Here is a 136,701-nt window from a genome sequence, read left to right on the forward strand (position 1 = left end):
ACTCAAGAAAAATATCTGCTCAGTGAGTAACAGGGTAAGTACTTCGGGGAAAGAAGACTCCATCGAAGTAGAACGGTGTTTTTATCTGAAGTGTAATGGAAGGAATGACAGTTTCATGTTTTTTGATGAATCTGACTAGGCAATGGAGTTGTAGCCTTGTAATACTGTCTTTATACATGAAAATGAATGGATTGGACTAATTAATCTCTAAGATCCTTAAAGTTCTATGAATTGGATCTGTTGGTTTTGTTGATTGGCTCTCATTATCCTTCCATACTGCTGCTTTTCAATGGAAATGTAAAAAAAAAAAGCCTCTTAGCTGTGTAACCTTGAAGGGTGAGCATGAGTAACATCTATTACCCGAAAAAGACACATGAAATTGCTTTCCAAATGTTAAGGTATGTTGTTACTACCAATCTTTTTAGTGATTTTGTTCACTTCAGAAGTACTACTATTAATGCTTCTGTTTTACTATGTGTGAATCCTGTAACTGGCTATTTACTTACCTAATAGCTTTGATCATCATGTGGAAGTTTATAATTCCTCCAGACTGAAACATAGGGACCCTTCTAAAATCTCTGTATTGGCTTTCTGGATGATTATTAAGATAATAGTTTTACTCTTGCACGAGCTACTGAGTAATGACAATGACAGCTTCCAAGCATGCTTTTCTGTATCTTCTTTCCCTTTCTTTTTAAAAAGTGATTTTGAGTAAGGGATGCATTTTTTTTTTTAAGGGATGTATTCATATGCTTTAAAGGATAAGGGCACCTGGGTGGCGCAATCCGTTGAGTGTCCAACTCTTGGTTTTGGCTCAGGTTATGATCTCAGGGTTGTGAGATTGAGCCCATCAGGCTCCGCTATCGGCACAGAGTCTGCTTAAGACTCTTTCCCCCTCTCCCCCTGCCCCTCCCCACTCTCAAATAAATAAATAAAATCTGTATAAAAAAAAAAGGATATAGAGTGAAGTCCCTCCCATCTCTGCTTTCAGATCCTGTTCCCTTCCCACAGGAAACCAATGTTGCTAGTTATTCATGTAGCTTTCCACAAAAGTTTTATGCAAATAGGTTCATATACTTAACTATATTTCCCTTTTTCTGGTGCAAATGCTAACATTCTATCCATCCCTGTTCTGTACCTTGCTTTTTTTTTTTAAAGCACATAATGAGCTACTTCATCCGAAAAATGGGCATCATTTGAGTACCCACCTCATAGAGTTGTAAAAATTAAATAAGCTTGACATACGCAAAGCACTTAGAAATTACCAAGTATATTGTAGCCTCTGTATTTGTTTCCTTTTGCTGCATAACAAATTACCACAAACTTAGTGGCATAAAACAATATCCATGTATTATCTTACAGTTTCTATAGGTCAGAGTCTGGGCATAGCTTAGCTGGTTTCTGTGCCTGGGTCTCACAAGGCTGAAATGATGATGTCAGTTGGACTTCATTCTCACCTGGACACTCACTAGGAAAGAATTTGCTTTTAAGTGCTTTCAAGTTGTTGGCAGCTGTAGAATTCATGGCAGTTTGCTTTATCAAAGCCAGCGGTGGGGGAGGGAGAGAGAGAGAGAGTTTCTGCTGCTTAGAGTCTCTCTCCTCAGGGAACGAGTAGGTCCTCTATTCATTTTTTTCATTGAGATATAATTCATATATCACAAAATCTATCCTTTTTTAAAAAAAAAATTAAAGTAAGCTCTACGCCCAACATGGGGCTTGAACCCATAACCCTGAGATCAAGAGTTGCATATTCCATGGAATGAGCCAGCCATGCACCCCAAAATCCATCCTTTTAAAGTGCATAATGCAGTGGTTGTTAGTATATGCACAAAGTTGTGCAACTATCAACATGTCTAATTTCAGAATATTTTCATCACCCTGAAAAGAAATCCCATGCTCATTAGCAGTCTATCCTCACTCCCTGAATAGCCCCCCCCCCAGCTTCTAGTAACCAGCAATCTACTGTTTCTATGGATTTGCCTATTCTGAATATTCATATGAATAGATATATAATACAGTATGTGACCTTTTGTGTCTGGCTTCTTTCACTTAGTACAATGTTTTCAAGGTGCATCCATGTTGTAGCATGTACCAGGGCTTCATTCCTTGTTATGGCTGCATAGTATTCCATTGTATGGGTATATGCCATTTGGTGGATATTTAGGTTGTGTCCAATCCTTTGCTATTACAAACACTTGATATCCCATTATAAACAACAGTAGATATGTTTAAATAAACATCTTGAATGTGAATGAGTGTATCTGTACCATAAATTTCTAGAAGTAAAATTGTTAGATCAAAGGTTTATCCATCAGTAATACAGATAGTTCTTGTTGTTATACCATTTACAATCTGTCCTTTTTTAAAAGATTTTATTTATTTGACAGAGAGAGAGAGAGCACGAGCAAGGGGGAGGAGCAAGGGGAGAGGGAGAAGCAGGCTCCTCAATGAGCAGGGAGCCTGATGCGGACTCGATCCCAGGACCCCAGGATCATGACCTGAGCAGAAGGCAGATGCTTAACCAGCTGAGCCACCCAGGAACTCTATACCACTTATAATCTGTCTTTTAAAGTACTGTTTGAGGGCGCCTGGGTGGCTCAGTTGGTTGAGCGACTGCCTTTGGCTCAGGTCATGATCCTGGAGTCCCGGGATCGAGTCCCGCATTGGGTTCCCTGCTCAGCAGGGAGTCTGCTTCTCCCTCTGACCCTCCCCCCTCTCATGTGCTCTCTCTCTCCTCTCATCCTCTCTCTCAAATAAATAAATAAAATCTTAAAAAAAAATAAAAATAAAGTACTGTTTGAGGAAGGGAGGTGAAATTGTATAGCGGGAAAAGCACTGAATTCTGGACTTTATTTTACCACTATCAAGAGAAATTATGATATAGTGGTTATTAAGAGCATGGGCTCTGGAGGCAGACTGCCTGGGTTAGAATCTTAGTTCTGCCACTTATGATCTAAATGACCTTAAGAAAGTTAGATAACCACTCAGCTTCAGTTTATCTGTAAGATAGGGATGACATTAGTACGTTTTGTGGGGATTAATGCAATAATACACATAAAACTTTTATACCAGTGCCTGGCACATAGCAAGTGCTCAATAAATGTTAACTCTTACTGGTGGCAATGTGATCTTGGGCCACTGTCTTTCTTTCTTTCTTTCTTTCTTTTAAAGATTTTATTTATTTATTTGACAGAGAGAGACACAGCGAGAGAGGGAACACAAGCAGGGGGAGTGGGAGAGGGAGAAGCAGGCTCTCCGCGGAGCAGGGAGCCCGACGCGGGGCTCGATCCCAGGACCCTGGGATCATGACCTGAGCCGAAGGCAGATGCTCAATGACTGAGCCACCCAGGCGCCCTCCAAGTTTTTTTTTTTTTTAAGATTTTAGTTATTTATTCATGAGAGACAGAGAGAGAGAGAGAGAGAGAGAGAGAGAGAGGCAGAGGGAGAAGCAGGCTCCCAAGGAGCAGGGAGCCCGATGCAGGACTCGATCCCAGGACTCTGGGATCATGACCTGAGCCAAAGGCAGACACTTAACCATCTGAGCCACCCAGGTGCCCTGTTTCCAAGTTTTAAAAGGTGATTATAGTCCCTGAATATTTAATTATATACTGTCTCATATTGTTCTCTAATGTTCTTTGTGTTATTGTTTTTGTTCATTACTGTGGGTAGGGGACAACATAGGTTTTATACTTTTAACCGTTGGTAGCCCTTACTTCAGAACCATGTACATCTGTTGTGGCTCCCCTCCTTGCATTGTCCCACCTCTGCCAAATACATATACTTGACATCTATATACATGCATATATAAATACACATATGGATAACCTGTCTTATTGTTAGTTTTCCTGAGATAGGTAGGATTTAGCAAATTTATGCCCCCTCTATCCCTTTCTTGTAGCTGATTCTTTGTCTCTACTTAGCCATCACCATAGATCCTAATTTTACATATATTCCCCACTGATCTGTAAACATGAAGGAGGTAACCATACCCATTTGCTTCAGTTACGTCCTCAGCACATAGCAGTGCTTAGCTCCCAATAAGCAAATAAAAAATATTTTTAATATTGAATATTAGTAATGCAATCCAGCTAAATCTAAAACTTTTTCTATCCATAATAATTGAATAGTTAAAATTATGTTAGAGCTTCCCAATTTTTTGTACCTTATAAGGTATAATGATAAATTCATTAAAAAAATTTTTTTAAATAAATGATTTGGAATGGAAAAAATTTTTGTCCTCAACAAAATTTAAGACTCAATCTCTGTAGAAATGGTTTCTCTGGCCTAAGTTTTAGGTACTCTACCAACAACCTGTATATTTGCTTTATTCATAGCCTAAGGGTTTCTACTTTTCAGGTAAAGTTGGCTTTTGCTGAGCAAATGACAAAAGCCTGTTAGTTGAGTAATGGCACCAGTGTGCAATTAGTTCCTATTTATCTTTTAATCTGATAAAAATGAGCTTGTATGGATGCCTTTAATGAACCAACAAAAAAGAGTTACCATCTGGAGACCTCAACATCTGAGTTTCTTCTGATCTTCTGCAGCCTCTTTTATATTAAGTCTCTTTCTCCAAATTAAAAAGGTTACTTTTAACTTAAAATAATGTAGTATTTTGGGGCGCCTGGGTGGCTCAGTTGTTAAGCGTCTGCCTTCGGCTCACGTCATGATCCCAGGGTCCTGGAATCGAGCCCCACATTGGGCTCCCTGCTCCACGGGAAGCCTGCTTCTCCCTCTCCCACTCCCCCTGCTTGTGTTCCCTCTCTTGCTGTGTCTGTCAAATAAATAAAATCTTTTAAAAAATAATAATAATGTATTTTGTCTCAACATAGCCCCTAGTGTTTTCATCAGTATTTAAAAAGGTTTTTACATTAACTATTTAATAAAAAATATATATTTTTATTTATTAGTGATTTTATTTATTATTTATTAGTGATTGTTTGAAACTCCCTTTCCTGTGATTTACTGAGCTGATGCAAATAGATTGGCCAAGCTTGATTAGGTTTTCCATATTAGCTGGTATGTTATTTAATACAGGACATAGGAATCCAACTTTCCTCTTGCCCTTGGGGAATGCTCTTTAAGTAGTACCCACGTGGCATAAGGCCTAGGGTTTTGTTATAATTATATAGGTTTGGTCAGTCAACTCCTTGGGAGACAGCTGGAGTTTGAAAATGGAGATCTGGGTCCCAATCCTGATCCTGCTGCTTGGAGCAAAATATCTATCCTCATTTCTTCATCCACAAAATTCATAAAAGGTGCAGTCCTGCTGTGAAGATTAAGTCTTAGAAAAACAGCGAAGTGCAAGTACTCTATGTCGGAGTTAAATAGACCTTGCTTCAAATTCTGATTTTATTAACTTAAATTGTTCAATGTCTTGCAACACTTACTTAAATTGTGCATAATAGATCTTCCTGATATCTGCTGTTGTGAGGATTAAATGGAGATACAGTACGTATACGGCTTCGTCCAGTGCCTGGCGTACAGAAAGCACCCTGTGAATACTGTCTGTACTCAAGATAACCCATGATAGTAGTTTCAATTTAGTTAGCATCAAGTATTTAAAACGCCTTCCACTTGACAAATTGTTTTAAGGGAGAGCGATCACCTGCTGTATATATATATATTTTTTTAAGATTTTATTTTTCAACACAGAGAGAGAGAGACAGTGAGAGAGGGAACACAAGCAGGGGGAGGGGGAGAGGGAGAAGCAGGCTTCCCGCTGAGCAGGGAGCCCGATGCGGGGCTCGATCCCAGGACCCTGGGATCATGACCTGAGCCGAAGGCAGATGCTTAACGACTGAGCCACCCAGGCACCCCATCTGCTGTATATCTTTTAATGTGGCGGTAAACTTTTAGATTTTTCTTTCATATATACTCGACACAGGAAAACTCAAAACACCAAAGGAAAAAAGTCTAGAAGCCAGCAACCCCCACCCTCCCTTTAAGCTCCCCAGAACCAAATTTTGTTAACACTAGGCTGTGAGGTCACATTAAAGGAGTCCAGGTATTGGAAGTTCCGGGGTGGCTCAGTCGGTTAAGCGGCTGCTTTCGGCTCAGGTCATGATCCCAGAGTCCTGGGCTCGAGCCCCATGACGGGCTCCCTGCTCAGCGGGCACACTGCTTCTGCCCCTCCCCCCTGCTCATGCTCGCTCAGTCTGTCTTAAATAAAAAAGTCTTAAAAAAAAAAAAAAAAAAAAAAGGATCCCAGGCATTGCTGGCTGGAGACATGCCACTGGTTCTAACCCTTTAAGATCAAAGGGGACAGGGAAAATGTAAAGATGCAAGATCAGGTGGGAAAGGCAGATGGTGGGGCCTGGAGGCTTTCAGGTTGTTTTCGCTGTAGTCCATTGTCTTATCTCCTCTGCAGGTCCACATATGCACGTAAATATTTCACAGAGCTGGGTTCCTCCTGCATCCATTGCTTGACTCCTCTTTTGGTGGAGGAAACTCGTGCCCGGAGATAGGTGTTATGTTACTATGATAGGCGACGCCTGGGCTCGCGGGACCGGTCCAGGCGCACCTCCCTCCCCTGCACGGCTGGCCGGGAGCCGTCACAGCCGAACGTGCAGTTCGCCTTAAGTTCTACCCACTCCGAAGCGGTCCGCGGCGTCGAGGTATTGGCAGGGCGTTGCCGTCGCCCCTTTTGGCGGGCTCGGGCGCCCCGAGGCTCCGCCCCCCTGCGCCGTCTATCTGCACCCGCGGAGGCGGGCGCCGCGCCCTCATTGGCGCAGCAGCCCGCGGCGAGCCCGCCCCCTCCCGGCCCCGACGCGAGCACGTTGAGTGGCGGGGCCGGCAGAAGAACTGTCCGAGCGAGGAGCGGCGCCTGGGACGGGCGGCACGGTTGGGGCGCCAGCTTTGGGCCTCCGAGAGGCTGCTGGGCCGGGACCGCGCCTCGCGGCCACGGGGGGAAGGGAGTGGGTGGGCTGAGAGCAGCTTGGTGGCGAGGCCGGCCCGCCGCCCCTTCCCCCCACCCCCGCCGACCTTGCCGGCAGAAGCTTCCCGGAGCTCGTCACGCCGGCGCGATGGCGACTGCTGGGGAGACGGAGGCCTCTCCGCCGACGGATGCGAGCTGGGAAAGTGGCGGCGGCGGCGGAGACGACGAGATGAAGCAGGCGCTTCCGGAGCTGGAGTCCTCCCCACAAAATGGCGGCGGCGGCGGCGGCGGCGGCGGCCGCCTCAGCATCGCGGAGCCCGGCGGCGGCGCCGGGCCTGAGGAGACCGCTGCGGCCTCGGCCGCCCCGAGCGTCAGCCACGAGCAGCCTCAGGACTCGTCTGAGGCGGGCGCAGCCGCTCTCCTCAAAGGCCCGGAAGAGCCCGAAAGACCCGTTAGGAGGAGTTTTCAGATCCCCAGGAAGAGCAGAGAAAAGAAAGGTGGTGCTTCCCCTCTTCCCCAACCCCTCTTTCTCTCTCCCCTCCATCTTTTCATTAGAACCTCTCTGTCTCTTCTTCCCGCACCCATCCGAGACACGTAAACACGCATGCAGCGCCAGCCGCCTCTCCCCTCACTATCACGGCCACCCAGCTGCTGCGCCTGGTGCGAGAGGAAAGCGGTGGAACCACGCTCCGCTGCTCCCCTGTCCCCGTGGAAGTTGGAAGTAGCTCAGGTTTGAAGCTTGTCCGTAAGGCTGCAGCTCCCAGAGAGGAAAGATGGAGCTCGGCGCCCCTCCCTCCCAGCCCCTGAAGGCACAGAAGCTGGTGTGTCCTCCTAAGGATGCTTCTGACAAGTCTCACTGGAAATAGCCCGTGGCCATGGATTCTGGGGCTTTCTCCAAGGCCATTGCGTTCAGAGGACCACGAGTGCTTCTCCCTTTGGAAATTCTTCAGCTCTAAGTGTCTACTTGGAATTTGCTCGATGTCAGCGCCTCCCCCTTGTTTAGAAACCTCCATTAGATGTGATCCATGCACACTGGTATTTTCCATCACACTTCATTTCCATGTAGAGTTTTCCCCTTGTTTTTGAAGCGTTAGGTTAAATAGGCCTCTCTCTCTAAATCCAAACTTTAGTATGTTTTCTCTTGTATTTGAGAAGAATGGGAAGGTAGGTTCTTGGTGCAGTAATTTCCCGATGGAAAAAAACAGAAGTTAGCTTATGCCCAAGTGTCACCAACTTGATCTTGCAGACGAGAGAACTTCAGAGTTTTTGTTTTGTTTTTTAAAAAGGCCAGTCTAGATTTTGGAACCAATTTAGGAACAGTTACATGAACTACTTTTACCTGTTTAAAACTTAATGCTATTTTATGACACATTTCTAATGGAGATCAAAATTAGTATTACCGTTTTCTGTTACGCTATTTTTGACTATCCAGTGATTTGGGATATTCTGGATTTAGTCTAAATTTAAAGTTTTTTTGTTTTACTGCGTGGTTTAGTTTTTCATGATTTACTTTTTGGAAAATTATAGGGATTTTTTTTTTTTTTGCAGAACGCTTTTTAGTTTGTAATTTAAATCTTAGTAAAGATTTGGAATCTTGAATTAAGCATGAGCTTCCTTTTTCCATGTGCGTATCTCCGTTTGCACAACTGAGATTGTTAGAGCCTTTTATCAGTAAGATACAAATGAAGTCAAACTGTTAATTTCTATTTCCATGACAAAGCCAAGGAAATCCTTGGTGTGAGAAATGATGTTGACAAAAATGAAGTTACCTTTGTCCACTAGCATGAGGAATGTTTCTAGAAATATCTTTTAAGCGAATTAATGTATTTTAGAGTTCAAGAGGATACTTGTAAAGCTCAGGGCTGTCAATTCTTTGGTTTATTTGGTTAAGATGTATAGTCTGTATGAGGAAATGTAGCTGCTCATCCTAAATTACCAATTGGCAGAGAGTAGGTTGGAAGTACATTCAGGTGGACTGTGGTAAAGAGGTAGGAGATTGAACTTTTTTCAAATTGTTCCTAGCTTGATAAAATTTTGAAGTCCATTTTTTTTGTTTTCCTTTTTTTCCTCTTTTAAGTGCCCAAGAATACGGTTTATGGTACATCTTAAACCATGGATTTACCGTCTTTTAACTTTTGATAGGACCAGAATATTGTTGTAGAAATCCTCATAGTTTGGTTTGCCACTAGGGAAGTCACCAGGAAATATTGAAAGGCACTGTGTTTACATGTGGTTTTTTTAATTAGGTAAATCCAGAGGTTACTGTAATATAGGCTTTATTTGAACACACTAGAAGTGAATATAATTGAGGAATTAGGAAATCTAAAACCTAGTTGCTTTCTCCCCTGAGTCTGATGCTCCTTGGGGAAAATTTATGTTTTCTATTTTCACTTAGAGGCAAAAGGTTGTCAACTTTTGTCTTGTCAGGGAGGTTATAGGTAAGGAAAATAAAACACACTGGACTTTTTTCATGTTTAGTGAAAATAATTTATGCACTAAGCGGCAGTTGTGCAAATGATGCAGTAACGATTTAAATAGAGTTTTTTAAAACTTAAATAAGCAGCTATTTTACCACCATGGACTTTATCCTGTCCAAGCTGAAAGAAGATAGTGTTTGGTGATAGAATTTAATAGAAAAATTGAGGTCTTCATAATTAAAAAAAATGCTTTATCAGAAATAGTATGGCAGGTGCTGCTAGTTTCACAGTTCATCCCCAAATCATCTCTTGAAAGGTATCACTTTATGTACAGGATTTGGCTAGATACTAGTTGTGGTCATCTGAGTCTTTTATCATGAATTTTAGATCATTTTCAGTAGATACCTCTGAACCTTTCAGTATCAAAGATTATTTTGCATTCATATTTTAATATGGCAGACCTTTGCTTGTGACTATACTTTTCCAGTGAAATTTAACATTATGACTTGACTATTTTTAGTACCTTAAATACTACGTGAGTATAACTTCCTGACTCCAAGTTATTTTTTTGGTATTGACAATAGCATGACATCCAGAATACTGCCATTCTAATTAATAATATTGGCAAACACTTTATAGTGCTTATCAGTAAGTTGGAGGCATTGTTTAAAGCACTTTACACATATTAACTGAATCTCAACAATTCCATGTAGTAGGTATTATTCCCATTTTACAGATGAGGAAACCGAAGTAATGAGAAGTCAGATAACTTGTTCAAGGTCATACAGCTAGTAAAAGATAGAGTTGGAATTTGAACTTACAGCTGGTAAGTGTATAGTACTTACCACTACTCAAACTGCAACAAGACTTCTTTCTTTGTAATCTAAGTGTTTTTGTTAGCTTTTGATCTGATCTAGTAAAAATTTTTTTTACTCTCTGTAACATTTAGAAATATTTAGTATATCTTCATCTCTGGGGTATTTTGAGATTCAGAACTTATGTTCATTATGAAATTAACACATTTAATCAGTACTGACAGATTAAGTGACGTAACTATTGACTGGAAGAGTAAAATTTATTCTTTGATGTATGTTGTGGTGTTTATTGGCTGGGCTATTTTCTATAGTGTAAAGAGGCACTGTTTTGACATTTAACCAAATTGTACAATTGCATTTTGTCAGTAGATGTTTCACTCTTGCCTTTTTTTACTTTAAAATCTAATACTATAAGTCTAAAAGCAAATTAAAATTGGTAATTTGATACAGTTTTTCCCTCCAAAGTTCTTGGGAATGAAATAGTGATGATTCACTTTCCGGAAAATGTTTACTGGTTAATGTTTTATGTAGGGCACAAGGCTACTCATGTACCTGCATCCATACTGGTCTAGTCCAGCAGAATTAATGGCTAATTCTCCTCCCTAACACCCATCTTTTCCCAAAAATTTGTAATTGTCTTTTTGAAGGCTTTGGGGCAGAGTCTCCTTTGAGGATATTTGCATGGTGTTTCAGTAGTTGTATATGGATGATTGGGTTCTAAGTACCATAGATCTCCCTGCATAGAAATAAACAGGGAAGTATTGGCACAATCCTGTCATCCGTATAAACATTTGATAGGTGTATATACATTCTAAGTAATAGAAGTAAAATTTTCTTTGACTTATTCCCCAGGCCAGAAAAAGTCAATAGTTTCATATTTGTACTTGTCTCTCTAGTCCCTGCCAGCCTATTCATTCTTGATTCTGCCCTATGTTCTATTTATTTATGTAAAGATTTTATTTATTAGAGAGCACGAGTGGGTAGGGGAGGGGCAGAGGGAGAGGGAAAAGCAGACTTCCTACTGAGCAGGGAGCCCTATGCTGGGGTTGATCCCAGGACCTCAGGATCATAACCTGAGCCAAAGGCAGACACTTAACTGACTGAACCACTAGGCACCCCACTATGTTCAGTCTTTATTTAGAGATGAAACCGCCATTCCTAAAGTATTATGTCTGTAGCAATTTTATTAGACTGAAGAAAAATGATTTTTAAAGTCTTTCAAGTAAATTATTGGAACATGGATATTTGTTGTATTTTAATCAATACCAGTAGACATCAGAGAGATGGATTCAGAGAATTGCAGAACACACATGATCCACAGCCCACTCTTGGCTATTTCCTTTTCTTCCATGAATTAGTTACTTTAAATTGGAATGTGTAGTTCACATTGTCTTATTTGTATGTTTTGGTAACAGTGGTCTTTTATTTTAAAAGTTAGTTTGTTTTTACATATATGTTGATATGATTTTTTTGGTTTTCTTTTACATATACACATCTTAATACATGGCATTGAATTAAGTAAATTGGTAAAATTGAAAAAAATGTTCCTTTGACTAAGGAACCAAGCTGTTTCATGACCTAAATTTTATGTCTATTCCAACTGCTTAAATATAACATTAAATTGAATTTTTTTTTTTTAAAGATTTTTATTTATTTGACAGAGACACAACGAGAGAGAAAGCACAAATAGGGGGAGTGGAAGAGGGAGAAAGGCTCCCCACTGAGCAGGGAGCCCGATGTGGGGCTCGATCCCAGGACCCTGGGACAATGACCTGAGCCCAAGGCAGTTGCTTAACGACTGAGCCACCCAGGCGCCCCTAAATTTTTTGTATGCTACCAGTTATAAAAAAGATACTCAATAATAGCATGGATAATATGAAGTCAGGAGACCTGAATTCTAGTTCTAATTCTGTGATACAATCCTTTTCCTTGTCTGAATTATAAATCTCCTGTGTCTTTCTAAATCTGCTCTTCAGTCCCATAAAACATTTATAATCAATTTTGTCAGTAAGGAACCTTGTGAATTGACAAAAGTCAACTCATTAGCCATGTGTCTTACATGTATTTGATAGAAATCCTGCAAATAAGCAAAATTATGTTTTTCTTTTTTTTTTTTTTAAAGATTTTATTTATTTATTCATGAGAGACAGAAACAGAGGGAGAAGCAGGCTCCCAAGGAGCAGGAAGCCCGATGCGGCACTCGATCCCAGGACCCTGGGATCATGACCTGAGCCGAAGGCAGACGCTTAACCATCTGAGCCACTCAGGCGCCCAAAATTATGTTTTTCAATGTGTGGAAGAACTATTGTTACTTCTGTTAACCTTTATAAATCAAAAAAGTGTATGATGGCTTTTGGCCCTGTTAAATGCATTAAAATGAGAAAAGAGCTTTTATAGAAGCCACATAAGCTATAAAGAGCATAATCTTGGACATCAAGTTCTTTTCCTTTTATACCTAATTTCTTGTGTCTAAGCATTCTGTATAATTTCTTGGTCTAAAAAGGAAATGATTTTATTTTTCCAGCTCTGTAATGATTAGTTTCAGCTCTTGTATACACATACATAAATCTTTTTTTTCTTTTACTTAGAGCTCAGGATACAAGATTTGGAGCTAGGTGGCCTGAATTTGAATTCTGTCTGCCCTATTTATTCATTAACTATGTAACCTTGGGCCACATTAGCTGTTAGCTGTTAGGTTCATTTGTGAAATGGGTATAATTGAACTTCATACGATGGTTTTAATGATTAAATGAGATAATGCATGTAAACAGTATAGTATCTGAATAGTAATAATGACCCCGCTAATGATTAGACTCAGTAATTGTCAGAATCCAGAGAAAAATATATTGGATACTTTATTAAGTGAAATAATTACTATATATAAGATGTTCTATTCCCCATTTGGATAATCACAGGGTTGTTTATTATTGCCTCAAATGACCCATAATTAAGATTATGGTACATACGTTTTTTTCTTTAAGAGAAGTGATCAAAGGATATTCAGTGTTAAGAGGATTATTAAGTACAAAATAGGCAACTTGGGAAGGTACATTCAGAACATAAACTTGTTAAATTTCTAATTAATACCAGCACATTGACTTGAAATCCTTAAAAATAGTTACATTATTTTTGTAGAAATGATAACTGGGAGGGGAAAAAATTATAACTGGCCTAAGTAGTAAAGCCAACGGAGTCATTTGAAATAGAAAATACCTCGAACATAGGCATTTTTTTTCTATATTTTCATCTATAATTTTTCCCCCCTGGCAGTCTACTTGAGTACATTTGACGTGACTATAGGACATACTTTGGAATAAAACAACTGTTTAGTACTTCTCTGAGAATTGGAATGTTAATTTCTATGTAAATTAAAATGATTTAATTTTTCATTTATGATTAAATCAGTGGTGGGAATAGTGTTGGACAGCTTAACTAAGGAAAATAATTTAGGCGTATAAAATTTCATAGAAGTTTAATGCCATATGGTACTTTTGGGCGGAGCCATTTTAGATGTCTAAAGTCACTTTGTTAGAAACAAAAATCAGTCCTGCATAAAACCCAATTTTTAAAATCCTACCTAACCCATTTTGGATGTGAAAGCCTATAAGGACTATTCCACATGCTGTTTTCCTTGCCAAGTTTTTCCCAACTTAGTTGGGAACAGTCACAAAGATGTTTTTTCCTACCACATTCTGTAAAACAGATTTGAATGAGGGTGTATTTCTTCCTCTTTTAAGCTTTCATTTTGTTTTACATATTACTGAATTGGTGAATTTGTAAGACTTAAAATGATAGCGATGATGCTTTGGTAGTTGTAGAATATATTTGTATTCAGTTTTTAAAAAAATCTTTGACAAAGTTTATTATTTTCTTTACTAACTTACGTAGTTATTCAACTTACTTGGGGCCAGTGCTCACAGTTCTAGCTACTGGCATATGATAAAGATAAGAGTAATGAACAAAGCAGATGCAGTTCTTGCTCTTGTGGACCTTAACAATCAATAGATTATTGACTATATTCATCTACAAATTTGATTATAGGACACATTTTGTATTTAATAGTATGTTCTTTTGAGTGATTTTTTCCCCCCCGCTTACCCCTAGTTAGTGTCTATTGCATCATAACTATGTTGGCTTTATTTCTTTTAGTGTGGGATCACAAAGTAGTAGGAACTGTTTATATACCCTTTGTTATTGAATGTTACATTTTTATAGACACTTTTTTTTTTTAAAGATTTTATTTATTTATTTGACAGAGAGATAGGGAGAGAGCACAAGTAGGCAGAGCGGCAGGCAAAGGGAGAGGGAGAAGCAGGCTTCCCGCTGAGTAGGGAGCCCGATGTGGGACTTGATCCCAGGACCCTGGCATCATGACCTGAGCCGAAGGCAGATGCTTAACGACTGAGCCACCCAGGCGCCCCTACAGACACTTTTGTAATATATACATAGTGTGGTAAATGGATGGATGGATATGTCATTTGAAATCATGTCCTTCAAAACCTAACACCATGTATAGAAACTACAGTAAACAGCTGCTCTCTAGTATCTTTAAGAATATGTACAAGCAGAACACTGTTTTTAGTAGTAGCCTAAAACTGTTTTGACTGTGACATTTATTCTCTTCAGAAATAAAATCTCAAAAGAAGTTAAGGTAATACAGTATAACATAAGTTCTATGGATACTTCTATATACAGTGAAATATAAGTGGTTCCTTTTTTGGCTTAGGGAACATTTATATGTGTAGACTTTTGAAATTTATTAGTAAGTTAAACTATTTCATGCATAAAGTGGAAATTTGAAATTATTAGACCAGTAGTCCACTGGTCCAAGAACAAATTGGATATTTGACTTTTAAGTATTTTAAAAATTAAATGGGGGTGTGGAAAGTTGTAGGGGGGATAAACAATTTCATTGTCTTTATACTGGATGCTGTGCTTAGCGCTTTTTCCATGTGTTGTCTCATGTGTGGAATGTAGAATTTAGTGGTTATTAGGATAACTAGAGTTTTTTACAGATTGGAGAACTGAGCTTATTTTTGGTTGATTTACCCAGGCTCTCCCACAAAGTTAATATATGCTAGATTTGTTATTTGTGTCCAGGCTTGACTCCAAAGCTCTACATCTTTCCATTTCACTAAGCTTTCATAATAAATGTTCTACTACTTTATGTTGGTAATACAAGAAGGCAACGGAATTAGCATATTTTATTCTAATTTTAGTACTAAAAACCAAATAGAATAATTTTATAGACACCTAAGTGTCTTAAATGTTTTTATACATTCATTTATGCTGTAAGCATTTAGTTTGCTGAAGGAAATGGTCCTAGACATACTATTTCAGTGTAACATAAGATAGGAGTGGAGAAAAGTTGAGGATACGCACAGGTTCTTTCTTACGAGAGTCTTAAAGCGATTTATGTTGCCTAATGTAGCATTCTTAAGTTTTTGCAAAATCGTAACCTCTTGTCCCAATCTGTAATGTCAAATGCTCATTGCTGAAGGAACTGGTCAATGTAGGCAACTGTAATTTTTCTTCAGTGAATTAATAAGTGTCTCTTTTGAATATCACAAAATAAGATAGCCTTGATGACTTTTCAACTTCACTTAAAAGTTACATTAAACCCACAAAATTTAAGAGACTATATTTGAGATGGAATCATGTTAAAATTATTTTTTTTGTTTGTTTTAGCACTTTTTCAGCCATTAACTCCAGGCACTCGAGAATTTGAAGATGTTCTAAATATTCTCCATTCATCTTACCTTGAACCAACCTCAGTAACAAATTTTAACTACAAACGTGCTTGCTTGATACATAATGAACTTTTGGAAAAGGAGGTATGTTTTATTTATTTTTTTATTTTATTTTTTTAGGACATGCAATTTATTGTATGTCAATTAAGGAGGTATATTTTAAATTGTGCTTATTGTAAGATTCTTCAGAACCAGTTAATAGCCTGGAAGTTGTTTTATGTTCCTTTTCTTTAAAAACGCTAGTTTTTAGGAAAGCCAAATTATGGAAAGGAAAACAAGTTTTAAATGACATCTTTTTTCTTCAAAGTATTGTTGATATAGCACTATTTGGATAAATTAATGTTCAATTATGTAAAATAACTTACTAAAAATGAATCTTAAGCATAGGAATAGCTTACTGTGTAATGGCTTAATTATAAACTTATAAGGCCCTTTGCTCTTTTAAGTGCATATTAATTAAATCTATAATCTATATTATGTCTAAATTGGAAGATAATTAAGGTAATCAAATGTATATATTTTTTAGGATATGCTTAATTTTTTCCCCAGTTATTGCTTAGTAGTTGAATTCTCTTAATATCGCTAGTAGAAATTCTTAGTGAAAAAATGTAAACAGAGTATTAAGTTTCATGTACAAATTAGAATATTTTTAGGAAAAGCCAGAATGCATATTCTGAGATGATATAAATGAGATGTTTAGAAATATTTTGTGTTTATTGCTTCCTGGTGCACATGAAATACTATTAATTATGTACTTTTGTGAGTTGGTTAACCCAGTGCTACCAGAATTGAATTTTGAGAGAATCCGTGAAGTTACTGGCTCCCCAAGAAAATTAAAACCTTGATGGTTTGATGTGGTTTCATGGTATGATAGGGGTTATTTATTAATTTTATATGAAAATTTAGTCTAATGATTAATCATATTACTGAACATCAGTAATTACTTGAATACTGCATATAAATCTATTAGATGTGAGCTCCATATTTTGAATGTATATCTGTTTGCTTGTATGTAAAAGTGAAAGTCAGTGACTTGCAGTTTAGTTATACTTAGACAAAGTTGCTTTTTTATCCTGGCAATATGTAAGGAACATGTCTTACATAGTTGGCATTGAGACTATAGTTTTAAAGAAATGGAACCTTGGGCGCCTGGGTGGCTCAGTTGGTTAAGCGACTGCCTTCGGCTCAGGTCATGATCCTGGAGTCCCGGGATCGAGTCCCGCATCGGGCTCCCTGCTCGGCGGGGAGCCTGCTTCTCCCTCTGACCCTCCCCCCTCTCATGCTCTCTATCTCATTCTCTCTGTCTCAAATAAATAAAATCTTTAAAAAAAAAAAAAAAGAAATGGAACCTTTTCCATGTCCTAATTGAGTTTATAGTCCAAAAGTTGATCATTCAGCAGAGATTTATTAAACCACCTACTGTATGCAGTGCATCATGTTAAGTAAAGTGAGAGATCCAAAGGTAACTAAAACATGAACTTAATCTGTGGGAGAGTTGGAATGTGGTAAAATTTTAGTAGAAATTTAGTTAAAATTGATAAACACTAGATGCTTATTTGATTATTATGAGGTAAAGAGCTAGTTATAATGAGGAAAAAATTGAAGCACAGAAGTTACAGGGAGAGAAAAGATAATTTCTACTTTGGTTACATTTGGATTTCTTAGGAATAAAATTACTGAAGCTCTTAGCTTGAAAGACATAATCACATACTAAGGAGTTGTTAAAGATTTAATTTTGTTTAGTTCACAGAAAAGCGAAGAGAACTGAAGTTTGATGGTCGTTTAGATAAAGAACTTTCAGAATCCTATGCATTTCTTATGGTTGATCGATACCAGGTGAGTGAACTCTTTATAAAAAACAATTTGAGGATGTTTCCATTAAGTTACTAGTTTTACAATGTAACAGTACACTTGACAATTATAAACTACTATTTTATAAGTTAGTATAAATGATATGAGGTATAAATGGAAGAAATGATTTAGTAGGGCAACGTATTTCATTGTCATGTAATTTGCTTTTCAGATGTGCTTATATTTTTTCTGACCAAACCTGTTTTCTTTCCCTAAGATGTGCTTGATAATGAATAATTCTCCCTTTATTAAAATAGATTATCTTATGTATTGTTGGTTATATGTGCTGGGAACTATTTTTTCTCCTTCAATTGAAGATGTTTAGGTGGAATTTTTATTTAAATATTTTGCCAGTTCTAATTCTCTCTAAAAGGGAATGTTTATATATGTGGGTGGCATGAATTCTGACTGTCACACCTAGTATAAACAAAAATGGATTCCAGCTATGGTTACATTGGAAGCATAAGCCAGTTTCACATTGATATTTAGTCATAAACTGTCATTATTATAAAATTTCTGTAATGCAGAACCTACATAAGTTTAGAAGCTTGGGTTTTATAGAGCAAGTTGACAAATTATCTTTCCATGTTTTTAATGTATTATGATTGTGAGATGAAGTGTTTTGTTTATTTAGGTCCAAAGCATATGTGAAAAAGGATTACAAGTGGGCCAGTCCAAAATAACAATTCTTGGCAGTCCTTCCATGGGTAATCTTTTTTTTTTTCCCCCTTTATCTACTGTTGCCTTTTAAACATACTATTTAATTTTGCTGCATTCCTTAAAAATAAATTCATGTATGCCTTGTCATATTCCCAGAAAAGGAGGATAGTTTCAGGTTCTGTAATGTGAAACCAGTTTTACCCTTTGTTTCTGATTTTGCTTACTTCAGATTGATCAAAGATTATCTCTCTTTTTTTTCTTTTTTAAAGTCAGTGTAGTCCTGGTGATTTTGAGAAACTTTGTCTTAGTTTCATGTTTCTGGTTCTTTTTGTTGTTTCTGTCTTGGTTAAATATCAGTTCTCTTTACTGTCATTACATTTTTAAAGGTGTCATACCTTTTATCTCTTATCATTAGGTTAAATGTTTGGATTTTCTTTTTTGTATTTGTGCCCTTATTCAAATTCTTTAATTTTTCCCTCTTCACTAGGTATCTATCTTTCTAGGTATGCTGATTTATTACAAGCTAATCCTTTGGAACCTGGGGCAGTGGGCGATGTTGTTATTTTTAAAATAATGAAGGTAATTTTAACATTTACATTTCATATATCAAGGACAACATTTGATTTGGATTTTAGTTGTCCCTGTCTTTAGGAGTTTGATTAAATTAAAATCAGTCCTTGCTTAGTTTAGTATATAAAGATATTTTCGAGAGTGGTTTGCCATCTTTGATCTATTTGGTTTCCTTCCCAAAGAAAAGAATAAAGAGGGTAATATGTTGGTAATGTCATTTAAGTGAATGGTGTTGTAAATAAAATTTTTATTTTCTTGTTATTAAGCAAATTCAAACAGCACCTTTTTAGTTGTCATTTTTGGTGCTTCAACATTGGTAAAATGTGTCAAGTGTTACCAGGTATTAAAAGAAAGAACTGTTGTCATAGGTGATCTGTATTTGGAGAAGTATTTTATAATGTTATATAGTCAATAATAAGTTTAGGTGGACTTAAAAGGTTTTGTCTATTTTAGGGTAAAATAAAGAGTATATACGACCCCATGGGTGTTAAAAGTTTGGAATCTATATTAAATAAAAGTGCTTTGGACCCAACACCAAAGCATGAATGTCACGTATCAAAGAATGCCAATAGAGTTACATCACTTTTGGCTTACAGAGCCTATGAGCTTACTCAGGTAGGTGCTTGGATTCATTTCAGTGTTATGACTTCATATCTATTTGTCACCAAATCCTTTAATGTTTCCCTTTCTGTACCTTCTGCCACCACACCAGTCTAACCTCTGGGTGTCCATATAACACTACTGGAGTGTCTCTCACTGCTATTTGTTCATGTTTTCAAGACAGCTCAGAAACATAGTGTGGCTCCCTAGACTTACAGAGTAATATTAAGATTCCTTAGTCTATTTCTTCCAACCTTGTATTTTGTATGATCGCTGCCCTCAACACACCTCATTTCATTTTGAAGCCTTGGCTTCTCTTGGCCCAGATTCTGGCCTAGAAAGATCTCCTGCCTAATAAAATACTACTCATCCTTTAAAGTTGAAGCCCCTTGAATTACCTTAATTCATGTAATTTTATGCTATTGCTTTGATAGATTTTTTTTATTTTAACATTTTTCTAAGATGCAAACTTAGAATTAAATTTTAAGCTTTAAAATGATACAGTAAAAAAGTGTATGTTTGCCGAATTTTAATTAATTAATTAATTTTTTTAAAGATTTTAGTTATTAGAGAGAGAGACAGACAGCTAGAGAGGGAACACAAGCAGGCGGAGTGGGAGAGGGAGAAGCAGGCTCCTGGCCGAGCAGGGAGCCCAATGCGGGGCTCGATCCCAGGACCCTGGGATCGTGACCTGAGCCGAAGGCAGACGCTTAACGACTGAGCCACCCAGGCGCCCCTGTTGGCCGAATTTTAGTCACTATGTTTTTATATGATGTTTTACTACAATAGTCCCCGCCCCCCCCTTATCCTCAGGGATACGTTCTAAGGCTCTCAGTGGGTGCCTGAAACCACGGATAGTACTGAACTCTGTATGTATTATGTTTTTCCTATGCCTGCATACCTATGATAAAGTTTAATTTATAAATTAGACACAGTAAGAGATTAATCACAATAATAATAAATAAGAATATTATACTATAAAGTTATTATAGTCTCTCAAAATCTCACTGTGCTGTATTCAACCTCATGATGATATGAGATGATAAAATGCCTACATGCTGAGATGCAGTGAGGGGAATGACGTAGTTACTGTGACGTAATGTTAGGCTACTGTTGACTTTCTGACCATTTGTCAGAAGGAGGAACATCTTCTGGACTATGGTTGATTACAGAAGCTGAAACTGGAAAGTGAAACTATGTATATGGGGGGGGGACTATTGTATAAAGTAATGGGGAATTAATAATATAAACTTTATATAAAACTTTATATAAAAAATGAATGCTATTTTTTTAACAAATGTATAAAAAATGTATATAGCCAGATGGATTGTATGGGAAAAGGAGTGTGGTATGCTAACCCCCCTGGAGATGTTTTTTTTTTCTTTAATCTTCACTTTATTTATATAAAATAAAATTTGTTCTTGTTCCTTGTTTTAACACTCAGTTGTAAGTGAAACTTTTTTTTTTTTTAATTGAAGTATAGGGGTGCCTGGGTGGCTTAGTCATTAAGCGTCTGCCTTCAGCTCAGGTCATGATCCCAGGGTCCTGGGATCGAGCCCCGCATCAGGCTCCCTGCTCGGCCAGGAGCCTGCTTCTCCCTCTGCCTGCCACTTCCCCTCTCTCGCTGTGTGTCTCTCTCTGTCAAATAAATGAATAAAATCTTAAAAAAAGCAAAAATAAATAAATTGAAGTATAATTGACTCTTTTTGAAGACTCTGAATGGGCAAGCAAGACGTATTGTTGGGGGCTTTTAGCAAAAATTATATTCACCAAAGTCATCTGGGCTGGCTCATTTGATTACTTTTTGGGCAGTAGTTGCAGAAGGTAGCAGTAACTTTTTCTTTTTTTTTTTTTAAAGTAGTAGGTTTTTCTAACAAAACTTGTAAACTAGTTTGATGTTTCCAAAAAATTTTCAGGCATTTTTAGAGCAGCAACAACATTGAAATCAGTAGTTTCCCAAGGGAATGGACTTTGAAGGGCAATGCTTTGTTTATAAACTAGAGCATTCTTTTTAATGAAAATCACTAGTCTGCAAGTCACAAAACCCTAATGAATGTTGTGAATAGGTGAAGGGGAGAGGCAGATGGGTAGTAAGAAGAGAATTAGCTACCTTTGTCACCTGTGTTCATAATCTCTTCCACCTCCTCTTTGCTGCTTGGTCTGCAGTTGGAACCAAGAATATGTTTTTCTTTGGAAATAATGAACAGGGGGCCTGGGTGGCTCAGTTGGTTAAGCATCTACCTTCAGTCAGGTCATGATCCCAGGGTCCTGGAGTCAAGCCCCACATCAGGTTCCCTGCTCAGCAGGGAGTTTGCTTCTCCCTCTGCCTCCCCCCACCCCGCCCCAGCTTGTGCTTTTTCTCTCACTCATTTTCTCTCTCAAATAAAATCTTAAAAAAAAAAAAAAAGAACAAAATGCTAGATTTGGTTGAGATTGTGTCCTTAGCATTTTACTTTTTTGTATCAAATTGACTTTTCTGGGCTGACTTGGGAACTTACAGATGTCCATTTGTAACATTTTTGTGAGGAAATTTGTTGCACATTCCCAGGGGTAAGCTTTTCAGAAGTAGGCTTTTAGAGTACCTACTAATGCATCTGAGATAGAGAAGGCGAATATTTTATATCATAAAATGAATATAAGGTACAAATTATTTTAATTAAATTGATAAGCAGTGCTTAAAGATAGTGTCTGTTAGAGGTTTAAATGGTGTTATATTTCTCAAAAATCAGGCAAATAAAGATTGTACTGTGTACATCTTGTCTTACAGAAGTTAATTTTGCATTTTCTTATTTTTAGTATTATTTTTATGAGTATAGCTTTGATGAACTCAGGCGAAGACCAAGACATGTATGTCCATATGCGGTTGTATCTTTTACTTACAAAGATGATATACAGACTCCAAAGTTTGTGCCTTCATCAAGGTAAGATTCATGAGTTTTAGACTTCATCCAGAATGTTATCAACCAGAATATTATTTTACATGTCCTGCCCTGCTGAATTAGGAGGAACACTTTGTTTTCTTCCCATTTTTTTTCTTACCTGGCGGTTAGATGCATGAGTGTTCATGATGACTTTTAAAAGGTCAGTGTGAAGAACATAATTTATGTGGAAATACAAACTAAAATTTACTTAAACCTCACCAGTTAACCCTTTTTCTCTTGATATTGAAGGTTTGCATAGTTGAGTAAAATGCAGTTTTTAAAAGTGAAATTTTGTGTATTAGCGCTCCTAGAAATGGGGAGCTTCTATAAAAGATGCTCCAGTCTCACCTCAAACCAACTAAAAAATCAAATGTTTATTAAGTAGTCTAGGCATTGGTAATTTTAAAAGCTTCTAGGTGATTCTGATTTTTAGTGAATTGAGTACCACTGGTGATATCTTATAAGCTCTAGTGTAAAGTGACAAAATAACAAAGCAATTTCCCTTATTTTATTCCCATGTGGTGGTTTCAGAAAAATGTTGGAAAAATTGATACCTATTAATTTAGAAATACTGTTTTAAAAAGCCACATTTCATGAAATACGTACGTTTTTTGAGGTCAGTCTTTTCATTGGTTTTCCAGATCAAATCATGTCTTCCTTTAAGTTGAGATCCAGCACACTTTTTTCATGTCAGCAAATAACTCTGGTAACCATCTATCCATAGCCATCAGTAGCAATTCATATGATATCCAGACACTTGTGATTTTCATCTTTCTTGTGGCTCTGTATTTATGATTTCCATGATTTGTTTAAAATAGTGCCTTTCAACAGTAATCTTTAAAGACACCCAGCACTTAATTATGAGGTCATACCTCCAGGAATAGTAACTGTCTGTTAATTTTCTTTGCCTCTTCTTTGATTCCATCTTTTGATCTCTGTATCGTTTAAAACGAGCATTGATTGAACATCCTTGCTATACCTTGAATGCTGCCTTGAGTGCTTCTGCCACAGGACCTCTGCATTTGCTGTTTTCTTTTCCCAGTTAGTGGCATCATTTACACTTAACACTTTTATCAGATCTCTCCTTAAAGGTGACCTCATCAGGGGTGCCTGGGTGGCTCAGATGGTTGAGCATCTGCCTTTGTTCTGCTCAGGTCATGATCCTGGGGTCCTGGGATCGAGTCCCACATTTGGCTCCTTGCTCAGCGGGAAGCCTGCTTCTCCCTCTCCCACTCCCCCTGCTTTGTTCCCTCTCTCGCTGTCTCTCTCTCTGTCAAATAAACTAAAAATCTTAAAAAAAAAAAGGTGACCTTATCAGCAAGGTCTTCCAAGATTTTTATTTTTAACCCCATACCCTTAGTCGCTTTGTCTTTTTCTCCATAGCACTTAAAACCATCATCATCTGGTAAACTATATACTCAATTTTTTATTGTTGTCTGTTCTCTTCATGAGATTGTAGACTCTGTGAAGGCAGGGGCTTTGTTCATCCTAGTAATCCTGTTACCTAGAACTGTGCCTGGTAAATAATAGGAGCTTGGTAAATATTTATTGAATAGGTTTAATATTTAATATTAAACATTTAATATTTAATAAATAGGTTTAAATATATATTGAGGCTATTTCTTCAAATCTCATCACCAAAATAAAATATTTCACAGAGACTTTAATGGACTCTGTTATCTCCTGATGACTTTTTGGGAAAAATAGCTCTCATAAATTTGTACAGATACGGTAATTTGAGCCAAGTAACTGTTTGCTTCATGTAGACTTGGATCTATTAAATGTTATAATAAGTAGTTAATATGTTCTTCCTACTTGGATGAAGGACTTAATTTTCTTGTATATTACACTATTAAAAATAGCACTTATGTCAAGGTCCTGAATGTTAACTTTCTTGTTATCAGTCAGTAATATTTTTCTTTTTTTGTTTTTGAATTTATTTATAGATCTAACAGTTTCAATGCAGATAGAAACACAGGTAAGATTATTTCTTTCCTTTAGTTTTATAAATTGGAAAAATAAGCACATATAGTAAAAAATTAGTGTTTTGCTTTATTTTTATAATGAACAAAAACCTGCAAAGTCTGATAAAGGAGGTGAGGCCATGTTATGATGTAGCTTCAACATTTGGTTGTTCAAGTATAAGGTCTCTCTTGGAAGCTGCTAATAATGTGAATAGACCAAAGGATTTTAGCACTTGGATAAATATAAAAAATAAAACAAACTTCACAACTCAGCTTTTTCAAATACTGTATTTATCAGAGGTTTAGGATTTATAAGACCTAGAGAAGATTAAAAGCATTACTGACATTTTCTGTCATCAAGTTTCTCCACAATGAAAAGAGAGTGAGTAGAGGGTGTGAGATGCTATTAGGAATCCATGTAGTTAACTGGATTTAATATAGTCTCTTTTGGGGGAAGTAAGAGGGCAGTAAATATATTGTCTTTGCTCTTTAACTTTCTGATATACAGACATTTAGACAAATAAATTTGTTATTTTTTGCAGCTGGAATAGCCCTGCAAGAGAAAAGATACTGAAACAAAAATCCTAATATTTGAACTCTCTTGTAAATAGAAATGTCATGGGTGTTTTTTGTTCATTTTGTTTTTTGTTGTTGTTGCTGTTCTTCTACTTAAACATTGTCTCTAGATGTGTTTCCCTTATTTCCATCTAGTAAGCATATATTTGCTTCTGGGCTGCCAGTGGCTGAATTGTGTTATTCTTTTTATTTAGATAAATTTAACTACACCTTGTGGAAAGGACAGCTTTTAAATAAAGGAAAGCTTTTGTGTTATATTTCTCTGAGGTCAGCCACTCGTGCTTTTTTGCCTATCAAGCTGTAAGTACGTTATATTATAAGAAAATAGCAATTAATGGTTGCTAACTATTCAGTTTCTTCTCCTGCTTTTTATTCTTATATTTAAATTTTACTTTGGTCCAAAAGAATATAAATGTTGATTTGTTTTAAAAAATTGATAACTTGGGAGACTTAGTTGGCAAAATGAGCCCTCTACTTTTCTGTCTTGGTTTGAGAGTGGGCTAAATAGTCATACACATTTATGGCATAAAACTTTTTCTAAGTGATTATAAATTTTAAAAGTGATTTTTCAAAGTTTTATCCTAATTAGATATATTTTTCATTTAGCAATTTGAACATGATAGACTTAAAAGTTATCAGTTCTTTGTTGGAAATGGCTTTGATGTGGTGAGTGAAGTTAAAATTTATAGACTCTTCAGTCCTGTGCAGCATATATTGGAATAGAAAGGTCTAGAATGATCTTTTGCTACTACCCCAGTAAATATTATGGGCCTTCATAAATGTTTGAAGATTAACAGTTCATACTTGAAATTTTAATAAAAGGACAGCCTTTTATTCTTTTTGGTTTAGTAAAATTGGTGTATAGAATTAGCTTCTGGCTTAAAGATGGAAGGTTGGTGATGCTGCCAGTCTTTTTTTCTACTTCTGTATATATCTGGACTTCCCATATCAAATCCTCTTTAGAATCAACTACGATATTAATAAGTGTGCTCTGCTTTCCACCAAGATCCTCATGTGGGCAGGGGAGGGGAGGAAATAACATTACTAGAGTTAAACATATAGGTAAGGCAAATTTCAATTTTCTTTCAGTCCTGAAAAGTTAGATGTTGAAACAGTTATGAGTATTGATCATCTGAAACAGAAAATCCCTCCAGCGCTGTTTTATAAGGAAACATACTTAGGTCCAAGTGAAGGTAAGTAATTTAATTTTATTAAAATATATAAAAAGCAGATTTGATTTAGTATTTACAGTGTGTTTTTTCTTATGTCAGTTTTGAAGAATGGAATGTATTGCAGCCTTTATGAAGTTATAGAAAAAACAAGAATTGGAAGTAACATGGAGAGTTTACTACAAAAACTAGAGAAAGAAAAACTTGTGAGTGAAAGGTTTTAAAATATTCCTCATTCTACCTTAGAAATAAGTATTTGAATAAGTGATCATATTGTTTCAGTTTATTTCATTTTGGCTTCTGAAAGTACCATAAAGTCTCTTTGTTGCTACTATTTAGGGAACAGTTTTACTATGGTCTTTTTATTTTAGCCATGACGCTAGATCTTCTGCAAACCAGTCTTCCCCATGAAGTGTCTTTATTGTATTTTGTGATTGTGACAACAAATATTTATTGAATACCATTTTCTTATGCAGAGTTTATACTTCAGTAAAAAATGAGATAAGGAGACTATTCTTCTGGATTATACAGTGATAAATGGAGTTCCTCAAATAGATATAGTTTGTTCCAGTAGAGACTATGCCATATTTGAAGATTCAGAAAGAGCAAGATGCTTGGTGAGGTTGAAAAGAAATAAAGCAACACTAGTTGAGAGAAAGTGGTAGGACATGAGGCTAGAAAAGTGTGTAGGGGGCTGTGTCCTGCAGTGTTATGTAGGCAGCGTTCAAATATTTGGAAGTTTGGATGTAATCCTAAGAGCAATTGGGTTTTAAAGGGAGTAGCATGAGGTTTTGATTGTGTGTGCGACATGATCACATCTGTGTTTTGGAAATTTATTTGGTTACTCTGTAGAGAATGAATTGAAAAGGGGAGATGAGGCAGAAAACTAGCATTACATTAGAGGGTGATAATGGGTGGAGGAGAAAGGTAAGAATGATGATATAAGAGACTGATTTAAGAGATATTTACTAGGTGTATCCAATAATAGATACTGATTTTACTGAGTTTGGATAGAGGGATTAGGTCAGGCATCAGTTGTGATGGGTTCAGGAATGAACAGAAAATGAATACATGCTATTATGTGTAGTTTAGCTGAAAGAGAGGAGGTAGTTACAGAGGAGAGGGGCTCATGTTTGAATGTTGATGGAACATTTCAGTAGAGAGGGGAAGAAGTTTTTTGCACAGGTATGCCATGTGCAATACAAGTTTTTCAGCGGTTGACTTCCTTTTACTCCTCACTTTGTTGAGCCTCAATTTCCAGGTAGTCAAGTGGAGGTTAGTATTAATGATTTTCAGAACTTGCAACTGCATTTTTATTTATTTATTTATTTTTTTAGATTTTATTTATTTGAGAGAGACAGAGATAGTGAGATAGAGAGCACAAGTGGGGAGGAGAGGGAGAAGCAGGCTCCCCACAGAGCAGGGAGCCCGATGTGGGACTTGATCCCAGGACCCTGGGATCATGACCTGAGCCGAAGGCAGACGCTCAACCGACTGAGCCACCCAGGCGCCCAGCAACTGCATTTTTAATGGCTTGTAGAATTTCATTGTATACATATATGTTTATGGGTGGGAGAGTCAAACTGTATGCAAAACTTATAGGGAGAGTTTATACACTTAGGAATTGGTGGATACCTAACAATAACTTTTTTTTTTAGATTTTATTTATTTATCTGAAGGAAAGAGAGAGCACAAGCGGGGGTGGGGGGGGCGGTGGGCAGAGGCAGAAGCAGGCTCTCTGCTGAGCAGGGAGCCTGGTGTGGGGCTCAATCCCAGGACCCTGGGATCGTGACCTGAACTGAAGGCAGACGCTTAACTGACTGAGCCGCCCAGGCGCCCCTAACAGTAACGTTTTGACTAACCAGCTAGAAATCTTTGGGCTAGGCATCTTAGAACACACACATGCATATTCAGTACGTATGAATATACTTTTATATTTACATTTCTTGTTTTCTTCTGAAATACAACTGTTCCTCCTAATCAAAATCTATTTAATTCCAGAGTTCAGAAAGTGAAAGTTTAGAGAGTAGGTTTGGATATGGTGAGATACTGGGTTATCCAAATCTGTTTGGTTCTTGCATTTCAGAAAATGAGTATTGAGTCTTGACAGTGAGGAGTTTATCAGAAAACTGTATCTGTTCCATTTCTAGTACTGAGAATCAGGATAGGAAGATACTGGTATTTTATTCACCTGAGCAAATATTATATTAGGTTCTTGGAGGACTGGGTTTTCCAGAATTAAGAAATAAAGTAAGATTCTCTATCTTAGAGGGCATGATCATTCCACAAGGATACACTACCTGAGTCTAATGGACCCTAGGTATTTTGTGTAGCTATACCTTTTCCTACAAACCTCAGTGGGAATTATTCTAACTATAGCTACTTTCTTCATAGTTCTAATGATGATGGAAGATGCATTGAGGACTGTTGGGTTCTCAATAATTTCATCTTGAGTATGTATACAACATATAGTATGGATCAGAGATTTAATGAATACCTCACAGTAATAAATATATTAGCCTTCCTTTGCCCTAGTCTTTAACCTTAGGGCATCCCAAGGAAAGACAGGTCAGTTATCCTATGCAAGTAGCTGGACATTCCACAGGCAAGGGACGAGGAAAAATGGTTTTTCTTTGCTTATTAAAGGAAGGAGGCCACTATCTCCCTCCCTTCCTGGAAAGTTCTCCTTGAAAACAGTAATGAATATTAACTCCAACCCTGTAGTAAATAAATAAAATCTCTTCAGGAGGCAGTTAGCCCTCTGGGACATCTCCAAGTTTCTGGGACTCATTCATCCTTGAAATATAAATACCTAAGTCTTCCTGGCACCTTGGGGCTTAATATAGGAACTAATCTGTGCTGTAACCTCTTGGCCCTCTTGTGTACTGACTCGGCACTCTCAGGGAGATAAGGGAAATTTAATTATCCTTTTCAATCAGAGCAGTTACTTAGATAATTGGCTACAGATCTAATTCTGAAAATATGTGAGAAGTAAAATATTTCTGGGGGAAATGAAAGCAGACATTCCCTATCTTTATATTTACTTTTCTGTGTATCAGAAGGCTAGTTTTGGTGGAGGACCACTGAGAAACCTAGGGAAATTTTATTTTCTCACAGGGAGATTTATAATGTAAGTAAAGTTGTATTGAGCTCTCTTTTGTAGGGGATAAGTTAATAATTCTTAAAACTAACTTAATATAGAGGAAAATGATGGATGTCCCTAAATTTGAATGTTACTTCTGATGTGAACATTCTATATATATATATGTATATGTATATTCCATACATTTCTTTGGGGTATGTATCTAGTATATTAGATTTATTATCTCTAAGTAGAGTTATTGAATCATAAACACATGACTGGCTTTACAAGATAATGTGATAGTTTTAAGTGTACCAATTTATATCCTCTATAACCAGCAAGTTCTCCTTAATTCACACAGTCACTGGTACAGTCAGACTGGCAAAATCTTGCCTATCTGGTAGTTATAAATTATATTGTACTGTGAATTTAGCCTGTATTTTCCTGAAATATGAGTTGATCATCCTTTTATAAATTTATTTCTTTTAGTGTTCACTTGCCTATTTTTCCTTTGAGTGGCTTGTTTTCTTACTAATTTGAGGAATTTTATATATATTTTGGGTACTAATATTGAGGTATGTGTGCTAGAATTTTTTTTTCATAATCTGTGCTTGCCTTTTTTATTCATGGTGTATTTTTGAAGAACAGATGTTCTTAATGTAATTAAGTTTATCTGCCCGAATGTTAAGCACTGTTTGTGACTTTAAGAAATCTTTCCTTACCCCTAGATCTTACAAGTATTGCCCTAGGTTTTCTTGTGAATGTGTTATGATTTTGCCTACGTGTTTTTGTTTGTTTGTTTGTTTTGCATGATATAATGTAGGAATCCAACTTCACTTTTTCCCAATATGAGTAACAAGTTGTTCTGAACCATTTATTGAATAGTCCCGCTTTTCTCCACTAAGAAGCCTTGATAGGAGGTAGGGCCAACTGCCCCACTTTTTTCATCCTTTTAAGGAGTGTTTTGCTATTTGAGATTTAGCTTTTTTCAAAAATTTAAGTTTCAGCTTTGCTTTTTTTAAAAAAAATTTAGAATCAGCTTTTAAGATTCCCCCTTCCAACCCCCTCTTCTCCCCCAATAAAACCCTATTGGGATTTCTTAATTGGAGTTTTATTAAATCTATAGATCAAATTTGAGAGAATGGAGGTCTTTTATGATGCTGTCTTATCCATGAACAAGATTATCTCTTTACTCCTTTAGGGTATTCTTTTAATAGGGTTTTATAATTTTCTGGATATACATCTTGCTTAGTTTTTGTTCAGTTTATCCCCAGGCATCTTACTCTTTTTGATGCCATTATAAACAATATATCCCATTTCAGTACATTTTCTGTTTGTTGTGTATATAAAAAAGTAATTGATATTTATATATTGATTTTATATTAGATCAGTGTATGAAATTTGAATAATTTGTTCTCTTTTATACATTATTTGGGATTGCTGTATAGACTTTATTATCTGGGAGCAACATTGTTTTGTTTTTTTCCTCTCTAGTCCTTAAGCTTTTTATTTCTCTTTCTTGTATTACTGTGTAACTAGGATCTCTAGTACAATGTTGAATAAAAGTGGTAGTTGAAGGCATTTTCTTATCTTTTTGATTTTCAAAAGAACACGTCTAACATTAACCACTAGATAGGAAGTTTGCAGTAGGTTTATCACAAATCTATCAGTTTAAAAATTTTCTTCATTATTTTTTTAACCATGATGGGTTTTGAATTTATTGAATGCTTTGCGGGGGGGGGGGGCATTTATCAAGACGGTAATATGGTATATTGGTGCATTAGGGTTCTCCAGAGGAACAGAACTAGTAGGATGTACATATATAGAAAGATTTATTATAAAGAATTGGCTCACACAATTATGGAGGCTAAAAAGTTCCAAGATTTGCAGTCAGCAAGCTGGAGATTCAGAAGAGCTTATATGTTACACTCATCCAAAAATACTCTCAGAAATAGCCAGAATAAAGTTTGACCAAATATTTGGACACCCTGTAGCCCGGTCAAGTTGACACATAAAATAAACCATCACATGTAGAATTTATCCTATAGACTTATAAGATGAATTATATTTTATCTTTTCTCATATTAAACTGTATTTGTGTTGCTGGTTAAGAACACCAACTCCAGTGGCACCTGGGTGGCTCAGTTGGTTGTGTCTGACTCTTGATCTCAGCTCAGGTCTTAGTTCAGGTCTTGATCTCATGGTCATGAGTTTGAGCCCCACCAGCGTGGAGCCTACTTAAAAAAAAAAGCCAACTCCACTTTTTTTTCTTTTTGAAATGGATGGTTTGGTTTGTGAATGTTTTGTTTAGGAATTTTGTATCTGTGATGATGAGTGACATTGACCTGCAATCTTTCTTTCTCATATTGTCCTTGTCTAGTTTTTGTATCAACGTTCTACTAGTTTCTCAGAATTGAATTAGGTAGTATTCCTCATTTTGCAAGATGAATGTATATATGATTAAAATCTGTTCTTTGGATGTTGGCTAGCACTTAACTGCAAAACTGTGTCTTCCATTTATGGATGACTTTAAAGTACTGATTCGATTTAATAGTTGAATTTTTCAGGTTTTCTGTTTTTTCTTGTTAAGTTTGGACATATGGTTTTGTTTGGTTTTTAAGAATTTGTCCATTTCTTCTGTGTTTTTGTGTTTATTGCGATACAGTCATATAGTTTCTTATTAATAGCTGCTGTGAGCATAATTACATGATAATTTTTCATTTTGCTTTCCCTGTTTAATCACTTTCACCAGAGGTTTATTTTATTAGTCTTAAGAATCAAATTATGGTTTTAACCTTCTGTTATATCTTCTTTTTACTCTTTTACTAATTTTAGCTGTTTTATTAACTTCCACCTTTGGAGGTTCATTTTGTTATTTCTGCCTTTGGAAGTTGGAAGAATGATCAATGAATTTTGAGTTCCAACCACTGCTTTAGTTGCATTCCACAACTTTTAATATGTAGGATTTTCATTATCCTTCAGTTGTGTATTTTAGTTTCCATTGTGATTTCTACTTTGACACATGGTATAGAGGGTTGTTTTTAAATTTCCTAATATATTACAGTACTTTTTTTGTTTTTTTTCTAATTTAATTCTGTTATCAGAACAGGTGGTGATTGGAAATTTATTGATACTTGATCTAAAATTGACTTTGTTGTCAATCTTTGAACATGCCCCCTTGGTAGATATGCCAAAAAAAAAAAAAAAAACCCACAAAAAAGTGTATTCCTTAATTGTTAGATCCTCTGGGTTGACAGCGATTTTCTCTTAGCACTTTGATTATATTACACTATCTTCTGGTTTCTATTTTTGTTGAGACGTCAGTTCTTAGTCTAATTATTATTTCTTTGTAGGTCGTCATCTTTTTTCTGGTTGCTTTTTTAATCTTCATCTTTGGTATTTTGCAATTACATATCTAGGTGTAGATTTTTTTTTTTAAGATTTTATTTATTTATTTGACAGAGAGAGACACAGTGAGAGAGGGGACACAAGCAGGAGGAGCGGGAGAGGGAGAAGCAGGCTTCCCACTGAGCAGGGAACCCAATGTGGGGCTTGATCTCAGGACTCTGGGATAATGACCTGAGCCAAAGGCAGACGCTTAACGACGAGCCACCCAGGCGCCCCAAGGTGTAGATTTCTCATTTATCCAGCTTGGTGTATATTCTTTCGTATCTTGATTTATATACTCATTTCTGTAATACAGTTAACAGTTAGTTATTATCTGTTTATATTTCTCCTTCATTCTGTTTATACTGTCTAGGACCCTAGAACTATCTTTTCATTTTGTACTTGATGTCTGTAACCTTTTGTGTTTTATATACACTTGTTTCTCTGTGTGCTGCATTCTGAGTAACTGTCTTCTAGTTTACAAATTTTGTCTTTAGCTGTGTCTAATTTGCTGTTTAATTCATTGAGTTTCTAATTTCACATATTTTTGATTTCTAAAAGTTGTATTTGATTATTTTTGATCTGCCTGTTTTTTGTTTTGTTTTGTTTTTAGACAGATTCTTACTAATTTTTTCAGAAATACTTACTGAGTACCTATCGTGTGCCAGGCAGTGTTAACAGGAGGTGGAGGTTATATTCTCATGTCCCTTGGTATCTTTTTATCGAAATAAGCTTCACTGCTTTAGCCATTTTTAAATGTACACTTTTTCAGTGATTTTTAGTAGATTCCACAGTGTTGTGCAACCATTACCACTATGTGTTTTCAGAACATTTTGATCACCCCAGAGGGAAACCTCATACCCATTAAGCATATGCTCTGCATTTGTTCTCCTCCAGTCCCTAGTAACTATGAATCTACTTCTTTCTTTATGGATTTGTCTATTCTAGACATTTTATGTAAGTGGAAACATGCAGTATGTGCCTGGCTTCTTTCACTTAGCATAATTTTTTTTTTTTTTTAAGATTTATTAAGGGGGGAGGGACAGAGAGAATCTTCAAGTAGACTCCCCGCTGAGCATGGAGGGCCCTACGTGGGGCTCGATCTCATGACCCATGGGATCATGACCTCAGCTGAAACCAAGAGTCAGTCGCTGAACTGACTGAGCCACGCAGGCATCCCTCTTAGCATAATACTTTATTTTTAAATTTTTTATTGTTATGTTAATCGCCATACATTACATCATTAGTTTTTGATGTAGTGTTCCATGATTCATTGTTTGTGCATAACACCCAGTGCTCCATGCAGAACGCGCCCTCCTCAATACCCATCATCAGGCTAACCCATCCTCCCATCCCCCTCCCCTCTAGAACCTTGAGTTTGTTGTTCAGAGTCCATCGTCTCTCATGGTTCGCCTCCCCGTCCGATTCCCCCCCTTCCTTTTTCCCCTCCTGCTATCTTCTTCTTTTTTTTTTCTTAACGTATATTGCATTATTTGTTTCAGAGGTACAGATCTGTGATTCAGCAGTCTTGCACAATTCACAGCGTTCACCATAGCACATACCCTCCCCAGTGTCTATCACCCAGCCACCCCATCCCTCCCACCCAACCCCCCACTCCAGCAACCCTCAGTTTGTTTCCTGAGATTAAGAATTCCTCATATCAGTGAGGTCATATGATACATGTCTTTCTCTGATTGACTTATTTCGCTCAGCATAATACCCTCCGGTTCCATCCATGTCATTGGAAATGGCAAGATCTCATTCCTTTTGATGGCTGCATAATATTCCATTGTGAGTGAGTGAGTGTGTGTGTGTGTGTGTGTGTGTGTATATACACACCACATCTTCTTTATCCATTCATCTGTCGATGGACATCTTGGCTCTTTCCACAGTTAGGCTATTGTGGACATTGCTGCTATAAATATCGGGGTGCACGTATCCCTTTGGATCCCTACATTTGTATCTTTGGGGTAAATACCCAGTAGTGCAATTAGCATAATACTTTTAAGGTTCATCCCATGTTGTAGCATGTATCAGTACTTCATTCCTTTTCATGGCTGAACAGTATTTCCTTGTGTGGATAATACCACATTTTGTCCATTCATCAGTTGTTTCCATTCTTTGGCTGTTATAAATAAACTGCTGTGAACATTTGTGTACCAGTTTTTGTGTGAACATGTCTTCAGTTCTACCAGTTATTTCTTTAAGCTGCTCATAACCTCGTTTTATATGTTAAATCTATAATTCTGATTTGAAGTCCTTGGGTATTGGAATCTGTTGTTTCTACTAAATCTCACTTTGGGTAGTTTATTTCCTTCTAGGTTGTGAGCTTGCTGTTTTATATTTGTAAAACATTTTTATTTTTTTTTAAGACTTTATTATTCTTTTAGTTTTTATGTAAATTCAAGTTAGTTAACATATAGTGTAGTATTAGTTTCAGGGGAAAGATTTTATTTTTCTTTATTTTAGAGAGAGAATGTGAGCAGGGTGGAGGGGCAGAGGGAGAGGAGAGAGAATCTCAAGCAGACTCTCTGCTGAGCGTGGAGCCTGACATGGGGCTGGATCCCAGAATCCTGAGATCATGACCTGAGCCAAAACCAAGAGCCAGACTCTTAACTAGCTGAGCCACCCAGGTGCTCTGGAAAGATTTTATTTTTAAGTAATCTCCACATCCAACATGGGGCTTGAACTCACAACCCCAAGATCAAGAGTCACACGCTCTACCAACTGAGCCAGCCAGGTCCCCCAACATTTTTGTTTTTGTACCATGTTACCTGTAATGTTTATCTGAAAAGTCAAAGTAGTAGAATCAAGTAATAAAAATTGGCAGACTGGGTTAATACTGTTTTCTGAGGGGAAGAAAACAGTAAGGTGTAATAGAGGCAGCAGAAGCATGGAGTTCATAGGTCTTTCTTTATCCTACAGCATTTAAAGTGTTTCTGGGAGCTAAAGGCAAAGATACTACTGTTAGGGCCTCTGTCTGCCACAGTGTTGTTTCTGTGTGTGGATTCCCTGTGGGCCATGGGTCTCTGGGGATGTTGAGGCTCCTTAGAAGACAAGGGTCTTTATGGCACTGAGCCAAAGGAATTTTTATAAACCTGGTATTGGAGTGGGTGAAACATTAAATGAAACATTAAAATAATCTGTTTTTCCTTAATGACCACAAAACATGAAAATCTTACTCATGCTTCCCAGCTTCGTGTTCTGACAAACCAAGAGTTGGGTAAAATGTTAAAAGGGATATGATATGTAAAATGTTTTGGGGGTATGCAGGTGGCTCAGTAGGTTAAGTGTCTGACTCTTGATCAGGGTTGTGAGATCGAGCCCCGTGTCAGGCTGTGTGCTCAACAGGGAGTCTGCTTGAGATTCTTTCTCTCCTCTGCCCCCACTCCCCCCGCCCCCCGTGCATGCTCTCTCTCAAAATACATAAAATAAATTTAAGTTTGAAACAAGAATTTTGCATGTACGTTGTCCATCTTCTGGCTGTTCAGTGTTTTTATTAAATATAAGTTGATAGCAGTCACTTTTTGTCCATTAAAGTACGGGTTCCTACCAGACTTTGTTTACTGGAATTGTTTAATAGGAATTTAGGTAGCACATATTTCCTTTCAGAGCCCAGATAACCCTTTTGTGTTCAACTGTCATCCTTAGATCTTCCTTTACTTCCCCTTTCTTTAATCTAAAACATACTGCGAACAATTGCAGTAGCTCATGAACTTTCTTTGCATTACATTGTTTTCTTTCCCTCTCCTGCACAGTGCTGTTGAGGTTTCCTTTGTTGTTTTTTGAACTCCAGTTCAAAAGGGCATATACTTTTTTTTTTTAATTTTTTAAATTAACATATAATGTACTATTTGTTTCAGGTCTGTGATTCATCAGTCTTACACAATTCACAGAGCTCACCATAGTACCTACCCTCCTTGGTGTCCATCACCCAGCTACCCCATCCCTCCCACCCCCCTCCACTCCGCAACCCTCAGTTTGTTTCCTGAGATTAGGAGTCTCTTATGGTTTGTCTCCTTCTCTGGTTTCATCTTGTTTCATTTTTCCCTCCCTTCCCCTATGATTCTCTGTCTTGTTTCTCAAATTCCTCGTATCAGTGAGATCATATGATACTTACCTTTCTCTGATTGACTTATTTTGCTTAGCATAATACCCTCTAGTTCCATCCACGTTGTTGCAAATGGCAAGATTTCTTTTTTTTTTTTGATGGATGCATAATATTCCATTGTATATATGTATACCACATCTTCTTTATCCATTCATCTGTTGATGGACATCTAGCCACTTTCTATAGTTCGGCTATTGTGGACATTGCTACTATGAACACTGGAGTGCACCTGCCCCTTCGGATCACTACATTTGTATCTTTGGGGTAAATACCCAGTAGTGCAATTGCTGAGTCATAGGGTAGCTGTATTTTCAACTTTTTGAGGAACCTCCATACTGTTTTTCCAGAGTGGCTACACCAGCTTGCATTCCCACCAACAGTGTAGGAGGGTTCCGCTTTCTCCGCATCCTCACCAACGTCTGTCGTTTCCCGACTTGTTAATTTTAGCCATTCTGACTGGTGTGGGGTGGTGTATCTCATTGAGGTTTTGATTTGGATTTCCCTGATGCCGAGTGATGTTGAGCATTTTTTCAGTGTCTGTTGGCCATTTGGATGTCTTGTTTGCAGAAATGTCTGTTCATGTCTTCTGCCCATTTCTTGATTGGATTCTTTGTTCTTTGGGTGTTGAGTTTGATAAGTTCTTTATAGATTTTGGATACTAGCCCTTTGTCTGATATGTCATTTGCAAAAATCTTCTCCCATTATGTCCGTTGTCTTCTGGTTTTGTTGACTGTTTCTTTTGCTGTGCAAAAGCTTTTTATCTTGATGAAGTCCCAGTTCATTTTTGCCCTTGCTTCCCTTTGCCTTTGGCGATGTTTCTAGGAAGAAGTTGCTGCGGCTGAGGTAAAGAGATTGCTGCCTGTGTTCTCAAGGATTTTGATGGATTTCTGTCTCATATTTAGGTCTTTCATCCATTTTGAGTCTCTTTTTTTGTGTGGTGTAAGGAAATGATCCAGTTTCATTCTTCTGCATGTAGCTGTCCAATTTTCCCAACACCATTTCTTGAAGAGACTGTCTTTTTTCCATTGGACATTCTTTCCTGCTTTGTCGAAGATTAGTTGACCATAGAGTTGAGGGTCCATTTCTGGGCTCTCTCTTCTGTTCCATTGATCTGTGTGTCTGTTTTTGTCAAGGGCATGTACCCTTAAGGGCATTCCTGGCTAACCTGGCATTCTTGTCTTTTTACAATCGAGCCCACAATCTTTCCTTCTAGACTTGTATGTTTGTCCTAGTCTGTCATCACCCTTTTGCTAGTCATAAATACTCTAATGCCTGCAAACCATTCATCAGTTACAATTCTGCCTTTGCTCATGATGTTGACTCTATTGAAATGTCCTTCCCATAATCTTAGGCTCTTGGCAGTGTTCCCATCCTTCAAAATCCACCTGTTGGCAGTGTTTCCATCCTTCAAAATCCACCTGAAGTACACTCTCAGTATCTTTTCCAACTATAAACTATATTTTTTCTCTTCCTGTTGTTTTGTGTATCTTTTTGAGAACTTTTCTGTCTTGAATAATTATTGATATTTCTTGTGTTACTCTCCACCCAGTTATAAATTTCTCATGATCAAGGCTCTTGTGTTGCTTGTCTTTGAAGTTATTTCTGGCAAGGCAAATTGCCTTATGTTGAAAGGTGTTCATTAACTATGTGAAGAACTAGATTATAGCAACACATTTCATTTGAGATTAGCTTGAACTCATGAAAGGTAATGTTTGTGCTATACTTGTTTTATACCCCCAACATCTAGCACACTGCCTTGGCAATTAATAACATGTCTTTTGAATTGTTGAGGAAGATATTTGAAGTCTTTAATGTGGTCCTTGTATTTTAGTGTCAAGGAAAAATCAAGTTGGTTTCACAGTTAATTAGGGAAATTTATTCAGGAATATTTTCTTGTTTTTACTTGTATGAAAACTAGGGAATTTTTGTTTGGAATTCTGTTAATCAGAATTGGTAGAGTTTTTAATTTGGTAACTATTTTTCCTAAAGAAAGACTATCAATAACTTGTTTTCTTTACAATTATTAGAAACTGCTGTGTGCCTGCCTTATGATGAGTAATAATGAAGCAGATTCAAATTCTTCCCTCTTCCAAAAATGCAGGTTCTTGTTAAACCTTTGGGAGACCGCGGATACCTTTTTCTTCTCTCTCCTTGTCAAATGGTTTCTCCATATGGTAGGTGATCTCTTTAATTTTTACAATTCTTTTTAATTTTTTTGTTAGAACATATTGCTAATCAGTTTGGCTTCTGTTTTTTTAGAACATCAGACTGCCAAGTCTCGAGTGCTACATGCTTTATTTCTATTTCAAGAACCTAGAGGCATAGTTACTTGTAAGTTCTTTGAATATCTAAATCAAGTCACTGATACTTACATTTCATTGAAATTTTTCAGATAACTCAGTAAACATTTTGTTTCTTATATTTTGGGAAATACTGGGGGTATTAAGAGGTATTAGCAAATAAAACAAATTATATATGACCTGATTATTTTTTAGTGGAAAATTTTGGGGTGTTACCATTGTTTTCACTAAGTAAACATTGATTGTAATTATTAAAATACTGTAGTGGCTTCGTTTTCTAGGGTTTTATATTATTAGAATTTTTTAGCTGAGTTCATTTTTGCATTCAGATTTTAGCAACAATAAAAGGATCATGTGCTAGGTTAAATTTAGGCCATTTAAAATTAATAAAAAATTTTTCACACTGGTGTTAGAGAAAATTTGCTGTTCATTGTTCCTAAGAACATACTTCAATGCTATATTAAGGTAAAATTCACACTGATGGGTTTCATTGTTAGATTAAGAATGACATTTTCAATTGTAGCCACTTGGTGTTTAGATATCTGGTGTGGGGATAGAACATTAAAGTTAAACTTATTACAGTATAGTAGGAAGGAGTGACATTGCTATCAGTTGCAGGATTCTCTTGCTAGGAGTCTCAGATCTTGCCTTGCTTCTTTATTTCTCTTTACATTTTGCTTGCCACCAGTTCAATCCCTAGGGACAATAAGAAATGAAGATCTTCAATGAGTGGGTGTTTTACCCTTTAAAAATATCTCCTACAATTTTGTTTTAGTTTCTTATTGGCCTGTTTTTAGAAGCAGTATTCTTCATTTATTTCTATATTGCATATATGTATTAGGGTACATACTCTTGGTTTGGTTTACCATTAATGTATGAATGTTGTTGCATTTCTTTGACAAAATGTAGATCTGTGTTTGATTCTTGATTGCTAACATGGTTTGCTTTTTTGTTTGTTTACAGCACAAAAAGGTTCAACTAATGCAACACCACAGAAGAGACATGAGAGCATGACAGATGTATTAAAAATAACTCAGTTTTTACAGTTTGCTTTGATTCAGTGTCGAAAGGAATTCAAAAATATAAATACTATAAATTTTCATTCTGTTGTTGAAAAGTATGTAAATGAATTTTTTAAGCGAGGTTTTGGTTCAGGTAAACGAGAGTTTATCATGTTTCCATACGATTCACGATTAGATGATAAAAAATTCTTATACTCAGCTCCAAAAAATAAATCCCATATTGATAATTGTTTGCATGCCTATATTTTTCGGCCTGAAATGTATCAGTTACCAATTTGTAAATTAAAAGAGCTTTTTGAAGAAAATAGGAAACTTCAACAGTTCAGTCCACTCTCAGATTATGAAGGCCAAGAAGAAGAAATGAATGGTACAAAAATGAAATTTGGAAAACGAAATAACTCAAGGGGTGAAACCATTATACCTAGAAAGCAGAAGTCCTCTCACTCTTTGGATTATGATAAGGATAGAGTCAAAGAATTGATTAATTTAATTCAGTGTAGGAAAAAAAATGTGGGTGGGGACTCAGACACGGAAGATATGAGAAGCAAAACTGTCTTGAAGAGGAAGCTTGAGGATCTACCTGAAAATATGAGAAAGCTCGCCAAAACCAGTAATTTATCTGAAAATTGCCATCTGTATGAAGGTAAAAATATCAGGTTGCTTTTACACAGTATAAAAATAACAACCAAAAATATAGTAAAGTAGTTCTGTCCTTTCCCCTAGTACAGGGGTCTGCAAGTTACAGCCTCAGAACCAATCCAGCCTGTCCCCTGTTTTTGTAAAGAAAGTACATCAGATTTCTGAATTGTGTAGCTTAGGCAAATATGAGGAAAATAAAGTATGCTTGGCTGTTATCCTATTAATTGGAGTTCTTGTCCTTTTAGTACAAGTACATTAAATATTGGGTTCTTCTAGCATATTGCTTAGTGTAAGGAACCTTCTGAGCTTTAAAATTCGATTTCTTAGATGCATACACATTTTTTTCTACCCCAGGAGTCAGTCCAGTAATATGTTTGGCTTTTTCTTTTTTCTATTTTTCTTTGTTTTAGTTGACAGTTAAAGACAGAAATGGGAGACCCTTCTTTTAAGTGTGTGTTTCAATATTTCAAGTATTCTAAACATTTTTTCATCTAGATTTTTAATATCTTCCCACTGCTAAAATAAGCATGAAATGTCTTCTTTGAGTTCATGGACCTTTGAATTTTGTGCTGCTGCTGTTCTTGTTTATGGCAGATATCAGTATGCCATTCCTGTTTCTTACTAAGCTGTTTTACTTGTATATGTTCAAATTCAGTGTGTTTCAGAACTGACTAGGTTAAATCAGTGTTTTTTTACTGTTCTCTTAGCAATCAGTGCTTGTATCCTCAGTTACTTTTCCCTTAATCTGCTCTCCTTTACTTCTTCTCTTTCTGCACATATGGCAGCCACTGGCCACGTGTTGTTATTTAATTTTAAATTAAAATGAAATAATTCATTTCATGTATTATACTTGGAACATTTCATAAGCCATACCACTGTATTGAAATAGCACAGATAGAGAACATTTCCATCATTGCAGAAAGTTCTGTTTGACAAGGCTGTTGTCTTCAGTAACTTTCAAGTGTTTTTTCTTTACTTGACCTGTGTTCTCTTTTTCTTTCCAACATTTTCATCTTGTTCTTAACCTCTTGGGTGGCTTTCCTGGCATCCGTCAACCATTTCAGTCTCATATTCTTCCAGTCTCAGCTTTGTATTAGTCTTTTCAAAAGTTTTTTATAGGCTGGCCATGTCCCACCTGGGTAACCATGTTTCCCATTCTTTTTTCACATATTCCTTGATTAGGGTTCATCTCTCCTCAGAATATGTCATAGTCAGCCCTTTACACTCCTCTTTCTTCCTGAAGCATCTTTCATTTCTCTCAAGCTGCATATCTTTGCAGTTCGTATCCCTCCCTAGATTTATGGCTATTCCACTTCTTGATGGTTTCTATTTCCTTTAGCTTACGCCATGCTGAACCTATTGACATTTACTGATCTGCACTGTCTTACACTGTTGACCTGGTATCTTGAGAATTAAGTGCTTACCATGTGCCAGGTACTTTACATATATGGACTCATTTAGTTCTTGAGTAGTAGACATGATTATCCTTAATTTACAGATGAGAAAATCTGTAGAAGCTAAAGTTATGTAGTTCATTAATCCATGTTTAATTCATAACTTAGTTGTGACTGACAAAAAATTTTTCCTAAACTTGGCTGTATTTACTAGCACTGGCACATAATGGTTAAGATATTTAAATTTCAGTACTGTTTTAGCTGATAATTGACTAATTTTGTATATGTAAAAAAATAGTTGTGGGTGACAGTCAGGCTTTATCAATAATTAAAATGGAGGGAAAGCCATGCCAATAGACCAAAGTAGAAGTAGGGCAGGGGAGAAGGGGGAGATAGGTTAAACTAGAACTAGTGACAGTCAGACTTGCATTTCTAGGTGTTCCTCATTTGTGTTTCTTTTTAGTTATTTTGTATACTTTATTTTTGATTTCTGAAAATAGAGATTTAAAGGTTGGATTCTAACTTTTAGAATACCCTCATCTTGGGCGCCTGGGTGGCTCAGTTGGTTAAGCGACTGCCTTCGGCTCAGGTCATGATCCTGGAGTCCCGGGATCGAGTCCCGCATCGGGCTCCCTACTCAGCAGAGAGTCTGCTTCTCCCTCTGACCCTCCCCCCTCTCATGTGCTTTCTCTCATTTTCTCTCTCTCAAATAAATAAATAAAATCTTAAAAAAAAAAAAAAATACCCTCATCTTGATTTGGTGGTGAACCCACTCATTTTATAAGCGGTAACCTCCTATCTTCCCTACCCCATTTTACATTAACCTTTTTGAGGTATGATTTACATAAAATATGCCCATTTTGAGGGTACAGCTTAAAGATGAATTTTGATAGTTATGTTATCACCACTCCAATTTATAGAACATTTTCATTACCCCCAGATGTTACCTTACACTCCTTTGTAATCTCACCCCACCCCACCACTGATGTGCTTTCTGTCTTTATGTATTAGTTTTTCCACTTCTATGATTTTTATAATTCATATAGGTAGAATCATACAGGATGTACTTTGTTGTTTCTAAATTTTTTTTTCTCCCGGTGGTACATTATACCCTGCTTAAATTGGAAATCCTGGCATCTATCCAGGCTTTATCCTCCTTCAGCATTAAAAAGCACATGACTTTCTGAATGTCTGCTCCCTTTGCAGGTTTTTAATAATGGTATAATGCATATTACCCAGATTTATACCTGCTTGTAACCATGTCTTAACATGTTTTCTTTCATAGTACTTTTTGGTCTTAGTGCAAGTTTGGTATGGCTTGCTTCAGGATGATTTTGTATCTCTAGTATGTTAGTTTTGTTATGAAATTAGTCTTTCAAGATAAGGTTTTAGATTTATAAGAATGTCGATATCTTTTTTTTTTTTTTAAAGATTTTATTTATTTATTTGAGAGAGAGAATGAGAGACAGAGAGCATGAGAGGGAGGAGGGTCAGAGGGAGAAGCAGACTCCCCGCTGAGCAGGGAGCCCGATGCGGGACTCGATCCCGGGACTCCAGGATCATGACCTGAGCCGAAGGCAGTCGTCCAACCAACTGAGCCACCCAGGCGCCCCAAGAATGTCGATATCTTAAAGACAAAATCTAATAGGTGTAGAGGAGATAGAAATCAAATTAAGCCATGGTTTGTTTTTTTAGTAGATTTAAATGTAATCTGCATATCCTCCTCTAACATTTTGCAAAATAGCAAGTACAGATATTTTATCTGTTTTCAAGTCAGATAAAACGGATTAAACTGATTGGGATTTTGGTAGTAGAGTTTAAGATAACTACAGTACAGGTATTAATATATTAATATATATTATCCATACTACCAACATGATGTCTGAGCTCATTTCTCCATTAATACAATTTTCAAATTATGATGAAAATAAACTTTCATTTATGGGAATTTTTAGCTGTGTGCAAAATTTTATTTATTTTTTTCTTACTATTTTTTAAAGATTTTATTTATTTATTTGAAAGAGAAAGCATATAAGCAGAGGGAGCACCAAAGGGAGAGGGAAAAGCAAGCTCCCCTCTGAGCAAGGAGCCTGATGCGGGCTCAATCCCAAGACCCTGGGTGCCCGCTGTATGCAAAATTTTAGAACTAGTTATATTTGTAAAGAAAGGGATGGATGTACTTGTGCAGTCTAAACCAGTGGTCTGATTGGATTCCTGCCCATAAATATCTTATGATACTTAATTTTTAGATATATTTGATATTTAAATTTTTATACAAACATTCCAACCTTGACTTTAAGAGATGGGTTTTCTTTCTCTTTCCCTTCAGAGTCTTCGCAGCCTGTTGGCTCTCTTGGGCACGATGTTGATTTGAGACAGCAGCGGCAGGATACCTCTAACTCCGGTGTTGCTGATATCCATCGGCTGTTTAATTGGCTATCAGAAACACTGGCAAATGCACGTCATTCTGATGCATCCTTGACAGACACAGTCAACAAAGCCCTAGGATTGAACACTGATGACGCCTGTGAAGAGCTGAGGCAAAAGCATGAGTATGAGTTGAACTCTCCCCCAGATAAGAAAGAATATGAGCAGCCTACTTGTGCAAAAATGGAAAATGTGCATTTTAAGGGCACTCAGAGCCCATTGCTAGAAGTTGATACATCATTGTTAAAGTATCCTATTGCTGTTTCTACCAGTGAAGCAGGCACTGACCATAAACTACATTTGAAAGAAGTAAGCATATGTCTTTTGATTATCTTTGTTGGTTTGTGAATGTGTGTCTGAAAGAGGATGTAGGTGTGTTTCAGTGGGATTTTTTCCCTTTCAAAAAGAAAGAAAATGCACATTGCAATGAAAGTATCTGTCCAGCGGAGTATTTCTAAGTTATTCCTTGTTACAAAGGGATAAATGCAGAAGTAGCTGTTTTCCTTCCTGCTTATAGGATTATGTATATCGGCTTATATATGGCTAATAAAATTGAATCCTCAAAAGATTGGCTTTCTGCTGGCCAAAAGTGATAGAAACAAGATTAGGTACTTAGTATTTTTCATGCAAGTAAGAATGGAAAGTGAGTGTCCTTTAAGGATTATCTCTGAAATGTCTCTCAGCATTGCTTGACAGGACATCCAGTTTGTTTATGAAGCAACCTTAGAGAGTACTGATCTCTAGCTGAGAAGTAACCTTGTCTCCCCCAGAAAGTGGCTGCATCTCTGGGGAATAACAATAACAGGATGGCCCCATTTTCCTAAGGGTTTATTTCTAATTCACTTTTCCCTCCGATTTCTCTTCCCTGCCTTTGAATAAAAGTCATATGCATGTCCCCAGGCTTTCTCCATTATTTTAGGAGGATGATGGTAGGAGACCCACTTGGGGAAGTATGTAACTTATGTAACTAACTTACATTATTAACATTTCCTGACATATTTAATACTCTAAATTAGAGTCGATGGGAGCATGGGCCAAACTCTGCGCACTGCCTTTTTTAATTTTATTTTTTATTTTTTGGAGAGAAAGCTAGAGTGCGTGCGTGTGGGAGAGGGAGAGGGAGAATTTTAGGCAGCCCAACATGGGGCTCAATCTCGCAACCCTGAGATCATGATCTGAGCCAAAATCAAGAGCCGGATTCTTAAGTGACTGAGCCACCTGGGTGTCCCCACCCACTGCCTATTTTTGTAATTAAGGTTTTAGTGGAACACAGAGGAACACAGCCATTTGTTTAGGTATTTCCTCTGGCAGCTTTTGCACTACAGTGGCAGACCTGAGTATCTGGCACACAAAGCCTAAAATATTTGGTGCTTTACTGAAAAAGCTTACCAACCTGTGCTCTAAATCAACATCAAATTATGTTTTGAGGGGAAACATTGTGTTTTAATTAAAGACCAGAGTATTTTAACTTTGCCGTGCTGATTTTACTCATTTGTAATGTTTAGATTGAAGCTTGTGGATTTGCTATCAAAAAAAGAAGTGGAACATGCGACTCTTGGTCTCAGGGTTGTGAGTTCAAGCCCCACATTGGGTGTGGAGCCTACTTGTTTATTCTGGACGTAAAAATTAATTGAAAAGAAAGCTATTGAATATGTACTCTAATTTTTAGGATCCAAATTTAATTAGCATGAATAATTTTGAAGATTGCAGTTTGTGTCCCACTGTTCCCATTGAACATGGATTCCGCAGACAATCTAAGTCAAATAATGTCGAAGAGACTGAAATACATTGGAAACTAATTCCAATTACAGGTAAGAACAAGTATACTGGGACTTTGGTTTGCTTGGTTTTACTTAGCAGTTTCCTGAAGGGTTTCATCTTTTCTAGATTCCGTTCTTGGGTCACTGGGTGGTTCGTCTTTTTGGTTCATCTTTGTATCTTATTTTGAGCAATGTAATGTTCATCACTGATTGTTGCTAGTTTTGGTCAGCATCAGCAAGTTATCTGCAAAACAGCCTATAAAAGCAGAGGGATTTAAAACATACTTTCCCAATGGAGTTTAGCGTGCAGACTTCCAAATGAATGTTGTTGACAGAAATTGAGTTTCTAATAAGGTGAGGTAGTGACAGAGATGAAATGATGGTCTTTGGGACAACAGATTAAATGCTGTCATCTCAAATTATTAGAGTAAACTTCACCATAAGAAGCTGTCATCCAAGAAGTGGTCATGTTGAGGTTCATCTATTGAAAAAAAAACTGATTTCTTAATAACTGGATTATCTTAGAGAAATTAGCTCATCACAGAGAGTGGCCTGAAATGATCAAATGCAGAAATCCCTAGAAAGCTTATTGGACCATGGGGCAAGACTAGGTTAATAAATGTTGAAAGATCATTTTGCAGTATTCTGATTTCTCTGTGGAAACATACATATACACACACACATAGAAACATGCTCTTAATATTTCAAGTTCTTACTCATCTTTGTTAGCTAAGCATTTTTGGAAATATTCCCAGGGCACATCTTTTCCATTCCTAGATCTTTAAAAAGGAAAAAAAACAACTTTTTGCTAAAAAGTTAGACTGGCTTGTGACCTAGAAGCTACTGAGACCTCCAAGGACTCTGAGAAGAATTTCTAAAACTTGATGAGTTTCCATGGGCTTCAGCACCATTCTCTACTTAGTACCTTACCAGAGAGGGCGAGAGGCCTAGAAGTGATGGTGGAGAAGTAACTTGTACTTAAGAGCTGGAGATGTTGGCTTGAATGGGGAGAAACAGTAAGAAAGTAGTCAATACAAATGATTATCCTAACCATTCCTCATTTAGATAGCTTCATAGTTGATGTTCAGAGCCATTTGAAGGCACAGCATCTAGGTGTTGATATTCCATCATCATCTGAATGGAAAGGGAAGCAACTTCTATTTCTGAATGACCCTTCTGGATTATTTTAGGCAAAAGATGGAGTACTTGGATTTGTTAGCGTTTGGGGTTGTCTGAAAGGTGCTTAATAGGTATCACCAGTATCTGAAGAGCGTCTACAAATCTAATGGATGTTTTCCCTCAGGAGGGAATGCAAGAAGCCCAGAAGACCAGCTGGGGAAACATGGTGAGAAACAAACACCAGGTGAGAAGGCTCCCTTTGCTTTTCCTCCCAATGTGCCTTCTTCAGAATTGCTACTTGCATTTCTGGTTCTCTATCAATAGGGCATCATTTTGAGTTCTGTTAATTACAGAAAATTTGGATAATATTTGCATTTAAAATCATTATTTGATTTGTATCAAATATTCTTGTACAAAGAATGTGTTTAAAGAAGTCACTGAATATTCGTAGAGATTAAGTTTTTTTCACTATAGTGATTCTATCTGATACGATGACTTGGGAAGATTGGAGTATTTTTCTTAATCCATTTCTGTAGAATATCCTGTGAGAAACACTCTTCAGGTTTCTTTTAAGTTTAAAAAATACAAGGATTGAGGCCAGTTATCTTTCAGGTTCATTATCCCTAATCTTGAGTTTTTTGACCCAGTTCTTTTTCTGATTATTTAAATAAGGTAGTGTTGGGCGCCTGGGTGGCTCAGTCGTTAAGCGTCTGCCTTTGGCTCAGGTCATGATCCCAGGGTCCTGGGATCGAGTCCCACATCGGGCTCCCTGCTTGGCAGGAAGCCTGCTTCTCGCTCTCCCACTCCCCCTGCTTGTGTTCCTGCTCTCGCTGTCTCTCTCTCTGTCAAATAAATAAATAAAATCTTAAAAAAATAAATAAATAAATAAATAAATAAATAAGGTAGTGTTGTAAATAAGAGATTAGGAAACTCTGGGATTCCAGAAACAGTTACAGATGTTGCTGATTAGCTAATTGCTGTTGGTTCTTAGAAGACCTTTTCTTTTGTCTGAATTCAGTCCATTCAGCATCTCTGCAGATGGTCATAGGCATTGTTTTCTTGCTTAGAGTGTGGTGGTGGGCCTTTCTTGTTTGTTTCCATTTCTTTATGTCTTACTCTTTCAGAAATCTTAAGTGGTAGTGGGTTTTTTTTTTCTTAATTTGGAAGGAAAGCTAAGTGGCTTAATTTTAGTAGATCTTTATGGTTTTCCTCTCTGCGGAATTAAAAAAAGACTGAATGATTTTAAGAAAATCTTTTGTCTCCTCCTAGGAAAAATGACCAAAAAAACCAAAATAGGAACAAATATATGACATACAGGGAAGTGCATTAATCTTTAGTACACAGCTCAGTGGGTTTTTACATGTGTATAGACTTATGTTACCACTACCCAAATCAAGATGTAAGACATTTCCAACACCTCCAGGTTTTCTTTTGTATCCTTCCAGTCAGTACTCTCCCTGGCCCAACAGTAACCACTAATCTAAGTTCTTTTACCATAGATTAGTTTTACCTGTTCTTAAATTTAAGGTAAATGGAACCTACACATGTTTTGCTTTGTTTTTGGCTCTTTCACTCAACATTATGTCTGGGATTCACCTATTTTATATCTGTCAGTAATTCTTTCTCATTAGAAGCAGCCAGGTATCAGGCACCTGGGTGGCTCAGTCGTTAATCGTCTGCCTTCAGCTCAGGTCACGATCCCCAGAGTCCTGGGATCGAGTCCCACATCGGGCTCCCTGCTCCATGGGAAGCCTGCTTCTCCCTCTCCCATTCCCCCTGCTTGTGTTCCTGCTCTCGCTATCTCTCTCTCTCTCTGTCAAATAAATAAATAAAATCTTAAAAAAAAAAAAAAAACAGCAGCCAGGTATCTTGTTTATGCTTCAGCATGTGCCATTGGCATCTGCAGTCCTCTCTTATTTGTCATACCCTCTTTATATTTTGTGATTGAAAATGGAAATACGTGAATGATGCTGCCTTTAGAGAACTCACTATTCCCCTTTCAAAGTCAAAGTACTGCAGTGCTTGAATGACAATCAGTAGAAAACATGCATTTTTGATATTGACGTGTTTCCTTTAAATCATTTACCGATGAAGACATTTTTTTTAAATAAAGTCAATTTTAGTGATTAGAATCTTATAGGGGAAATTTGTGACAGTAGAATTAGGTGATGGTAATTTGCATTTTTAAAAGGGATTTGTTTAGACTTTTTTAATATGGAAAATTCCCTACATGGATTTAAAGCTTCATTCAGCTTTATCCATAGCCCTTCAGGTGTAAACTTATTGGTCTGAACTACAGCTATACATCTTGGGAGCAGGTATTTCATTTGAAATAATACATAATTGGAAGTTTAAAAATTATAGGTGGTATTTCCCAACCCGTTTGTTTTACAAGGTATAATTTAAAATGTTTTTATTTAAATAAATCAGATATTTGATATGGTACGTAAGAAGTACAAAAATATTTCAAAATCTAAAATACTTCAAAAAGTCTTGCAGCCCTATCTCAGACATTTAGTTTCATTGCATGGATCAGCCTCTTACAAATTTCTTATGTATCCTTCCAGACATTTTATGTGTGCACTAAACTCCATGTTGCAGATTTAAGAAGGATGTTCTGTATTCTGCAGTTATTTTATGGAACTTGAATTTCTGGTTTATCAGTTTCATACAGTTTTAATTCTTACCTTGGTACATTGGATATTTTGCTCCCCTACTCTTCTTCCACCTACAGACCTGTTGTGGTCTTCTTACTTGCCAGCAGGTGCCTTTGTAGTAGTTAATGGGTAGAGTGGTTCATGGTAACTACCAGGGTTGGTGGAGAAATGTCACAAGCTGACTGCTGCAGAGGCTGTTAAGAGCTTTAGAAAAGTGTGTGAGGAAAACCAAAACTGAATTTGTGTGGAGAGGGTATGTTGCCACACCTGACTGCAAACTTGAACAGGGAATTCACTGTATCTTTAAAGTACTATAGTTTTGGGCGCCTGGGTGGCTCAGTTGGTTAAGCGACTGCCTTCGGCTCAGGTCATGATCCTGGAGTCCCGGGATCAAGTCCCGCATCGGGCTCCCTGCTCGGCAGGGAGTCTGCTTCTCCCTCTGACCCTCCTCCCTCTCATGCTCTCTGTCTCAAATAAATAAATAAAATCTTTAAAAAACAACAACAAAAAATAAAGTACTATAGTTTTGAAAACTATACTTGTACCTGCAACTTCCTGATATAAAGGTACCATTTCATAGACTACAACAGCAATTTGTTAGGAAATATTGGCTAAGATCTAAGGAAAGTTAATTAAAATAAAATTGTATAATAATCATCTAGGCAAAGAGCACAAATGTTTTTTCTTTTCCTAAAATAGTACTATAAATTGCCGTTACACATATTTTCCCCTTGTCTTTTAAAAAGGGACTTAGGGTATCTGTTTTGAAATGTAGTTTTAAAAACACTGTGTTTAAATTTAGAATTTCTGGGAAAAAAGTACAATCTATGGATTGAGCTTATTGTCAAAAGTCAGTTTGGTTCCATTAACATCAGGTAGCTGAATGACCTCTTCATCTCAAGAGTGTTACTGTTAATGCAGATATGAAATATGTTCTCTTCAATATTATTGAACCTTTTTTTCCCCCGATAGATCTATCTGGGAAGCAGAAATAAGCAAACTTAATTTATATGGATGCCAAATTGGCACATGTTCGAACACTTCAAAAGGAATCAAAGAAAATAACATCCAAACTTGTTACTCTAGCTACTGAAATCCCAAGACCAGCCATAAGTAGGCTACATAGAAAATGGGGGTTCATACCATCATTTGGGATTTTTATTCTACTTTCCAGTGCGTAATTAGTTCTGAATATATACTTTGATCTGACATTCCTATTTACGAGTTTGTGTTTTCAGATGTTATTTTTTTGGATTGCTCTTGTAATAATGAACTCTTCCTATATAGGTATGAAATCACCAGAAGAACAACTGGTGTGTCTGCCACCACAGGAGGCCTTTCCTAACGACCCCCGGGTAATAAGTAGACAGCGAGGTTCTGATTACCAGTTTCAATCCTCTCCATTTACAGACACACTGAAGGGCACCACTGAGGATGACGTGGTGACAGGTCAGGTGGTGACAGTGGAGGAGCAGTGTGTGCCAGCAGCAGAGCCGCCCACAATGAGTGAGACCACAGAGAGGACAGTGTTAGGAGAGTACAATCTCTTTTCTAGGAAGATAGAAGAGATTCTGAAGCAAAAGAATGTTTCATATGTCAGTAGAATTTCCACACCTGTTTTTTCAACACAAGAGAAGATGAAACGGCTTTCTGAGTTCATATGTTCTAAGACTTCCAAAGCTGGTGTACAGGAGTTTGTAGATGGCTTGCATGAGAAACTAAATACTATTATTATCAAAGCATCGGCCAAGGGTGGGAATTTGCCACCAGTCAGTCCTAATGATTCTGGTAGTAAGATAGCATTGAATCCTCTGGGAAAGGCTGTCCTACCAGTTTCCTCAAGTGACTTCAACAGTAAACAGCTCCTTGAGCCACTTTGTAGTGATACTTTGAAAGACAGCAACTCCAGTGAGCAGCATTCCTCTTCAACTTTGGGTTTAACCGAAGTAGAAGTGAACCAGCCACACCATGCTACAGAGCTGATGGTGACTTCTGATCATACTGTACCTGGTGATACTGCCCGGGAACCAGTAGAAAAAGAAACAACAAAATCGCCCAGTGATGTAAACATTTCTGCCCAACCAGCTCTTTCAAATTTTATAAGCCAGTTAGAACCTGAAGTATTTAACAGTTTGGTTAAAATCATGAAAGATGTCCAGAAAAATACTGTGAAATTTTATATTCATGAAGAAGAAGAGAGTGTGCTCTGTAAAGAAATAAAGGTAACTAAATGAGAAGGTATTAATAATAGTAATGCTATATAAATTTGTCTTGTTGGGTCTGATCTCTATTAAATGGAGGGTTTTTTGTTTTTAAATGTTGACCATATGTTTTCATAATTTGATACAGAGTGGAATAAGACTAGTAAGTTTAATTAAATGTAGAACCTCTGATCTAAGTATCTTAGAATTTAGAATCTTGTTTTATCAGTGATTTTAAAGACCATTTGTATGTACACTGCAAATACCTTTAAACTGTTGATTTCAAAGATTTTAAATGTTTCTTACTTGGGTTTTTAATGGGAAAGATACAGAGGTAGAAGAAGCTGTCAGTGTTTACTTCTTACGGGGTTTTTTATCAGTCAAATAAAAAAAAACTGTCCAGGGATGACCTAATGATATATATAATCTTTTGGCATTTCTTGATACCCTGGTCATATCAGGGTTCCCTACAGCCTTTTTGATCAAAAAACATGATCCTGAAAGACTCCCCAATCATGAAAGATTCCTCACTGCAAGGTATATTTTTTTTCTACTGAAGCTACAGAGTAAGACTAGTGTTTCAAGTATTTGATTTTTAAAAATACATGCATGTATGTGTGTGTGTGTAGATACAGACATAGATCTATAAAATTTGTAACAATAGGTAAATTATGACATACAAGAACAGTTGTATCAGTGTTTTAATAATAACAATTAGTATTTACTAAACTCTAGGATTTTAATCCCTTCAGGGAATGGCATAGGTTTTAAAATAAATGCCTGCTCCCATTATGGAATTAACTTACCATGACGGATTTCTGCTTGTTTTGTTAGAGGAAGCAGAAGGTACTATAAATAAGTGCCTTGTAGGCAAGAGTGGCCCAGAAACTCTGCTGCTGAGATGTTCTGAGCTTTTGTCAGTTTGGGAATCTCTTTGATGCCAGCATGTTTCATGTAGCATGCCCATGAGAACATGAAGAACATGGAAATGGAGGAGGAAGAGTGCTCAGTGTGCCTTTTCTACTACTAAATCCCTGTGATTTCTTGGGAAGATGAAACCAGACTTAGTAGGAGTTTCTTGGTTGCATTTTTGCCCTGTATCATTGAATGTAGAGCTTCTTAACTTTTTCCACTCCCAGCAACAGGTTCAAGCACAGTACTTGTGGGGGCAATAGCTGCCTGTCTCGATGAGAGAATAGAGTGGATAGAGTTCCACAGTGTGCTCAGCATTTATCGCACCTTCCCCACCACATTTTGTAAACTAATTGTATCACACTCACAGAAAATGTATTGACTTCTGGTGCATTTAATTCATTCTAGCATAGAATAAATCCTATTTTTATTACTCATGTAGAAGAAGAGAAGGATGCTGTGTGTTTTTCAAATCTGATAGGAGGTCAGATCAGAACTTTAGTTTTTAATCAACCTCCATTGGAAAATTTATCCAGCAAAAATGTTAAAATAGAATTAAAATACTATCAAAAACATTTTAAGCTTCCTGAATAATTCTGGAGTTCAGTGGATTTATTATTATAAGAGTTCAGGGGTCTTAAAATGAATTTGCAGTTAAAGCTTCTTAATGTAAAAAGATCAAAAATTACAAGCTGGCCTATAATTTATCTTCTCATTACCTGTCTGTAAGCTGTTCTGAGATCTGCCCTGAAGCTTTAGAGGTTAGAGCAAAAATCTAATAATATAGAAGATGCTGCTTTAGTTCAGGACTACACAGAAACATCCCCTTTGGGGTGATGCTTGTTGACTGTTCTTGATAGAGCAGCAGACTGGTTGTGAGGGAAGCTGGGTTTAGATTTAATGGCTGTCTAACCAGCCTTGCCAACCTTGAGAAAATTAATCTCCTATCTATATCTGTGAAATGAGGAATATGACCTCTAGGAACCTGCATTTTACCTCAGACTTCAGGATTCCACCAGCAAGCAAAGAGCAACGGAAACTGCCTGCACTACCACCATGTGTCCTTTGATAGTACCATGTCACCAACATGGAGGGAGGTATTAGATGGGAGGGTCTATTTTATTTGAAAGGTGTGAACTGGACAGACATGGCTAAATAGTATGTGAATGCCATGGTCCATACTGAAGCTCTGTATGAATGACTTCGGAATTGTTGTGAATTAAATGAGTCCAGTAGTCAGAAAAGTGCTTTGTAAGGGAATGAGTACTATACCAGTAACCTGGCTGCAAATAACCAAAGGCTTCCCTTGAAAGGAGAGGAAAATGAGATGAGGGAGTCGTTAATGATTGGGCTCTGGGTTGCCCAGAATAAATAATGGAACTGGGTTAAGAACCTGGGCTAATTCATTGTTCTTATGGTTCTTTTTGTTACCCACCACTGGCATTTACTTCGCTTCGATTGCATAGCATTGTGACATTGTGACTATGGCCATTTAAGCTCCGAGCTATAGATTCTTCTATAAGAAGAGTGGACCTGATGATCTCTAAGGTCCATAGTGTAAGGTCATCATTATTAGTGATCATTACTGAGTGACTACTTACCAGTTTATATTGCATTTCTGGTGTTAGGTGGATATTTGCAAAAAAGGCCTTTTAATGTTGATTTAGTTTTTCTCTTTAACAGGAATATCTTATCAAATTAGGCAATACAGAATGTCATCCAGAACAGTTTTTGGAAAGAAGATCAAAATTAGATAAACTATTGATTATTATTCAGAATGAAGACATTGCAGGTTTCATTCACAAGGTAGACCATTAAGTCAAATTCACTATTATTTTGGTTATAAAAACTCCCTCATTTTAAAATCTTACTGTCTTTGAGGCTAAAGCTGTTTGTTTTTAAAATATCCTTATAAGGTCTAAAAGAGATAAAACTTCAAGTTTGGGAGATTTAGGGCTTGAGACCTAAACAATCTGTGAATCAGCTTGTGATCAAGTTTGTACCTCTGCAAAATTTTAAACTGCGGCACGTGACAGACCGTGTCACTCATCAAGACTCTTAACTCCTTGAATGTCAGTGGGTCTGTTGACTCTCTCTATATTGTTGTCATCTTCATTTGTATGTCCCAGGTAAAACCTGTTTGTACCCCCTCTTTGCCAAACCATTTCCCCTTTCCGTTGCATTTGGAGGTACCCCATCCAGTCTTAGAAACCTGTCTCAAGTCCTGCTGTCCTTTGAAGGCTCTCCTGACTGCATGGGCTCTTGCCCTCCTCTGAATTCTGACTGAACTCACAGGGCCGGACAGGTTGGCCTTTATCATTCTATTGCCAGGTCTGTTTTAGGTGCCTTTTCGTCAGCGTGTTCTGTTCATGGTATGTACCCAGTACAGAAGTGTTGGTTTATGTCTTTGGACATGTTGGGAATATTTTTGTATTTTGCTAGACTTTTCTTGTAGGTTACTTCACACCTGAGTCTTAACCATTTCATGCTCTTACCTATCCTTATTTCTGTTTTTGTTTTGGGATTTAAATAGGTACCTGGCTTGGTGACTTTAAAGAAGCTGTCTTGCGTTAGTTTTGCTGGTGTTGATAGTCTGGATGATGTTAAAAATCATACATATAATGAATTATTTGTATCTGGCGGTTTTATTGTGTCTGATGAATCCATTCTAAATCCAGAAGTTATCACAATTGGTAAGATTTGTGCTTTATTTGGAGCACAAACTTTTGTCCTTTCTAGGTTTTTTTCTTCTCATTAACGACTCATGCTTTTTAAATGTATTGTTCTCTCTGATTGGCCGAATGGATGAGTACATTTCCATCATTTTCTTTTTATTACTTCAGATTTCTTTGTCTCTTAGTCACTGCAAATAATTTCCTCTAAATCTGATGTAAAGCAAGTCTCTCTGCACCTATTGCACTTGGATCCCTTCTGCTTTGTTACTGTTGTCAGCATGTTCTTTTTTTTTGTTATGTAGATGTTCTTAAATCTAAGAGTGTATCTGTCTCCCTTCGAAGGGAAAATACTGCAAAGGAAAGTAGATATTCCTATATAGTATCAACAAACAGTTCTTCCATAATTCATTTGTTGAGTGACTGTTATATATTGAATTTTAAAATGAACTTCATTATCTCTAACAGAGAACCTTAAAAATTTTTTGACATTCCTCGAAGAACTCAGTACTCCGGAAGGAAAATGGCAATGGAAAGTCCACTGTAAATTTCAGAAAAAACTAAAGGAATTGGGCAGGTAAGATTTGAAAAATAACTATGTAATGGTTGATGTCTACATTGTGTTCATAAAATTTCTTTCTCTGTTTTTCTGTGTTTATAGATTGTGGATGTTGCTCAGTTTTCACAGATTTCCTTAGCCACTCATAAGGGGGAATGTAGTTATTATTCTAGCCTATTTGGAAATAGTATTCTTATTTAGGAAGAAGCGCTAAAGTTGAAGTTCTAGTTAGGTATATAGGTAAAATTGGTTTAATCTTTGCCACTTGAGGGTTTAGAAAAATCGTCAAAAAAATAGTCAGCACTCTATTTTTTTACCAAACTATATATGCCAACTAGATCAGGCTCTCTTCCAGTTAAGGACTACACCGTAGGCAGCTAATCTATTTACACACATACTGAGACATTAATCACAACATGATAAGGGGATTTGTGATTAGGACATTCATTTATGTAAGCAGTTGATTTCCAAAATGCCCAGTGATCCTTGGATTACTAGTCCACTTGAGAGGCCCCACAAATGATTCTATAATAAGATGAATTTTGGATACTCTGTCTTACTACTAGAGAGTCCATGTAGTGTATTTACATATTTAAGGATCTGAGAGACTCTCTAGTTAAGAATTCTGTTTTACATTTTGTCAGCTAGCATTTTTGAAACTTGGGTGGAAAAACATTTTTTCTTCTAATACCTAACACCTTCTAATTCTGTGGAAGACAGGGAAATTCAGGTTTAAATAATTGAAAAGTATTTAACTCTTTGTAGTAATTCACTTTAAAAAACTTGTTTTATCTTCAAATTATGTGAAAATAGGCATTGGAAAAGCCTTTACCTTTGTGTAACAGATAACAGTAATCAGATAATAATGAGGCCCAAAGGTGTGACTTTGGTGCAAAGTTAATACCCTTATCTTCCTGACAATAGTAATTTCTACCACTTGTTGCCTTGTGCTTGGAGGTGTAGAAATAGCTTCAAGCCATGTATTTTTCTGAAAGAAAGATTTCTATTTTTTTGTCCTGTGCCCTTTGTTCACATTCTGAATTAGTAAAGCTAAAGGGGGAAGTGTTATTTACTAAGTACAGTGAGATTTTAGTCTAAAGCTGAATGGCTGCCTCTCAGGCTTTGCACCCATAAAAAGCCCCTGGACTTAAATGTGGGTTGCACAATTCCTGCTCCCCTCTCTCTCCTAGGAAGCACCCGTCCATCAGGCAGTGAACTAAAGCAGTGCAATTGTCATTGGTTGCCTCAATTGAGAAATTATGGTTTTAATTTGAAGCAAAAACGTCCATACTAAATTTTAGAAATGCAGATCCAGATATTGAACTACTTACTTCCACAGATTGAATGCTAAAGCTCTAAGTCTGTTGACACTTCTGAATGTCTATCAGAAGAAACATCTGGTTGAAATTTTGTCATACCACAATTGTGATTCACAAACTCGAAATGCTCCAGAATTGGATTGCCTTATCAGACTTCAGGCTCAGAACATACAGCAACGACACATAGTCTTTCTAACAGGTAAAGAGTGCCGCCTTAAGCTTTCTATTATGAATGCAGGAATGTGGATGGAAGCGTTTTGTTGCGGTTAGTGGGTGTTAAGCACTTTCATGGGGGCGGGGGCTGGCATCATCCTGTCTCTCCATGTAGGTTTTCACATGTTTTATACTCGAACCTTTTTATTTTCATTTAGAAAAGAACATCAAGATGCTTTCCAGTTATACAGATAATGGAATAGTGGTTGCGACTACTGAAGACTTTATGCAAAACTTTAAAAATCTTGTGGGCTATCACAACTCAATCACAGAAGAAAACCTTCCACTGCTTGGTGCTAATGAGAATCTTGAGTCACAGTCAGGTAACTTTTCAGTAGTTTTACTTTTCTTTAAGGCAGACAGAAAAAGAGGAATGGTTTTGTGTCGTTTTCATAGAACAAAATGCCTCCTTTGAAACTACTCGCCCTCTGTGTAAACAGCTTCAGGGGAAGTGTTTCAAGGCACTTAACTGTTCTTATACTTAGCATATACAAAATTGCTCATTTATTATACTGTAGTCAGTACAAACTGTTAAGTATGCTACCAGAGTAGGCATTTTCTTTTTGAGGGTATATAAACTTTTTCGGCTGCTGTTGTCAGCAAAGGGGTTCTGTTTTTATAAAGGAGGACACCAAGTAATGGGGAATTTAGTATTGGGCTACAGACTCTCCCCAGATGTGTACAGCAATTTAAGTGCAGGGTAGTAGGGATATATCCATAGCTTTGGTGCTTTGTGAGATGGCCTCTGCTTTGGTTCCAGGTTTTATGTTAAATGAAAGATGTACGTACTTTGTTTTTGATGAAAAGCAGAGATGATCAAACATTTGCTAGAACTAACCAGTTTAGTCGTAATCCAATGAAGCTAGATGTCAAAATTTTTATTTTTTATTTGTCTTGTCAAATACTGAATTACCGTGTAACTTTAGATGCTGTTTTGACATTAACCCCTTTGGAGCTGGGAGTTGGGATTTCCCAACATTAAACGTGAACACATTTCGCAGAAGCTTTTAGCATCGGATTATCTGGACATTCACACCTAGTGTGAGTGTTGTGACTAAGTGAACTTGTGGCAGAAGACCAAGCTTTAAGGGATTGTGGACTTGCAGACCCTGACGCATTATATTGTGTGAGTAGTGTATAATTTTAAAACTTAAACAAATTGTGTATTTCAATAGAGGAGGACTTTTTGTTTTTTAAATGTAGCTCTTTTAGAAAACGATGAAAAGGATGAAGAGGATATGTCTCTGGATTCAGGGGATGAAATCTCACAAATAGAAGTATGCAGCAATTTTCATTCAGAAATATTGGCGAAAGAGACCAAAGGATCACGTGGAACAGATCAAAATAAGAATATTCAAATTGAGTTGCAATCGTCTCTTGACGTGCAAAAAAGTTTATTAGAAGATAAGACTTATCAAATTGATTCTGAAGAGAGCGCTTCTGTTGCTATAGTATGCTCTGAAGGAGAGAACAGCAGTGCAACTGAACAAGATTCATATAGCAACTTTCAGGTTTATCACAGTCAATTAAATATGTCCCATCAGTTTAGTCATTTTAATGTTCTCACTCATCAGACATTTCTGGGGACACCATATGCCCTTTCATCAAGTCAGTCTCAAGAAAGTGAAAATTACTTTTTATCTGCTTACACTCAAAGCTTGGATAGAGCTAAATCTCCATCTCCATTAAGTTGGGGGAAAAGTGATTCTTCCAGGCCCTTTTCAAAAGAGAAATAATTATAGTAACTTTTTTTTTTTTTGAAATAGGTTGTTACGAACTTTTTCTGTTATAAGTGAATTAACAATTTATATTTCATTCTCTAAACAAAACGTTTCTTGTCCTTCCTCAATGTTTTTTTTCCTCTTATTTAAATCATGATGGCCTGTAACAGTTGAAGCATCTGAAAATTGAAATAAATATATATATTTTTAACATATATTGTATTTGAATTATCTCATGTTGGCACTTTTTAAGTTTTACAAATATATGTTACCTGTACTTGGGCTTCAAATTGAAGCCTGTTTTATATATAAAATTAGACAATTTGCAAAAGGATCGTGAACAATGCCTTTTCTTTTTCTCCCCCCCGGTCAGATGATACCAACTACTTTTGCTGAAGTGACATACCAATCGACTATTGTTAAGCTTTTGTATAGTGTTTATACAGGTATAAGCCAGTGATGTCAATAGATATAAAGGATTTTGGCTCAATACCTCAAGATTTATCTAACAATGAATGCAGTTTCAGTTTAGATGATAAACTATGTAACATAAGACTTAGGACTTAATGCCAGGCAGCATTATTTTTATCTTTAGGCTTAGCCATCTAAAAATTGCCTATTGGTAAAATTTTGGGTCAACCTTTTATTTGAGGTGTTTGATGATTACAATTTTCAATGCTTAGTATGGTCCTTGACTTAACCAAATGCAATTTCATATTTCCAAAAGATGGGCTTCTGTTATATTAAAGGCACTGAACAAATCTGGAACAACTCTGCTATAGATTTTTGAATTCGTAGTCTTAGAAAAATGTAAGTATATTTTTGAGGTGGTGAAAATTTAAGTGCTTTACTAAAAATAACAATTCACAGATAAAGTATATGGTCAATTTTAAAACCGTATCTATTGCTAATAACTGTCTGCATTAGAAATGCAAACTTGTAAAATGTTTTTGTAAAGTCCTAAAAACAGGAATTATAGAAAAGAAATACTGAGCTATTTTAAAGTTGAGATGTGTTAAGTCAGACCTTCCTTTGGCCCCTCAGAAGAACTTGGAAGAGTTCTAACCTCTTAAATCTTTTTATAGAACAAATACCTAAGTGGTATTTCAGTAATAAGCTACGTAAGTGTAGAAGAACGTGGTCTGTGAACAGGTCAGAAACCTGTCTTAAGGTAAGTAGAAAGTGTTTAAATACCTAGATTGTGATAGAGCAGAAAATGTTTTTTTACTAACCTTTACAAAAATGTCTGTTTTATTGTAAAAAACATATATACACAGCGTTGTACTACATAATGTACAAGTTTTAAATAAGCATTTTTAAAATAAATCCAGGTTATTTGGAAAATACAGTTATGCAATGAACACATTTTATAATTCAGAAGCAACAAATGTGAAGGATTTGATATTCTACATTTAAAACGAAGAATTAAAATTCTCTTCTTGATTTGCAGCTAAAGGCATGAGATTAGTTTCCAACTCCCTTTGCTTCTGGAGAAGGCCCTGAAATCACATTGATATGTTAGGAAGCAGCAAACTTGCAAATTATTCCTATTTTACATTACAGTCCTGCTAATCCAGAATTATATTTACTTTACTTTGAAAACCTGTAATCAATCAGTTCAGTTACTTGGCCATAGCTTTATCTTTGTCACGTTGAATTTTAACCACTCAAAAGACCTACATCAGACTTTCTCACTTGGATATTGTGTAGCTATTACATACGTATAAGATTATGTTTTTAGTATAAAAACCAATAAGGATGACTCTTCCAAGTCTCCGTAACTATGGGGCTGAAATCCCCTAAAGGCTCTTAAAATGGTAATGAGACACACTGAAGGAGTCTCCCTTAAATAACATCCAGTTTATCTTGACTGCACTAACCTTAGTGGCTTAGACAAGGCCCTGCTGAAATAAGATGTGGCTACTATACAGGTGGGTCACTATATACATGGTATATATTCCTGCCTCTTGACCTCACAACTTTTACCTCTATTTAAAAAAGTGCCTTGTCACTTTAATGGAAAATTGGAAATATTACTGCTTGTTACATAATCTATATGTAACCAAAGCTAGCATTAAAGAACTAAAGGATACTTTCTATATAATTGTTATTGTGATTTTCTAGCTCTATGTGAACAAATTGGGTAAGCAACACTTGAATCGACAATTTGAAATGCAAGAGGCATATGTAAATGACTGGACATGAAAAAGGGCACTCCTAAAGTGGCAGTTTATTTTTCCTAAGATTGGGGATAGGTATTTAAAGGCCAGCTGATAAAGGTGCTGATAGCCTTAAATATTGAATGTGTTACTAGATTTTATTTTTGCCTGAGCAAGCTAATGAGAAGTGACAATAACTGATGATCTGGGAGGAGGAGATGTATGTAGTCTGATGGGTAAGACGTTACGTGTATACTTTCACACCAAATTTTATTATTCTTTGGGACTTGCATCAATATTCTGAACACTGCCAACACATTCAATTAAAAAAAAAACAACTGCATTACTAAGAATTTATTAAAGCATAATTTTGTATTTTCTGTCTTGAGTTTTAGGGTTTATTTCATGTTTACCCTTTCAAATGTATGTTTTTCATTAAATAAAATTGTCTTAATATTACAACTGTCTCATGATTTCATACTGGAGTATTTAAGATGGCAATGTGAATCAAATTGAAGGAAAGAACTTTTAAGATTAATATACAAGTGAATTTTTTTTAACTGGGATGTGTTCAATTAGGCCTTTAAAGTAAAATAGCCCTCCATTAGCCATACACAGAAAAGTTACATCCAAACTTGGTGAAAAAGCTCCTACCTGTCTCAGTTCCGATAGTCCCTTAAGGATTGCTTGCTGTCGATCCCTGTTTTTCACCAAGTTAGGATTAAGAAGTGGGTCCCTGACCTCAGAATCAAATAGCTGCCGGTGTTCTTGGTCACAGTCTGAAGACAGAAGAAAGTGGTATAAGTCAAATACAATCTCTAAAATGAAAAATTTAGTAAAGTCTCTGCCTTTGGCTCAGGTCATGATCCCAGGACCCTGGGATCAAGCCCCACATTGGGCTCCCTGCTCAGCAGGAAGCCTGTTCTCCCTCTCCCACTACCCCTGCTTGTGTTCCTGCTCTCGCGCTGTCAAATAAAATCTTTAAAAAAAAAAAAATTTAGTAACGGACCCCAAAAGAGAAATTCTACCCCTCCTGACTAAGGGCAAGAATATTAGTTTGGATTCTGAATTTAGTGTTGGGGGAAAGGGATACTTCTGTTTACTTACCATGTGAAGTTTGTTGGGTTAAAGGCCTAGACAGAGGTGCATCTGGATCAAGGTAATAAATCTCATTGGTTCGGACATAGGGGATAAAATGAGATGGTTCAGAAAGACCAGGTGATGTTCCTGTTTGACTATCTTCTAAGATCAGATTCTCTCTTTCATAATTACTGTTTTTTAGTGTCTGAGTTTGTTGTGTTCTGTTTTTCACCACTGGAACTGGTGGTGGTGACTGAGACCTGTTTTTTTTCAAAAAAGCATAATTAAGGACTAAGAAGCTTTAATGCAAAATTATGTATTTTAAATTAAGCATATCTACTCTTTAATCACATTTCAATTTAGTCTACAATGTAACACCTTAAAGAACACTAGGAATAGAAGTGAGTTCTATGACACTTTTCCTAAAATGGCAACAGAATAGGAAGACTTTACTTGGCAAGGATATATACAGTATAGAGGAAAAGTGAGGATCAATACTAGGTGGGCTGATTTAAGCCCAATGTTTCTTCTCCTTAGATAATTCACAATAATCTACTTACCATGCGAACCAAACTTCTTGTTAGAGCCACATTCCTACACAACTCTAAACCACCTGGTTCATGCACAAAGGCACAGAATAAAATTCCTAACCATCTAAATCTGGTTAAATGAACTAGTATCCCTACTAGTCATTTCTTCATAACCTCCTCAATCCAAGCAGAAAGGCTATTCCACTGTTGACATCACTGGAAAGTCAAAACTGTTTTATTTTTATTTTAAAGATTTATTTGGTGGGGAGAGTCCCAAGCAGACTTGGCGCTAAGCACAGAGCCTGATGGGGGGCTCAATCCCATGACCCCGAGATCATGACCATGACCTCATGAAACCAAGAGTCAGTCACTTAACTGACTGAGCCAGCCAGGTGCCCCAAGTCAAAACGATTTTAGCTAAGTTTGCAGACAATACCTCACCTACATTCCTACCTACATGCTTAGGCCCAGTCCAAATTGGGCCTTCAAATTTCAGGTAAAATGTCAGCCACATTTCCCTTATACCTCTATTTCCCACCTCTAAGTCCCTACACTTTCCTGTTACTGACTTCATATATATATATATATACGCGCTTTGATCTTACCTATATTCTGAGCAAATATTTGTACTTCCTTTGTCCCACACAGCACTAAGTAGCTATGGAATCAATCCAATCCATAACGTACCTTTCCTTGCCGAAAGAATTAATTTTCAGAGGCTCTTCTTCCTAAAGGGTAGATAAATGCAGACAGGAGTAACAGTACTGCCATATGTCCCCACAAATATTTTTGAAAACCGGAGAATGAGATAGATTTTCTACTTTTCCAGTCACGGAACCAATGCAGTAATTCCTGACCTTGTAAAATTATCCTCTGTCTATATTAACTACAAACGAGTTTTGAATGGCTATTTGAACAATGAATAGCATTAATCTATATAGGGTATAAGGGTCAAGTTTTTCTGTACAGGACCAGATAGTAAACACTTTGGCTTTGTGGGCCATCATGTCATGTGGTGGTCTCTCCAGCTACTCCAAACCAGACACAGACAATTCATAAAAGAATGAGCATGGCTGTGTTCCTATAAAACTTGATTTACAAAAGCAGCAGCATGATGGATTTGCCCACAGGCCGTTTGACAACCCCTGGTATAAACTAAAGTGTATTTCTTAAACTTGAACAGCCTCGTCAAAATAACCATGTGGGGAACTGTTTTCAATCTAGAAACACCAATACATACTTTAAAATATTTTTAAGACAGTAAAGTTTTACCTTTTTGATTAGATGCCACCTGAACCTTGGCTCAGTTTCTTGAGATGAAGGAAGAACTGGTGAAGTGCCTCTATTTTGAGAGACATGTCCAGGATTATTTCTTTCTACCAAATTAAGCAGTTCCATCTGCCTTCTTACTTTTTTTTCTTCTCTCTGCTTTTGAAGCTGTTTAGGGTACTTTTCTGATGCTGGAATATACCTTTTGAGTGGCTTATTTATATTCCAATCAGGCCTTTTAGGACATTTCTTCATAGGTGTTTTCTCTGTCCTTGCAAACTCATTACACTGATCATTATGCCAACTGTTTTCTTTTTCTAAGTTGACTCCTTTAACCTGATTTATTATAAGTTCCTCTTTGTCTTTCTTAGTGTTAAACTCTTCATTAAATTCTGCAGGAATCTCAGGAGATGAACAATTTAGAATTTCCCTTTCTATTACTGTTCCACAGCATGATTCTGCATTGGTGAGTGTTCCTGTATTTAAGTCATCTAAAGAAAAATTTCAGAGGATTAATTTTTAATTGTAAAACACAGAATTTATTATTTTAACTATTTTTTTCCAAATTCTATACCCATTAAACAACTTTCCATTCTCCCTACCAGCTTCTAGCAACCAACATTCTACTTTGTTTCTATGATTTTGACTATTCTAAGTACCTCATATAAGTGGAATCATACAGTATTTGTCTATGACAGGCTTGTTTCATATTAGCATAATGTCCTCGAAGTTCAACCATTTATTTGTATATAGCATGTGTCATAATTCCTCCCTTTTTAAGGCTGAGTAGTAATATATACCATTATAGGTGTATACCACACTTTGTTTATCCATTCATCTGCCAAGGGGCATTTGGATTGCTTCTACCTTTTAGTTATCGTGACAAATGTTGCCATGAACACTGGTGTCTAAGTATCTCTTCTTACTTTTCACTTCTTTCAGGTATATATCCAGAACGGGAATTGATGGGTCATACAGTAATTATATTTTGAATTTTTTGAGAAAATGCTGTATGTTTTCTATAGTGACTACAGTTTTTACATTACCAATAGTCCACAAGGGTTCTAAATCTTACATTAAACCATTCACTGTACCAAGCAAACCTACAGTGCTGCACAATTTCAGGCCCTTTGACTTACCCCAAACAGAAACCCTGCATCCACTAAGCAGTAACTCCACATTCCACCCTCCCTCCCAACCCCCAGCAACCTCTCTACTTTGCATCTCTATGAATTTGTCCACCCCACCCTTGATTCCTCATACAAGTGGAGCTATAGGATATTTGTGTTTCTGTGCACTCCTCCCTGACCCCATGACCAGCTTACTTACTCAGCAAGATGCCTAGGTCATCCATGCCACACACTTCAGATGGTTTAGTTTTAAGTAGGCTCCATGCCCAGCGTGGAACCCAATGTGGGGCTTGAACTCACAACCCTAAGACTTTAGCTGAGATCAAGAGTCAGACACTTAATCGACTGAGCCATCCAGGGTGCCCCCAGATGATTCATTCTTAGCATCACGTATGACCATTTTTTAAAAAACTTTTCACAGGACTGTCCTAGCTTTCATTGAGAATATACAAAAGCCATATATAGTATCATCTTGTATATCTAAGTATTTCTCAGCACAAGTCTAAAATACATTTTTCATATCAATGGTAACTGGCAAAAAATTTTTCATCAAAAACAATGTAAAAAAAAATCGAGGTGGTAAGTTTTTTATAACTTGGTTTGAAAATATATAAACATACAGGATCTGGAAAATGTCCTTCTGTTGTCTGAAACGCTGGGAAACTGTCTTATATCTCCCTCCTTGGAACCAAATTTTAGGGAAATGTTCCTGATGAAAAGTCATGTTGTGTTTTTTGTACTTTTAGATCATATGACTCATATACCATTATATTCTGACTGCAGACCATTGCTGAATCACATACAACATTGGAAAAGTTTACTCAAAGACTTCTGAAATTTCCTTCTTACATGTTTACTGAGGTTAACAGCTATGAAACCAGTTGAACAGTTTTACAAAAGGTCTTCTTTCACTCGTGATTAAAATTTTAAATACACAATTAACTAATGAAAAAAGGTCTGTGGTACACATTAAAAAAAATTAATAGTCCAGTTATTGCTCTCTTATCCTGGACACTTACTAGGTGTGTTATTCCAGGCTGGAGATGCTCTAGGACCAATCCCTAGTAAGGCTGCCCAGCCTGCATCATTCTAATACTGGATATTTTCTTTTGCCACTCTATACCCACTTAACGCCTTTTTCTACCATGACTCTGCCCTGGCAAACTAAACTGGTATGAACCTTATCAATGGGTTCCTGGGTCCTCCAACTTCACAGTCAAGAGGGTTCACTGGCAAAGAGAATGAAGTCAGGATATTTATTGCACCGGCTCATTCCCTGTTTTGATCTGAGGCTGACTCTGTCCCTTTACCAAAGGCCATTGCTCCCCTCAAAGTTACCTTTAACACAACTTTTGCCTTCTAGGTTCTGGTAATCAGCTTAGCTGCTACTAGCACCAAAGTTATGAACTGTCTCTGATTCCCTCACACCCAGTCCTTTGGAAATGGTCCCTTTCTACATAAACCATCTTGAATTACTTGATTCTGGGACCCTGACCGCTTAAATTCTCTTATTTATTTATTTATTTATTTATTTATTTTAAAGATTTTATTTATTTGAGACACAGAGAATGAGAGAGAGAGCACATGAGAAGGGGGAGGGTCAGAGGGAGAAGCAGACTCCCTGCCGAGCAGGGAGCCTGACACGGAACTCGATCCAGGGACTCCAGGATCATGACCTGAGCCGAAGGCAGTCGCTTAACCAACTGAGCCACCCAGGCGCCCTTAAATTCTCTTATTTAAAGCCACTCGGTGATAATACACATAATTTCACTATCTTAAAGAATTATTTTCACTTTCTCTTAAATAATGTGTAGGATTCATACAATTCAACAGAATTTTCTGGACATAGGGAAGGGACTGAACCAGATTCATCAAGCTTTAAGAGCAAAGTATCAAAAAAAATACCAAGAGCTCATAAGCAGAATAATTTTAGGTAAGTGAGCAGCTGTCAGGTAAGTAAGTAACCCAGAGCTTCTCCCTGAGGTGTGATGGGTTTGAACCCTACACTGGGAACCTCAGCTTTTAAGACCTGCTCTTGAGAGAGGAGTTCCCAAAACATCTAGGTTTGAAAGCCAATAGGGCTCATGTCCATGAGACCCACAAAGCTATAGTGGAAGAAAAAAATGGCTGTGTGGACTAACTTGCCCCAGGGCCCAGCAAAGAGGCAGCCAACAGTACCCAGAGTTATTAATATAAGTAAATGAACTTCTTTCACATAAAGTGTAGGCCTAAGGGGCAGGCATCTAACTTACCACATATCTAGGGACTTACTGTGATACTATTCCAGGGAACTGAGGCTGGCAGGCACTATCTTCATTTAAAACTTTAGGCCTGGGCGCCTGGGTGGCTTAGTCGGTTAAGCAGCTGCCTTTGGCTCAGGTCATGATCCCAGGGTCCTGGGTTCAAGTCCTGCATCAGGCTCCCTGCTCAGTGGGGAGTCTGCTTCTCCCTCTACCTCTCTTCCCCCTCTTGCTTGTGATCTCTCGCTATTAATAATAAAATCTTTTAAAAAAATTAAATAAAAAGTAAAACCCTAGGCCTACCCTGAACCTCTAACAGGTACTATCTTTAGAGTCCCGTCCTCCACCCCCCGCCTCACTCCAACCAGCAGGTGTCATCTTCGTGCTTTTCCTGTCTGACTCCAGAGCGCCAATATCTCCTGGAGAGGAACTTTTACACAAGTCTGTTGCCCTGGATTTTATGTCATACCCTGGTTTCTGCAGCTGCTATGTAGGGGGTGCCACTTGATCACCAGGCCCTGGAGGCCAGGGGGCTTCTGCTTGTGGTCCTAGTGGACTGTATATATAAGTTAAAAGCTGCTGCCTGAAGGTCTGGCTTCCATGCAGCCTAAATCTACGTGCTGACTCAGATATTCCCCTCTAGTACACTGACCAGTCTTGGCACACTCAACTACTGGGAGCTTTTAAAAATAAAACTGGCTGCATGGACTATCACAAATGTTTGAGAGACAACCAAAAGCTAGGGTAGGGTTGAACAATAAAGGGTCAGTGCCTATGTGAGGCCCTTCCTTCAATCCTGGGAGAGGCAGCTGTTTCATCTGATGCATAGAAACCAAGACAGAGGGGCGGCTGGGTGGCTCAGTCGTTAAGCGTCTGCCTTCAGCTCAGGTCGTGATCCCAGGGTCCTGGGACCGAGCCCCGCGTCGGGCTCCCTGCTCTGCGGGAAGCCTGCTTCTCCCTCTCCCACTCCCCTTGCTTGTGTTCCTGCTCTCGCTATCTCTCTGTCAAATAAATAAAAATCTTAATAAATAAATAAATAAATAAAAAATAAATAAAATCTTAAAAACAAAAACAAACCAAGACAGAAAATCTAACAAAATGAAGAAACCAGAGGAATATGTTCCAAACAGGAGAATAAGATAAAACCTCAGGAAAAAAGCCTTAATGAAACAATTTACCTAATAGAGTTCAAAGTAATGGTGATAAAGATGCTCACAGAACTCAAAAGAATGGATAAACACAGCAAAAACTTCAAAAAGAAAATACAAGTATTCAAAGTAACAAATATGTCATAGAAATAGACTAACTGAACTGAAAATTACACTAGAAGGATTCAGTAGGAGACTAGATGATACAGAAGAAAGAATCAGTGAGCTCAAAGACAGGATAGTGGAATTCATCCAGAGCATCAAAAAAATAAAAAGTGAGGCTAGCTCAAGGAACTTATGGGACATCAAACAGACTATTATTCAAATTATATGGAGTCCCAGAAGAGAAAAACGGCAGAGAAAATGGCTGAAAACATCCCTAACCTGGAGAAGAAACAGATAATCCAGATTCAGGAAGCACAGAGAATTCAAAATAAGAAACACAACCATCACCAAGATTCATTATGATTAAAATGTCAAAACTTAACGACAAGGAGCATATCTTAAAAACAGTGAGAAAAACAACTTGTTACATACAAGGAACCCTCATAAAATTGAGATTTTGGGGGCGCCATGTTAGGACGAAGGGTAAGGAGGAGAAGCACTTAAAGTGGCAGGAGCAGTGCGGGAGTGGGGTTGGACCCAGGGCTGAGGCAGCTCCCCCCTACCCACCTCCCCCCGGCCTCAGTGGATCATGTCGAGGGCAGCGGAGTTGGGGGCAGGGGTGGGGTGGGGTGCGTGTGACTGGGCGGTGCCTGCGCAGGAGACTGCTGTTTCCAGTTACAACGCAATGCAGGATCACAACAAACACAGCCATGCCAGAAGCACTATGGCATTACCTCTATCAGCTTAGCAGCCCCCAAGGAGACTGACTGCTTACACAGACACTAATTGAGACTCTGAAGCCCTTTGGAGTTTTTGAAGAGGAAGAGGAACTGCAGCACAGGATTTTAATTTGGGGAAAATTAAATAACCTGGTAAAAGAGTGGATATGAGAAATCAGTGAAAGCAAGAATCTTCCACAATCTGTAATTGAAAATGTTGGAGGAAAAATTTTTACATTTGGATCTTACAGATTAGGAGTAAATACAAAAGGTGCCGATATTGATGCGTTATTTGTTGCACCAAGACATTGTGATTGAAGTGACTTTTTCACCTCATTCTATGGTAAGTTGAAATTACAGGAAGAAGTAAAAGATTTAAGAGCTGTTGAAGAGGCATTTGTACCAGTTGTCAAACTGTGTTTTGACAGTATAGAGATTGATATTTTGTTTGCAAGACTAGCCCTGCAGACTATTATTCCAGAAGACTTGGACTTATGAGATGACAGTCTGCTTACGAATTTAAATATAAGCACTGGGTGTTATACGCAAACAATGAACCATGGAACACTACATCAAAAACTAATGATGTAATGTATGGTGATTAACATAACAATAAAATTTAAAAAAAGGAATTTAGATCTAAGATGCATAAAGAAGTCTTAACAGTTGCAGGGTAACCAATGAAATTTTACATCTAGTACCAAACATTGACAACTTCAGGTTAACTCTGACAGCTATTAAACTGTGGGCCAAATGCCACAACATCTACTCCAATATATTAGGTTTCCTCGGTGGTGTTTCCTGGGCTATGCTAGTAGCAAGAACTTGCCAGCTTTATCCAAATGCAATAGCAGCAACTCTTGTACATAAATTTTTCTTGGTATTTTCTAAATGGTATGTGTTTATTTATTTATTTTTTTATTCTTATGTTAATCCCCATACATTACATCATTAGTTCTAGATGAAGTGTTCCATGATTCATTGTTTGTGCGTAACACCCAGTGCTCCATGCAGAATGTGCCCTCCTCAATACCCACCACCAGGCTAACCCATCCTCCCACCCCCCTCCCCTCTAGAACCCTCAGTTTGTTTTTCAGAGTCCATCGTCTCTCATGGTTCGTCTACCCCTCCGATTTCCCCTGCTTCATTCTTCCCCTCCTGCTACCTTCTTCTTCTTTTTTTTCTTAACATATATTGCATTATTTGTTTCAGAGGTACAGATCTGAGATTCAACAGTCTTGCACAATTCACAGCACTTACCAGAGCACATACCCTCCCCAGTGTCTATCACCCAGTCACCCCATCCCTCCCACCCCACCCCCCACTCCAACAACCCTCAGTTTGATTCCTGCAATTACGAATTCCTCATATCAGTGAGATCATATGATACATGTCTTTCTCTGTTTGACTTATTTCACTCAACATAATACCCTCCAGTTCCATCCACGTCGTTGCAAATGGCAAGATCTCATTCCTTTTGATGGCTGCATAATATTCCATTGTATATATATACCACTTCTTCTTTATCCATTCATCTGTCGATGGACATCTTGGCTCTTTCCACAGTTTGGCTATTGTGGACATTGCTGCTATAAACATCGGGGTGCACGTACCCCTTCGGATCCCTACTTTTGTATCTTTGGGGTAAATACCCAGTAGTGCAATTGCTGGATCATATGGTAGCTCTATTTTCAACTTTTTGAGGAACCTCCATACTGTTTTCCAGAGTGGCTGCACCAGCTTGCATTCCCACCAACAGTGTAGGAGGGTTCCCCTTTCTCCACATCCCCGCCAACATCTGTCGTTTCCTGACTTGTTAATTTTAGCCATTCTGACTGGTGTGAGGTGGTATCTCATTGAGGTTTTGATTTGGATTTCCCTGATGCTGAGCGATATTGAGCACTTTTTCATGTGTCTGTTGGCCATTTGGATGTCTTCTTTGGAAAAATGTCTGTTCATGTCTTCTGCCCTAAATGGTATGTGTTTAGATTATATTAAAATAAAATTGTAGATACTAAAAAAAAAAAAAAAAAAAAAAGAGGTTTTCAGCAGAAACTTTGTAGGCCAGAAGACAGTGGGGCTCAGTATATTCAAAGTGCTGAAAGAAAAACTTCTAGCCAAGAATATTTTATGTGGCATAGTTATCATTCAGAATTGAAGGAGAGTAAAAAGTTTTCCAAACAAGCAAAAAATAAGAGTTTATCACCACTCAGCTGGTCTTTAAAGGAATGTAAAAAGGACTTCAAGTTGAAAACAAAGGGCACGAATCAACAAGAAAACATATGAAAATAAAAATCTCATTAGTAAACATTAATACAAAATAAAAGTACTGGATTAATCACTTAGAAAGCTAGTCTGAAAAATGTTTACTTAGTCTGAAGATTAAAACAGTAAAGCAGTAAAAATAACCCTAACTGGAATAATTAGTAAGGGATACAAAAGATAAAAAGATGTGCGGTAGAGCTTTGAATGCGCTCAAACTTAAATTGTTACCAACTTAAAACAGACTTATAAATTAAGTTATATGTAAGCCTAATGGTAACCACAAAGCAAAAATCTATAGGAGATACACGAGAGATCAAGAAAAAAATCTAACAATACTATTAAAGTCATCAAAATAAAGGAAAAGAATAAAGAAGAAAGGAATCAGGAAACAATAAACAAAATGGCAATAAGCACACACCTGTCAATAATTCCTTTAAGTGTAAATGTACTAAACTTTCCAAATCAAAAGACATGGAGTGGCTGAACGGATAAGAAAATTAGACTGCTTATAAGAGACTCACTTCGGAAGGAAACACACAGAGACCGAAAATAAAGGGATGGGAAAAGATGTTCTATGCCCATGGAAAAGAAAGTGAAGGTAGCTACGCTTCTATCAGTCAAAATAGACTTTAAAACAAAGACTGCAGTAATTGTAAGACAAAAAAGGGCATTACATAATGATAAAGGTGTCAATCCAACAAGAGAATATAACATCTGTAAATATTTATACTCTCAACACAGGAGCACCTAAAGATATAAGGCAAATATTAACACACACACAGAGAGAAACTGACAGGAGTACAACAATAATAGAGGACTTTAACACCCCACTTACATCAACGGATAGATAATCCAGACATAAAGTAAAAAATACAAACATTAGACCTTAAATGTTAGACCAGATGAACCTCATGGATATATTCAGAACATTCACTCTAAAAGCAACAGAATACACACACACTCTTCTCAAGTGCACAGGGGACAGCCTACAGGATAGAACATGGTAGCCCACAAAGTCAGTCTTACTATTATTCATGAAAATTCAAATTACATCGTGCATTTTTTCAACCACAATGATATGAAACTAGAAATTAATAATTACCTGAGGGAAACTGGAAAATTCACAATTATGTAGAGATTAAGTAACAGGCCACTGAATCAATAGGTCAAAAAAATAAAAAGAAATAAATGTCTTGAGGCGATTTAAAATGGAAATACAACAATAAAACTTACGGGATGCAGTAAATACAGTTCTAAGAGAGGGGCACCTGGGTGGCTCAGTCGTTAAGCATCTGCCTTTGGCTCAGGTCATGATCCCAGGGTCCTGGGATCGAGCCCCGCATTGGGCTCCCTGCTCTGCAGGGAGCCTGCTTCTCCCTCTCCCACTCCCCCTGCTTGTGTTCCCTCTCTCACTGTGTCTCTGTCAAATAAATAAAATCTTAAAAAAAAAAAAAAACAAAAAACAGTTCTAAGAGGGAAGGGAAACTTGAGTGATAAATGCCTACATCAAGAAACAAGAAAAATCTCAAACAACATAACTTTAAATCTCAAGGAAAAAGAACGAACAACCAAAGTCAGTATAAGGAAGGAAATAACAAAGATCAGAATGGAAATAAATGAAATACAGACTACAAAGACAACAGAAGGTATCAATAAAACTAAGAGCTGTTTTCTGAAAAGATAAACTAACCAAATTTAGCTAGAATCTTCAAGAAAAATAAGAGCAGACTCAAATAAAATCAGGATCAGAGAGACATTACAACCGATACCAGAGAAATACAAAGGATCATAAGACTACTGTGAACAATTGCACACCAACAAATCTGACAACCTAGAACAAATGGATAAATTCCTAGAAACATACAACCATAAAGAAAAATCCAAACAGACTTATTACTAGTAAGGAGAATCAGTAATTAAAAAACCTCCCTACAAATATAGAAGACCAGGCCCAGACGGATTCATTGGTGAATTCTATCCTACATTCAAAGAAGAATTAATACAAATCCTTCTCAAACTCTTCCCAAAAATAGAAGAGGAGGGAACACTTCCAAACTCATTTTATGAGGCCAGCATCACCCTGATACCAAAATCAGAGATGAATGCTACAAGAAAAGAAAATTACAGGCCAATACCCATGATAAATATAGATGCAAAATTCCTCAACAAAATATTAGCAAACAGCATGATCGAGTAGGATTTATTCCAGAGATGCAAGGATGTTGCAACATCTGCCAATAAATCGAGATACAATGTAGTAACAAAATGAAAGATACAGATCATATGATCATCTCAACAGATGCAGAAAAAGCATTTGACAAAATTCAACATCCATTTATGATAAAAATTCTCATATAGAGGGTATAAAAGGAATATACCTCAACATAAGACTGTATGTATGACAAGCAGATAGCTAACATCATACTCAGCAGTGAAAAGGTGAAAGCTTTTTCCAAGATCAAGATCAAGACAAAGATGTCTATTCTCCACACTTTTACTCAACATAATACTGGAAATCCTGGCCATAGTAATTAGGCAAGAAAAAGAAAAGGCATCCAAGCTGGAAAGGAAAAAGTAAAACTGTCACTATTTACAGATGACACATTATATATATTTAGAAAACTTAGAAGACTCCACCAAAATCTGTCAGAAAAAAACAAATTGCATAAAGGTGCAGGATATAAAAATCAATATACACGAATCTGTTGTGTTTCTATACACTAATACTGTCAGAGAAATTAAGAAAAAAATCCCACTTGCAATTGCATCAAAAATAAAATACCTGGGACGCCTGGGTGGCTCAGTTGTTAAGCATCTGCCTTCGGCTCGGGTCATGATCCCAGAGTCCTGGGATCGAGCCCCCGCACTGGGCTCCCTGCTCCACAGGAAGCCTGCTTCTCCCCCTCCCACTCCCCCTATACTAGTGTTCCTGCTCTCGCTGTGTCTCTCTCTGTCAAATAAATAAATAAAATCTCTAAAAAAATAAATAAATAAAATACCTAGGAATAAATTTAACCAAGGAGGTGAAAAACCCATACACTGAAAACTTTAAGACATTACTAAAAAAAACTAAAGAATACACAAATAAATGCAAAGACATTCCATGCTCACTGACTGGAAGAATTAATATTAAGATGTCTGTACTGTCCAAAGCAATCTGCAGATTCATTACAATTCCTACCATAATTCCAATGGCATTTTTCAACAGAAACAGAGCAATCCCACAATTTCTGCAGAAACACAAAAGACCCTAAATAACCAAAGCAACCTTGAGAAAGAACAAAGCTGGAGGCATCACTGTACCTGATTTCAAACTACATTATAAAGCTATAGTAATCAAAACAGTATGGTACTGACATAAAAACAGACACAGATCAAAAGAACAGAACAGGGTGCCCAGAAATAAACCCACACTTATACGGACAGTTAATTTACAACAAAGGAGCCAAGAATACATAATGGGGAAAGGACAGTCTCTTCAGTAAATAGTGCTGGGAAAACTGGACGGTCAAATGCAAAATAATGAAACTGGACTACTATCTTACACTATACACAAAAATGACCTCAAAATAGATTAAAATCTTGAATATAGGACCTGAAACATAAAACCCCTAGAATTGAAAACATAGCCAGTAAACTCGACACTGACTTTGGCAATGGTTTTGTTTTTAACTTGAGTCCAAAAGCAAAGGCAACAAAAGTAAAAGCAAACAAGTATCAAACTTTCTTCACAGCAAAGGGCAAAGGAAACCAACAAAATGAAACCCTACTAATGGGAGAAAATACATGCAAATATTTGGATATTAACCCAAAATATATAAAGAAATCATACAATGCAACAGCAAAAGCAAAGAAACAATCTGATTTTAAAAATGGGCAGAAGAGGGGCACCTGAGTGGCTCAGCCGTTAAGCGTCTGCCTTCAGCTCAGGTCGTGATCCCAGTGTCCTGGGATCGAGCCCCGCATCGGGCTCCCTGCTCTGCGGGAAGCCTGCTTCTCCCTCTCCCACTCCCCCTGCTTGAGTTCCCTCTCTCACTGTGTCTCTCTCTGTCAAATAAATAAATAAAATCTTAAAAAAAAAGGGGGGGGGCAGAAGATCTGAACAATTTTCCAAAGAAGACCTACAGATGGCTAACAGCACTAATTAGGGAAATGAAAATCAAAACCACAGTGAGATACGGCCTCGTACCAGTCAGAATTCTGAGTATCAAAAAGAGAAGAAATGACAAGAGTTGGCAAGGAGATGGAGAAAAGTGAACCCTCATGCACTGTTGGTGGGAACTGTAAATTGGTAAATTTCCACTATGGAAAACAGTATAAAGGTTCTTCAAAAAATTAAAAGAACTACCACATGATCCAGCAATTCCACCTCAGGATATTTATCTGAAAGAAACAAAAACTAACTCAAAAAGATACATGCACTCCCATGTATACTGGCAATAGCAAAGACATGGAAGCAACCTAAGTGTCAGACATAAAATGTAGTGTGTGTACACACAGAAAGGAATATTATCCAGCCATAAAAACAAATGAAATCTTGCCATTTGTAACCACATGGATGGACCTTGAGGGCATTATGCTAAGAAAAGACAGAGAAAGACAAATACCATAATGATTTTACTTATATGTGGAATCTTAAAAAAAAAACCTACACACCAAAAAAACACGCAGAAGCTCAAAGATACAGATATTGCTGCCAAAGGCAGCAGTGGGCGGGGAAGGAAGGGCACAATGAGTGAGGGGTCAAAAGGTACAAATTCCAGTTATAAGTCATGGGGATGTAATGTACAACACAGTGACTATAGTTAATAATAATTCCAAATATAAAAGAGTAAACCTTAAAAGTTCTCATCACAAAAAGTTTTGTAACTAAAATGGTGATGAATGTTAACCAGACTTACTGTGACCATTTTGCAACATACACAAATACAGAATCATTGGGGCGCCTGGGTGGCTCAGTTGGTTAAGCGACTGCCTTTGGCTCAGGTCATGATCCTGGAGTCCCAGGATCGAGTCCCGCATCGGGCTCCCTGCTCAGCGGGGGGTCTGCTTCTCCCTCTGACCCTCCTCCCTCTCCTGCTCTCTGTCTCTCATTCTGTCTCAAATAAATAAATAAAATCTTAAAAAAAAAAAAAATACAGAATCATTATGTTATACACCTGGAACTAATGTTATATGTCAATTATCCCTGAATTTAAAAAAGTGAAAAGTTAAAGGGATTTCCTGGAAGCTTTAAAAAAAAAAAAAAATTCCCAGAAAGATACGTAAAGGGTTGAAAGGATTCACAGTAAGCATGGAGACCTATAATAATAATGCCCAACATGGGTATTACCTTATCACATTTTAAAAAATTTTAAATGAACACATGAGGGCGCCTGGAAGGCTTAGTCGGTTAACTGTCTACCTTTGGCTCAGGTCATGATCCAGGCTCCCTGCTCGGTGGGGACCCTGCCTCTCCCTCTCCTGCTCCCCCTTCCCCCTGCTTGTGTACTTGCTCCCTCTCTCTCAAATAAATAAAATCTTTAAAAAATAAATAAATAAATAAAATGAACAGATGAAAAGATGTTCAACATCACTGGTCACTGAGGAAATGTAAATCAAAACCACAATGACATACCACTTCGTAACCATGAGAATAGTAAGTGTAGGTGAACATGCAGAGAAACTGCATACACTGCTGATGGAAATGTAAAATGATACAGTTTGGAAAAGTTTTAGAATTCCTCAAATGCTAAACATACAGTTATCTATGACTCAGCAATGCTACTCTTCTCTCCCAAGAGAACTGAAAATATACATCTACACAAGTTCTGCATGAGTGTTCATAGCATATCTTTAATAGCCAAAAAATAGAATTAACCCAAATGTCCACCAACTGATGAAGAAATAAACACACTGGGGTATATGCATAAAATGGAGTATTATTCAGTGATGAAAAAGAATGATGTACTGCTACATGCTACGTGATGAACCTTATAACATTACGCTAAGTGAAAGAATCCAGGCACAAAATACCACATATGGTATGATTCCAATTATATGAAATGTCTAGAATAGGCAAATCTAGAGTAACGGAGAGTAGATTAGTGGTTACATATGACTGGAGACGAGGGAGAAAATGGAGAATGACTGCTGATGAACATGGGGGTTCTTTTTGGGGTGATAAAAATGTTCTAAAATTCATTGTGGGGATGGTTGCACAACTCTAATTGTACTCTTTAAAAAAAACACTGCATCAGAACGTTTATTTGAGCACATTATAGATGAAAACTTGCATAATCTGGGGAAGGAAACAGGCATCCAAACCTGGGAAGCACAGAGAACTCCCATCAAACTCAACAAAAGCCAGCCAACACCAAGACATATTGCAGTAAAATCTGCAAAATATAGAGATAAGGAAAGAATCCTGAAAGCAGCAAGGGAAAAGAAATCCCTAACCTACAAGGGAAGACAAATCAGGTTAGCAGTAGATCTCTCCAAAGAAACCTGGCAGGAGAGAGTGGCATAATATATTCAAGGTGCTGATGGGGAAAAATATGTAGTCAAGAATACTTTATCCATCAAGGCGGTCATTTGGAATAGAAGGAGATAAAGAGCTTCCCAAACAAACAAAAACTAAAGGAGTTCATGACGACTAAACTACTACCCCGCAAGAAATATTAAAGGGGACCCTTTAAGTGGGAAAGACCAAAAGCAACAAAGTCAAGAAAGAAACAGAGAAAATCTCCAGAAACAGCGACTTTACAGGCAATACAATGGCACTGCATTCTTATCTATAAATAATTACTCTGAAAGTGGACTAAATGCCCCGATCAAAAGATATAAGGCATCAGAATGGATAAAAAAAAAAAAAAAAAAGACCCATCTATATGCTGCTTACAAGGGACTAATTTATTTTTTTTTTAAGATTTTATTTATTTATTTGACAGCAAGAGAGCAAGCACAAGCAGGGGGACAAGAGACTCATTTTAGACCTAAAGATACCTGCAGATTGAAAGTGAGGTGATGAAGAACAATCATGTTAACTGAAGTCAAAAGAAAGCCAGAGTAGCCATATTTATATCAAACTAGATTTTAAACCAAAAATTGTAACAAGAGGTGAAGAAGGGCATTATCTCATAAACAAAGGGTCTATCCAACAGTAAGATCTAACAATTGTAAATATTTATGCCAACTTGGGAGCACCCAAATAAATCAATCAGTAACAAACATAAGGAAACTCATTAATAACAATAGGAGACTTTAATACCCCACTTACAGCAATGGACAGATCATCTAAGCAGAAAATCAAAAGGAAACAATGGCTTTGAATGACACCCTGGACCAGAGGGACTTAACAGGCATTCAGAACATTTCATCCTAAAGCAGAATACACATTCTTTTCTAGTGCACATGGAACATTCTCCAGAATAGATCATGTACTGGGTCACAAACCAGGCCTTCAACAAGTACAAAAAGACTAAGATCATACTATGTATATTTTCAGACCACAATGCTGTGAAACCTGAAGTCAACCACAAGAAAAAATTTGGAAAGACCACAAATACATGGAGGTTAAAGAACATCCTACTAAAGAAAGAGGAGTTTAACCAGGAAATTAAAGAAGAAATTTTAAAAAATGCATGGAAGCAAATGAAAACATGACAATTTAAAACCTCTGGGATGCAGCAACGGTGGTCCTAAGAGGAAAGTATACTGCAATAATACAAGCGTACCTCAAGAAGCAAGAAAAATCTCAAATATTCAAACTAACCTTACACCTAAAGGAGCTAGAAAAGGAATAGCAAATAAAGCCTAAAGCCAGCAGAAAAAAGGAAATAATAAAGATTAGGGCAGAAATAAAAAAACTAGAACAGATCAGTGAAACTAAAATCTGTTTCTTTGAAAGAATAAAACTGATAAACCCCTAGCCAGACTTATCAAAATGAAATGAGAGAGGACCCAAATAAATAAAACCAATGAAAGAAGAGAGATCACAACCAACACCACAGAAATACAAACAATTATAAGAGACTATTATGAAAAATCATATGCCAACAAAATAAGCATCTGGAAGAAATGGATAAATTCTTAGAAACATACAAACTGCCAAAACTGAAACAGGAAGAAAAAAATTTGAACAGACCCATAACCAGCAAAGAAACTGAATCAGTAATCTAAAAATCTCCCAAATACAAAAGACCAGGGCCAGATGGCTTCCCAGGGGAATTCTACCAGACATTTAAAGAAAGGTTAATACATATTCTTCTCAAACAGTTCCAAAAAAAAGAGAAATGAAAGGAAAACTTTCAAACTCATTCTATGAGGCCAGCATTACCTTGATTCCAAAACCAAAGACCCCACCAAAAAGGAGAATTATAGGCCAATATACCTGATGAACATGGATGTAAAAATTCTCAAGAAGATACTAGCAAATCAAATACAACAGTACATTAAAAGAATTATTCACCACGATCAAGTGGGATTTATTCCTGGGCTGTAGGGATGATTCACAAATGAATCAACATGATACACCACATTAACAAAAGAAAGGGTAAGAACCATATGATCCTCTCAATTGATGCAGAAAAAGCATCTGACAAAGTACAGCATCCTTTCTTGGTTAAAACTCTTCACAGTGTAGGGATAGAGGGAACATACCTCAATATCATAAAAGCCATCTATGAAAAACCCACAGCAAATATCATTCTCAATGGGGGAAAACTGAGAGCTTTCCCCCCTAAGGTCAGGAACACGGCAGGGATGTCCACTATCACCACTGTTGTTCAACATAGTACGAGAAGTCCTAGCCTCGGCAATCAGACACCAAAAAGAAATAAAAGGCATCCAAATCCGCAAAGAAGTCAAACTCTCACTCTTCGCAGATAACATGATACTCTGTGTAGAAAACCCAAAAGACTCCACCCCAAAATTGCTAGAACTCATACAGGAATTCAGCAAAGTGGCAGGATATAAAATCAATGCACAGAAATCAGTTGTATTTCTATATCCTAACAATGAGGCAGAAGAAAGAGAAATTAAGGAGTCAATCCCATTTACAATTGCACCAAAAACTGTAAGATACCTAGGAATAAACCTAACCAAAGAGGTAAAGGATCTGTACTCAGAAAACTATAGAACACTCATGAAAGAAATTGAGGAAGACACAAAGAAATGGAAAACATTCCATGCTTGTGGACTGGAAGAACAAATATATGCTCCCTAGAGCAATCTACACATTCAAGGCCATCTCTATCAAAATACCATCAACTTTTTTCACAGAGCTGGAACAAATAATCCTAAAATTTGTATGGAACCAGAGAAGACCCCAAATACCCAAAGCAATCTTGAAAAAGAAAACCAAAGCTGGCGGCATCACAATTCCAGACTTCCAGCTCTATTACAAAGCTGTCATCATCAAGACAGTATGTGGTACTGGCACAAAAACAGACACATAGATCAATGGAACAAAATAAAGAGCCCAGAAATGAATTTGAGGAAATCTATGGTCAACTAATCTTCCACAAAGCAGGAAAAAATATCCAGTGGGAAAAACACAGTCTCTTCAACAAATGGTATTGGGGAAACTGGACAGCAACATGCAGAAGAATGAAACTAGACCACTTTCATACACCATTCACAAAAATAGACTTAAAATGGATGAAAGACCTAAATGTGAGACAGGAATCCATCAAAATCCTAGAGGAGAACACAGGCAGCAACCTCTTTGACATCAGCCATAGCAACTTACTAGACACGTCTCTAGAGGGAAGGGAAACAAAAGCAACAGAAACGAACTACTGGGACTTCATCAAGATAAAAAGCTTCTGCACAGTGAAGAAAATAATCAACAAAACTAAAAGAAAACCTACAGAACAGGAGATGATATTTGCAAATGATGTCTCTGAAAAGGGTTAGTATCCAAAATCTGTAAAGAACTTATCAAACTCAACACCCAAAAAATGAATAATCCAGTTAAGAAATGGGCAGAAGGGGTGCCTGGGTGGCTCAGTAGCTTAAGTGTTTGCCTTCAGCTCAAGTCATGATCCCGGGGTCGTGGGATCGAGCCCTGCGTCAGGCTCTCTGCTCAGCAGGGAACCTGCTTCTCCCTTTCCCTCTCCCTGCCGTTCCCCCTGCTTGTGCTCTGTCAAATAAATTTAAAAATCTTAAAAAAAAAAAAAAAAGAAAAGAAATGGGCAGAAGACACCAACAGACGTTTTTCCAAAGAAGACATACAGATGCTTAATAGGCACATGAAAAGATGTTCAACTTCACTCATTATCAAGAAAACACAAATCAAAACCATAATGAGATACCACCTCAAACCTGTCCAAATGGCTAAAATTAATAGCACAGCAAACAACAGATGTTGGCAAATATGTGGAGAAAGGGGAACCCTCTCACACTGTTGATGAGAATACAAACTGATGCAGCCACTATGGAAAACTGTTGGCAGGGGGGTTCCCTCAAATAGTTAAAAATAGAACTACCCTATGACCAAGCAACTGCACTACTAGGTATTTACCCAAAGGACACAAAACTACTGATTCAAAGGGGTGCATGCACCCCGATGCTTACAGCAGTATTATCAACAATAGCCAGGGTGCCTGGGTGGTTCAGTTGGTTAAGCGACTGCCTTTGGCTCAGGTCATGATCCTGGAGTCCCTGGATTGAGTCCCGCATCGGGCTCCCTGCTCGGCAGGGAGTCTGCTTTGCCCTCTGACCCTATCCCCTCTCATGTGTTCTCTCTCATTCTCTCTCTCTCAAATAAATAAATAAAATCTTTTAAAAAAAAAAAAAAAAAAGCCAAAATACGGAATGAGCCCAAATGTCCATCAACTGGTGAATGGATAAAGAAGATGGTATATTACTCAGCCATCAAAAAGAATGAAATCTTGCCATTTGCAATGATGTGGATAGAACTAGAAGGTATTGGGGCACCTGGGTGGCTCAGTCGGTTAAACGTCCACCTTCAGCTCAGGTCATGATCTCAGGGTCCTGGGATCAAGCCTGACGTCAGGCTCCCTGCTGAGCAGGGAGTCTGCTTCTCCCTCTCCCTCTGCTCCTCCCTTCTGCTTCTGCTCTCTATCTCGCTCTCCCCCTCTCAAATAAATAAGGAAAAAAAAAAAAAGGAACAAACTGAGGGGTTATAGAGGGAGGTGAGTGGGGGAATGGGCTAAATGGGTGATGGGTATTTAGGAGGGCACTTGTGATGTGCACTGGGTATTATATGTAAGTGATGAATCACTAAATTCTACATCTGAAACAATTTCACCATATATGTTAACTAGAATTTAAATAAAAACTTGAAGGAAAAAAAACCCAAAACACTTCATTGTAACCTTTAAAAGGGTTAATAACTTTATGCTATGTGAATTAAACCTCAATAAAGCTGTTACAGAGAAATTAAAAATCAAGAAATCCCTTTATTTTCTAATCCTTATTGAAAACTTTGGTGAATTTCTTTTCATTTTTAAACAGCTCAATTCTAAATTGAGCTTAATTCTAACTGTGACATTAATTTTAAGTAAATTTTAAACCAAATCACAACTTTTAAACAAATACCTGTTTGTACAGCAGTATCCTTTTTGGGAGAGGTTGTAGAACTGATACATGTATTCTTTTTACCACTGACATCATCCAAGCCATGTCCTAAATTTGAAATGTTAGTAGATGCATTATATTCCACTTTTATCAACTGGCAAGAGAACTATATTATCCAACATAATGACAGTTCAGGAAGATTAACAGAAAGTATGTGTAGCAGCAACTAAATACACGCAAGATTTGTAGTGCAATTAGTAAGTGTGAACACTGCAATAAAAATGTAAAAGGGCAATCCTAAATTTTCTTACAAAAAGTGATCTGCATTTTTATCCCTTATTGAATATAGGGAGATCACTTCATAGATTTCTCCAGAAAAATTGGGTAAAAAAAGTATACCTTTTACCTACTGTGAGCAAAACATTAAGAAAATTTATGTAAAATGATGTTGGAAACAAAGGCAGAAAAAATTATTAAATTTCCTTACTACTCACAGCCCATTGACAAGTCCTTGAAATAGGCAGTGACATTCCTCTAGGAACTCAAATGCCTGGATGCTGACGCTTTGCTAAGGGCAAAAGGCAATCTTAGCCCGACCCCCATGATCCTCTAAGTCTACTTTAACATAAAAAAATTCCTCTGGAAACTTCCTTTATCTCTACCCGCCCGCCCCCAAATATAGGCTGGCAATCATCCCCCAATCATAAGACCCACTGATATATATCTGAAGGGTCTCATGACTAAGGTTTTATTGGACAATAATAAGTGACCTTTTCCCAACAATAGCTAGCCCCCTCAAGGTCCTGGAAACCTTGCTTCCAAATTCCTTAGAAACTTACACTATCCCTAACCCCTCACAACTTGGAAGTATATAATGGGCCAATCCTCATGACCCTAGTGCAGCTCTTTCTGCCCAGGGGTCCTGTCTCCGTGCTTTCATAAAACCACCTTTTTGCACCAAAGATAGCTCAAGAATTCTTCCTTGGCTGTCGGCTTCGAACCCTAACATCTTTCCTACATTATAAAAGATTACTGGAAAGTGTAACATTATTTAGTTCTACTCTTAAGGCAATTTCCCAAATAAAATAAGCATTATAAAGTTACCTTAGTTCAAGATCTGAAATCCCTTAAACAATATTTAGTCAATAGGTGTGTTAAAGGTATTAAAAATAGGCAGTTATTTAAAATCTCTTCAAAAGATATTATAAGCAAAATTCTAGTGAAATGCTTACCGCCAAGATTTTTAATCAATCCAGAAGTGTCATGTCCCTTTTGAGCCAATTCTCGGATCCTCTGTTCTTGTTTCAGCCTCTGTGCTACCTCCTGTGCTCTCTGCATTGTCTGGAATAGCTCATTTGTCTTGAGAGTCATGATTTCCTGTTAATATTGAAGTGCACAAAATTATTAAATACAATTATCAAACACGTACAGACTTGACTATTCTGAGCAGATAAGCTCCTACTATGTGCCAGGCACTATTCAAGATACTGGGAGAACAGTCAACAGGGCAAAGTTTCTCCCTTTTGGAGCTTACATTTTAGTATTATATTCTACAGCTCTATTAGATCACAGATACAAGAACTCTTTTACCCACTGAAGTTACTAAAGTTTTCAAACTTTCTAAAACCAGTGGTCAATTCCATCAGAATTCCATTAAGATTAAAAATAGATTATTAAGAGGTAAAACACAAGGTTTATGGCCATTTCTTGCAATTCAAAAAAATGATATTTTTTCACTTATACAGTTATTTCATAGTAGTTGGCTCAACCTATTCAACATAATGAAATTAGAACCCAGACCATCTGCCGCTTCATCAGCTAAGTGTGGAGTAAAGGCTGAAAATGGGAAAAATCAAGAAAATGTAGGCTCTGGGCTCCATCTCCCGGGGCCAGGGGAAATGCTCTATGCTCTAGCTCGACTCTAAACCTCCCAAATCCTTGGCAATCACATGTCATTGTAGGATTTGCTCATGTTAGGTCAGCTCAAACATGGCACTTGGCACAAACATACCTATGCTGTGTGCACCACTTAACAGAGATGTTCTCCTAGCTACCCAGGTATCAACTCTTATTTAAAAAGGCTCTAACTTAGCACAAAGGAAAACTCTAACACAGTAATAAAATGTATTATCAATCCCAGCCAGTCACTGCAAATATATGCTCCTGTTCACTGTTGGATACAAACAGAAAGGTCAATCATTTCTCTTAGCACATCTAGAATATTTATTAATAATCATTGCTTAGAAAACATTTCAAAATGAAGCACATGTTTTGCGCTGTACTGGCCTTTCTTAGCAGAGAAAGAAACCCAAGCAATATAGCATTTGTGAACCGATCACTTGAAATAATTAAACCTTCTCTAGCTTCTCCCTTACATTCAGAACCTTTATAATGCAAAACTTCAATGTTTTGGGATATAACTTCAAAATTTCAAAATACATGCAAATGTTCAACTTCTGATTATTTTTCCTTTAAAAATATATCCATTTTGGGCGCCTGGGTGGCTCAGTTGGTTAAGTGACTGCCTTCGGCTCAGGTCATGATCCTGGAGTGCCTGGATCAAGTCCCGCATCGGGCTCCCTGCTCGGCAGGGAGTCTGCTTCTCCCTCTGACCCTCCCCCCTCTCATGTGCTCTCTCTCATTCTCTCTCTCAAATAAATAAATAAAATCTTAAAAAAAAAAAAATACATCCATTTTGGGGGCACCTGGGTGGCTCAGCCATTAAGCATTTGCCTTCGGCTCAGGTCATGATCCCAGGGTCATGGGATCGAGCCCCACATTGGGCTCCCTCCTCCATGGGAAGCCTGCTTCTCCCTCTCCCACTCCCCCTGCTTGTGTTCCTGCTCTCGCTAACTCTTCTCTGTCAAATAAATAAATAAAATCTTAAAAAAAAAAAATCCATTTTTACTCTATAATGCTATTTATGATATAAATACTACCAATGTTCATGGATTGGAAGAATTAACACTTAAAATGTCCATTCTATTCAAAGCAATCCACAGATTCAATGCAATCCCTATCAAAATACCAATAGTATTTTCCACAGAACTAGAACAAATAATCTTAAATCTGTATGGAACCACAAAGGACTCCAAATAGCCAAAGCAATTTTGAAGAAGCAGAACAAAGCTGAAGGTATCACAATCTCAGATTTCAAGCCATACATGCTATAAAGCTAGTACTCAAAATACTACAGTAATGACACAAAACAGATCAACAGAAGACAGAGAGCCCAGGAATAAAACCATGCTTATAAGGTCAACTAATCTACAACAAAGAAGGCAAGAATATGCAGTGGGAAAAAGACATCTCTTCAACAAAAAGTGCTGGGAAGGGGCGCCTGGGTGGCTCAGTCGTTAAGTGTCTGCCTTCAGCTCAGGTCATGATCCCAGGGTCCTGGGATCGAGCCCCGCATTGGGCTCCCTGTTCCGCGGGAAGCCTGCTTCTCCCTCTCCCACTCCCCCTGCTCGTGTTCCCTCTCTCATTGTGTCTCTCTCTGTCAAATAAATAAATAAAATCTTTAAAAAAAAAAAATGCGCTGGGAAAACTGGACAGTTACATGCACAAGAATGAAACTGGACCACTTTCTTCCACCATACACAAAAATAAACTCAAATGGATCTAAATTGTGAGACCTAAAACCATAAAACTCCTTAAAGAAAACATAGGCAGTAACCTCTTGGACACTGGCCTTATCAACATTTTTCTAGATCTTTCTCCTCAGGCAAGGGAAATAAAAGCAAAAATAAACTGCTGGGATTATTTAAAAAAAAAAAAAAGTTTCTGCACAACAAAAGAAACCATCCACAAAACAAAATGACAAATCACTGAATGGGAGAAGATATCTGCAAACAATATATGTGAAAAGGAGTTACTATCCAAAATATACAAAGAACTAGTACAACTCCGTACTCATTTGATTTTTTTTTTTTTTTTTTTTTTTTTTTAAGAGAGAGAGCCTGAGCACATGAATGGGGAGAGGGGCTGGAGAAGTCGGGGGGGGGGGGGAATCTTAAGCAGGCTCCACACTGGACTAGACATGACCCAGTGAGTATGACCTAAGCTGAAATCAGGAGTTGGACACTTAACCGACTGAGCCACCCTGGTGGTCCCCCCACAACAAATAATTTGATATTTAAAAAAGGGCAGAGGACCCAAACAAACGTTTTTCCAAAGCATACAGATGGCTAACAGACATGTGAAAAGATGCTCAACATCACTAATCATCAGGGAAATGCAAATCAAAATCATAATTATATCATCTCCCCCTACTTAATATCAAAAAGACAAGAAACAACATGTGTTGGTCAGGATGTAGAGAAAAGGGAACCCTCGTGTACTGCTGGTGGGAAGGGAAATCAGTATAACCTTCTGTGGAAAACAATATGGACCTTCCTCAAAAAATTAAAAGTAGAACTACCACATGATCCAGTAATTCCACTATAAAGTATTTACCCAAAGGAAACAAAAGATATATGCACCCCTGTGTTTACTGCAGCATTATTTATAATATCCAAGATATGGAAGCAACCCAAGCATCCATCAGTAGATGAATGGATAAAGAAGATATGGTATATACAGAAAGCAGAGTATTATTCAGCCATAAAAAAGAAGGAGATCTTGCCATTTGCAATAACATGGATGGACCTATGGTCAGACGGGAAAGACAAATACCATACAAAGTCACTTACATGTGGAATCTAAAAAGATAAAATGAAAAGCAAAACAAAAAACCCCAAACACACACAAAACCAGACCCACAAACTGGTAGTGGGGAAGAGGGGGTTAGTAAATGAGGGAAGAGGAGTGGGAGGTATAGGCTTTCAGTTATGAAATGAACAAGTCATGCGGATGAAAGCTACAGCACAGGGAATACAGTCAATGGTACTATAATAGTGTGTATGGTATGCTTGTGAACACAGCATAACATAAAGGACTCCTGAATCACTATGCTGTTGTACACCTGAAACTAATGTAACACGTGTTAACTATATCTCAATAAAAAAATTTTTAATATATACTTACTTCCTTCTGTTTTTGCTTAAGTATGTCTTCTTCATACTGTTTCTGCATCTCTTCTCGTTCCCGTGCTAAGCGACGCTCCTCTTCTTGTTCTTCCTTCTTTCTTTGCTGTTCTTCCAGCTGCTTCATCCTGCGTTTCTCTTCTACCTGAGCAGTGATGGCTTTCTAGTCATAAATCATATATCACAAAAAGCACTGTCACAAATTTAAAAAATCCATTTGAAGCATTTGTATTTCTAAAGTAAGTTTATCAGTCTCAGATAATATATAATATAGTATTACATATATAAGTCAAGTTAAAATGTCAAATTTCCAATGTATTTGTCCCATCTCTCGTCTTTCAAATTCTATATGCTTTTTCTTCAACCAGGAGGGCTGTCAGAAGAAGTAATCCAAAAACAACTGAAGAAAAAAATCTCAGCACTTAGCATAGTGCCTGGTAAGGAGCAGACGTTCTGTAATTCACTTACTGATTAAGACTAACAATATTAATTAAACCGAATTCTTCATGTATCAGAGGATTTTTTAAGATTTTATTTATTTATCTGACAGATAGACAGCGAGAGAGGGAACACAAGCAGGGGGAGTGGGAGAGGGAGAAGCAGGCTTCCCGTGGAGCAGGGAGCACGATGTGGAGCTCAATCCAAGGACCCTGGGACCGTGACCTGAGCAGAAGGCAGACGCTTAACGACTGAGCCACCCAGGCGCCCCTGTATCCGAGGTTTTAAAGAATTATTTAGAATTTTAAGTCCTTTTAGTGTTAGACTAAAATTAGGAGAGAATTTTAATCTTAGTCTCCTTTCTTATATTATCTGCTAGATTTCTCAATCAGAATTCTACTTCAATGCCCTATATAGTTCCCTTAAAAGAACTAATTCTCATCCTAAACAAAATTCAGGAGAACTAAAAACAAATGAAAAAAATAACCAGTACTAACTTAAGATTTAGTGCCATTTCATATATACAGCTTATATATTAAAGACCTTCTCTTCTGGAAGGCAGGTGGCTGGCTGTACTATGTGATACTGTCTGGTTCTCAGCATCAGTATAATTTTAATATTAATGCCAGCTGGAGTAAGAATTAGATTCATCACAGGACTGGACAGGGCCTGCACTGTACATTTATATTGGAATTTTAAATTCCATTTATTTAGGTATCCACTGGCCATGACTATTACTTAAGAAGGCAAAGAAGCATATTTTACAATGCAATACCTGATGTTCTAACTGTTTTTGTCGTCGCCTGTCACGTTCTTCAATCTGAGCTGGATCCAAGAGAGCAGTCATAGAACGGAGAAAGCTGGCAAGATAAACACTTTAGCTATTCAAAACCCCCAAAAGGTTAAACCTAACAAGATGCTAAATCATTTTTGTTTCAGATATATCCACTAGTCATCTCTACTTTAAAGAAAAATACCAAACCTGAAATTAACACATATTATAAATATAACGACAGTCCTTTTAATAAAGCACACAGACTTTCTTAAACATTAATAAATACTGAAAAAAAAACTTACTTTGTTTTCTGACTGTTTGCCATGGCCTTATCTCTAACAGGTTTTGCTATATGCTCCTCCTCTGAAGGTTCAACCTGACTTCCAGTCGTAGGTGTATAAACACTGCTGATATCAGCCAGTTCCTGAGTGTCCGGAGAGACACAGAAGTACTCTGGTTGGTTGTGTGTTGACCGAGAGGACAGTTGAGACTGAGAAGCAGGATAGTTCTTCAATGAATCAAAATGCATTGCCCATCTGTCATGTTCCTCACCCTAATCATGATAAATAAGAATTACTAAGAATTTTTCTAATTGTCCTAAAACGATAATCAAACACCATTTTTAAAAGTCACCATAGAGCAGAATAAGCATCATAAAAATTAAGTTATATTCTTTACTGATTCCATATATACTTAGATAACATGAAGAATATGAGAAATTCAAAGAATTAGGAAATTCCTAAAAAGCTAGTTTTAAGAAACTATGCAAAAGCACTTACTAATGCATTCCATAAAAGGTTTGCAAGAGCAAATGTGTAATAATTTGAATACCGTAGTCTTGTCAAATAGTTCTAGGATACTTTTAGGTTTATGATTAAAGACTCAAATTATTTCTTCCCTTTGTATCATCCACATGTTACCTTTGAAGATGTAATTTTTTCCTCAATTTTTCTTTGCCGATCATCTTCTATTTGCCTGTTCAAATCTTCAATCCATTTCCTCTGCTGTTCTTGTTTCATGGCACTGAAAGGGTGCTCCGGTGGTACTGCTTCCTAAACAACAGTCACCAATACGAGCTAAAGTGCAGCTCTCTTTTTCTAACCACTTTATCAATCTTGCCAAAAATTTATACAGATTTAAGCAGAAAGGTATTTATCTCTAAGGGGAACAACAATCGTAAACAAAAATTCTGAGTTATACAAGAATTAAACACGATGTATTCCAATTTTCAGAATCATATTTGTAACATATACTAGTAGAGAACATAGCAGAATAACTAAATGTAAAAAAGTAATTTTCTAATGAAAAATAAATTTTTCTAAAATAAATATAAGATTTTTCAAAAGTCTATCCTAATACAGTCTTTAGACTTTGAAGGGAGTTACTGATAATTTAAAATAGATGATTATTGTTTTACATTTGGCTTCAGAATACAACAAATACTGCCTTTGGACCAAGAGCCAGGAGGATGAAAGAGAGCTAGAGGCTTTCTTGAATCATGACGTCTCTCTAGGTTATCCCGCTTTTCTATTTCTACTGCTATAAGCCTTATCACAGTCTATGATGTTTCAATAAGAAAAACATATTGTGTTCAGGTTAAGTCCTTGAATTCTAAAAAAAAAAAAAAGCAAAAATTAAACAGTAGCATAAAAATTTGTTGCTTCTTACTTTATGAGAATTTGGTATGCTCTAACAAAAAGAATAAATTCTACTCAAACTGTCCTGAAAGGCAAAAGCTAAGCAACAAATACTTTTTTATATGGAATAACTGCAGGACATAATTTAAAAAATAGTTTGACAGAATACTACAATGGCACTACACCTGATGTTACTTTCTGCCTGAAACAATGGCAAAGCTCCTGGTTTACAAGCAACTGCTTTGATCAAAGAAGCAAATATTTATATAAAAGAAATAAATCTTAGTATCTCACGTATTCTTACATGTTTTAAAGAGAAAGAAACCATCACATTTCTTTAAGCCTAAAAGAACCACTTCAAAAGGAGCATTACCTTCAGGTAAGTAACTGAACAATTTTAGCTCTAAAAATATTATCTTAGAGATGAAAATGGAAAAGAAAAACAAATGGCCCTTTTGAACTCCTTACAAGACATTCTCAACATAGCACTCAATCACCTTAGAATTCTGTCACCTGTTTCTTACATCTGATTTAGCCAGATCTGGTTTCAAGTCTGTTTTTTTTCAGTTTGTCTTTTTAATTTGTTCATTTGTTTTTTACATTCACATTTGAGTGAATAATATGGTATTTGTCCTTCTCTGCCTTATTTTGCTTAGCATTATACTCTCTAGCTCCATGTTGTTGCAAATGGCAAGATTTCATTCTTTTTTATGGCCGAGTTATATTCCACTGTATATATACCATATCTTCTTTATCCATTCATCTATAAATGGACACTTGCACTGCTTCCATAATTTGGCTATTGTAAATAATGCTGCAATGAACATAAGGGTGCACCCATCCATTCAAATTAGTGTTTTCATATTCTTTGGGTAAATACCCAGTACTGCAATTACTGGATCATATGGAAGTTCTATTTTTAATTTTCTGAGCATACTGTTTTCCACAGTGGCTGCACCAGTTTGCATTCCCACCAACAGCGCATGACAGTTCCTTTTTCTCCACATCCTTGCCAATACTTGTTTCCTATGTTTTTGGTTTTAGCCATTCTGACAGATGTGAGGTGATATCTCATTATAGTTTTCATTTGCATTTCTCTGATGCTGAGAGTAATGCTGAGTGTCTTTTCATAGGTCTGTTGGCCATCTGTAGTATGTCTTCTTTGAAGAAATGTCTGTTCATGCCTTCTGCCCATTTTTAAATTGGATTATATTTTTTGTGTGTTAGGTTGTTTATGTATTTTGGAAACTAACCCTTACCAAGTATATCATTAGCAAATATCTTCTCCCATTCAGTAGGTTGTCTTTTAGTTTTGTTGTCTCCTTTACTGTACAGAAGCTTTTTATTTTGATGAAGTCCCAATAGTTTATTTTTGCTTTTTTTTTTCATTTCTTATTTTTTTTATTTTTTATTTTTTATTTTTTATTTATTTTTTTAGATTTTTTTTTTTATATTTTTGCTTTTGTTTCCCTTGCTTGAGGAGACAGATTAGAATAATGCTGCTGTGGCAGATAGCAGAGAAATTACTGCCTGTGGTGCTCTCTTTTAGGATTTTTATCGTTTCAGATTGCACATTTGGGTCCTTAATCCATTTGAGTTTATTTTTGTGTATGGTGTAAGAAAGTGGTCCAGCTTCATTCTTTTACATGTAGCTGTCCAGTTTTCCCAACGTGTTTTTTTCTTTTCTAAATACTCAGTTGGAAATTCCTTCAGACAAATTTCCTGAGGCAATTCCTTAATGAACTGGGGTTAAATCTTGTCAAATGCTTTTTGTGCACCTGTTTTTTTTTTTTCGTAAAGTAGGCTTGATGCTCAGCATGGAGCCCAATGTGGGGCTTGAACTCACGACCGTGAGATCAAGCCCTGAGCTGAGATCAAGAGTTGGATGCTTAACAGACTGAGCCAACCAGGCGCCCCCCCACTCCAGATATCTTCTTTCATTATTAAAATGATATACTTGTGGCGGGCGCCTGGGTGGCTCAGTTGATTAAGCGACTGCCTTCAGCTCAGGTCAGGATCCTGGAGTCCCAGGATCGAGTCCCACATCGGGCTCCCTGCTTGGCAGGGAGTCTGCTTCTCCCTCTGACCCCCCCCCCATGCTCTCTCTCTCTCAAATAAATAAATAAATAATCTTTAAAAAAAATTATATACTTGTGGATTTTAAAATATTTCCTTAACTTCCTAGCAAAAATCTATCTTAGTCATATCATTACTTTAAAAAAAAAAAAATCCCAGGACCCTGGGATCATGACCTGAGCCGAAGGCAGACGCTTACCAACTTAGCCACCCAGGTGTCCCATGGGGAAATCTTTCTAACCAGATCTGCATTTAACAGTAACAAGACTACTCAAGCTTTTTGTTTCTTTTTAAGTCAGGTTTTATTTTTTTTTTTAAGTAATCTCTACACCCAACATGGGGCTCAAACTTACAACCCTGAGATCAAGAGTCACATGCTCTACCTACCAACTGAGCCAGCCAAGTGCCCCTAAGGTCGTTACTTTATGATTTTTACAGTAATTTCTCCATTTCACCTAAGTTTTCAGAATAGTTGGCATAAGATATTCACTAATGATTTACTCTCTACTTGCAATTATGCCATTTTCTCTCATAATTTTATCTTCTTGACCAGTCTTTTTTAGAGATGTATTTTTTATTTCAAAACAGGCAACTTTTGTCTTTGTATGTTAATGACTGGTGCCCCTATTTTCATGATTTCTTCTAATTTATTCCATTGTTCCTTTTTCTAACTTAAGATGGACACCTAGCGAACTGTTGAAAAGATTTTCTTTTCTAATACACTTTCTCTTGAATTTTTTATGTGTTTCTGGTGTGTAAGCATTATCATTTTGTTCCAAGTATTTGTGATTTCCATTACAGTTTCTTTTTACTCAAGTTACTCAGTGTTATTTTTAACTTCCAAGTATGTATGTAGTAGTTAAACTTTTTGTTAGTAACTTCTAAGTTACTTGTAGTTAGAGATCACTTTACAATAGCTATTTAAATGTTATCTGAACCTTTATGTCCTAACACAAATCACTTTTTGTAAATATCCATGTGTGCCTGAGAAAAGTATTTCCCAATTGTTGAACAAAGAACCTGATATGTTAACTAGGACCAACTTGTTGTTCTTGCTGATTTCTACACTGAAATCTCTGCTTAAATAATTTTTAAGTTTCTCTGCCGTTTTAGGGTGCCTGGGTGGCACAGTCAGTTAAGCATCTGACTCTTGGTTTTGGCTTTGTGATCTCAGGGTTGTGAGATCGAGCCCTGAATTGGGCTAAATGCTCAGCCCAGATTCTGCTGGAGATTCTCTCCCTCTCCCTCTGCCCCTCCCACTCATGCTCTTTCTCACTTTCTAAAATAAATAAATCTTTTAAAAAAATTTTCTCTGCAGTTTTAACAATTTCTCAATTCAGATATTGAAGTCTTTATTTATTTGAATCTACCAATTTTTGCTTCATATAGTTTATCAGGTTCACGCATGTTAAAAATTGCTATACCTTCTTGATATGCTAAATCTTCTATCCATATTTACAACCCTCACAATCCCTAATAATGATTTGTCTTATTTTATTAGTGTAGCAGTAACAATTTTATTTTGGTTAGCATTTCTTTTTTTTTAAATCCTATTGTTTTCAACCTTGCTGTATTCCTATGCTTTAAGTGTGTCTTGTATTCTAGAAAGTATCTAGATTTCTTTATTCTAATCAGTAATTTTCTTAATTTTGGTTCTCAAATTTTGGTTTTCAAAACTCAATTTTGGAGTTTTGGTTCACTTAGATTTATTATATTTATTGATGTATTTGGTCCTATTTCTACCTTAATCTTACATTTCAGTTTATCCCACTTTATTTTTAAGGCTCTCTTTAAATTTTTTACATCAAAGATATCATCTTCTAATAAGAACTTTAATATGCTCTCATATCCTTTGATCTTGCCTTCCTCTGCCAACACATCAAGGTTGGTATTAACAAGACCTTTCAGTTATTAAGGATATATTTTTTCAATTAGCAATAATCGTGCCTCGGATAAACCTCAATGGCTTTATAAAAAATATAAAGACAACAATCAACTCTACCAAGGTAAATAATCACAAATCTCTTGCAGCTTAATTTTGTAATTAATTTTTACCTTTTTGGTTAAGCACTTTATTCAAAACTGTTTTCAATGTCACCTTTTAATAAAAATCTTCAGAGGACTTTAATGTCTGAGATATTTTATTATCTACACTTATTTCAAATATGGTTTGGCTAGATATTAAATTCTAAGGTTTAAGTTCTTTTCCATCAACTTTGAAAATGTGACTCCATAATTACCTTGTACCCAGTGTTGCTGCCGAAAAAAAGTGAAGCTCTTCCTTGTTCTTTTTATATACTGCTTGTTCTTTCTTTCTGCAGCCTTTAGAATTTCTTGGGTCTTCCATATTCTTAAATTTCAGGTTAGTATGTGTAGTGAGGTTTTCCTTATTCTCTTTTTGGGGTGCTCTCTAGCCCTTTAAATCTGAGGTCAGTTAACAAACTGATCTCAATTACTTTTTCAAATATTTCCTCTCTTCTCCAAATTTCCCTCTTGTTTGGAGGGAATGTCAGCATTTCTATTTTCTTTCTCATACTGCCTTAAAATTTTTTTCCCTATTTGTCCTTTCCTTTTTCAAGATATTTTCTAAATATGGCTTTCCAATTATTTATTCACTCCCTAGCTCTATCATTCCCACTATTTCTCATCTATTGTATTTTACACTTTATTGTACGTTTCACACCTAAATTTTCTGCATGGTTGTCTCTGTTCCATGTTCTCATTTGTAACACTTTCCCTTACTTTCAGAGCTTCTTTTTTGGGAACACTCCCTAGACTGTAATTGTAATTCACCAGACAAGTGAGCATGAACAGGAAGGGACAGAGTAGCCTCCACCTGATTTTCCAAATTCCTGCAAAGAAGTAAGATTTAAGCAAGGACTGGCCCAGAATTTTATTCTAGAGGACAGCTAGAACAGAGATCTGACTTACGGTAAATGTAGGGTGAGGCACTTTTTAAGACAATGACATTAGGGGATGGGGTGTAAGCATGTTAACAAGAACAGGATTCCAACAATTCATCTTCTATTTTTGTCTCCCACAGAGATACTGGGTTAACTTCTACCACAGGCTACCTACCAATCCAACAAACCAAGAAAGTATCCTTCCCTCATTTTTCCAGTATCTTAGGAACTGACCTTAATGGGAGGTACTAGCAGTTTACAACCAAGGTTCAGTATCTTGAGATCATGGGATCTTAGTATTTTTAAGTTTGTAAAAGCTTATTTGTCAATATTTTCTGCTTGACTTTAATTTTTGGTTATGTTTTTCTTGTAACATTAGAGCAAATTTTGTAAATGCTCTATTGACATTGAAAATTTGATAAGTGTATTTGTAGAAAATAGAATTACTGATACTATTATTGTCCAAATACTCTGAAACATCCTAGTAAAAATGTGCCTCAATTTCTCCTATTTATTTTTGGCTCATGAATCACAAAAATATTATTCTTGGTTATTGACTCTACTTTTTATAAAAAATAATTTATTATGGAGGTGCCTGGGTGACTCAGTCGGCTAAGCATCCAACTCTTGATATCAGCTCAGGTCTTAATCCCGGGTCCTTGAGTTCAAGTCCCGTGCTGGGCTCCACTCTGGGCATGGAGCCTACATTAAAATAAATAAGTTAACAGCTTTCTCTCCCAAAGTAATGTTTCTAAAATTACTAGGAATTTTGCTTTTTTTTTTCTTAATTTTGATGGGCTTATATAATCTATTTTTAATAATGTGTAATTTTATTTCAAGTGTATCTCTTTTAAGCAGCAGGTCTGTGGGGCTCTCCTACCTCTGCTTTTAAAGAAAAGATTTTTGACCTTTTTGTTTTCTGTTGTACAGATTACATTAGTAGATATTCTATTTATAATTAAGCTAGTGGTTATCCCTGCTTTCTACACTTTTTAACCTTTATCTGGGTTTCAGAATCGTAATTAACTCTGTCTTTATAGAGAGATAATGCAACACATCAACACAAAAGCATAAAGCACAAAACAAACAAAAGCATAAAAAACAAATGCGGAAAGTTCCCCTTTGCTTCCATTACTCTTCACCAGACTTAAACAATGCCAACAATCTGCTTTCTTTTATGTATTCACATTTGTTGATAGGTCTTCCAGTTCTCCTTTAAACACAGAAATGGTTACATTATATGTATTGTTTTGCAATTTGTCTTATTTCACAAAGTCTTAGAGACTCTGTGTCAGCTATATATTCCCCCTTTTTTTAAACCACAAATTCCTTATTGTATTTTAATTCTGATTCACTTTTCTGAACCAGAAAAAATCTTTAAAAACTTCTTAAAAAAAAAAAATCAGGGAAAGATCCTTGGGAGGAATATTTTATAAATTCTTGTAGGTCTGAACATAACTTTATGCTCCTTTTACACGTGAACATGTTGTTTAGGCATTAAATTCTTTGCCCCAGTGTTCTATTATCTACAGAGGAGAAATCTAAGGTTAACTTGATTTTTGTTCCCTGTCTTATTTTTAAATGCTTGAAGAAGTCTATACTTGTTCTTGAAATTTTAACAGTTATCAGGATGTATCTTCAAATCAGCCTCTTTTATTTATTTAGCCTAATTTTTTTTTCTAGTCTAGGAAGTTTTTTCTCTGATACCTGTTATTAATACTTATCTATTTGCTGTTTTCCTCTTCAAAAAAACCTATCATTCAAGGTTGTATCTTTATAAGCTATTTGTAATCTTCTATGTCAGACTTTTCATTTCTTTTTTAAATTCTATCTATATTTGGGGTACCTGGGTGGCTCAGTCAGTTAAGTGTCTGACTTCGGCTCTGGTCAAGATCTTATGGTCCTGGAATTGAGCACCGAGTCAGGCTCTGTGCTCTGTGGGTAGTCTGCTTGTCCCCCTCCCTCTTCCTCTGCCCCTCAGCCCACCTGTGTTCTCTCTCAAATAAATAAAATCTTTAAAAACAAAATTCCATCTATATTCATGGGAGTGTCCTCACACTGATTTCTTCTTCCTGTGATTTACTTCTTTTTTCTTTCCTTCTACTGTATTCTTAGTTTTCTACTACTCTCATCTTGGGCCTATTCTTGTATAAGGATGTCTTGAATCACTTCGAGTCCTTTGTGGAGTAAGATAAGAATAAATAAAAACTAAGTCAATGTTTTCTTTAAAAATGTCCTATTTCACAAGAATAAGGCATATTTCTTATTTGAGATTTTCTTGAGTACTTAGCAGGAATATCCCCCATTCTAGTGTGAATATTTTTTTTCTTTTTCTTTTTAGATTTTATTTATTTATTTGACAGAGAGAGACACAGCGAGAGAGGGAACACAGGCAGGGGGAGTGGGAGAGGGAGAAGCTGAGCCTAGCCCCTAGTGTGAATATTTTCACAGTCTCCATTTTTTCCCCCCTATTTATCCCTCCTTGAGCAAAGATCTATCTAGGTCTACTGTTATGGGTAGTTAGGATGTGCAAGTTACTCTTAGTGCTCTCCTGCACACCTGTTTAAGTGTTAGTAAATTTGGCCTCTTATTCTAAAACTAGATGCACAAGTCTATGAAGTGCCTAGTATACTTCTTGGAGCCTAACAAGCCTTTAAACAATTCCATTTCCTTATTCTGGTTAATTATTAACCAATAATTAACCAATTATTAACTCGTTGGCAAGGCAAAGAGACCCACCTAGTTTTGAATAAGGGAGGTCTCTTTCTAGGGAGTTCAATTTTGGAGAACTGAGATAGAGTTCCCTTGATTCCAAGACTGCCTGTGTAGAGAGGCAAAGGCTCTGGCCGGTACTGGCTCATTTTGGTCAGGCTATAGTATTTCTTTGTTCTGAAATAAGGCCATCAATGAATTGGGACTAGATTACAACTTAGTCACATCCCAGTTCTGCTGTGGGAAGAGCCTCATAATCCACAAACATTATTCCCAGGATTCTAAAGTAAACTGATAACAGAAGGGATATAAAGGTTCTATGTATTCCATTTTCATTCTACCGGGTTGTAACCTATATTTTTAAAAACTCTTGTCCTGGGTGCCTGGGTGGCTCAGTTGATTAGGCGTCTGCCTTTGGCTCAGGTCATGATCCCAGAGTCCTGGGATCGAGCCCGGCATCAGGTTCCCTGCTCAGTGGAGAGCCTGCTTCTCCCTCTCCCTCTGCCGTTCCCCCTGCTTGTGCTCTCTCTCTCTCAAATGAGTAAATAAAATCTTAAGGAAAAAAAAAAAATCTTGTCCCATTACTGATAGAAATCCATAAAAATTCGTAAACTCTAAACTATGTTATAATGGGCTGTTCCTGGGACAGGACATGGGTAGAAATGTGTTTTGTATTATCCTTTATATCTTCTTGCATGCCAGAAATATTACATAATATTTTTAAGTCAAAGTCAAAAGAAGAAATGATACATTATCCAGTTATGATTATGCATACATATGAATGTCTTATTAATGCAGACCAGTATTTTAAGTATTTACTCCTTAAGAAAACAATATAGTATCAGAAGGATCCACAACAAATTCATGTGCCACTCAATCATCACCCTCAAGATTCCAACAAAAAATAAAATGTTAGAATAAACAAATTCGGCAAAGTTGCAGGATACAAAACAAACACAGAAAAACCAGTTGCATTTCTATATGCTAACGATGAACAATCTGGGAAAAGGAAATTAAGAAAATAATTACATGTATAATAGCACCAAAAAAGGGGCGCCTGGGTGGCTCAGCCATTAAGCGTCTGCCTTCGGCTCAGATCATGATCCCAGGGTCCTGGGATTGAGTCTCACATCGGGCTCCCTGCACAGCAGGCAGCCTGCTTCTCCCTCTCACACTAGCCCTGCTTGTATGTTCCCTCTCTCGCTCTCTGTTAAATAAATAAATAAAATCTTAAAAAAAAAAGGCGCCTAAAAGAATGAAATACCTAGTAATAAGTAGGCAAAAGATGTGTACATTGAAAACTACAAAACAGGGGCGCCTGGGTGGCTCAGTCATTAAGCGTCTGCCTTCAGCTCAGGTCATGATCCCAGGGTCCTGGGTTCGAGCCCCACATCAGGCTTCCTGCTCAGCGGGAAAGCCTGCTTCTCCCTCTCCCACTCCCCTGCTTGTGTTCCCTCTCTCGCTGTGTCTCTGTCAAATAAATAAAATCTTTAAAAAAAAAAAAAAAAAAACTACAAAACACTGCTAAAGGAAATTAAAGAAGTCACAAATAAATGGATATTCTGTGTTCATGAATCAAAAGACTTAGTACTGTCAAGATTACCTAGAGCGATCTACAGATTCAACGCAACCCCTATGAAAAACTTGATGTATTTTATAGAAATAAAAAAATCCACCCTAAGATTCCCATGGTATCTCAAGAAACCCTAAATGGCTACAACAATCTTGAAAAAGAACGAAACTGGAGAATGCATGCTTTCAAAACCTACTACAAAGGTATGAGAATTAAAACAGTGAGACAATGACATAAAGAGACATACAGAACAAGGGACCAGAATGGAGGGCCCAGAATTAAACACTCACATAAACAGTCAAATGATTTGTGACAAGTGTGCCAAGACTATTCAATTAGGAAAGAACAATCTTTTCAAACAAATGGTGCTGAGAAAACTGGATATCAATGCAAAATGTGGAAAAGAATAAAACTGGACCCGTATCTTATATTACATAGAAAAATTAACTCCAAATGGATCATAGACCTCAACTTCTTAAGAGCTGAAACTAAAAACTTTAGAAGAAAACATAGGAGAAAAGCTCCCTATCAGATTTGGCAATGATTTCTTAGGACACCAAAAGCACAGGCAACAAAGGAAAAGAAAACATAAAATGGACTTCATCGAAATTAAAAACTTCTGTGCATCAAAATCAAGCAAGTGAAAAGGTAACATGAAGATAGTACAGAATATTTGCAAACAATATATCTGATCAGGTATGCAGAATTTATAAAGAATGCCTACAACTCAACAATAAAAAAAAAACCAACCCAATTCAAAAATGGGCAAAAAAACGGTATTTCTCCAAAGATACAGAGATAGCCAATAAGCCATGAAAAAATGTTCAACATTACAAATCATTAAAGGAAATGTAAATCAACACTACAAAGAGCTACTACTTTACACTTATTAGAAGTCAGCTATTATTCAAAAAAAAAAGTTGGTGAGAATGTGGAGAAATCAGAACCCGTGTGCACTGCTGATGGAAATGTACAATAGTGTAGCAACTATGGAAAACAGTATAGTAGTTAAACATAAAATTGCCAAATGAAAATTGGTAAACATCTGGGGTGTCTGGGTGGCTCAGTCAGTTAAGCATCCAACTCTTGATTTCGGCTAAGGTCATGATCTCAGGGTCACGAGATCAAGCCCTGCATGGGGCTCTACAATGGGTGTGGAGCCTGCTTAAGATTCTCTCTCCCTCTCCCTCTGCTCCTCCACTCTCCACACTGCCCCTCATACCCCACCGGCTTGGGTGTGTCTGTCTCTCTTAAAAACAAACACTCTCTTTTTTAATTTTTTTTTAAAGATTTTATTTATTTGACAGCAAGAGACACAGCGAGAGAGGGAACACAAGCAGGGGGAGTGGGAGAGGGAGAAGCAGGCTTCCCACCGAGCAGGGAGCCGGATGCGGGGCTCGATCCCAGGACCTTGGGACCTTGAGGCAGCCGCTTAACCGACTGAGACACCAAGGCGCCCCCACTCTCTTCTTAAAAAGTGGTAAAAATTTAACAAAAAATTTAAATATAAAATACCATAGGATCCAACAATTCCACTTATGGGTATATACCCAAAGTATTGAGAACAAAACCTCAAAGAGATTATTTGTACACCAATGTTCATAGCAGCATTATTCCACAATAGCCAAAAAGGGGTAACAACTCAAATGTCCATCAACATTTGGATGGATAAACAAAATGTCGTTGTTATATATTTAATGAAATACTATTTAGCTTTAAAAAGGAATGAGATTCTGATACATGCTACAACATGGATGAACCTTGAAAACATTGTAAGTGAACTTTGTCAGACACAAAAGGGCAAATATTACATGATTCCACTTAAAGGTATCTACAATAGTCAAAATCATGGACAAATTAGAATGGTTGCCAGCAGTTAGGGGGAGGGAAAAATGGGGAGTGTTTAATGGATACAGTTTCAGTTTGCAAAGATGAAAAAATTCTGGAGGTGGATAGTGGTGATGGCTGCCTGACAATGTGAATGTACTTAATCCCTCTATACTGCACATTTAAAAATTATTAAAATGGTAAATTCTGTTTTGTGCATTTTGCCACAATTAAAAAAAAAAGGTTAAAAAGGAATAAAAATAGAATTTTTTATTGGCCAAATGCAGAACTATGGTATGGTGGTAGCAATAAGAAACTTAAACACAAAAGTAGTTGAAAATTACATAGTAAAAAAGAATGTATGGGCTGAACAATACCAGGAAGAGAATACAGGGCCATTCCACTGGGGGAGGAGGGGTTAGATTGAGAATCAAGAAAAGAGAGGAAGGGAAGCTGGTGAGATGACTGACCCTAAACAGTCTCACAGCCCCAGATGGATCTGCTTTGTACGTTACAAATAGAGTAAACCTTCATTGAACACTTGCTATTTGTCAGTCACTGTTCTAAGCACTTTATATGCATTACCTTGTGTTTTAACAAAATTGGCCTTGGTGACTCTGCCTCCAACTAAATTTCTGCTCCTCTTAATTACATGAAAAGGTTAACTTGATATTCAAATAATATAAATAGTTCTGGCTATGGCTTGGATTTCTGAAACCAACTGTTTTTAGACATTTAAGAAGGGGGGTTTTTTAGTTATATGGTTAAATTCATTTCCCCTCAATAGCATCTCTCCAATATCTTAACACATGCATACATAAATGCATAAAAACTGCATTTAAATACTCTGAGAATGAGTAGATAATCATACTCTTTAACCATTGGTTGTCCAGCCTTATAGTGTGTGTTTTACTTTCTAGTCCTTCTCCCATCCCCAACTCCCATCTCTACTGCAAAATATAATTTTATTGGTTTTTTTGGATTATAAAAAAAGATGTATGCTAGCATTTAAAAATATATACAAAATGTAAAAACACCTAAAAGTCACCTCAAATGGCTATTTATTTGCATTAACAATCATAGTATGAATTATTCACAGATGGCACAAATTAAGCAATATAAATGATATACTAACATTTCAACCTAAATTTTTTTTGCTAACTGGAAATACTTTACAATTTTTAGTATTAAATATTCTTCAGTCCTAATATTGAAATGTAAATAAGCTAACAACTGATTCTTACCAACTTCATGAATAGTTTTAGTTGTAGTTTTTAGTAGTATCTGCATGCATCAATTTTTAAACTTTACACTTAAAATTATCATCCAGGGGTGCCTGAATGGCTCAGTCAGTTAAGTGTCCAACTCTTAATTTTGGCTTGGGTCATGATCTCAGGGTGGTGAGATCAAGCCCTGCGTCGGGCTCCACACTGGGCAGGAAGCCTGCTTAAGATTCTCTCTCCCTCTCCTTCTGCCCCTCCCCCACTTAAAAAAATTATCATCCATAACTATGGATGTTTGCAAAATGTCTTCTATCAAGGCTAATTTATTGCCTTTCAATAGTCAAAGTGCTTTCAGGAATGTGGAAAAGTACAATTCAGATTTCATTCCTTTTGTTAATGTAAAATTATTAACAACTATAAGACTCTTTCATATAGGCAAGTCAGCCCTATATAGAGCAGAACAAACAGCCATGAAAGCCATGCAAACAATCTAACCTGGAAATTTCTATAAGAAATCTATCAGTGCTGAAAATGTCTCCCATCAGAATCATCCCTTTAGGTTACTACATTATTTTCACAGTACATTTGTTAAAATGTAAATGTTCACTAGGAAGGAATAATTACTATATATATAAAAAAGAAACAGTTCATAACTTTTTTAAATTTGAGCATAGTTCCCTCAGTAAAAATTAACTGGTAGTTAAGTCCACTCTTTCAAGGAAAATAGGTAATATAAAGATCAAGTACTAAAGGGCTTATATATTCAAAGTAATGACACTTATGACTTACCTCTAAAATCTGACTAGCTCTAGGTAGTGGGTGCCCATCAGCCTGGACCATTGTTATCTGAATGGGAGACTGTGAGAGAATGCTGGAAGAGCTAGCACAAGTCTAAAAACAAAGAGAAAACACGGGTACTTTTTCTCTGTATAATATTAAACACAGGCAAAATTTAAAGGTCACTAAAACACTACCTAAGGGACACCTGGTGTGTACTTATGCTTGATAAGTAATCACTTATGTCCGATATAACCTTGTGGCAGATACCACAATGTCAGTGGTAGAGTTTCGTGGTCATCTAAAAAATTGCAGAGCTCTTTTACAAGAGCCTAAACGAGGTGCCTCAGGCCTCTACGCTCACGTACATAGTAAGATAATTTACAGAATGCCAAAGAGAGACCAGATGAGGTCATAATTAAATTCAAAATAACATTGTTTTACAGTAACATATGAAAAATAATTTTTAAAAAGCTTTATGATATGAACACGGCTTAGCATTTTAAAAAGTAAAATTAAGATGTCTTATATTCCAGGGGCGCCTGGGTGGCTCAGATGGCTAGGCATCTGCCTTCGGCTCAGGTCATGATCCCAGGGTCCTGGGATCGAGCCCCACGTCTGGCTCCTGGCTCAGCAGGGAGCCTGCTTCTCCCTCTCCCTCTGCCTCTCCCCCTGCTCATGCTCTCTATCTCTGTGTCTTGAATAAATAAATAAAATCTTTAAAAAAAAAAAAAGATGTCTTATATTCCATAAATGCTTCATTTTGATACTCTTACCTTAGATTGGTCAAGAATTTGAAATTTTTCCCATTCTATTTTATCACTTTCAAATTTTTTCCACAGATCGTTCCGTTTTTCAGAAGCTTCTTTTTCTTTCTTCTTTAAAGCAACCTGTTCATCTGCAAATAATGTCCTTTTTAAAAATATGTACAAAAACTGTAAAAAAAAATCATGTAAACAAATCATGACCTTAAAGAGTGCAGACTCCAACGTAGATCTAATCAAAATTGTTTTTTAGGGAGATTAACTCACAAGACAGAGAAGAATTTTAAGAGATAAGGAATAAAACATTTAACCAGAACCAAACTTAAGTATGGCACAAATGGATATAAAATGTTTATTATAATTAGCAATAAAAATCAAATTTTTCAGAACAACATATTTTATATTATGCAAATTATTATGAGGTTCTACTGTCCTGTAATGTTTATTCAGTTATAATAAGAAACTGAAAAGATGGGGCGCCTGGGTGGCTCAGTCGTTAAGCGTCTGCCTTCGGCTCAGGTCATGATCCCGGGGTCCTGGGATCGAGCCCCGCATCGGGCTCCCTGCTTCCCCCTCTCCCACTCCCCCTGCTTGTGTTCCCTCTCTCGCTGTGTCTCTCTCTGTCAAATAAATAAAATCTTTAAAAAAAAAAAAAAAAAGAAACTGAAAAGATAAACCTCTGGATTCAGAGAACCCTAGAATCAAATACAAGTTCAACCACTTCCTATCTATGTAACTGTGGGCAAATTGCTGTTCACCTTCCTAAAACTCAGTTTCTTCTTCTGTAAAATAAGAATAGTGTCTATTTCAGTACAAGGCCTAGCACAAAGTAGATATGTAATAAATGTCAGCCACTATTATTCATAACTGCTGAAGAGTAAAAAAACAAAATCTTGTGTCTAACAAACTGATATAAAAACTAGGCCCCCAATCATCAACAGTTCTTAAAAATTTAGAGATGTATAAACTTAAATTTCAAGAATATTAATGAAAGCATGACGTCAACAAAGAGAGATGTGCTTTTCTTTTAACGGGATCAAATAAAAGAAAGCAAACTTTTTAGATAATACAGCATAAAACACTTCAGTCATTTCCAAGTAGTTCCAACCAACTTCAGAAGTTTCGTATTACAGTTTGATAAGGAAAATTTGAATTGAAAGAAAATATTTAAAACTGAAAGTATGATATACACACATCAAATCTCCAAACCTTCAGATATTGCTACCATACATTTAATTTCTTCAAACTTTTGTTACCTTTACTTCCAACATCTATTCATTCCCAATTTCTTCTGCTTATCTCTTTTTTTTCTATCACCTGTTTCAGCAGCGTTATGACTGCCTCAGAGGACTTCCTAGTTGAGTGGAGGGTGAAGCCCATCTTTATGCTTCTAGTACAGTTATTCTTTTTTTTTTTTTTTTAAAGATTTTATTTATTTATTTGACAGAGAGATTGACAGCGAGAGAGGGAACACAAGCAGGGGGGAGTGGGAGAGGGAGAAGCAGGCTTTCCGCCGAGCAGGGAGCCCAACGTGGGGCTCGATTCCAGGACCCTGGGATCATGACCTGAGCCGAAGGCAGACGCTTAACGACTGAGCCACCCAGGCTATTCTTAAGTACAACTGCTACTTCACATATTTTCCAAATTCTGACACCTAGACCATTAGTCTAGTCCAAGAAGAAGAGTTTCTTAGTTACTATCAATATTTTAAGACCTTAACAGAAATGATAAATTTTTATTATAAGGTCTATAGGCTGATAAAAAGCAGTAAGTTTGTTTTAGTATGGAATATACTTACTGATACCATATTAATGATTCTTGATCAGAATGTTTTATTTTAAAGAATGAACTCTATTTTTAAATAAAACCATCTTTAAATCCATAGGATTTCTATAATGGAAAAATATGAAAATGAATTCTCAGGAAATGAGAAAAGTTTAAGAATCTTTGACCTCCAGAATGATACTGATGACATTAATGCTTATTGCTCACCTCTGGTCTTCCTGTACACACTAAGAGACTACCAGACAAAAAGACACAACCTAAAGGAATATAAAACCACAAAGCTTTCTACATATTGCAGCAAACTAGTCTAGATGACAAATGTTATAGGTGCCTCGTTAGCGCAGTAGGTAGCGTGTCAGTCTCACAGATGACAAATTTATAAAACAAGATTTTTTATGGTATCATACTGAAAGATATAGTTCAACCTCAATATATATTCTTAAGGCAACAAAACTATAATAAAAGGTGTAATAATTACCTACCAAGCTCTTTCTTCCACTGGGCTTTTTTTGCTTCCAACAAACTTCTGTCACGTTCTCTTTCCCCCAGAGTACTGAATATGTCAGCTGGTTTCCATACATTCTCTCTAAAACAACACAAAAAATAACAGAAATCTTGTATGTTTCTATACAAGCTACTCCATAAATATTAAGTAATAAACGTAAATAGCTCTCAGTCTTCAGAGTAAATATTTCACATGAAAAGTCAAGGAAAAGCAAAACCATTTTCACAAGATGACTCCACAATAACAGATATGAGTTACATACATGGCAATTTTCTGCTCATACTGCTTAGATGTCTCTTGATTTTTATTTAAAACAGATTTATTTTCATCCAGGACAGATGAAAGAGCCTCAGTTTTTTGGAATACTCCCATAACGTTCTCATCCTCTGGCTGATTGGAAATACTGTTTAAACGTAGACTGCCCTGACCTAGGAGGTAAAAATGCGTGTTTTAAAATGAACACTAAAATTGCATGTATTACAATACCTTATTTTGGCATACTGCTACACACTTTAAAAACACTGCCTTACACATTACCAAAGTATTCACCTCTCACAACAGTCCTTCAGTGGGTATTGTGATTCCCTTTTGTCAAAAAAGGAAACTGAGCCCAGAGGTTAAATGGTCCAGAGATACGGCCATTGCTATGTAACCTCTTGTGTCTAATATGAAAACAAACAACAACAAAAAAACTTCCATTTACTCTTGCTAACAGTATTTTTACAAATAATATAAAACACCAATCACAACTTAAAGAATGCAAATAGGTTTATGAAAAACTCATTACCTTGTCCTTATTTTTCTCATTTAGCTGGAAAATCAATGAAAACTTATCATGGACCACTGTCTCTACGCCTCCGTTGTATCTATTCCAAATGTTTTATACAGGCTCCTATGCTTGGCTCAGAAATTGTTCTAAGTCTTCTTAATGTGCTAGTTTTCCCAATGAGGAGAAAGTGTATTTAATATGCAGGTCATTATATGATCAGACAAATTCTGCCTTCAACTTTGTTGATATTGATATTCTCTCTCATTATACGTAGTAAGTTTTTATTTTTTGTTCTCTAGGCTACAATTCTAGCTTTAAAGACCTAGCTCCCTCATTTTACAAAGAATAATCTAGACCAAGACAAGATAAATTACTCCAACTTGAAGACTTTGGGAATGTATAGAAGCTACCTGGTCCCCAAATCAGTTGTGGGGCCTCTTCCTGGTGACTGTTAATGTTATTTTTATTTATTTCGTTATAGCCTAACAAAATTTTAATGACATTTCTACTCATTAATTCCTTAGCTCAAAGCTAAAGAAATCAGAAGACTTTTAAAAACATAATACAATGCCCTAATGAAACAGAAGACCTGTAACATTCTTCTACTCCTTCCAAGTCTGTATTGTTTTTGTTAAAGATTTTATTTATTTGATAGAAAGAGAGAGAGAGCGCGAGAGAGGGAATACAAGCAGGAGGAGTGGGAGAGGGAGAAGCAGACCCCCCGCAGAGCAGAGAGCCCAACGCGGGGCTCGATCCCAGGACCCTGGGATCATGACTTGAGCCGAAGGCAGATGCTTGACAACTGAACCACCCAAGCACGCCCCAAGTCTGTATTTTATATTGGTTAAAAAGATAGTGCTGCCAATCCTTAGCATGGATTAAGGGTCAGGAAAAGTACAATGGAGGGGCCAGGAAAATAATCCTTTTCAGCAACTCAAGTCAAATATTCAAAGGTTCCTTCAATTTCACTAGAAATACTATAGTGATTTTTTACAACATTTTATATAATTATTTTTAATATAAGTAAAGCTTTCTACATTTTGGAATAAGTACATCTTTTTGTACTAAGATCTTTAGAGTCCACAGAACTGGGTTTCTTAAGGCTATGGTACCATGACTGTAATATTCTGAGCATTAACCTTAAAATACGGCATATTATAGCTTTTATTGAAAGTAATTTTGCACAAGAATGTTCTCTAAAAGAATATTTTAAAAGATTGTTACATGGTAAATTAGAATTTCAGAGGCACAGTTATGTAGAATGAAAAATTCTAAAACACATACTGGTAAAATTAGTATTAAAAATTAAAACTTCAGAAAAACCTTACTTGTTTCCTCCTTTCCATTTTCAATCAGGGAAATGGATTTATTTCCTTGGTTCACAGTCATCAAAATCTGTTGTAGTTGGTCTTGTGTTAGACACACCAAACTGCTCTTCATATTTTCAGCTGTGATGTGTTTTTTGCAAAGCTTCTGCTTAGCTACTACAGATGTATTTATGGTGTTTCTAGTCTTCTGTATATTGGGGGTTGCAGGTGAAATCTCTTTCTGGACATAAAGACAGTCTTTATCTACATACTGCTTGCATAAATCCTTAGTGGGAGAAAAAGTCATACTATTTTTTTCACCTTTTGCCAGTGAAGTTTCTGAACCCATTCTCTTCTTTTGCAAAAGTTTTCCACTCCTGATACAAGTATTTTGTGTTGATTTTAGAATGTATCCAGTTTGTTTTGTTCTTAAAGGACATTTTGCAATCTTGGTCTTATTTCCCATCTGTTAAAACACCAAAAATTTATTCTTTATAACAGCCCATGAAAAATCAACAATTATCTTTATATAATCTGTGATGTCAGGCCTCTAAATTTTTTTCCATTTTGCTGTTAAGACACTATATCCACGAGACACTAACATATAACCTTTGCAAATCTTCATTGAAAGCTTCAACAACTGGAAATTATTTTATTTCAACATAATCAATACAGAACTTTTATTTTAGTTGTTACAGGACATCTCCATTCTACTCCAGCTTTGAATCTGTCATGATTATATCACTCAGACCACCTCTTTTCTTTATAGGTATCTATAGACCTGTGAGTTAGTAATATAGATTAGTTATTTCTTGAATAACTTAACTTGTGGGTCAACATCCTTCTAACATAACTCCTATCTTTTTTTTTTTTGACAGAGAGAGAGACAGCGAGAGATGGAACACAAGCAGGGGCAGTGGGAGAGGGAGAAGCAGTCTTCCCGCAGAGCAGGGAGCCCGATGTAGGGCTCGATCCCAGGACCCTGAGATCATGACCTGAGCCGAAGGCAGTCGCTTAACCAACTGAGCCACCCAGGCACCCCACATAATCCTATCTTATTAGTGCTTTCATATCCACATAGATCATTCTTCCCAACTCCCTGGCCTCTCATTTCCTTGAACTCTGTTCCTATATTCTTGTCCTCCATGCTACCTCAGCTACTCATTCTCATAGTGATAGTTTATACTAACCTTGTAACTACTCCTAACTACAATCCCTCCATAATCTGTTTCAAGTATGGCACAATGACCAACACCCAATTTTCCCTAGCTCACTTCCTTGCATATCCCAATTCTGATAATTCTTTAACTCAGCTGGGATATAATCTATTTATCCTACCACCTTCCTCTTGTCCTCCTTTACCAATCTTAAATTCCATGATTAACCAAAAACCACCACCATCTTCTATTCTCAACTGCTCTGCTCTGACATATACGCTTTGCAAATCCCCAGACTGGTAAAATCTAACTCTTCACCTACTCCGTGCCTGCACTCAGGAAGAAAAACACAAAGCCACAATATCTAGTTTCACCTTAAATACATAACCCAAAACAAATGGGCCCTTCATGCTACTCAGCAGTTAGACATTTTGCAAATTCATTTACTCTCTCACTCTTTCAACAATTTCAACTTTCTCCTCTTTCCCAAAACTAACACTTTCTCTTTCATACTTATTGTCAGCTGAAGATCTTGATCACTATTGCATTGAAAATCTTACAGAGAAGCATTCAGAAAAAAACTTCCAAGTTTCTACCACTAAATCTGTACAAGCATCAGTACTCCTACAAACTGCTTACACTCCTGTTATTTGCAGATATCCCCATAACCCTTTCTTTCTCAGGGATCTCTGCCTAGCAATTCTTTGCTTTCTCCTGAATCAACTGTTTCTTTCCTGCTAGATCACATCTTTACCGTCTTTAAAAATACATGATCCCACTTTCTCATCTCCCACAATCCCATTCCAGCCAAGCTCTCACCCACACTCCACCAAAACTGCTCATCAAGGTCATTTTAATAACTTTTTACGAGGCAAATTCAGTGACTGATCCTTAGATCATCTTACCAGACTTATTAGCAGCATGTGACACAGTTGATTATTCCTCCCATTTTGAATCACTTTCTCTATTTCCTGAGGACTTCACAATTCTGGTTCTTGCTGTTCCTTTTCAGTCTTCACTGGCTCCCTTTCCCCCAGACCTCTTAAAGTTGCTTAGTCCCAGGATCTCTTAGCTCTAACTTAGCTCATTCACTTGCTAATTTCATCTACCCTTGTGGTTCTGAGTATTATCCATATGCTGACGACTCCCAAACTTGTCTCCAGGATGGACCTCTCCTCCCCTAACTTGAGGTTCCATTGGCCTATCCAAACACTTCCACTGTGTTATTAATAGCCATTTAAAACAGCATGCCCAAAACCAAACTCTTGATATCCCACATGCCCCTAAATAACCTCCTCCAGTTTTTCCCATCTCAGCTACCTATGACAAAAATTTTGGAATTATCGACTATTGTCCCATATGCCACACTTGTCATCAAACCTTGTTTTGCTCCATCTTCAAAATATATTCTAAATCTGACCACTCCTGAACAACTCTCTTACCATCCCTTTACTCCAAGACATTAGCTCTTGCCTGCATTACTGAAAAGCCTTCGGATTTCTTCCTTCTGCCCTTGCTCCCCAGTCTGTTCTCAACATAGCAGCCACAGTGAGTACCTTATAGGTTAAGTCAGATCATGTCACTTTCTTCAAAAGCTTCTAATGGTTTCCTATCTTACTTAGGAGGAAAAACTGAACTTCATAATATGACCAAAAAAGACCTAATGATCTGTGCACTCTTCACACTTTATCCCCTTATCTGATCTCTCTGATCTCATTTTCTATCTTAGCCTCCAGTCACATGGGCTTCTTGGCTATTCCTAAACCTCCAGTTTTAGGCCTTAGCACTAGTCTATCCCTCTAACTGGGACATTCTTCCTTCAGATTCTACATGATGCACTCACCTCCTTCAAATCTTTGCTCCAACATCACTGACTCAGTAAGGTTTTCTCTGACCACCCTATTTAAAATTGTAGGTTTCCTGTTCCTTTTTTTGGGTGGGGGGAGGTTGTAGCAGGTTTCCTGTTCTACCCTCATACTCCCACCTACCTAGCACTCCCTTTTCCAAAGACTGCTGTGCCCCTGAAGTAACTGTGCCTCTTCCCTTTCTCTCCTTTATTTTTCTCTATAGCACTTTTCATCTTGTAACACCCTATATTTATTTTGCTAAATGTATGCCCGTTCAACCCCTTTTCCAATGTAAACTCCCTAGGGCAGAAATGTTTGTATACTTTGTCCAGTACAGAATAGTGAGTGGAACAGAGTAGGTGTTCAGTAAATTTTTTATTATCCTCAACTATACTATTTTAAAAACTGAATTATCTCTCTCTCCCATATTTGTTCCCCCTTCCAAAATATCCCATTTCTGTGGCACTGTTGTTCTAATCTCTCAGACCAGTAAGCATGGAGTCATCTTTAACTTTATCCTCCTTCACGGTCTTCTTTAGCTTATGCACAAGTATTGGTCATTTCTTCCTTCCAAATCTTTTTCTCACCATTTACATGATGATAAGCCTAAATTTAGGTTTTCATTACCACACTACTAGATTACTGCCTGCCTATCTCATATCTTTCCCCTATTTAATCCACTGTACATTTCAGCGAACCCAATTAAACTAATTCAATGGTTGTTCAATCAAAATTAACTGCTTTTTATGTGCTCACCAATATGGAAAAGTGCTAGTGGTAAAGATTAATAAGATACTTGCTGTCAAAGAGTGAGGTAGATACCACATGACTTTCACCCAGCTTATATCCCAACTCCCCTTGTCTTTCAGTAACTTACAAAATATATAACCATACTTTGACCAATACCAATCCTATTTCACCCTACTTTTCAAAATATACCTGTACTATCAGCCACAAGATCTGTTTATTATTCTCTTCATCTCATCTACATCTTATTTGTTCCTGGCTTTAGGCTTTTGATAATTCCAATACCACAATGTAAAATGCCTTTTTACCCATCCAACTTGTGGCGATTTTTAAAAAGTTTTTTAAAGATTTATTTTAGAGGGGGAAGGGAGGGACTGAGGGGGAGGGAGAAAAGGAGTCTCAAGCATACTCTGCAATGAGTGCAGAGCCTGACCTCTGCTTGACCTCACAACCCTGAGGTCACAACCCGAGCCAAAATCAAGAGCGCGGGACGCTCAATGGACTGTGTGACCCAGGTGCCCCTGAGGCTATTTTAATGTAACTAATTCTCTAAGTGAGAGGTGGCAACCTCAAATACCTACTGTAAATTAGGCTTGGTAGGAACTGGGATGAGCTGAAGAGCATTTTTCTATCTAAAGGAGGCAGCCACCATTCAGAACCAGCCTACACCACCAAACAGGAATCTGAGTCTACTTGCTAGATTACCCAGTACTTCAAGAGAACCAAAAATGCCAGATTCTACATTAAATTTTCCTATTTTTAGATACTGACAGTTCACTCTAGTTTTTGAAAGCCAGTATGTGGATTAAGCAAATTATCAGGAGATGGCACGTAGCTTATACTGCTCAGTCGTACCACCTGTCTCTAACTACGATGTCACCTTTCTTTGACTCATACTGGCCTTTTTTGGGTCACTGATAGTTGAGCATTTCACATCTCTAATCAGTTGCTCAAACTGCTAAGTGCAGTGCATACCATTACGTATCTTGGAAGTCTTTCATTTCTGTCCCCTTTTTTCCATTTCACTCACCACCAAACATGTTCAGGAACTCCTGAGACTCTTCCTGAACTGTAACTGGCCCATAACCAGTCTCCCCATTATCATCTGTCCTTCACCAAGCTGTCCGAAGCCCTTTCCTACAATACAAATTATACTGTATGGACTCTGCTTTTCAAAAATTCTTTAATGCTCCCTACACACAAATCAAGGAAGTTCAAACTCTGTGAGTATACATTTAAACTCTAAGACTGTAACCCCCCCGCCCAAGCTTAATGTTCTACACTTCCCCAAGATACACACTATTCCCCAAATGCAAATTATGCTATTTTGGTGTTTTGCCCACTATTTTCTGAGCTTAGAATACACTCCCATACCTCCGTACCTATAAATAACTGCCTCATCTTTTAAATTCTAATTAAAATGTCACCTCCTTTTACAAAGCTTTCCCTGGTCTCCTCAAGCCACAAAGAGCTGCTCTTTGCAGTGTTCTCTGCCTTTTATAATCCTACCATGGCATACATTATAGTCTACTTGTATTGTATAGTGATTTACCTGACTGATATCATCACTTCCAGAAAACAAGGCCTAGGTTTTACTCATTTTTTTCCTCTGTCATAGAAGAAATACAGCCAAGAACGGCACCCCACTAAAATTTTACAGCTTTAATAAATCCTTGTTAAATAGAAACCTACTAATTGGAGCTCTAATTTAAGTAGAATTATCCTGCTACATTCCACTTACAAAAGAAAAAAATATACCAAAAAAATCTTCTAAAAATATTTAATAAGAAGGGGAGAGGGGACAATGCCCTGGCATGAGGTCCATATACATTCAGCTCAATTCTGATTACTTTTTTGGGGGCTGGGGGGGAGGGGCAGAAGGAGAGGGAGAATCTCAAGCAGGCTCCACACCCAGCTCGGAGCACAAAGCAGGGCTTGATCTCACAACCCTTAGATCATGACCTGAGCCAAAATCAAGGGTGGGATGCTTAATTGACTGAGCCACCCAGGTGGCCCCTGACTATTTTTTGTAGCTGAACAGCAGGAAAAAAAACAATGAATGAGGCCAGCAAAAAATCATGAACTACCAAATAAATATTCAATTATATTCAGGTTACTTAATAATAAAAAGCAATCTAGCCCAAATAATTCCCCAAGTGTTTACTGGATCAGGTAAATTTTAATAGATCAAAGAGTCTTCATGTCATAAACATTTTTAAGTAGCAAGTTGCTCTTTTAACTAGTTTTAATTCTACCAATATTTTTCATAATATAAACAAAGTCCAATGCATTTGTTTAATATTGGCTGAGTTTATCAATTATTTGGGCCCAGGATCCCAAGGCTAGAATCAGAGAAAATAACATTTTAAATTATAAAATATGCTACCTAACACTAATATTGTATACACCCTTTAGTGTGTCACTACTCTGATTCCCACATGTAGAAATTCCTGTGAAAAATATTTTTTTAATGTTTTATATTTCAACTAACCTGTGAGACAATTTTAAGCATAAGAATTTGGAATTATAAATTATTCATGACACTGAATCCTTAATATTTCTCTCATTTCTCCTCCTTATAGGTAACCATCTTTACTTCATATTCCTTACCACAGATTTAAAAAAATACAGAAGGGATTTTGAAAAAATTAAGGGAGTACTCTGACCACACATGTGTTAAACTTGATGATGATGAGAGTTCAGTTGTGTCTAAAGAGCACACTATGAGCATGACAGTAATTCAACCTGTGACGAAGGGGAAAACCAGAACTGTAGGTAGGTGCTGTAGTCACTCAGGAACTTCTCCCAGTAGAAAAAGAAAAGCACCATGAAAAGAGAATTCACCAATAACTTATGGAAACGAGAATCCAACACATAGCTGCAGAACTGAGATCTGGGAGATTAAAAAACAAATTTAAGCAAAAAAAAACAAGCACTACTGTTTTTGCTTTTTTGTCTTCTGTAAAGAGCAAAGAAAGAAATGAGGAGGATTTCAGCAACCCCTATAAATATGGGAAGAGAAGCTCCTTAAAATAAAATCAATATAGAAGGGAGACTTAAGTTGCACCAGTATTTTTTTTCCAGCTTTATTAAGGTATAATTGACAATTAAAAATTGTATATATTTAAGGTGTACAACTTGATTTAACATATGCATACACTGTGAAATAGTCACCACAATCAAGCGAATTAACATATCCATCACCTCACATAGTTACCATCATCAGTATTCTGAAGTCCCCAAAACAAGAGGAATAAAACCAAACAATTTGCTCTAAGACAGTAAATAATTTAAGATCGACATCGGCTGAGACACATTATTCCGGAAAAAAGAATCCTAGAATAAAACATTTCTAGACTGCTAGTAGAATCTTGTAATGATTCTATCAAAAGTCCAAAACTAGTAATTTTGTTATAGGCATGAAAGGAGACCACCATATTAAATTGGTTAAAAAGACAATGAAATGTCTTCACAAATGTGGTGATTAAAGCAAATCCATTAAAGACATCAATAGGGGCGTCTGGGTGGCTCAGTTGGTTAAGCGACTGCCTTCGGCTCAGGTCATGATCCTGGAGTCCGGGGATCGAGTCCCGCATCCCGCATCGGGCTCCCTGCTCGGCAGGGAGCCTGCTTCTCCCTCTGACCCTCCCCCCTCTCGTGTGCTCTCTGTCTCTCTCATTCTCTCTGTCTCAAATAAATAAATAAAATCTTTAAAAAAAAAAAAAAGACATCAATAGAAGGGGAAAAAGGTGAAAGAGAACAGAGGCCAGGGGAATATGGAAATCAACTACGACAAGCAGCTTTTTATCTAGGGATCTCAAAAAGGGGTGCAGTATTTGTTAATGTGATTCAGATATAATAATTAGTTGCAATATTTTAATAGAGCAGGACCTGGGGCGCCTGGGTGGCAGAGTCAGTTAAGCATCCGACTCTTGGTTTCAGATCAGGTCATGATCTCAGGGTCGTGAGATTGAGCCGAGAGCCTCATGTGGGGCTCCGCACTCAGTGTGGAGACTGCTAAGAGTCTCCTCTCCCTCCTCACCGCCCCCTAAAATAAATTAAAAAATCTTAAAAAAAAAATTTTTTTTTTTTAAAAATAGTGCAGGACCAGGAAAAAATATACAATTTGTATTGTGACTAAAAAAAGCACACAAGGTATATAGCTATATACCATATTTAGAAAGAAATAACTTTTATAAGTAGCATGTGGAATTACTCTGATTATCGTCACCCATTTATGCTGGATACTCAAGCAACTTCACCTTGATTAAACCTGGAAAAAACAGCAAAGTCATCAAGAGCTCAGAGGTGAAAGGTGCCACATCATCCAAACTGAATTCTATTCAAGATACACAAAGAAAGACTAAGTTGTTACAAAGATAAAAGAGGGCTACAGTAAATTGTGGGAGAGTTGAAATTTCTGCTGATAGTAATCTAAAAATGGAAAAAGAAATAAAGAACAAGAAAAGTAGGATATCAGAAAGTTGTTAAAGTGGTAAAGGCATTTTGGGTTCCTGATAAAAATAATTTAAAAGGAAAATTATCATTAAGCTCAAGTATGATTTCTTAAAGGAGAAAGCAAAATGCATATACGAATCTGGTGAATCAAATACACCGTTTTGGTGTGGGAAAATGGAATTTGAGTATGAAAAAAAAAATATTTTCATTTTAAAGTGTGAATATATATTTTTAAAGATCTCAGGAACTGCACTGTCCAGCACAGTAACTACTAAATTTACATTAAAAATTAAATAAAATGAAAAATTCACTTCCTTAGTCACACTAGCCACATTTTAAGTGCTCAATAACTACACATGACTAGTGACTGGCTACCATCTTGGAAAACACTGATCTTAGAACATTACCCTCATCACAAAAGGATTTATTGGACAGCACTGATCTAGAGACAAGAGGTTCTATATGACTTTTTAAACTGAAAAATTATGATCCTATTTCTGTGAAAGGACCAGCTTGAAAGCAAGACAATAACTTCTCATCATTATCCCATACCCCTTATAATATATTGACAGGAATTATTTTCAAACCACTGTAAAGAAAACCACATTTTACATTCAAAAACCAGGTCACGTCATTTGGCTTACCTTCACAGAATTTTTTGATTTACATTCTACAAAAGAAAACAATAATTACTTAACTATCAAACAAAAACATACTAAGGCAGTCACAAAGGAAAATTTTAATTAGCATTGTTTTAAGAAGATACTATAAATATTAACCCCCAATGCATTAACTTTAGGCCCTGTTTGAGTGTTCTAACTTTTACAGTGTAGTGCAAGTATTTCTATTTCATTTGTTTATTTTCCAAGATAAAACTATAAACAGATCAGAGAAAAAGAAAATAATGTGAAAAAGAGGACTACCAAATATACGGAGTTTTAAAACTAATACTAAAAATGACTTTAGCAACTGTGGGCTTATTACTAATTTAACTTTCTAGAACAACACACTTTACATGCACAGAACATAATTACAAAGATTTTACCTAAATTATTCATTAGGCAACATATTAAACATGAAATATACTGAAGCATTAAATTTTATGAATAAATACTGACAGTGGTAAGCAGTGATGTAATCTGACTTTACTTGGCTAAAAATAAATCTGAGAAAGTTAGCCAAAAAAAACGCTTTTTGTAAAATATCATTTAAATATTACTCTATTACAAGCAAAAAGTATATTAAACTCGTATAAATTTTATGTAGGAATTTAAAAGTTAATATTTTAGATTTCTGGTAACACAGCATACCATATGGAGACAATATTAACTTGGTTTTTCCATCCAACAATTCAGTTTCAAGCTTTAAACCATCTCTGCAAAATAAAAGAAAGTTGTCATTTTTAAGAAGCAGCAACATTTTAAATAGAAATGAAACGCTCATTTGAATCTTGAAAGTAAGTATGTTCTTTTGAATTTATACAGGAATCTTGTAAACAGTAAGCCATTCTTTTAATAAAAAACGTTTTCCAATCCGAGATAAAACTAAACAATAGAGGGAGAAAATTCCTGAAACTTTCCAATAATGCAAAGAATTTGTTATCTTTAACAGGACACTTCATTTTCTTACTGATAAGCAATAAATCCAATCATCACAGCATTATTTAACTCTTACAACTCTAGACTGGAAAAAAAAGTGCTGTTACCAAAACTCCCCACCTAAGTTAAAGGAGCAAAACGTATTTAACTATTTACTAGTCTCTCATAATTATCTCATGACTAACACATTCTATGCATGCTACAGCGTTCATTTGAAAGTGAACTATTACATTGCCACCAGGATCGTTAACTTTTTGAGCACAGCGACAGTTTGTTACTATCACAACAATAAATCTGTAATAAACTTTGGCTGCTCTAATTTATTTGTGCATGTCCAATGCAAGGGCACAAAGTAACAGGAGACACTGCCAAGGAAACTTGAACGTAAGATCCTAATAAAAACTCCACTGAAAACAAAAACAGTCCACATTTAATCACTGTTTCCTAAGAGGGGGGGGAAAGGTGTGTGTCACTAAACATCAGTAGGGACGTAAGTGATGTCCAAGAGACAAAATTAAATCCAGCGGGCCAGACAAGGAAGAGACAGGTTGGGAAAGGTCTGATTAGGGAACAACGAAATTTGCAGTGTTGCTCAGTAGAGGCCATCAAAATACCCCAACTTAAATTTATCCAGGTAAAGCACTGGAAAAAATGGGTTTTAAAGGTTCCCCTGGGGCAGGGTTAGAACAGTTCACGTTTAGGTCGGTGAAACTGAACAAACAAAAGAATGAACCCGAAAAGTACGTCTGTTCAGCATTATTGCACCGTAAACTTCTTCCGGGGCAGATGTCTTAGTTTTCTCTCTCCACATTCTAGGACACAAAATTAATTTGCTAAATGATGTGCGACAGTCTGAATTTGGTGACTTTTCTTAAGATTTTTTTTTTTTAATTTATTTATTTGAGAGAGACAATGAGATAGAGAGAGAGAGCATGAGAGGGGGGAGGGTCAGAGGGAGAAGCAGACCCCCTGCCGAGCAGGGAGCCCGATGCGGGACTCGATCCCGGGACTCCAGGATCATGACCTGAGCCGAAGGCAGTTGCTTAACCAACTGAGCCACCCAGGCGCCCTGGTGACTTTTCTTAAAATATCAAACTTCCCAGTGCTGAAAACCCTGCAACAGTCCTTTTTATTCAACCACTACTTAACGAGGGTCTGTTAAGGACCAAGCACTGGCAGTGCATCGATTCCTCAACACCCGGTTCCTAGCATTTCGAGCGTTAAACTCATCTGGGCGTTCACACGACGCCTACAAAGACGCCAAAGCCAGAGGCGCTAAGGACGGGGGCCTGGGCCAGGATTTCTCCCGGGAAGCCGCTAAGCTTTATCTCTCCATCTGCCCTCCCCGCTTAGCGCCTCTTCTCCCTTTCCACCCTGAGGTCAATGAGAGGGCGGAAAGGAGGTCCCGAGCAGATTTACCCCGTTAGGATGTGGAAAAGCGACAGCGGCTGCAGCAAAGGCCGTCCCGGGCCCCCCGCCCCCCTCCGCCTCACGGAGCCGGGCGCAAGCTGGGAAGGTGTTCCACGAAGGGCTCCAGGGGCCAACCCAGCTCTACCCCGTCTTCGCTAAAGACCACCCTTCCCGGCCCAGCTTACCCCAGGTTCATGGCCTGACCTCTCGCTCTCGCCACAGGACGCGTAACCCCTGTGTACGCCGGTTGCCGCCGCCGCTCAACAAGCGTTGCGCCGATTGGACACAGTGATACCGGCGAGCCGGGAGGACGGACCAATCAAAGTTGGGCGTGCTGGCGGGTGCGCTCAGCGGGGGCGAGGCTGCAGGGGCGACCGCCCCCGGCCGCCAGGCCTGAGGCTCTCCGCCCTGACACTTGGGTGCTGGGGGCGCTGGTTCCTCGGAGTTGTCGCACCCCGAGTTCGCTCGGAGCTCTCAGAGAAGTGCCTCAGCTCAGGTGTAGGTAGCAAAAATATGGAGAAACAAAAAGCATAAACCTTTTAGGAAATGAACACCTTCCATATTTTATATTTGCAAGAGAGGTTATTTGGGTATAAAATAAGTTGGAGGGCAGGGCCGGGTACAGGATTTGTCTTGTTCCTGGCTTTGACCTCCGCATGAGGCCGGGTACATTATAACTTTTTAAATTGGAACAATCCACAAGTACTCAATAAATTCAGCTCTTTTGTGCCATACAGAGATCTAAGCACTTGGTCTATTATTGGAGCTTTACAACATTATCCCTGAGGCGCAGAGAGGGTAAGCAGCTCGTCCACGGACTATCAAACAATTGAACCCCAGAGCCGGTGTCCCGAGCTAGTGTTTTATGAGTCTAACTCCGGCTGGCTCGTTCTTAAAAATCTAAATTTAAACGTCATTTTCTCCAAGAAGCTCCCCTGGAATCCGCTAGTGGGTAAATCAGGAGCCCCTTTTCTGCGCCCTCCCCCCATCCCTGCCCTTCTGATCCCCGTACTAATGCATTTGAGATCCTGTGTCAGAGTGAGCTCCGGAGGGGCAGGCAGTTGGTGTCTTACATACCTCCGTAGCTGCAGCATGTGACACTGAACAGTGTAGACAGTAAATAATTGTGAAATGAAAGAACAGCAAAAATTAAAAATGCCAACAACTTTATTAAATTTGACGGAATGCTATTTCATGATGAGGATTATAATGCAATTACTAGAAGTTCACAGTTTTTTTCATCTGTCTGCTCATAAGATTTTTACAAACTATAGTTGTAATGAATGAGGCACGTTGAATTCTCAGGGCACATTCTGTGAAAACTCAGAGATCTTTTAATATTCCTTTATGTACCTGGTCTGTGGAAGATATACTTAAACAAACATTTGTTAATTAACTTGACTGAATAAATGAACATGTACCAATGTACATTTGATCCCTTGCTTTTGTGTGTGTGTATTTTTTAAGGAATACTTACCTGTGTGTAGGGAAAAAAAAGGCAAAAAGATTTAAACCAACATGTTAACAGGAGTATTTCTGGGAGATACAGTGGTGTGACTTTCAAAATGTTACTTTGTTTCTAAGTTTTATTATTATGAAAGCATTTAAATAAAAAATGACAGAAGGGTACAATAAACACCTATATATCCTCTACCTAGATTTGATGATTGTTAAAATTTTGCCACATATGCTTTCTCTCTCTTGCTCTCTCTCTACACACATGGGGGCAGGCACACCCATACACTGCCCCCTACCACACACCTTTTTTTGCATTACTCTTTGCAAGTTACAGATGTTATAACACTTTGCCCTTAAACACTAAAGCATATATCTCCTAGGAATAGAAAGTTCTCTTATATAACCATGGCACCATTATTGTACCTAAGAAAATTAGCAATTTCATGATAACATCTAATAATGTTCTGCCTGTATTTTTTTTCTTTTCTTTTCTTTTTTTTTTTTTAGATTTTTTTTTATTTATTTATTTGACAGAGACAGAGATAGCGAGAGTAGGAACACAAGCAGCGGGAGGGGGAGAGGGAGAAGCAGGCTTCCCCCCGAGGAGGGAGCCCGATGTGGGACTCCATCCCAGGACCCTGGGATCATGACCTGAGCCGAAGGCAGACGCTTAACGACTGAGCCACCCAGGCGCCCCTGCCTGTATTTTAATAGTCCTCACTTACCCTAAGAATATCTTTGATCGATTTTTATTTAGAAAGCTAGAGTCAACCAAGGAGTACACATTACATTTGGTTGTTAAATATCATCTCTCTGTCTCTCCCCCACCCAGAATAACAACATAGTATATTTATTAGTAAATTCTTAGCAAATCTCTACATCTTTTATTTTTTATTGTGGAAATATAATAAAATTTACCATTTTAACCATCTTCAAGTGTACAATTCGGTGGCACAATGTTGTACAACTATCACCAATATGTATTTCCAAAACTTTTTTATCACCCAAATAGAAACTCTATACTCATTAAGCAATAACTCCCCATTTGTCCCTCCCTGCAACCCCCTGGTAACCTCTAATCTCATTTCTGTCTCTATGAATTTGCCTATTCTAGATACTTTGTATAAATGGGTTCATACTGATATAGGCTGGCCAGGTCCAAGGACCCAGATGGGGTCCCACAGAACCAGCCAAGAGGGTCCTTGGCTTTGCAAAGGATGGAAATCAAATGTGAGCCAAGAGGAAGTGAGAGCAGAGTTTATTGAATAGTAAAGGAAAGGAGAGTATCATCTTCACTTCTGGTCTGGTGTATGTGTCTTCTCAAGGCATCCAGGAACTGGTCAAAACAAGGACAAGTGCTCAGGTGTCCTCCATAAGTCACTTAGGCCCTAGAGCCAGGGGTCTTGGCATCAAGGTGTCTGGAGTCAGTGGTCTTGGAAAACATACATAACAACCTAACCTTGCTGCGTCACTCCTTAGATGTTATCTATTGTGCTAGAAGACTCCAAAGAAATCATTAACTCCTTGACCTTTACAAGGAGGACATACATTAAGGCATGTGTAAGGCGGGGGTGCAGGTCCTAGCAAGAACAGAAGCAGCGAAAAAAGCAGTCCTTAATGGGATCCCTTTAACTTCCCTATCTCAATATAATATTTGTTCTTTTGTGTCTGGCTTCTTTCACTTAGCATAATGTTTTCAAGATTCACCCATGCTGTAGTATGCATAGGTCCTTCATTCCCTTTTATGGCCAAATAACATTCCATTGTATGTACATGCCACAGTTTGTTTACCCATCCTTCTGTTGATGGACACTTGGGTTGTTTCCAAGTTTGGGCTATTGTGAATAATGAACATTGGTTACAGGTATCTGTTTGAATCCCTATGTTTAGTCAGTATGTGTGTATGTGTGTGTATGTGTGCACACAGAGAGAAGAAAGAGAATTATAAGGAAGTGGCCCACTCAATTATGGAAGCTGAGAAGTTCCATGATCTGCAAGCTGGAGACCTGGGGAAGCCACTGATATAGTTCCAGTCTGAGTCCAAAGGCCTGAGAACTAGGAGAGGCCATGGTGTAAATCCAAGTCAGAGGGCAGAAGACTGATGTCTCAAGGAGTGGAGCACAGATCCAATTCTCCATTGCTTTCCCTTTTTGTTCGGTTGATGCCCAGCCACAATAGGGAGGCCCATGTGCTCTATTCAGTCTACCAATGCAAATTCTAATCTCATCCAGACCACACCCTGGCAAATACACCCAGAAATAATGTTTAAGCAAACATCTGGGCACCCTGTGGCCCTGTCAAGTTGACACAGAAAATTCACCATCACACTCTGTTTTCAGTTCTTTTGAGTTTCTACCAAGATATGGAATTACTTGGTCATATGGTATTTCTATCTTTAGCTTTTTGAGACATTGGCAAACTTTTCCACAGCAGTTGCCTCATTTTACATTTTTACCAGCAATGTATTCCAATTTCTCCACATCTTCGCCAACACTTATTTTCCATTGTTGTTTGTTTTTAATTATAGCCACCCTAGTAGATTCCCTGGTGCTCACAGTTTCTGCTGGTTTTGCTTGTTTGTTTGTTTCTTGAGAGGTACTTAGCGATTGGAGCTGCCAGCTCCATCATTTTGCTGATGTCATTGCTCTCTACTCCCTTTTGTTGTAGACCAGTCGCCCCACCTGTAGAATGGCTCACAATCAGGATTTGTCTGATTCTTTCCTCAGGGTGCTGTTTAACTCTTTCCTCTATCCTCTATCTTTCTTGTAATAGGCAAGTTAGGCATTTTTGATAGGAATACTTTAAGGTGATAATCTGTGGTTCATAGTGCAACACATTAGATTGTCCTGTTACTGTGGCCATGTTTGAAGACTTTAGGTGGTGGCTGCCCCATCTTGCAATTGAAAATGTCCATTTTCCCTTTTGAAATTAGTAAATAATCTGGGTGGCTGATAATTTGGTACTGTGTGGATATCTTGTTCCCTAACACCCCTTCACCTGACAGTGAGAGGTGATCTTTATTGTACATGTTCTGTATTTTTCAACAAGTCATATTTTGCATGGTTTTATACCCTCTTGCATACCACTCTTCTGCACAGCCGAGATGGGCTATAACTTGCCCATGATCTTAACTACTGTACTGTGCTTCTCTCTTTTATAGAACTAGTCTCCTTCAATTCTAGTTTTCTAGTTAAACAATTAAGAAATGTTTCCTTAAAGATGACATCAGGTTTTGAAAATGTAGTTTTCTTAAAGATGACAGTAGGTTTTACCAAAGAAAGGAATGCTTATAAGTCATTTGCTTGTCTGGTTCTCCTGAATTTAACTTTCAATTAAGCCAAATTTAAGGGCACTGCAGAGACCCTCCTAACATAATAAAAGGTATACATCTTGCTTATCCAAAAGTAAACAAATATAGTTATGATTATTTGAACTGTTTATATCTGTAGAAAAGCATCAGAAAAAATCTCCATGCTCTTACTTTGCTCAGTCATATAAATCCCAAATGTGTAAATTATTTCCATTTCTTTATATACTGTATTTTATTTCTTCTTTTTTTAAGGATTTATTTACTTATTTGAGAGGGGGGAGAAGGGCAGAGGGAGAGGGAAAGAGAGAATCTCAAGCAGACTCCCCACTGAGCACAGACCCTGACATGGGGCTCAATTTCACAACCCATGAAATCACGACCTGAACCGAAATCTACAGTCAGATGCTTGACCAACTGTGCCACCCAGGTGCCCCTATATTTTATTTCTGTATCAGTAAACACTCTTTGTCATGGAAACTGCTGCTTTTATCAAGTGCCCAGTAAGGTATCTTCAAGTTAAAAAGGTGTTTTGTTTTTATTTTGCTTCTAGGAATTTGTATCAGCCTGGGTCCAATCAAGAAAGAGAGAACCCACGTGGTAATTTGAACAGGAAAAATTTAATATAAAGAATTATTAACTATAATAATAGTTAATAGGGATCTGGCATAATGGGAGATTGCCTAGTAAGAAATAAAGAGAACCCATGGGCGCCTGGGTGGCTCAGTCAGTTAAACGTCTGCCTTCGGCTCAGGTCATGATCTCAGGGTCCTGGGATCGAGTGCCACATCGGGCTCCCTGCTCAGTGGGGAGTCTGCTTCTCCCTCTGCCCTTCCCCTCTGCTCATGATCACTCTCTCTCAAAATAAATAAATAAAATCTTAAAAAAAGAAAAAGAAATAAAGAGAACCCTAAAAAATACAGGAATAACAGATACAAGGAGCAGTGTAGATAGAGCCCCTGAGGAAAAGCCCCTTTGCCCCACAGGACTGAGATCCAGAACTTACTGGAGGATCTTGCCAGGAATCCATTCTCTAGGTTCCCAGGGGAATCTATTGGAGGAGGTATCTCACCAGGGGCATGCCACTACAGAATGGCCTGAGGGGTTTGCTGGGGGAAGCAGCTGATGGCTGGGTGTTTCTGGCCACTATGCTCTATAGGAGTTAAGTGCTGAGGAGGCCTTTTGTGCTGGTGGCTGGACCCTGGAGGTACTGCTCATGCTGCATGAGCCTGATGTTGGAGAAGCTGCCAGTGTTGCAGAAGCTGGAAAGTGTGGGAAGCCTCTTCTGCTAAGATAGTGGATGCCAAGGAGCTTGCCAAGTGAACACACTAGAAGCAAGGACAGGACTCTTTCCTTCTGCAGTGTTTCTCCAGACCCCTCTACTAAGAAAGCTTAACATGCCGTCAGCTACAGTGGAAAAATATTTAAAGGGTCCAGATCCATTTTTGCAGAGATGTAAAAGATGAATTTGAAGCTGAGCCAATAAATTGATAACTGACATATATTTTCGATACCTACCAAGGCTTTCACGAATACCTCTCTCTCTCTCAAATAAATAAATAAATCTTTTTAAAAAATTCACTCCCACAGTTCCACCCTACCAGTGATTCAGGCATACTTAAACATTTCTGACTGGCAGGGTGTAGCAGTGCACCACTCGGTCTTAATTTATATTAGAATGTGATTATATCGTGTATGTCAAGCATCAGCAGTTGGTGTGGGGCTGTTTGGATTGATGGTGAAAACCAGTGGCTTTAGAACAGTATAACTGTGAGGCCTGTCACTATCAGGACTACCTAGAACCCCTTTTCACCATCAGTGACTAAGGGCCCTGCTGTCGACTTCTGTGGTTTTCTTCCTAGAGGATATCAGCAGACCCACTTTTATATGATACACAATAATTAAAACCCTACCTTGGAAAGTTGCATCCTAGGCTGATTTCTGCAGTTTTGCTTGAAACTGTTCAAAAGCCTTTCAGAAATACACAACTGGGAAGACCTTCCTGCATTCTCCATTTGCAGAATTCACTTTTCCTCCTTATACACCATTGCTGTCAAGTAGGGTTTGTGATTCATTGGTGAGCACCACTCTACAGAGCCAGTTAATTGGCCGTCTTCACTGTCTCCGGGAGCGGATGATACAGACCAAATGACCAATATATTAGACAAAAGCAAAATTAAATTAAGTAAATTGTTCAGGTGTGAAGGGATGAAGGTCTTAATTGCATAATTCTGAGAAACGTCGTAAGAAATACCAAAAGAGCAGAGGAAAAAGAGAAAGAAACCACTATAGGAATAAGTCAATTAGCCCCTCCGACCTCAGATTCTTCATATAAAAGATTAGATGAGCCGTCTAAGGCTCCTTTCAGTTCCTAAGTGGATGATTCTAAATTATCCTCATCTCTCTCCATCCGCCCTGTTCCACCCTATTTAAAGCCCCTACCTCTCTCCCCAGGACTGTTCCAACAGCCTCCTAACCGGTCTCTATTTTGTGGCCAGAATGATTTCTAAAATGGGAGTCTGCTTAAGTCACTCTGCTGCTTAAAATCTCATGATAATTTAAAAACTGTTGCCCTTGCCTTAAAGTCCGAAGGATTTAGCGTGCTTACCAGCCCCATCGTGATCTTCCTGATTTTGCCTCTCACCACTGCCCCTCGAACCCCAAGCCTCCCTCTTGATCTTCCACTTCTTCGAATGTAGCCACTTCTCCTGTCTCCCACCTTTACACGATCCTTTGCACCACAGATTTAATTGGGTGCCTATTGCGTCCCAAGAATTGTTTTAGTGCAAAGGATAAAGCAGTAACCCAAACGGACAAAATCCCTGCCCTCCTCGAGCTGTTTCTTCTGGCTGGAGCACTTTTACTCATGGCACTTCCCTAAGTAACTTTGCTGAGTAGCTAGTCCTGCAGGTCTTTGCTGAGATGTCCCATCCTCCCCGGAAGCTCTTCTCACTGCCTTCTCTTCTCACATCTCCAGGGTGCACTCTCTACTCCCCAAATAACATTTGTTATCCTGTGTGATCATCCCCGTGTTCCACTAGAGCATATTCTGCATGAGCGCCTGGCCGTGCTGCCTTTCTTCATTTCTTCCCAAAGCCTGATACATGGTAAGTTCTAAACAAATATTTGTCAGAAAGAAGATACATTAAAATGGCTATAAACCCATGACTACCTGCAGAAAATGAATCATGTAGAATGGAAAAGTGCTACATATGAATTGTAAAGGGACAACAGAGGCTCATAATTTACATATTTTCTTAGACAAACCAAAGAAAGGGGTACACAAGGATAGTATAAGATGTAGCAGCAACCAAAGAGGGGTTAGCTAGGCAGCTCTGAGTCTTAAATTTGAGGAAAAATCTCTTTTGTAACAAGGATATAGGAATAGAGATTTCTCCACTAACTCCACAAGATGAAGTCGCTAGCATGGAGACTTCTTCACTGGTCAATCTTAATAAAGCACACAGAAGTAAAAGGTGAGACCTTTGTGAAAAATGAATTGTGCCATCAACTAATTGTATTTGTGACAGGTCATATACATGAAAGCACATGTGGTAGGCAGAATGATGCTTCCCCCACCTCTCATCCCCAAAATGTCCCTGACATTCCTAGAATGTCCCCAGATCCTGTGAATAAGCAACCTTACATGACACAGGGGAAAGAAGGTTGTAGATAGAATTCACATTGCTACTCAGCTCACCTTAAAATAGGGAGATTATCCTAGATAATCTGAGTGGATCCAAAGTAATCACAAGGATCCTTAAACATGGAAAAGGAAGGCAGAAGGGGGTCAGAGAAAGAGATGTGATAGTGGAAATAGGGCCAAAGAGATGGTATGCTGTTGGTTTTGAGGATGGAGGAAGGAGACCGTGAGCCAAGAAATGTAGGCGGCCCCTAGAAGCTGGAAAAAGCAAGGAAATGGATTCTCCCCTAAAATCTCCAGAAGGAATGCAGGCCTGCCAACACTTTGATTTTAGCCCAGTTTGACCTATGTACGACTTCTGACCTTACAGTTCACAGAGAGCTGTAAGATAATAAGTCTGCGTTGTTTTAAGCCACTAAGTGTGTGGTAATTTGTTAAAGCTGAAATAAAAACTAATACATATGTTTGTTCTGTAAAGCACACCTCCTTTCTAGTATAGCACCCAAAAAGATTCGAGCCCCCAGATCTGAGATCGGATCACTGTTGTGATAGACAAATTGTAGAATTTGCTTTAGATCTATGAATGGCTTGGGGTTCCCTAACTTTCTTCATCTCCCACTCTCCTATGCAAAAGTGCATGCAAACATAAAAACACAAACACCCACCTGATTCAGAAAGATGTGGCCTGCCACAGATAGGCCTAAGGTCCCTCTTTAGCCATAGCATCTAAAGAGATGGCTTTCTCCTCCCTGTAACTAAGCCTCTGCAGACTCCTCTTTGGTGGTGGCTTCTCTTTTCCTTCTAGTTGGCCCGATAGTCATCGAAACCAGTCTGTTCTTCCATAAAAGTGTTGAAGGAGGTGGGGAAAGGGTTGTAGACGGTGCAATGTCTCAGGCTCTGTATCTTTCTTCCCAGGATTACCTCTATTCAGGTGCATTAGAACAAAAACCTCTAAGATAAAACCAAAAGAAAAAGACTCTGGTTATAGACAGTAACAGGGGTCAGGGGCTGGGAGGATTTGGGGTGGGGGTATTTTTACCATTTGCAGAGCGGTGTAGTGTGGCATCTCAGGACTGAGGCCTCCAGTTTCATTTCCTAGCCCACATGGCCCCTGCTCTTCTCCTCGGCCCTTCCTCTGACTGCTCGCCCCTCACTCACCTTTATGCTCTCACCTCTGTAAGGGTAGCTCTGAAATTGCCGGGCTCTGCTTCTCTCCTTGGCTATAAAGTCCCCAGTTGCTGGCTGCCGCAGTTTTCAGGCTCTTTGAAAATATACAAACGCAGCGGAAGCCATGCCATTGTCCCACCCTTTCCCCCGACGTGACTCTCCGTGACTCTTCCTTCTGTGAATGACACAGTGGCTTCCCCAGCCCGTGGCAGTCAGCGTGCCGGTGGTACAATATGTCCTCTGAGTTTCCTCTTCCTTCTTGTCCTCCAGCTGTGACAATCTCTTTATTCTTCCCCACATACACTTTTTATTCTCTCTCATTTCTGTGTCTTTTCTTTAGCTCTCCCCTGACCTGGAATGCACGTCTTTGCCCATGAACTGTAATGGGACAACAGAGGCTGATCATTTATATGGCATCTTAGAAATGCCAAAGAAGGGGGGGGCGCCAGGACTGGTGTGAGACTTAGTGACAACCAGGGAGAAGTTCGCTGGGCAGCTGTGCATCTTAAATTGGGGGAAAATACTCCTGGGAACAGGTGTATTGGAGTAGAGCCCTCTCCACTAGCTTCCCAGGCTGAAGAGTTGCTACCATGGCGACTTCACTGGTAAACCTGGATAAAGCACACAAAAGTAGAAGGTGAACATATTTACCTATTAAATGTACATATTTGCTTATTACAACCTTTCCAGTGATAAACATGACATCGGAGAGTGATTTCTTTGGCATGGATGTAGTCGTGGACAGGGAGACAGACAGGCATTGGTAATAGTCGTTTTTCCTTTCTTTCTTCTTTTAAGATTTTATTTATTTATTTATTTGAGAGAGAGAGAGAGAGAGAGAGCCCATGGAGGGGGTGGGGCAGAAGGAAAGACTCTCAAGCAGACTCTGCACTGAGTGTGGAGCCCCACGCGGGGCTTGATCTTATGACCTTGAGATCATGACCTGAGCAATCTTGAGATCATGACCTGAGCTGAAACCAAGAGTCAGTTGCTCAACCCACTGAGCCACCCAGACACTCTGGTAATATTCATTTTTTACATATAGATGGTGGGGACATAAGTTTTGTTATATTATTCTCTATTATGTTTTTCATGTCATATTCAAAACACACATACAATTCCTCCCCACACTTTCAGTACAGTTTGAAATATATAACTGTAAGCATTTATTTTCCCTTGTACTTATTTTCCATAAAGCACAGTGATACAGGCTTTCCATATGTATATTTTGCATTCCTCAAGTCTAGCTAATGTGGGTGATTTTTCACCTAATCTTGACACAGCAGATGGCAGTGTAGGTCCAGTTTCCTATGCAATATTAACACGGACATATTCACAATGAAACTGACTTAAACTGAAAATTTAGTTTTAAATAGTTAACATAGAAAATATAAAACCATAGAAAGTCATGACTCCCTGGGGATTTAGAGACGCATTTTCTAATTATGTTAAACTCATTAAAAAGACTTCATTAATAAAGTAAAAGCTAATTCTTATGCAGAAATAGGAATCATCACCTCCAAAGAGACACTGAGCAACTCTCCTTCTCACAGGATTTGAGTGATTGTCTGAACTGGTTGGTACTTCAAGTTTAACTTTGGAAAATAAACCCTCTTAGAGAAAATTACTTAAGAATCTTCATGTTTCATTACCATGATATAAGATTACAGTTTTTTGCAAGACTTAAAAAAAAAAATCAAACGCAAAGAAAGTTAAATCGATTTTTATTTAAGAACTGCAGATAAGAGATTTTGCCAGAACTTTTTCCTTGCATTCCCTGCCCCACCCCCCTTGGCTTCCCAGATTCTATTGAATCTGCAGCTTTCCTCCCATTAGCAAGAACTTCAAGGGCAGAATGGGAAGATGCAGGAAAAAATTGCCTCTGGTTAAACAGAACCAGATTCAAATCTCTGCTTCGCTGCTAACCACCTGCATCATGTGGAGGAGGTTAATTGGCCGCTCTGAGTCTCAGTTTCTTTCCCTGTAAAATGGAGATAATAATAGATGTTAGCCTTTAGGGTTACTGTGATAATATGTTCACAGTATTTTTTTTTAAAGATTTTATTTATTTATTTGAGACAGAGAGAATACACATGAGAGGGGGGAGGGTCAGAGGCAGAAGCAGGCTCACTGCCAAGCAGGGAGCCCGATGCGGGACTCGATCCCGGGACTCCAGGATCATGACCTGAGCTGAAGGCAGTCGCCTAACCAACTGAGCCACCCAGGCGCCCAATATGTTCACAGTATTAACACAGATGATAGCTCTTGAGGATTGCCAGGCTTCACTCCTACCGTTATCCTCTTGTATATATTCTCTCTTCCCTTCTACAGAATATGTAAAAATACCAATCACCTGATGTCTTTCCTTCCTAGCCTTTAGAGTGATGTGTCTCTCTCTAACGTGCTGCCCTTCATTAAGCCCTGATTTTTTTTCCTCTCCTTCTCATTGTCTTTACTATTCTAAAACCCCACTTGTCTCTCATTTTGCTCACCAGTGTTCATCTCATTCACTCCTAATTCCTAAAGAACTTTGCAACAGGCCTTGTTTACTGCTTCCCTGCTGGGGACGCAGATTTCTTCTCTTTAAGGTCCACCCACCTTCCCCCCCCCCCCCCCGCCCCCGAGAAAGGCTCAGGAAAACTGAGAACTCTTTGCCTCAGCTAGAAGATGAACTGACAGGCTCTTCTCCCGATGTTAGAAATATTTGGAAATGGGCCACTTTAGAAAGAGTACTTGAAAGTATTAAATCACTGTAGAATTTTCATTCTGTTGGAGAGATTATTGTAATAGTTTAATTTCGTATTTTATTTTGTATGTATTTTTGAAAGCTTCATTAATTTTAAGGGCACACAAAACACATCACAGCAAAAATTACTTAACTTTATTTCTCCAGAGAATCACTGGATAGGAACGAAAATTTTAATCATGATATTCTTCTTGAACACAGAACAACAAAATAACTAATTGTTGTTTCACTAGCACTATCTTGAAATAAGCTTCCTTTTATTGGATACCTACTATATTAGGTATAGTACCAAGGACTTTAAAAGCATTTATATCAATTTATTTTTCTTTTTCTCAATTTATTCTTTTAAAAAACCCCTCAACTATAGATACTAATATTATCTCAATAATACAGTTGATAAAAATGAAGCCTCAAAAGTTATATAACTTGAGTAAGTTCAGACAGTAAGCAAGTGTAAAGCCAAATTAAGTATAACTCTGGAGTCTAACCTCAATGCTAATATTCTTTTTTAATTATTATTGAGATATAATTGATGTATACCACTATATTAGATTCAGGTGTACAACATAATTACTTTTTAATGTGTATATATTGCAAAATGATCACCACAATAAGTCTAGTTAACATCCACCATCATACATAGTTATAATTTTTTTCTTGTGTTGAGAACTTTTAAGATTTACTCTCTTAGCAACTTCCACATATACAATACAGTATTATTACCTATAGTCATCATGCTGTATATTCCATCCCAAGACTTATTTATCTTATACCTAGAAGTTTGTACCTTTTGACCACTTTCACCCATTTTGCTCAATGTTTCTATTCTATGGTAACTAGTCAGTACAAGGCAAGTGTTTGCAGTGAAATTGGCCAGTTGGATCCTGAATCAATTCTATAGGTTCATCTTTTTTTTTTTTTTAAGATTTATTTATTTATTTAAGTGAGAGAGAGAGAGAACATGTGCATGAGCAGGGGAGGGGCAGAGGGAAAGGGAGAGGAAGAGAATCTCAAGCAGACTCCCTGCTGAGTGTGAAACCTGATGTGGGGCTCAATCCCACAACCCTGAGATCATGACCTGAGCTGAAATCAAGAGTCAGACACTTAACCGACTGAGCCACCCAGGGGCCCCTACAGGTTCATCTTTTTAAAACTAGTTTTCAGTTATTGAGGAGCTTATTCATACACAAATTTACTAAGTGGTACCTATCATATAAAAGTTATTCTTAATTTCTCCCCTTCCCTTCCCATCCACAAGAAACCCATCTACAAACCCTACTAACTTTATCTCAGAAATGTGTCTCAAGTGGATCCAATTGTCTCCCTGTTCTCCTCCCTTCCCTCACCCTATTCCAAGCTAATATCTCTGTTCTCTGGATGGCTGGAACAGCCTTCTAATTGGGCTCTCTTCTCTTTTCTCTAAATATGCTCTACTTTTATATGTTTATTAGCTGCCTTTTCCGGCACCATGTAAACTCCATAAGGGCAAAGACTCTTTCTTGTTCAATGCTGTACCTCCAGGATGTAGAACAGTGCCTGACACATGGTGAAGAGCTCAGGAAATGTTTATTGGTTGGATGACTTTAACATTAGGCATATAAAGATGAAGGAAGTGGGGGTGCCTGGGTAGCTCAGTTGGTTAAGTGTCCAACCCTTGATTTCAGCTCAAATCATGAACTCAGGGTCATGAGATTGAGCCCTGCATGGGGCTCTGCACTCAGCACAGAGTCTACTTGAGATTCTCTCTCTCCCTCTCCCTCTTCCTCCCCCCCTCCCCGGCTCACGTGTGCACTCTCTCTCTCTCCCTCTAAAATAAATAAAATCTTAAATAAAAAAGATGAAGGAAGTGCATTCTTTCCCCTCATGGAATGTATTAGATATTACTGGGAACAGACATATAAGCAAATACATACAATGTAATATAGTGTAATAAATGCAGTAAAAGGGGCATACACAATATTTAGTTCACAGTGGTACAAAAAGGCAAGGGGGTGATTCTACCTGGTAGGGGTGGGAAGGTCTGGGGTAAGTTTACAGATGCTTAAAAAGATCTTATAGGTTAAAGAAGAGCTCACCACGTGGAAGAGGAAAAAGAATATTCCAGGTGGAAGAAACAATATGTTCAAAGACAGAGAAGTTGGTGCTGGTAAGTGCTGGTTGGTGGGATGGAGAAGACAACAGTAAATGTCTTGAAATGGCTAGAGCCAACAGTACACATGGGGGAATGGCAAGGGATAAAGGGATCTCATCATGGAGGCATGAAATAGACCACACTAAGCAGCTCAAGTTTTATTTTATAAATAATGAGAGTGCCAGGGCGCCTGGGTGGCTCAGTTGATTGCGTCCACCTTCAGTTCAGGTCATGATCCCAGAGTCCTGGGATCAAGTCCCACATCAGGCTCCCTCCTCAGCGGGGAGTCTGCTTCTCCCCCTCCTTCCCGCTTGTGCTCTCTCTCGCTATCTCTGTCTCTCTCAAAAAAATAAAAATAAAATATTTAAAAAAATAACGAGAGTGCCATTAAAGACCTTTAAGCAGGGAAATAATAAGAGACTGATATTTCAGGAAAAAGTAAGACTGGTGAAGTGAGAACAGATTACAGAAGTTTGAGACAAGATTTCATTATAAGAGTTCCTCTTCTGGTCCGTATGGAGTAACAGGCCTGGATTTACCCTCCTTCCTGAAACAATGAATATATATATGGTTTTCAAAACGTTGAATATCAGGCAACAAAGGACAGAGATCCTTGTAAAACAGGAAACAAATGGGATGAATGCTATGCTTGATCACCCAACTTAGTGCCTTGAGAGAGTTTCTAGACTGCAGTGCAGGGAGGGGAGAACAGGTGGGGTTCAGGGGTCTCCTTGATCAAAGAGAGAGAGCTAAGAGTCTGGGAAGACCAGGACAGCTGAGTTCATTGAACAGAGCACCAGAGACGAGAGAGCTAATAGAGAGGGAGAGCCTGTAGATTTGCAGACATCCCCTTCAGGAGAGTACTGACCAGCATGTGTATGAGGCCAGGGAAAGAACGATTCAAAAGGATTAGAAAGAACAGTACTTGACACCCATGCTGGGCCATTTCCCACAAGCCAGACTGGAAAACCCGCTAATACATGGCTTTGGGTAGATCAATCAGGAAGGTTTCTTCCTTCCTTCCTTTCTTTCTTTCTCTCTCTCTCTCTCTCTCTCTTTCTTTCTTTCTTTCTTTCTTTCTTTCTTTCTTTCTTTCTTTCTTTCTTT

General features: G+C 37.6%; 2 protein-coding genes, 1 long non-coding RNA gene and 1 pseudogene across 16 annotated transcripts; 2 read left to right on the plus strand and 2 right to left on the minus strand.

Moving 5' to 3' along the window:
• Positions 1–6,798: 6,798 nt before the first annotated feature.
• TASOR (transcription activation suppressor) lies at positions 6,799–62,280 on the plus strand. Of its 4 annotated transcripts, none has more exons than XM_034997049.1 (24): positions 6,799–7,371; positions 15,795–15,940; positions 17,600–17,692; positions 18,342–18,414; positions 18,855–18,946; positions 19,391–19,552; positions 22,334–22,458; positions 24,405–24,436; positions 25,193–25,298; positions 26,088–26,191; positions 26,270–26,373; positions 38,849–38,921; positions 39,007–39,078; positions 40,011–40,712; positions 44,432–44,838; positions 46,199–46,340; positions 47,593–47,652; positions 51,353–52,287; positions 54,862–54,984; positions 55,712–55,871; positions 56,319–56,427; positions 57,749–57,927; positions 58,100–58,264; positions 58,868–62,280. In XM_034997049.1, the coding sequence occupies exons 1-24, from the start codon at positions 7,023–7,025 to the stop codon at positions 58,921–58,923; spliced, it is 4,569 nt and encodes a 1,522-aa protein (XP_034852940.1). In that variant the 5' UTR covers positions 6,799–7,022; the 3' UTR covers positions 58,924–62,280. The 4 variants fall into 4 exon arrangements, with proteins under 4 accessions (XP_034852940.1, XP_034852942.1, XP_034852941.1 ...); XM_034997051.1 differs by having other exon boundaries at positions 59,145–62,280; XM_034997050.1 differs by having other exon boundaries at positions 51,476–52,287.
• LOC118005233 lies at positions 37,942–38,218 on the minus strand. The gene is made up of 2 exons (XR_004677786.1): positions 38,166–38,218; positions 37,942–38,132 (listed from the first exon to the last, which is right to left on the minus strand). It is a non-coding gene; the product is annotated as an uncharacterized LOC118005233 (long non-coding RNA).
• On the minus strand, positions 46,423–121,412 carry CCDC66 (coiled-coil domain containing 66). 11 transcript variants are annotated; one of them, XM_034997054.1, is made up of 19 exons: positions 121,328–121,412; positions 119,445–119,509; positions 118,779–118,804; positions 109,947–110,391; positions 108,112–108,277; positions 107,827–107,930; positions 105,572–105,693; positions 104,808–104,909; positions 90,988–91,119; positions 90,370–90,620; positions 90,068–90,152; positions 88,856–89,017; positions 85,063–85,207; positions 83,852–83,938; positions 64,704–65,191; positions 64,119–64,159; positions 62,929–63,161; positions 62,476–62,600; positions 59,301–61,161 (listed from the first exon to the last, which is right to left on the minus strand). In XM_034997054.1, the coding sequence occupies exons 1-19, from the start codon at positions 121,336–121,338 to the stop codon at positions 61,075–61,077; spliced, it is 2,877 nt and encodes a 958-aa protein (XP_034852945.1). In that variant the 5' UTR covers positions 121,339–121,412; the 3' UTR covers positions 59,301–61,074. The 11 variants fall into 11 exon arrangements, 10 of the variants coding, with proteins under 10 accessions (XP_034852946.1, XP_034852945.1, XP_034852949.1 ...); XM_034997058.1 differs by lacking the exon at positions 118,779–118,804 and having other exon boundaries at positions 109,947–110,166; positions 110,247–110,391; positions 121,328–121,385; XM_034997057.1 differs by having other exon boundaries at positions 121,347–121,361.
• LOC118005421 lies at positions 69,692–70,965 on the plus strand (annotated as a pseudogene).
• Positions 121,413–136,701: the final 15,289 nt, after the last annotated feature.

This window comes from Mirounga leonina, unplaced genomic scaffold (assembly GCF_011800145.1).
Source record: "Mirounga leonina isolate KUSES-001 unplaced genomic scaffold, KU_Mleo_1.0 Mir_94, whole genome shotgun sequence".
Taxonomy (NCBI): domain Eukaryota; kingdom Metazoa; phylum Chordata; class Mammalia; order Carnivora; family Phocidae; genus Mirounga; species Mirounga leonina.

What these genes read in the sequence shown, in the direction of transcription:
- CCDC66 (XM_034997053.1), bottom strand. Translation starts at nt 119,577, where the DNA reads ATGAGCGTTTCATTTCTATTTAAAATGTTGCTGCTTCTTAAAAATGAC. An exon ending in GGTGGCATCTAATCAAAAAG is followed by an intron (nt 64,160 to 64,703) that starts GTAAAACTTTAC and finishes TCTACCCTTTAG; the next exon opens with GAAGAAGAGCCTCTGAAAAT. An exon ending in AATTCTTTCGGCAAGGAAAG is followed by an intron (nt 63,162 to 64,118) that starts GTACGTTATGGA and finishes GAAAAAAAACAG; the next exon opens with GTCTCAGTCACCACCACCAG.
- TASOR (XM_034997051.1), top strand. Translation starts at nt 7,023, where the DNA reads ATGGCGACTGCTGGGGAGACGGAGGCCTCTCCGCCGACGGATGCGAGC. An exon ending in AAGTTTGTGCCTTCATCAAG is followed by an intron (nt 22,459 to 24,404) that starts GTAAGATTCATG and finishes ATTTATTTATAG; the next exon opens with ATCTAACAGTTTCAATGCAG. An exon ending in AAATTGCCATCTGTATGAAG is followed by an intron (nt 40,713 to 44,431) that starts GTAAAAATATCA and finishes CTTTCCCTTCAG; the next exon opens with AGTCTTCGCAGCCTGTTGGC.